The following is a 105,791-nucleotide window of genomic DNA, read 5'->3' on the forward strand; positions in this document are numbered from 1 at the left end:
TCGGATTAAACTATGATTTGGGAAAATGTTGGAACTGAAATTTGATTACTTTTCGAAAAAAATCATTCATAATTTGAAAATTTTTAATGCCATTTAATAGTTCTCAAAATATCTTTTCTTGATTTTCGTTTCCCGGGATACTTTAAGTTAAAAATTAAAATTTATCTTAATTGCTGAGGGTTTTAAAAATAAACGTCAGGTTTAGTTCCGTGAAAAGAAAAATTGGGCATTTCATAAATTTATTTAAAGTTTTGAACTGTTTTACAATATACACAACAAGTCTTAATCCATCGGAACTCAGTTTGAGGCAAGAAATCTTTGGCAGCACCCCCACACTAGTGAAGCCGCCAAAACTTTGAATGGGCCCGGGAGGATTTTATGGATATTTTGGGAATTGTGGTTTTTAAAAGACTGGTTGGGCTTTAAAATGCATTTTTTGGGATAAATTTTTTTTGTGACAAAAGTTAAAAGATATTTGGCAAATTCGAAAAAAATGGGTTTGAAAACAAAATGCTGAAATTATTATGTCAAGGTCGCCATTGTTTTAAAAATTGCCTTTTAAAAAGCTGGGTCGGTGAAAACAAGTAATTTTTCAGGGGGTACAAACTTTTTCCCCGCAAAAAGCCCAAAAAAACTACCCCAAAGGCCCCCGCACCCATTTCCCTTTTTTTATTTTTCATGCATAGGGAGTTGCTAAAAACCCCGTGACAGAAGTTTTTGAGACCGTATATTTCAGGGGATTTTTGCCGGAGGGGCGAAAAAAAGTTTTTTTTGGGTTTCGGGGCCATATAGAAATTTTTGGGTTTTTTCGGAATGGGAAATTTTGGGTTTTTTTAACTGCCTGGGTGTTGCACATGGGGTTATTTTATTTAAAATTTTGCAATGGGGTTTTGAAAATTTTTATGGTTTTTAAAAAAAAATGTGTTTTCTTTTTTTTCCCGGTTTTGTTTGTTTGGGGGTCCCGATTTACAGACATATTGCTTGTAGGAAAATTTTACGGCAAAAACTTGAAATTGGTGGGTGCTACCTTACCTTTTTACGTATTAAGTTTTTAATACGGCCCGGGAAAATAGAGGGCTTTTTAGCGCCCTTTAAAAAACATGTTTTTACGCGTATTTAAAATTTAAATTTAAATTTAAAAATTAAAAAATTTAAAAGAAAATTTTTTAAAAAAAAATATATCCTTACCTAATGAGTGCGAAAAAATCCCCTTTTTAACTGGGGCGGGCCCCCATTTTGAAAGCTTTTGAGCAAATAAAGGCATTTACTAATGAAGTGCAAGAAAGATCTGGTTTACATGTACTGTAAAACATGCTATGCTAAAATCATAATTCATAAGAGCTTTCCGCGCCATAGGTAGCACCTAACTTCATATTAAATATTGTATCATGCAACAGTTTTGTCTTTTGATAATTATTGATTTTGTAAACAAAAACAATTACATGTATTTTTTGTATGCAAATTATTTTGAAAAACGATAAAATTGTACTGAATTAAAAAGGATTTTTTTCTGAACGTGTTAAGTTATCTTTCATCAATCTTATTAATAAATATTATATGATATAAATACAAATTTTGTTTGGGGCCGTAAACACACATCCTTCATTATTAAATATATCTGATAGCAAATGGAGTGAGAAAAGCAAAGGGAAACCACTCTAACCTTTCATTATTAAGTCAGAGTAACCTCACTTGACTCATTGTAAACCAAATCACAAACCTTTCAGTATAAGGTCAGATAGAGTAACCTACCCTTAAGAAAACAAAGGGAAATCAATCTAACGTTTCATTATAAAGTCAGAGTTATCTCCTCTGAAGAAAACAAAGGGAAATCACTCTCACCTTCCATTAAGTCAGAGTAACCTCCCCTGTTGAAAACAAAGGGAAATCACTCTTACCTTAAATTATTAATCCCGATAGAGTAACCTCCCCTGAAAACAAAGGGAAATTACTCTAACCTTTCATTTTTAAGTCAGATAGAGTAACCTCCCCTGAAGAAAACAAAGGGAAATCACTCTAACCTTTCTTTATTAAGCCAAATGGAGTAACCTCCCCTGTAGAAAAAAGGGAAATCACTCTAACCTTAAATTATTAATCACGTTAGAGTAAATAACCTCCCCTGAAAACAAAGGGAAATCACTCTGATCTTTTCATTTTTGAGTCAGATAGAGTCAGATATTATATGATATAAATACAAATTTTGTTTGGGGCCGTAAACACACATCCTTCATTATTAAATATATCTGATAGCAAATGGAGTGAGAAAGCAAAGGGAAACCACTCTAACCTTTCATTATTAAGTCAGAGTAACCTCACTTGACTCATTGTAAACCAAATCACAACCTTCAGTATAAGGTCAGATAGAGTAACCTACCCTTAAGAAAAACAAAGGGAAATCACTCTAACCTTTCATTTTTTAGTCAGAAAGAGTAACCTCCCCTGAAGAAAACAAAGGGAAATCACTCTCACGTTCCATTAAGTCAGACAGAGTAACCTCCCCTGTAGAAAAAAGGGAAATCACTCTAACCTTAAATTATTAATCCCGATAGAGTAACCTCCCCTGAAAACAAAGGGAAATCACTCTAACCTTTCATTTTTAAGTCAGATAGAGTAACCTCCCCTGAAGAAAACAAAGGGAAATCACTCTTACCTTAAATTATTAATCCCGATAGAGTAACCTCCCCTGAAAACAAAGGGAAATTACTCTAACCTTTCATTTTTAAGTCAGATAGAGTAACCTCCCCTGAAGAAAATCAAGGGAAATCACTCTCACCTTCCATTAAGTCAGACAGAGTAACCTCCCCTGTAGAAAAAAGGGAAATAACTCTAACCTTAAATTATTAATCCCGATAGAGTAACTTCCCCTGAAAACAAAGGGAAATCACTCTAACCTTTCATTTTTTAGTCTGATAGAGTAACCTCCCCTGAAGAAAACAAAGGGAAATCACTCTCACGTTCCATTAAGTCAGACAGAGTAACCTCCCCTGTAGAAAAAAGGGAAATCACTCTAACCTTAAATTATTAATCCCGATAGAGTAATCTCCCCTGAAGTAAAAAGGGAAATCACTCTTACCTTCCATTAAGTCAGACAGAGTAACCTCCCCTGAAGAAAACAAAGGGAAATCACTCTTTTCAATTAAGTCAGACAGAGTAACCTCCCCTGTAGAAAAAAGGGAAATCACTCTAACCTTAAATTATTAATCTCGATAGAGTAACCTCCCCTGAAAACAAAGGGAAATCACTCTTACCTTTCATTATTTAGTCAGAAAGAGTAACCTCCCCTGTCGAAAAAAGGGAAATCACTCTAACCTTAAATTATTAATCCCGATAGAGTAACCTCCCCTGAAAACAAAGGGAAATCACTCTAACCTTTCATTTTTAAGTCAGAGTAACCTCCCCTGAAGAAAACAAAGGGAAATCACTCTAACCTTTCATTATTCAGTCAGATAGAGTAACCTCCCCTGAAGAAAACAAAGGGAAATCATTCTAACCTTTCATTATTAGGTCAGATAGAGTAACCTCCCCTGAAGAAAACAAAGGGAAATCACTCTAACCTTAAATTATTAAGTCAGAGTAACCTCCCCCGAAGAAAACAAAGGGAAATCACTCTAACTTTTCATTATTTAGTCAGACAGAGTAACCTCCCCTGTAGAAAAAAAGGGTAATTACTCTTACCTTTCATTCTTAAGTCAGATAGAGTAATATCCCCTGAAGAAAAGAAAGGAAAATCATTCTTACCGTCCCTTAAGTCAGACAGAGTAGCCTCAACTGTAGAAAAAAAGGGAAATCACTCTAACCTTAAATTATTTATCCCGATAAAGTAACCCCTGAAAACTAAGGGAAATCACATTAACCTTTCATTTTTATGTCAGATAGAGTAACCTCCCCTGAAGAAAACAAAGGGAAATCACTCTAACCTTTCTTTAGTAAGCCAGATGGAGTAACCTCCCCCGAAGAAAACAAAGGAAATCACTCTAATAACCTTTCATTATTAAGTCAGAAAGAGTAACCTTCCCTGTAGAAAAAAAGGGAAATCACTCTTACATTTCATTACGTCAGACAGAGAAACCTCTCATGTAGATTAAGGGAAATCACTCTAACCTTAAATTATTAATCCAGATAAAGTAACCTCCCCTGAAGAAAACAACGGGAAATCACTTACCTTTCATTATTAAGTCAGAAAGAGTAACCCCCCCCCCCCCTGATGAAAACAAAGGGAAATCACTTTTACCTTTCATAGTTAATTCAGATAGAGTATCCTCCCCTGAAAATTACAAATGGCGTTGGGATCCAAAAACCACTCTTACCTTTCATTATTCAGTCAGATTGACTAACTTCCCCTTGAAATTACAAATGGCGTAAGAATCCAAGGTGAATCACCCATACCTTTCAGTCAGAGTAACCACTTCTGACAATTATAAATCGCGTTACGACCAAAGGGAAACAACTCTTACCTTTCATTATTAAGTCAGATAGAGTAATCTCCGCTAAAAATTGCAAATTACGTTGTAAACAAAAGTGAAATCATATAGCCGGGACATATAGCCGGGACATATAGAGATCACTTCTCCATCATCTGTTTATGTGTCAGTCACAAAATTAAGTTAGTTTATTAAGATTACTGCGTACAAGTAACAACAAGAGCTGTCATAGGAGACAGTGAAGCTCGACTAATAAAATACTGGATGCAGTAAGGAAGACAAAACTATGAAAGAAAAATCAATTATGTATTAAGTTATAGTAAAAAAATAAGATTTGTTAACATAAATTCTAAGTTCAAGGGGGAATAATTCTGGAAATAGTCACACCAGAGTTATGAACCTTGTGGCATAAGATGTGGTTGATGATAAGGAACATCTATTTGAAGTATGAAGTTGATCCCTTAAGAAATAAAGAAGTAACAGTAAACAAGAGGGCAATGATGGCCCTGAGGTCGCTCACCTGTATATAGGCCCACCCAACCCCCAACCCCCAACGTTGCAGGGCCAATTTAACCCAAGGGCTTTTATTTGCACAAACTTGGTAGACACTCATTAGAAGATGTTTCATGCTAAACATCTAAGCTCTAGCTCATTGGGCTTTTTAAAAGAAGATTTTTTTAAAGTTTTTACTATACACATATAGTTAAAAACAATGACACCCCTGGGGCCGGGCCAGTTTTGACCCCAGGGCTTTTATTTGAACAAACTTTGTAGACACTTACTAGAAGATGTTTCATGCTTAATATCTAAACTCTAGCTATTTGGGTTTTTTCAAAGAAGATTTTAAGTTTTTGCTATACACATATAAAGAAAATCAATGACCCCCCCCGGCGGGGCCAATTTTGACCCCAGGTCTTTTATTTGAACAAACTTTGTAGACACTCACTAAAAGATGTTTCATGCTTAATATCTTAACTCTAGCTATTTGGGTTTTTTCAAAGAAGATTTTTTAAGTTTTTGCTATACACATATAAGGAAAATCAATGACCCCCGGGGCGGTGCCAATTTTGACCCCAGGGCTTTTATTTGAACAAACTTGGTAGACACCTATTAGAACATGTTTGATGCTCAATATCTTAGCCATAGCTCTTTGAGTTCTTTAAAAGAAGATTTTTAAAGTTTTTACTATATGCATATAGGGAAAATCAATGACCCCCGGGGGGCCAATTTTGACCCCAGGGCTTTTATTTGAACAAACTTGGTAGACACCCATTAAAACATGTTTCATGCTAAATATCTTAGCTCTAACTCTTTTGGTTCTTTAAAAGAAGATTTTTTAAGTTTTTACTATATGCATATAGGGAAAATCAATGACCCCCCGGGGCGGGGCCAATTTTGACCCAAGGGCTTTTATTTGAACAAACTTGGTAGACACTCACTAGAAGATGTTTCATGCCAAATATCTAAGCTCTAGCTCTTATGTTTTTTTAAAAGAAGATATTTAAAGTTTTTTCTTTCGGTTGCCATGGCAACCAGAGTTCTGCATGGAATTAAATTCTTTGAACAATTTTTAAAGGTGACCACCAAAGGAACATTCCTGTGAAGTTTGGATGAAATTGGCTTAGTGGTTTATGAGATGTCATTTAAAGTAAAAGTTGATGGACGGACGGACGCCGGACGAAAAGCGATCACAAAAGCTCACCCTGTCACTTTGTGACAGGTGAGCTAAAAAAAGTTTTTTTTAAGGAAAATTCTAAATTCAAGGGGAGATCAATCTAAAAATATTGGTGCTAGAGTTATGAACCTTGTCACATAAGATGTGGTTGATGATAAGGAACATATACATGTATTTGAAGTTTGAAGTTGATACCTAAAGAAATGAAAATGTTACTGTATAGTAAAAAACATTTTACTGCACCAAAACTTTAATCTGAAATCTGGACGCAGATGCGGACACCGGGGCGAGCAGGACAGCTCTCCATATACTTTGTATAGTCGAGCTAAAAACAAGAAAAACATGTACCGAGCCAAAACTTTGACAACCGAGTATAGATCTGTGCCATAAACACGGTGTCTCATTTACAACAGTTTGTGTATATTAACTTTATTTTTTTCTTCGGACCAGGAACACTTAACACATGTTTGGGCTTGAGCCAATAAACAATCAGTGTTTTAAGTAAAACACATTGGCTATATCTAATCAAATGGTAATGTTGTACAAAACGAAGTTTATCAAATAGTTACATGTCATGGTTTATGAGTAATCATTACTTCATCTTTTGTATTGCCAAATCTTTTATGTTAATGATTGACAGATAAATAAGACAAAAACTGTTCATTCTTGACATGAGATTAAAAGGAAAAAATGCTTTGGTTGCCACTGCTAAACCCTGCATGAAATGGAACATTTCGATCATTTTTGTTTCAAGATTTAATGATATTGGCTGGACGGACAAGCATCGAGTGCACTCAATTTCAACATATTGTCCTCTGGTCACCTAATTAAAATAAGCAGCAAACAGAATACTCAGTGCAAACTTTGTTGAGACTAAATATATATGAATAATAGTGGGGGCATAGATATGCCGTGTTCATGTCGGCACTCTTCAGCTTTAATGCCTCTGTTTTGTTGGGTTTTAAGTCACACCGACACGTTAAAGGTCGAATGGCAACTTTCCAGGTGGAGGAAGACTTCAGGTGCCCCTCTGTGCATAATGCCTGTGCCCCTCTGTGCATTATTTCAAGCATGAGTGAACACCCGAGTTAGAACCGCTGACACTCTGTAAGCTAGCTGGATAGCTTCCTCGCATTACAGAGCGGGATACAAACGGACAGCCTGTAGATGCAAGTCAACAAATCTGGTTAACATTATTGGTTGTAAAACAGAACAAGAATACCTCTCATTGCACTCACTTTAATGAGTTATATGTAAAACACAGTGATTGCTATTTCACCAAGAATTTGCATTTAATGAATAACATAGAAAAGAAATATAATTATCCCCTGTTAATTAATCTATCTTTGTAACAACAAAACTGTAATGCCATTCAACACATTATTTCAAACTTACAGTCCGGTAATAAATTACTCAATTTCAACAGATCTATCATGCCCCTCAGTACATTATATAATGGTCTGGTTATTCAGTTACTTAAAAGATTTGCATGCCCCTTAGAATATTATCTTAGGGTCCAATTATTCAGTTATTTTTTTAGTCTAAGATGCCATATTAGTATTTTATCTCAGGATTCAGTTTCTTAAGATGCCCCTCAGTATATTATCTATCCTAGGATTCAACTAGACAGATACAAAAAGTCTGAGATGTCCCTTAGTACATTATCGTAAAGTTGAGTTATTCAGTTACTGAATGATAAAACATCAACTCTGTATCAAATTATTCAGATAATTAAAATCTGTTATGTCCTCAATAACTTTAATCAATTTTTTCAGTGAATGAGTCCTCATATTTGATGTTTCTGTCGGAGATAATCCTCAGTTACTTTAGCAAAATTTTTCTGTACATTCACCAATCTCACTAGTCCAGTATTACCTCCGTATGCCAGCCAGCAACACTGGTGTTTGTTGGGGTTTAAGCTTACCTGAAACAAAAAAATATACACATTTATAGTATTATAACATATAACAATTGAATTAAACAATCAAAGGACGAAAAAAATCCCACTTAAGTTTGCCTTTACCATATTAAATGCTAGAGAAAAAAATGACATATCTTTGCCACCAATATAGTCTGGTCTAGCTTATACATCTATGCATTCTTACCAGACCAGATGGCCTTTAAGACCTGTACAATTACATTGCCTTCTCGGTAAAAAGGTTATTTTTTAAAATCCAATTGTCTGTAAGGACTTCAGTTGCCCCTTTGTACATCATAACATGTGATGTTTATGAAATATGTATCATGCTTTCCTAATTGCAACAAAATTATCAAGTTTTACAAAATCTGATAACTTAATTAAGGACATTTTCTAGTTGCTGATACAACATGCTTTGGCCTTATTGTACAAGGTCATTGTAAACTTTTGACAAAGTGAGCTAATACTGAACAGAGATCTTTTGTTTATTTTTAAGGTGCAAAAAGATTTTTAGGTCAAGGAAGATGATTTTATTTGTTTCTGAGGAATAATGTACCTTTAACCTACTGACATTATATGTCGCTAACATAGCGATTATGTAATGAATACTTTGTATTTCAATGCTGTTCTTTGAATATGCTCCTTTTAACTTTATTGTATGTTGATACTCCGTTTATTGCTCCTTTGGTTTTCGCACCAAAGTCTATATATATACTTACAGACTTTATGGCAGCTATTGACGGTCTGTCATATCTATCTGAGTTTTTATCATTTGGCACATATTTTGGAACCTGAAAAATGAAAATGGGGGATTTAAAGAGGTTAAAGGCATATTCTTTAAAACCTAAATTGAAAGAATGGTGTTTAATTATCACTGGAAGTGACATGTGCAAATTATAAATTACTGAACTACACTTTAAGTAGGCAATTAAGGTTTATGTTCTAATTGTCAAAGAATATTATTATGTTTATATATCAATATGTTACATAATGAAAAGCACCATATAAAACTCTTTTCAGCAATATTTATTTGCTATGGTTGTTTCTAACACAGGTAAACGTCGCGTGGCCATGACTTACACTATACCCCTGTTCCCCCTCTACAACCCAAAACCCTTAAAAATAAATGTTATGAAAAAAAAATTTATGACCCTAAAATATTAGATATTTATAGCTTTAACTGTTACTAATTTTGATTTCAGTTGGGTTAAATGTCACACCAACACAGTATATGTCATATGGTGATTTTCCAGCTTTACTAAGGAGGAAGACCTCAGGTGCCCTTTTTTAAATTATTTCAGGCATAAATGGGCACTTGAGTAGAACCACAGACATTTCAACAGCAAGCTGGATGGCTTTCACACATATTATGTATTTATTCACGTTACATGTATTTGTGTAGTTGTGACTTTTTGTTTTATGACAATAATAATGACTGTTACATACCTTGAAATTCTCTTTGAAATGAAGCACTGAATTATTTACTAATTCTTGATAATTTTGAAGAGTTTTTCCATTTTTACTCTTTATTACACTTGTTTTAGTTTTATTATCACCTTCATTCAATTCCACTTTGATATCTGAATGAATCTCATTGGATAAATCTTTCTCTCTTGTTGATTGGTCAGTTTTATCACATGTACACTGAACACTTATTTCTGATTGGTCTTTTCCTGAGTTATCCTTTGGTAATGTTTCTTTTGATTGGATATTTGCACATTTTTTACACTGTCCTGATTGGTCTACACCACTTGAAGAATTTTCCTTGGTATCATGTTCTTCTTTTATTACAGTATCCTCTTTAATTATTGTTTGTAGAAGTAACTGGAATATTTAAAAAAAAATTTATGCAAGTAATTCAACTTCATTCGACATTAAATCATCCTTAGCTTTTTCTTTCTATAAAAAAAACCCCTAAAATAACTTTAATGTGAATAAATATACAAGGTTTCAAAAGTAGTAAGGAAGGAGCATTGATATGATTTCATATTTTGATCTTACATGATTAATACATTATAATGAACCTATTCAATTTTTCTGATTTTTTTTCCTCTTCTGATTTTCGTCATGTTCAGTTGTGAACTCTCTCTTTGATGACGTCTCAATATTCATGTTGAGAAAATATCCTACAAAATTCCTCACATTTTGTTTACTATGAAGCACCAGGCAAATGTGCTTAAAGAAACAGGTATGCATCACTTGTGATGAGTGTAATTTATACTAAAATTTTCATTCACTTATCATGTAAGTTACTCATCCACAATTTAATATAAATCTTTTTTCTATTTTTTTCTTTGGTTTTATATTACACCAACATAGAAGATGTCATATGGTGACTTTCTTGCTTTACTGTTGGAGGTAGACATTCTGTAAACTAGCTGGGTGTAATAAGCTTCTTCAATTGAAAGAATCTAAAGTGATGGCAGGATACAAACCTACTGTGGTGAAGGGTAGTTAGTTGGTTGAAGGAGATGATAAATAAAGATTGACTACCGTGAAATAATACATTCCACAATAAAACTCAATGTAATATAGTTCAGTAATCTAAATGAAAAACATGAAATAAAATATAGTATTCTTTTAAACCTTTTAAATAAAATTTTTTAATTCTCTGTATAATTCAAAATTTTGTTGGAGAAAATTTTTTTTAGACACGAGTATTTCAATAGCATTGTTAGTTTGGTTACTGTTTTTAGTCTTTATACGTAGATTTTAACACATTTTTTGTCATACTTTAGTGATCAGTCCACCTTACTGCCTTTAACAGTAATTATCAATGCTCCACAAGTGTTTGATTACTGATCTCAAATTACTTCTTTTTTAGAAGTGAGAAACATTGTCAGCTTAGTGCAGTAACGGATTAACTCCTATCAAATCTTATAGAATTTAACCAGTTACTGCACTAACATGATCACATATGACCAATAGACTCAATGGCATAGAACAACTGTCACATAACAAAAATTTTGCTTTTTGCCAGATAGAAGCAGTGACCCCCTGGATAACAAATCAGATGCTCTCATTTTTGACTAAACAGGTGAATTTTGTGTGGCAGAAAATAACACCCCTTGATCATAATGATGCAAAACATTAAACAAGAGGGCCATGATGGTCCTGTAATTGCTCACCTGTATATAGGCCCCTGGGCCAAGGTCAATTTTAAACCAGGGACTTTTATTTGAACAAACTTGGTAGACACCCATTAGAAGATGTTTCATGATTAATATCTTATCTCCAGCTCTTTGGGGTTTTGAAGATTTTTTAAGTTTTTACTATATACATATAGGAAAAAAAACAATGACCAGGAGGGGCCAATTTTGACCCCAAGGCTTTTATTTGATTTTTTAAGTTCTTACTACATACAAATAAGGAAAATCAATGAACCCTTGGGGCGGGGCAAATTTTTACCCCAGGGCTTTTATTTGAACAAACTTGGTAGACAGTCACTAGAAGATATTTCATGCTTAGTATTTAAGCTCTAGCCCTTTGGGATTTTTTATAATAAGACTTTTTAAGTTTTTACTATACACATATAAGGAAATCAATAACCCCTGGGGCGGGGCCAATTTTAACCCAAAGGCCCTTATTTGAACAAACTTGGTAGACACTCATTAGAAGACGTTTCATGATAAATATCTTAGCTTTAGCTCTTTGGGATTTTTAAAAGAAGATTTTTTAAGTTTTTTCTACATACGTTAAGGGGATAAACAATGGCCCCCTGGGACGGGGCCAATTTTTACCCAGGGCTTTTATTTGAGCAAACTTGGTAGACACCCACTAGAAGATGTTTCATGCTTAATATCTAAGCTCTAGCTATTTTGGTTTTTTAAAAGAGGATTTTTTAAGTTTTTACTATATACAAATAAGGAAAATCAATGAGCCCTTGGGCATTTATTTGAACAAACTTGGTAGAAACTGACTAGATGATGTTTCATGCCAAGTATTTAAGCTCTAGCCTTTTCGGTTTTCTAAAAGAAGATATTTTAAGTTTTTTCTTTCAGTTGCCATTGCAACCAGAGTTCTGCTTGGAATTAAATTCTTTGAACAATTTTTAAAGTTGACTACCAAAGGAACATTCCTGTGAAGTTTGGATGAAATTGGCTTAGCGGTTAATGAGGAGATGTCTTTAAAGTAGAAGTTTAAGGACGGACGCTAGACGGCGACAGACGCATGCCGGACAAAAAACAATCACAAAAGCTCACCATGTCACTTTGTGACAGGTGAGCTAAAAACTGATAAATAAACATGGTATTAAAGAAATGAGAAAATAAAAGACTGGTTATGAATAACGGTTTTATACCTGTCTAAATTTGTATGTTTTACAGTCCGGGGAAATCTTGAGGAAGTCTTTAAGTGTCAGACCAGCTATGCAACCTCTGTTATCACTAGACACCACTAATCCTACCCACTCAGAACATTCAATGTCCTGAAATAATAGAATTGTTTATAATTTCAGGCCATAACTTGATGGCATCTCAGAAAAAAACAACACCAATCTTCATTTAATTAACAAATATGTCCGGCAAAATATCTATAAAAATATACTTTCAGCTTAAATGTTCTGAAAAAAATCTTTTACAATGTTATTTTAACTAAAATGTCCTGAAAAAATCTATAAAAATATTCTTTCAGCTCTAAAATATCCTGAAAAAAATCTATAAAAATTTTCTTTCAACCCTAAAATGTCCTGAAAAAATCTATAAAAATATTCTTTCAGCTCTAAAATGTCCCGGAAAAATCTATTAAAATATTCTTTCAGCTCTAAAGTGTCCTGAAAAAATCTATAAAAATTTTCTTTCAACCCTAAAATGTCCTGAAAAAATCTATAAAAATATTCTTTCAGCTCTAAAATGTCCTGAAAAAATCTATTAAAATTATTTTTTCAGCTCTAAAATGTCCTGGAAAAAAAAAACTGTAACAATCTTCTTTCAACTAAAATGTCCTGAAAAAAAATCTATACAATTTATTGTCAGCTAATATGTCCTGAAAAAGTCTATATAAAACAATTTTCGGTCAGGTAAAATGTCTTGGACAAATCAATACAATATTTTTTTTCAGCTAAATACCCTACAAATGTATAACAATTTTCTGTCAGCTATAATTTCCTGAAAAGAATATTATGATTGTATCATTTCAGGTCATGCCCAGCTGGCACCTGAGATAACCAACCAATCGTCTGTAAGCTAGAATGTCCTGAAAAGTAAAACAAATATTTTATTTCAGGCCATGTAAAAGCACTGAACTTTGTTTAGCTGTAATGTCCTGATAATAAGTATACACAAAGTTACACATAAAAATAAAACTAATTAGATACATACAAGTATTGATTGTTAAAAAAAACAATCTAAAGATATAGGCCTATAGTGAAAAAAGTTAATTGAAGAACATTTCAAAATCATAGGACATGGATGCTAACACATCAGTTGAGAAACCAAGTGGAGTTTTAACTCTTGACTGCCTGTATTCAAACAAATACTGCAAAATCATTACTGTTTTTTTTGGTCATTGATTTTTGTGCTTTTTGTGGATAGGTCAATCCACAAATTTAACATGAAACAAAATTCTTTTTCGTCTGCATTATTTACATTTTGCTTATTTGCAAAATCAGACAATTCATGATTTTAAGAACCCACAAAAATGTCCTTTTTGACAAAACCACAAATTTACCTGCCCATGAAATTTAATTTTCATTGTAATTTACAGTACTCACATAAGTCTAAGACACTGAGCTGAAAAAATTGATTCCCTCTCTGATATAGTTGTCTGACCTCATATTTATATTTATGATAGTTATTGTAAACATGCCCAGTCAAATGTAACAGTAGATACTGACCCATATACATGCTGGTTGCAAGGAGATGTAATACGCCCCTCTCTCATCCTTCCGGTGCGCTGGAGCTCCAAAGAATAAAACATGTCCACTATCAATATATCTTGCCCTGTTGGCTAAAACACTGAAATAATAAAGTATGAATGTTTATTTCAACAAAACTTCCTGTGAATGTATAGGATATGTATGAACTTACAGGTAAAACCTTTACCTTAACCAAATTTTATATAAAAAAAGAGTATATTGAAAGGGTGTAGATTTAGTACTAAATTTATGCCAGCCTATTGTTTTATTCAACAAGTTCAAGAAATTTATTAAGTATAAAATCTACACAAATATAATATTCTATTAATCACATATCCTATATAAGAATGGTTTACAGTTAAAAAAAAAGTCATTTTTCACTGACGAGCCTATAGTGTAATGCTAACAATAGCACACTTTAAAGCTATATTTAAGAAATAATATATCCCAAACAGTGATTTTATCACAAAATAAAATCAGTTTGGAGTTTAAATGCAAGGAATAATATCACAAGGGCATAGCCCTGAGTGATATAATGATGCATATCCAAAAGACGGTGATTTTACAAAGCAATAAAATAACTGATTGTGATACATTATTTGCGATTCTAACACAACATCGACAAATAAATAGTGCTGTACCTGATATTAAGCTAAATTATTTGGTTTGTTTCCCTACTTATTTTCAGCAAGTTGATAAAAGCACTGTCTGGGATATATAATTTTGATTTTAAAACAACATCAAAAATAAATGCTGCAGTACCTGATATCAAGCATAATAGCGGCTGATTTGTTACTTTATTTATTTTCAGCCCATTAAATTTATAATGGTTACATCACATGTCTAATGGTCATGTCAAATGTCTAAATATAGAACATTAACAGTGATTTTATTGCATAATAGGACACACTTTCAGTTTTTCTATGTTCAACAGGGAAAAATTGCAGGTCATGTTAGAATTGTATATAACACAAATGACATCACATCAAAGTGTTATTACACTAATGTAATATTGCTTTTATCAAATGACTTTATTACAATCCTGTGCCTTGGTTTATGTGATAAATATCAATAATCTTCAAATTTATTTCTTTGTCTGGCCATATCTTACAGTTGGTCCACCAAACCAACTTACCTCTATAACTAGTAATTACCCATTTCTCTGCAAGTGACCAATAGACCCATATGTTTTCTAAATCAGTGGTAAGAGACAAATGATGATTTGAATCACTGTTCGAGAACAATTGTCATTGAGAAATTTTAACTCTTTCCTTCATATAGCAAGCAGGAAATTCATCTCAGTAAAAGATATAATAAAATTCATAGAAAAGGTCAGGTCTGCCTGAGCATGAAAATGCCCTGCATGCCAGCTAACCTGCCATATTAAAGATGACATAGGCAACTCGGCAGCCTTTCAGGCATTGAAAGACTGATCACAATAATTATAAAAAGACGGACTATACATAGGCATAATCACAAAATTGCATTTAAAGAGTTTTAAGATTCTTACGCGTAATTTTCATCTGAACCGCTGAAAACTCCATGCTGCCAGAGAGAGGAAAACATACATATAGGCATGTAAGAGCCACTGTCACAATGTATAGGAGCACCCAGATTTGTTAAATCGAAGAAAATCGTTTCAAAATCTTCTGATGACGTCACTATAATGTTCTCAAACAGAGAACAGAATTGTACAGCTCGAACCAGATTGCCGTGTGGTTGTAAGTTCAAATACGGAAATAACCGCACTTCGTCATTTGATGTAATACGTTGTAATGGAGATCTTGATAAAAGATTGAAGAGTTTGATAGCACCTGAAAAATAAATGTTTCTTTATATCACATAAACCATGGCGCAGGAGTGTATATTCAAAGAATAAAACAATATTATGCTCCCCACTTGTTCTATAAATTAAGCATTGAACCTTCACTCATTCAATATCCTCTATTTATCAATAAACAAATTTTGACACATATTTCTTTCTTTCTTGATACAATTTTGTGTTAACAATGGATTTAATTCAATACAGGACTGCTTGCAGAAATCATGATCAATAAATAGACAAATATCGTTTTTTCACTGATTCTTAATTTTTTTATTCATTATCATACATAAATCGGTATGAAAAGATTTTTAAGACCTTTTTAAATTCATTCCCTTTGGCAAAAAGGCAACATTTTAGCATTTAAGCGCCTTGTAAGATATATACTGGAATAAGGTATTTGGTGTGGTGCTCCAATCCTTTTTTTAGTCTAACTCCTTAACAATCATATCAATATATGATATACAAAACCAACATAATGGGTTTGCGACCAGCATGGATGCTGTTCGCTTACCAACCCTATTACAAGTAGAGAAACTGATAGCAAACAGCATGGATCCTGATCAGACTGCGCAGATGCGGATGCAGAAAGAACAGATGAGAATTGGCCTAGAGATAAGATGTCTGCCTGATCTAAGCTAGGGCTCATAGGAAAAAGCGCTACTGCTGTCATGACCATGCTCCGTCATATGACCCAAGTTCAAATTACATGTACCTTCAAACTCCAATCACAATCCGGCTATTCTTTTTTAAATTTATGACCTTATAATGACCTTGTAACACTATAATTATTAACAGGAAGGTATCCTAAAATGATTGTTGAATATTCCTCAAATTTTAATCTAGACCTCAAACAAACCTTTGTAATGTATCTTAAATACCTAAGGACTTTCCTCTGATGAACTTTATACAAGTTTCTTAATTACAAGAGAAGAATGACCTTGAAATAACCTTAAATTTTGATAAAGACCATGAAAATCCCTTTGTTTAAAGAATAAATAATAGCAGAAGTATCTAAATTTGACCTTGGAATTGCAACTTTGTAATTATAGTACTATTTTTACCTGAGGAGTATCCCAAAATGATCTTGGAGTGACCTTGAGTTTTGATCCAGTCCATGGCAGAGCAGGTGTAACTCCCACCCTCATGGTCATTACATGACATCAGTGTTATAACAGGCTTGACTTTGTAAGTCTGCGGTACTCCATCTGAGGCTGTACTCATCAGTGGAACACTGAAAACAACAAACATATTTGTGACATAGACTGATTATCTCAACATCCTCAGATCAAACATTTTCAAATGGTAACAGAACTGGTAACAGAAGTCTTAATTTGAGTTCAACACATCTAAATTGACTGTCAGTTTGTTTGTCTTGCTCTCACATTGATTTAAAACATTTCCGGTCATTTCTCTGCGGCCAGTTAACCAAACAGGCTTTCCTAGATAATTAAACAGTAACTGCAATTTCTCCACAAGTGATCAATACATATCCTAATTTCTGAATCGGGAGTAAGAGACAATTTACCTTCAGATTTGACGTCCATAATCAATGAACCCTTTCAAGGTTTACAGTTATATGCAAATTGGCTTACAGGCTATCCAATTGCTACACTGGGATAATACATAAACACTGGTTTACCTGGTTTTCCCAAAGAAACACAGGATTTTTTGTGATACTGTTTTAAGAGCAGTTGATATAGCAATGAACAGAAAGCAAGGCCAATTTTTCGCTGCTAAAAACTGGAAAGGTCCATTGTCACATAGAATATTTACCTCAGCTGAGGATCTAACTAGTGACCCCTGTATTACCATTTTGATGCTTTCCCTAGTGAGCTAAGCAGATGGACATATGTATATCATATATCCATGCAAGATATACACAATCTCTGAATGATCCCTCATCTTGATGAAATTTTGCTATAACTTTGCTATCATTACATTTTCTTGACATAAGAACATCTTGTGGACAAATGATCACAATACACAGTTACCTAAATATCCTACAAGTTCCGTCAGTAAAGCAAACAGCAAGTAAACCAAGCCTGGTGTAAGACTCAGCCTCTGTCTGAAATATATCAGTTTCTGTATATATAGCTTATTAAACATTGACAGTTTTGACAAATGTTACAGACTGTTTTCTTTCCCTACTGTCAAATCGTTGGAAAAAGACATTGCCCATTCACAAAGCATCTTGATGTCTTTTGAACAAGTGTTATTAGTTGGACTTACAATTCCATTTTTATCTTAATCATCTTAATCAAATGTTCACAAAGTTCTAGAGGTGACAGTATTAAAACTTTATTATAGCATTAAAAATCTATATATTTCAATGAGATTGTAGCAAAAAGTATTTCAACTTTGTGGCTATTATGGCAGCAAAGGTATGTTTTTATGGCAGCAAAGGTATGTTTTTATGGCCGCAAAGGTATGTTCTTATGGTGGCAAAAGTTTGTTATTATGATGGCAAAGTCGCAATTGTTTGTGGTGGTGGAAAATGTCTGTTTTAAGGATACAAAGGTTTAATTTATTGGCGGCAATAGTCTGCTTTATTTGTGGAAAAAGTTTTATCTATTGGTAGCAATGGTTTGTTTTATTAGTGGCAAAGGTTTATTTATATAGCACTTCTTGTATGTAAATGGTTATATAACAAACCTGATTTTCATTTGACTTATAACAACCTGATGGACACCATAACATTTGAGTAGCAAGTCCAAAATCGTGCACCATGTTAAATTGTAAACTTGGGACAGCTTTCGATTTCCTGAGAAAAAAAACAACAAAACAATTTTAATTCAATTCAATCAAGATCTCAGAAACCATCTACAGTTACAATATACTATTTATTTTCTAATAAAAGCAGGGGTAAACTTAGAAAGTCAGCAAGTTAACTTATGCAAATCAATTAACATCACTGAAATTGTCACGGAAATACAGCCTTGCCAAGCAGTCTTCACAGTCTAAGGCCAGAATTATAAGTCTCCCCATTGACCATGTTGTCAATTGTAAATACTTACAATTTATTATTTTGTATCCCTGTAAACCAAATCTGGATCAAACCAGGTCCTGTCCATCTCTGATCTGTGAGGAACATTTGAGCATGGTCAGTTTTGCCAGTTACAGCCAGGAACTGACCATCTGTACAGGTCAAACTTGTTGGACACCAGGCCAAATCCCAAATAGACAAACCAGTGTAAAACAATGGAAAATCTGAAAATAATACAAAACAAAATCAGATATGTAATTTAGTAAGTATTGTTTTTTTCTTCTTCATGATTTAAGTTACACCAACACAAATTGAAGTTATAATTATAGCAACTTTCCAGCTTTACTGGTGGACTGAGAACTCAGATGTCCCTCAAAGCATTATTTCAGACACATGCAGGCACTTTAGTGGAGCTAATAAAATTCAGTTGCTGGCTAGATAGCTTTCTCACATGAAAGAATATCCTGTCAGGCATTAAACTAACAGCAGTGACAGTCAAGTGGATTGAAGTAAAACCAGCATGTCACAGAGGCCCCTTGTAAGTATTGTCAGCCTGCATAAGTAAAAAGAAGTCTAACAAGTAATTCATCAATCTTGTGAATAAGGCCCCAACGGTTACACGTTTAAACGGATTCCTTTCGATTTTCATTCGTAAACGTTTACGATATTTTTTACCGTTTAACCGAAATGACCATAATTATTGTCTCACAAAATTTCTTAATCATTGCCTGTAATCATGGATTTATCAAGTCTAAAGGTTTATGCCATAGTAAAAAAAAACGGAAAATAAGTGTGTGTAACCCTCCACACAGCATTACCGCGCAAAATTGCTCGTGACATATTACATTTTTTGGTAAAAAATGGGGATACAATGCAGAAAATGTGTGCTGTTTCAGTCGTGATGAGCCCTGGACATTATATATTTGTACATGTATTAAAAATAGAAAGTAAGTCATCATTTGGCGACATATATACATGGTGTATATACCACCGTTTAAACAGTATCGTTTTGGTTCTAAGCAATCGTGTAAACGTTTACAAAAAATTGTAAACGTGAAAGCCTTACTTGTGAATAACATATGAGTCTTTGATAAGAGTTGTTACTGTTGCAAACTGAAAGAAATTTTTGATTCAATGATAGCATTCCAATTCACATACATTCATGCAAAATAAGCTGTAAAATGTTGTTTTTATATATATATGTATATAAAAATGAAAGAATTCATAGTCCCTGGCAGGACCCACCCCACAGCAGTTCAGACCAAGAGATTTAAAACCACTCAGCAAAAGAAGACCATAAAACAGAAGAGTAAGTCATACAATTACCATCGATGGTTGTAGATTGTAAAGTGTGTAGGGTAGATGGACTCTTGTTGCCATGGAAACTGAATCTTATACTGGCTTTCATTTTAGGAAGATATGGCTCACTTTCCCTGGATAACACATAAATGTCACTTAATACAACAAATGTCAAAATGATACATATGCCCCCTTCCCAAAACCTTTAAACCTATTTCCAGATATTTTCAGACGTTTTCCCTTAAAGAGTTAAATTGAGATAAAAAGATTTTAAATCACACATGACTTGTATATCAAATTGCAATTCCAAAGTGTAGACAACAACAAAGTTAAGGTTGAATTTCCCTTCATTTAGATCAGAAAGTTCATTAAAGGGTTAGTCTATTAAATATCAAAACATAACAAGAGCTGCCGGTAGGACTGCCAGCTCGACTATTCTCAGTCCTTGATAGTTAAACAAGAACATGAATACTGTAGAAATTTTAAAGTTCAAAAAAGCCATAATTCTGCCAAAATCTAAGTTAAAGTTTTAGGTCTTGGACAGTGACCTATAATTTATGCTTTGAAATAAGTATGCAGAGTTTCAACCCATTCCTTTCAGTAGTATTGGAGATACCAACCTTCATGCAAAAACTTAACCAAAATGTGACACCAAAGCCCGAGTGAGTATATAGCTCTCCTATTCTTCTAATAGTCAAAATAAAATCAACCAATATCACTTCTTGTATCCGTAACAGTTACAGATCTTTTATTAAATGGATATGTGAGAGAGTGGGGCAGCCTGCAAAACAATCGATCAATTTCCTTTGCTTTACCTCTAAAAAATTGTTTTACAGGGACAGGCAATGATCTGGTTAACCCGTAGCCTGCTTGAACCAAATATGACAATACTTTACCACCAGTATAGAGCCAAGCCAGCATGCACATCCTTGTAGTCTGACAAGCCTCTATACTGTTTCACTAACTAACTGAATTCTCATCTTGATAATGATATCCCCAGATTTGATAATGAACAGTACCAAAATTTGAAGCTGGACTAGTTAGATTATGAAATTTAACAGATTTAAGGGTTAGTATCAAAATATCAAATCACTGTATTTTGGGATTGCAATCATAAAATAAATATAACCTATGAATTACAGTGTATCTATATATATTAAAGTTAACATTAGTTGGTCTGTTTTCATACTTACTCCTGAGAAAGTTGTTTCCAGTCCTTTTTCAAAGGTACCCAATCCAAAAACAATTGTTCAGACCAATTTTCTTCCACAAATTTTTCCATTAAGGGATGTGGATTGAAATGACCAGCTCTATTCCAATCTGAAAAAAAGAAAACAAAGACCTCAAAAATTGCTCAAAAGTGTTGACAATAACCTTTACCTTGATTCTGTTACTGTGATTTTAACTTACACTCCATGACTCTTTAAATGCTTTGTATCATATTGTATTAACAAGAGCACCAAATTCAATGCTTTACTCTTGTCTATATATATTTATTTTAGGTGAACTACATAAAACACAAAAAAAATGGAAGCCAAAGATACTGTGACAATACTCATAAATTTACAAAATTATTAGGAAATACTTCTGCAATCCAAAACCACTGCCAAGTCATTATATGCTAATTAGTGGGCTGAATAATGACATCTTTCATACTACTAGCCCGGTAAACCATAAACCACAAAGCATAACTAGAAACAGATGGACAAGGGCAAATCTAAATGGCCATCCACCCCTTTTATAATGAGCGCAAAGAAATACAGAGATGATAAAATGGACATATGTTGATATATTTGATAGTTTTGAAATACTACTACTTAATAAGCATTCTGACATATAAAATTTTACAGATTTGTAGTTAGCGCTTCGAATCACAATTTCATGCTCAACTTATACAGCTGAAATACACTTACAAGGATTTTTTCCATTATTGTCATCTTCTACATCATAATCATCATCAGCAACAATATCATCATCATAATCATTTTCATTGGGTGATTGTACATCATCTTCATTGATATCATCATCATCATCGATATTGTCATCCTCCTCCTCATCATCATTCTCATCATCATCATTCAAAACAACATCAGGGTCATCTGATTTGTCACTCTCAGCAGTCGGTTCCATATCTTTTGATATATTATGTACCATTGTTCTTGCTCTGAAAATAATTAAAAATGGCAAAATCCATGTTAAAAATGGCAGAATCTAAGTTAAGATGACAAAATCCATGTAAAAATGACAGAATCCATGTAAAAAATGGAATAATCTTGCTAAAAATGGCAGAATCTATGTGAAATGGCTGGATCTACAAATAAGTAAAAATGGCAGAAACTATGTAAATATAGCAGAATCTAGATAAAAATGGCAGAATCTATATAAAAATGGCAGAATCTATGTAACAGGAAAGCAAGGCAGGAATGTCATAATAAATATCATCTAAATTCAATGTTGAACTCAAAAAGAATATGTTTTTTAACATTTGTTTTGGTAAATGAGTAAAACATCAAATGTACAAGAATCACGCAATCACTTACTTTTTGGCAGCTTTTCTTTGTCTGCCACGTCCAGAATCCTCTGTTTCTTCCATCATTTTCATTTCCTCCTTACGTCTCCTGCTCTCTTCTGTCCGCCTCTCTTTATCTAACTGTGCCAGGAGTGCTGGGCATGTCTTTAAGTGTAGCTGTTGCCAACGCAACACAAGATTGTCCTTCTCACAATGCTCACATGTGTATGTTAAATGCTGTAACATAAAACATAATTCAACAAGAGGCAGCACACTTGGCTATTCTTAGTGCATGATAGTAAAACAAGAGCCTTTATAAGGTAGGATTTCACAGAGGAAGATTTCATTAAAAAAATGCATCACATACATGTATATTGAGTCTTGGATATTGACAAAAGAATTTGGTATTTTCACAAATGGTCAGCTTTCATTCAGGAGCCGAGCTTGTGTAATGGGTCTTGGAAAATGACCTTACAAAAACAAGGATAAAGTTTCGAGTGAGGAACATCATTTGGTTTTTGAAAAATTTCTGATGAACGCAAAACTTAATCCAAAAATTTTCTAAGGTCCATTTCTCAGTAAAAAGTCATGCCATAGTATGGGATTTGGATAATGACCCAAAAATGGTATGAAAATAGATTTAGAAAAAAGGAATCCCTAAAGAACATTCAAAATGGCAATGTACAAAACATATATTAAGTTTCAAGTGATCACCTCCAGTAGTTGGCTTTATTTTTATTTAACCATGCAATACCAGGAATAAGAGGCTCAGATCAGTGGTATTTATTACATACACCTTTAAAAAATAAATTTTTGGCATAGTAGTAATAAAAACTATACTAAAATACATAAACACTTAAAAATCTATTGTTTCAAAGCAATAATTACCTCCCTTCCGCACCATTCAAAATGGTTAGGATAGTATGTTACAAAGTTAATCTGTTTATCACACTTTGTACAGTTAAGGAATTTCTTCAGCTTGAATACATTTGCCCAGCAAGATTTGTCGAAAATTCCCTCCGGGTTTTCCTCAGTCCACTGAAAAATACATGTATACAAAATTAAAACAAAATATGACAAAGATTTATCTCAAATAAACATGAAGACCCTGGATCTCTTCCTGGATACAGAAGGCTAGATTGTCATGGTTACAGTTACATTATGTTGAAGTATACAATATAATTTGTTTAAAACAAATTTATATTTTCAGCTCTGTCCATCATTTCTTTTTTTTTATAAAGGATCACTCAAGAATCATTCCCCAGTAAGGTTCATCAAAGTTTGTTCTACAATTCATCTGAATGACTGTGACTTTTATTTCTATTTTTGTCTCTGGTGGCCACCTTGTTCAACAGGCAGGAACAATTCTAGCTATATTCGTAAAGCAATGACAAATAATCACTTTTATGAAATTAAATAAATTTAATAAAATCATTTCAGAAGGGCATGTCATTTAAAACTAACTTCTTTCTCTGGTGGTCATTTTGTTCTCTAGACCACAATGTTCTTATGTGAGACAACAGAAGTGTATTCAACATTGTCTGTGTATAATTGTAACACTCGTAATATTTTGAGCCGTGTCATGACAAAACCAACATAATGGGTTTGCTACCAGCATGGATCCAGACCAGCCTGCGCATCCACACAGTCTGATCAGTATCCATGCTGTTCGCTTACAAACCCTATAACAAGTAGAGAAACTGATAGCGAACAGCATGGATCCTGATCAGACTGCGCAGATGCGCTGGCTGGTCTGGATCCATGCTGGTCACAAACCCTTTATGTTGATTTTGTCATGACATGGCTCATTTGTTAATTCAGATCAATATTGAAATGTAAAACATGCACTGATCATATGAAGTGAAGACAAAACTCTTTTATGGAAAGGAATCAATAAAAATTTTATGCTTGTTTTTCAATTCATATACATGTACATTGTGATGTAAGATGATACATTATTGTAAATTTGCTAAATAAAATATAAGATTTTTTTTAACTAACTCTGCATTTTGATAGCCTTTTTTTAATTTGAGTCCCCAGCGAGGGGTGGGGGGAATTGGGGGCAAACATCTTTATGGTTAAAAATGCCATAAAACAAACATACCCATAGCTGATGAGATATGGCATAATGTTTCCTTATATCAATCACTGTCTTTCCATGATAATCACAATGTTTACACTGGAGGTTCTTCACCTGATGTAGAAACACATTAAAGGCACATTATATACGGGCACATAAATACATTAATTTTTCCTTCTTCAGAAAGAGTATTACATGAGTTTTATAATGTTAAAATAATGGTTTTACAGCATGTTAGATACATATCATCTGAAGAAAGTAGCACTAAATGTGAAATTATCTGTCATAAAATTTTTTGAAATTATCTGTCATATTAAAAGAACAACAGAAGTGTATTCAACATTGTCTGTGTATAATTGTAAACACTCGTAATATTTTGAGCCGTGTCATGACAAAACCAACATAATGGGTTTGCTACCAGCATGGATCCAGACCAGCCTGCGCATCCACACAGTCTGATCAGTATCCATGCTGTTTCGCTTACAAACCCTATAACAAGTAGAGAAAACTGATAGCGAAACAGCATGGATCCTGATCAGACTGCGCAGATGCGCTGGCTGGTCTGGATCCATGCTGGTCACAAACCCTTTATGTTGATTTTGTCATGACATGGCTCATTTGTTAATTCAGATCAATATTGAAATGTAAAACATGCACTGATCATATGAAGTGAAGACAAAACTCTTTCATGGAAAGGAATCAATAAAAATTTTATGCTTGTTTTTCAATCCATATACATGTACATTGTGATGTAAGATGATACATTATTGTAAATTTGCTAAATAAGATATAAGATTTTTTAATTAAACTAACTCTGCATTTTGATAGCCTTTTTTTAATTTGAGTTCCCCAGCGAGGGGTGGGGGGAATTGGGGGCAAACATCTTTATGGTTAAAAAATGCCATAAAAACAACTACCCATAGCTGATGAGATATGGCATAATGTTTCCTTAATATCAATCACTGTCTTCCCATGATAATCACAATGTTTACACTGGAGGTTCTTCACCTGATGTTGAAACACATTAAGGGCACATTATATAAGGGCACATAAATAAATTAATTTTTCCTTCTTCAGAAAGGGTATTACAGGAGTTTTAAAATGTTTAAATAATGGTTTTACAGCATGTTCGATACTTATCACCTGAAGAAAGTAGCACGGAACGTGAAATTATCTGTCATAAAAAATTTTGAAATAATAAAAGAATTAAATGTAAACACAGTAGTAGTTTGACTTCCGTACAAACTGACAAATCAGTATAATTGTATCAAGTGCCAAAATGCAACAGAAGAAAATTATGACACAGCTAAATGAACGATGAATAGCTTTTTTGAAAAACTATATTAGTAGGACACCATATATAAAATATTTTGAGAAATAAAAAGAAAAGCATTTCTGGGGCATGATTGGGCTTTTAAATACTTACATAGAATGTAATAGAATATTAAAGAAAACACAAACAAAGACAAAAAAAAACAAAAAACATTTCTTCAATTAATTATGACAGACTTATTGCACCAATGTAAGGAAAAACTTATATTTTTACTGTAGGCTTATAAATTTCAGTAATTTGTTGTTTAAATCCTTTTAAAAGACAATGGAGAATTCCAATTTTTCATAACTAGGCAAGCCAATCTCACAAATGCAGCAATATTAGTGATAATCCACAGTTAATCATAACCCCATCATCTAAGTAGGAATACTGGAACCAGATTTGTAAATATGAGCATCATGAGTCTGTACAAAAAAATTACAAAATAAATGTTTAAAGTACATACTTGTTTAGATGGAGTTTTCCGTGAAGGGGTTTTCTTGGATGTAAAAGAAACATCATCTGCTGGAAAATATTTACATCATTTCTTTAGGATAATTTACTCGGTTCAGAATTCTTTTACCCTTTATTATTTCATATAATAATAATAAGCAAAATTTACATTTAAGAACACAACTCATACATCTAAAAATTTTGCCTCCAAGTCGGGAGAGGAAAAAAAAGAGATTGAGATTGTCAGATACTCTGCTTAATTGAATTTTCAAATTGCAGAGAAACAAATAAAACTTCTATGGTATTGTGTACAATTCTGTTTTAAGAATCTAATATTCAGGGGAAAAAAAAAATTATTGGGAATAAAACCATGTATCTGCTATAAATTAAATTATTTAACCTCTACAATCTATCAACAATTTTGAAAATTGTGTAGGCAGCAATTGCAGCAGCAAAAATTATATAAATACCTTCATAGTCAAGTTCTTCGTCATCTTTATCAAATATGTTGACTTCATTTTGGTCTTCAGACTCTTCTATTTCATCACCATCATCAACTGCTGCATAATTCACCTCCTTTCTCTTACGACCTCTCTTTTTGGCAGGAAGTTCGGTAGACTCTTCTTTCAAATCATCACCATCCTCCATAGCGGCATAATTTATCTCTTTTCGTTTCCGACCTTTCCTACTTGATCCCTGGGATTTGTTCAATTCCTTTTCAATTTCATCACTTGCATCACTTTGTGATTTCTTTTTTCTGCCTCTTTGCTTAGATGTTGAAACAGGAGTTACAAAACTGTGTTCAAGAGTTTTTTCCTGAGGGGATTCACCTTCATCCAGCATTTTTCTTTTTCCTCTTTTCCTAACAGGAGCACTTACAGGAGTGCTTAGTAATCTAGCACTTTCGTCTAGATCAGTGTCATCGTTTAAATTTCCTTTTTCATTTGATTGATCTAAATCTTTATCAGTTGCTTCTACTTGTTCACTGGAATCTTCAATAACAGCTTTTTTAGGCCTTCCTCTTTTCCTACCAGGGGTTTTCTTCTGAGACCCAGTATTGCTAATATCAGAGTCAATCTTAATGGTATTACTATCATTAGCTTCATTAGATTTTGATTGTCCTTTATTGTTTTTAGAATCGTTTTCTTCAATTGCTTTATGCTTTACAGGAGTGCTATCATCTTCTAGCTTAGTAGTGTCTTTTGACTCCTGTCTTACCATCACCCTATCACACTTTTCAATATATTTTGTAGTTCTTTTACTTTCAACAGCTTGTCTAATACTTTCCAATTCCTCTTCTGACACTGGAACTTTTTCATCTAAATCATCTCCAAATCCTTGACTAGGTTGTACAAATTTATTTACCTTTCGCTTTTTTTCTTCATTGTTTTTTAGCTCTGTAGTTCCTTTAGTTATGAGCACTTCTTCCACACCTTTAAACTTTTCAATACTATTTGTATCATTTTCAACTTTCTCACTTGAATCATCTTCAAAAGTAATGTTTAACTTTTGTGACTTTCGTTTACCCTTCTTAACACTAGTAGTAGAATAGTCCATGTCCTTCTTGACTGGGCTGTTGTTCTTGTCAGATTTATTCTCAGTAACTTTGTCTTTATCAACCTGCTCATTGTGTTGTATTCTGTCTCTCTGAAATTCATAAATTTATTTTGATCACTGAACATAATAATTATACTTAAGCTTAAAACATAGATTAGGGTTTTCTTAATTGACAATCACTTTAAGTATCAAATACTTCATCATTTTAATTGTATTACCGGTATGTATTTTGTATATCTAACACTAAATTAAAGTAATCTTCACTGTGTAAAATATCAGCTTCAATTTAAACCTACTCATTAGACATTCTGGGCCATGTTTCAAATATATATTAGATTTCCATAAAAAGGAATATTTACCAGGTTTTCAAATGTTTGAATTATGAGAAAAACTTCTTTTACCTGATTTTCAGAAGGTGCTTCAGTTTCAAAACCTGCCCAAACCTTCGGCTTCCTTTCTCTTTTAGAGTACATTTTATCATCCACAGGATCTCCTTTAAATCTTTTCCTCTTTTCTAGCCAATATCTGAATATTAATAATAATAAATTTAAAGAGTAGAAATAATGGTTATATCAGAATGTCTTCAAAAGGCAACAAAAGCCAAAGTCATAGCCTTTTCACCATGCAAGCACCTGCAAATTTCTCTGTAACGAGCCTTTTGGAAAGTTTTGATGTTCAACCCAGTAAATCACACAATACTGCATGACAAAATATTCCAAATGACACTTTTTCTGGCTAATGGAAGCTTAAATGAGCTGCGTCATGACAAAACCAACGTAATGTGTTTGCGACCAGCATGGATCCAGACCAGCCTGCGCATCCGCGCAGTCTGATCAGGATCCATGCTGTTCGCTATCAGTTTCTCTACTTGTAATAGAGTTGGTAAGCGAACAGCATGGATCCTGATCAGACTGTGCGGATGCGCAGGCTGGTCTGGATCCATGCTGGTCGCAAACGCACTATGTTGGTTTTGTCGTGACACGGCTCAAATGTTCTTCCGCCATTTATTGGTAATCTGACCACAGATTTGTCATACCTCTAAGTGTCAGTCATGCAAGTGGGAGGTCTGCTTTCACAGTTTCTATTAAATTTATGAAATAAAATATTCTCTTTATGTTTTGTTAAGATCCGAAATTGGTCATTTTAACTGATAAGTTATAAATATATAAACTGATTTAATGATTCGCCCTAGTTCACTGACAATTCACCCCAGTTAAATAATCATCATGGCACCATGTTTTAAATCATCTTCTTTCAAGAATGCTTAATAAGTTTAACATATATTCTCTGAATTTGCTGAGAGAAAAAAGATCAGTTTTTCCATGCAATGACACAAGGTACACCTTTATTTTAAAGTCTTGAGATACTTTATAAATATAATTTTCTAGTTTTGAAGAAGGACATAATAAATGTTTGCATTAATGAAATTGCTAGAAAATACCATTGTCAACAATTATTAACCATCATCTTTAAGTCACGAATAATATGTATAGATAAACAATAATCACATATTTATAACATCAATTTAATTATTTTTATCTCTGAAAGTAAAATAAAAAAATATAAAAATGAGATTTGAAATAAGTTCTGTTAAACTGATATTTTCCTTATCCTATCTCTAAATCAAATGTAATCTTTAAAATATTATAACAAATATTTGCAAAACATATCCATTTTTCAATGAATGAATTAAAAATATTTAATACAAAGTGGGGTGAATCTTCACTGAAGAGGGCCAAATTGTCACTTAAGGTGAGTCGATATGGGGCAAATCTTTATTGGGGTGAATCATTATATTACCCAACAGGCCAAACAATAGAACAATAAAAGACAAATAAAATTGTGGTGGTGTATTTAATATTTACTGTCACTAACTTGCCCTAATTATCACCATAATAGCGAGCTTTACCCTAACGCAAGTACCTGCTAAATAGTGATGGTTTTGAAAACTTATGCGGAAGTACTGAATTGACACATCCCAACTTTTCGAATTACAAGATAATGATAAAAGCAGAGGTATTCTAATTGAAAATGGATGTGTAAACTGGTAACCTGCGCACATTCACAGGAACCATAATAGGACATTTCTGTAAAATTTGGCTGAAATTCAACAATTAAAACAGCTCTATTTCCATCCTGGAAAAGCACAACCCTCTTCTGTAAACCTGACATGGCTTCCTAACATCAAGAACCTAATCTCAAACCTATCTAAGTATCTCTAAATTCTAGTGTAGTCAATGAATAGTCAAAATATATTGACATGCCAAAGCTTGATTCTGAGATATTTTCGTTCTGGGGCAGAATCTCGCTTTTAGAGGCGAGATATTGCCCAGACACGAAAATAAAACAATATCTCGCCCCACAGTACAATTAGTTGGACTAGTCAATGAAGTGATAGTCATATGATTTATCATTTAACATTGAAATACTCTACAGGATGCAGGTACCTGCTTTAAGAATTTTTGTTTCATATATCTATTTTCACAATTAGTTCATGGTGAATCTACAGGACTTTCAAAGATAAAAGGGGAAGTCAAAGACCGGGCCCGCGAAGCGGGTCCGGGCTTTGGCTTGCCCGGCTATAGACTACACGTGAATATTTAAAAAAAAATCAAATAAAAAAACATTTAAAAAATTTAAAGAATTCTATACCTATCAATAAAATTTTCAGTGTCAGTTCTAGTCGGGCGCCGCCATTTACAATGTATGTCAATGATAATAGGCGGGGTATTCCGATAACGGAACAAATCTCAACTTCTCGGATTAGTAATAATCGTCGAGTGTTCCGAGTGAAAACGGAAGCGGTGTATGTAATATCGAATGACACCTTTAAAACGGAAAGAATGAAAGGATTTTTTAACGACTTCCCCGTTCATAGGCTTTGCCTAATTTCATATTAGCAATTTGCATGAAAATTACACTAAGTAATAAAATATGTAATGTCAATATCCCTTCCTATGCATTGTTTTCATTTTACAGCAGCAGACATGTCTGTCAGAAACTTAACTTTTATGCACACAAATTGATGGCATAATAGTCACTTCTAGAAAAAAATAAACAGCTCATGAATGAAAGGTTTGAGAATAGGTTGGGTGTGAGATTAGGGACAAAATTGAATGTGCATTTAACTGAAGGAATGATATTTACCTGTTCGTTGTACTGTGTGGCTTTCAGTTATGTTTCAAAATGAAATATTTACTTTTGTGACACTGTGACAATATGCAATAACTTTAAATAACATGAAACACGTTAATTTAACAGTGATGTTAATTGATTTCAGAAGTCTATGGAGTTTTTCTCACGATTAGTGAATTGTACGGTCAAGTTTAGGATAAAACCCGTCATTAATTTTCCCCGTACCGTACGGAATTTTAGTAGAATCTACTTTTTAGCTCGACTATTCGATAAGAATAAGTAGAGCTATTGTAGTCACCCGAGCGTCGGCGTCTGCGTCGGCGTAACCACTTATGTTAAAGTTTTTGTAATAGTTTAAATATTTTCAAAGTCCATTGACATATGGCTTTGAAACTTTGCACACTTGTTCACCATCATGACCCCAACATGTAGACAGGAGGTGGTAACTCTATCAAGCATTTTGACAGACTTATGCCCCTTTTTCGACTTAGAATTTACGTTAAAGTTTTTGATATACCTCAAATATTTTCAAAGTCCATTGACATATGGCTTTGAAACTTTGCACACTTGTACACCATCATGACTCCACAATGTAGACAGGAGAAGGTAACTCTATCAAGCATTTTGACAGAATTATGCCCCTTTTTTGACTTAGAATTTACGTTAAAGTTTTTGTAATACCTCAAATATTTTCAAAGTCCATTGACATAATTGGCTTTGAAACTTTGCACACTTATTCAACATCATGACCCCAACATGTAGACAGGAGGAGGTAACTCTATCAAGCATTTTGACAGAATTATGCCCCTTTTTCGACTTAGAATTTACGTTAAAGTTTTTGTAATACCTCAAATATTTTCAAAATTCATTGACATAAGGCTTTGAAACATGTTGAAATTTTATACTCTTCTTTGAGAGCATAATAGGACTCTCTGCAAGGCCTATAACTGTAATATGGATTTAAAGAAAAAATTTTGTCTTTTTCTTTACTTAGAAATTTTACCTTTTCATCAAGGCTTTTTTTACTATCAAGCACTAAGAAAAGTCAAGCGTTGCTGTCCTACCGACAGCTCTTGTTTATATAGATATCTACAAAGAGACAGACAAACAATTTTACATACTAGATTTTCCCAAACGATTGATTTTATTTAAAAACTATTCTTCATAATATACTAATTGAAAACAGACACAATTTTGTTTAGGCTAATTACTTAAAGCAGCTTCCTTCCAGATCCATGCTAATATTCATCTGGGATAAAAAATATATAAATATTTTGTCCCAGTTTTCATAAAAGATTTGAAATTATTTCTATAAGTAAAATATTGATAAAAGATATTAGATGGTGCTTGCAATCCAGTGTCGTAAATTAACAAAAAGGAGGTCAAAAATAGTGACCTTACTGGTTATGTTGATAAATTGATAATCGACTTTTAGGCGATTTTTGGGCGATTTGAGTGAAAAGCATTGCAACGATTGTCATTTGTTTGGCCAATTTGGACAATAACAAGAGCTGTCGGTAGGACAGCAACGCTCGACTATTCTAGTGCTTGATAGTAAAAAATAATGCTTGATACAGTTACCTACTCCAGTCTACAGGTTGGGGTCATGATGGTGAACAAGTGTGCAAAGTTTCAAAGCCATATGTCAATGGACTTTGAAAATATTTGAACTATTACAAAAACTTTAACGTAAATTCTAAGTCGAAAAAGGGGCATAATTCTGTCAAAATGCTTGATAGAGTTACCTCCTCCTGTCTACAGGTTGGGGTCATGATGGTGAACAAGTGTGCAAAGTTTCAAAGCCATATGTCAATGGACTTTGAAAATATTTGAACTATTACAAAAACTTTAACATAATTCTAAGTCGAAAAAGGGGCATAATTCTGTCAAAATGCTTGATAGAGTTACCTCCTGTCTACAGGTTGGGGTCATGATGGTGAACAAGTGTGCAAAGTTTCAAAGCCATATGTCAATGGACTTTGAAAATATTTGAACTATTACAAAAACTTTAACGTAAATTCTAAGTCGAAAAAGGGGCATAATTCTGTCAAAATGCTTGATAGAGTTACCTCCTCCTGTCTACAGGTTGGGGTCATGATGGTGAACAAGTGTGCAAAGTTTCAAAGCCATATGTCAATGGACTTTGAAAATATTTGAACTATTACAAAAACTTTAAGGAAAATTCTAAGTCGAAAAAGGGGCATAATTCTGTCAAAATGCTAGATACAGGTACCTCCACCTGTCTACAGGTTGGGGTCATGATGGTGACCAAGAATGCAAAGTTTCAAAGCCATATGTTAATGGACTTTGAAAAAATTTGAACTATTACAAAAACTTTAACGTAAATTCTAAGTCGAAAAAGGGGCATAATTCTGTCAAAATGCTTGATAGAGTTACCTCCTCCTGTCTACAGGTTGGGGTCATGATGGTGAACAAGTGTGCAAAGTTTCAAAGCCATATGTCAATGGACTTTGAAAATATTTGAACTATTACAAAAACTTTAACATAAGTGGTTACGCCGACGCCGACGCCGACGCTCGGGTGACTACAATAGCTCTACTTATTCTTATCGAATAGTCGAGCTAAAAATGATTATTTCTGCGAAACAGAGTGAGAAAATGATCTGAAATATTGCGCACAAGTTATTGGTCTAGACATGCATCTAGTTATACAAAAATCTTGAAAAAAATATTTTCTGTCCCTTCATATAAAAAAAAACTTAGTGGAGTCCCTTAAATTTTATTATAATTAATAAGGAGAATTTACATCACTATTTTAAAATGTAAATCGTAATCTACATATCAAATTCTTTTTAAAAATCATATTTAGTCTTGGCAGGTGACCTTAAAAGAATCGTTGGAACCCACATGTACTGATTCCGCTGTACTACAGTCGATGAAGTGTAACTTAACAAGTATGCACGGGTTACCAAGGATGCTTTAAAAATTTGACAAATCATCTGATTTGAGATTTTATGCAGCTAGGGTTGTCTGGTGACACTGCAGTAAATCACATGACTGGAGGAGAGTCAAAATAATGTTTCATTTGTCACAGGAATATAAAATACCAACAACAACTATTTATGTAATTTTGTTTATTTTTTCATAAATAAAGTAGGCAGAATATCAAATAACATCCAAAAAATCAGATTAGGTCATGCATATACCAGACCAAAATTAAAGTTCATAATAAATAAAACAAAAGTACCTTATGCAGTGTTTAAGCTCGTCTGTTATGGGAAACATCTATCAATAACCAATTTTGAAAAAAAATCAAGTTAAAAAGGGGCAACAGTTTATCCTAGCTTCCAAACGTTTTACTAACTAATATCAACTTTTTTCTGTCCATCACTTCCCGATAATATTGTGTGCAGACATATATTCTCTATTATTTATCTTAATTCAAAACTTTATTTAAATATTTTTGTCTCTTTTTTCTTCAAAACATTCTAAACAAAATCATCTGAAAAATTTACTTAAATTGAATACTAGTTAAAAACAATATTTTACTTTGTAATAGAAATTGTTTGGAGTAATCTCCCAATATTATGAAACAATCTTGAAACAGAAGTTTTCTTATTCTACTACTCTAGATAATAATGTTCTAACAAATTTATTCATTTTAATTATTTATCTGATTTCCCTTTTCTGTATTATTCTAACCAAATATGTGCATATTTTTTATTGCAAATACCTTGTGTGTGGAAAGAAATTTACATAAGTCACATTTGACTTGTTTTCCAATCCACGAAATATATCAGTGTGATTGTATATACTTACTGTATATATTTATGTTGTAAAATAGAAATAAAATATTGTTTAAACTAAAAAGGGGCATAAGTCATAAAATAGGATTATGTTTCTTGTCTTACAACAGTTTACTGCACCTTGACATAATAAGCAAGTGTTTCAAGTTTTGTGTTGATACCTTTTAAAATATTTGAATAATTGGGCTACATTAAAACTTTTGCATGACAACAACAACACAGCAATCATTATTATAGCTTGACTTTTTCTACGAAACAGACAAGCTAACAAGAGGGCCATGATGGCCCTAGATCGCTCACCTGACTTATCAAACTCATCCAAACAATTACCTAGACAACCGTTCTGACCAAGTCTCATGACAGGTGAGTCAAAAATGTGACCACTACAGTGTTAACAAGAATTATCCATATTTGAGCAGTGCGACCTAGTTTTTTACCCAGGTGACACATATTCAAACTTGACCTAGAAATCATCAAAACAAACTTTCAGACCAATTTCCAGGATACTTGGATCAAAACAGTAGCAACTAGAGTGTTAACAAGATTTTTCTATTTTTAGCTCCGGTGACCTAGTTTCACATGCGATTTCTAACTCATCCAAGCAATTACCTAGACAAGCATCCTGACCAAGTTTGATGATAATTGAGTCGAAAATGTGACCACTAGAATGTTAACAAGGTTTTTCCATATTTGGGCGGTGTGACCTAGTTTTTCATCCAAGATGACCCAATTGTTTGAACTTGACTTAGAAATCATCAAAACAAACTTTCAGACCAATTAACAGAATATTTGGATCACAACAGTAGCCACTAGAGTGTTAACAAGATTTTTCTATTTTTAGCTCCTGTGACCTAGTTTTTCATCCGAGATGACCCATGTTCGAATTATTCCCAGCAATGACCTAGACAAGTTTCCTGACCAAGTTTGATGACAATTAAGTCAAAATTGTGACCACTAGAGTGTTAACAAGGTTTTTCTATTTTTAGCTCCGGTGACCTACTTTTTCATCCGAGATGACCCATGTTCAAACTCATCCAAGCTATCACCTAGACAAGCATCTTGACCAAGTTTGATGATGATTGATGCAAAAATGTGACCGCTACAGTGTTAACAAGGTTTTTCTATTTTTAGCTCCGGTGACCTACTTTTTCATCCGAGATGACCCATGTTCAAACTCATATGAGATTTCAACTAGATAAGCATCCTGACCAAGTTTGATGATGATTGATGCAAAAATGTGACTGCTAGAGTGTTAACAAGGTTTTTCTATTTTTAGCTCCGGTGACCTACTTTTTCATCCGAGATGACCCATGTTCAAACTCATCCGAGCTATCAACTAGATAAGCATCCTGACTAAGTTTGATGATGATTGATGCAAAAATGTGACCGCTAGAGTGTTAACAAGGTTTTTCTATTTTTAGCTCCGGTGACCTACTTTTTCATCCGAGATGACCCATGTTCGAACTTATCCGAGCTATCACCTAGACAAACATCCTGACCAAGTTTGATGATGATTGAGGCAAAAATGTTACCTCTAGAGTGTTAACAAGGTTTTTCTATTTTTAGCTCTTGTGACCTAGTTTCTCATCCGAGATGACCCATGTTCGAACTCATCCGAGCTATCAACTAGATAAGCATCCTGACCAAGTTTGATGATGATTGAGGCAAAAATGCGACCGCTAGAGTGTTAACAACTAAATGTGAACGGACGATGGACGGACGACGGACGGACGACAGACAATCATCGATCCTAAAAGCTCACCCTGAGCATGCTCAGGTGAGCTAAAAATGACAGACAACCAAATAATGTTCATAAATAATTAAAACACATAGAACTTACATGTATATGACAAAACTAATCAATTTGTTCATATATTTCCATCCAAAAGTTGTTCATATGCAGATTATCTCCAAATATACACTAACTTATAAAACACTGATTTTGATTTAAGAATGAGACAATACCAGAAAAATCACATTAAAATATTTCTGAAGAATGTAAAGCAGGGTTCGTACAGACATCCAGTATCAAAATTCAAGGACTTTTTAAGCACTTTTTAAGCATGTTTTTCCATTTTTCAAGCACAATTTGTTGCGTGTCTATCCTACACAATGTTTAACCAGTATTAATTTATAAGTCATTTTTTGTTGAAAACACATTTTCTGGCTACAGTACACTTTAACAGTTCCTATAGAATAACAAGAACTGAACTGCCACCCTGTTTTATGGCCCCCTGTTAAAACCCTAACTTCCATATATCACGCTCTTTTGTAGGTTTTCCATTTCTTTTAAATATAAATACTATAACATGATAATATGATATATATCTACATTAGTAAAATTTTAATTGTCTTACAAAAATAATGTCAGTATTCATTGAATGGTTAAGTAAAAATCATTAGCACTATACAAAATCGCAGTGAGTGGGGTATTGCGATGATCTTGCCATGAGGGCTACATATCAGAATCTGGCTAAATTCTATGTTGAAACCTTGGAACACAACATGAGCATTATAGAGGGGTTGAAGTGAAGTTCAAATAAACTGCAATTTGTGTCTGTTACATTGAGCAAACATTGATTTTGGTACTGAACAAGATCTTTTTTTATTGGTTTTTTTTTTTTGGTAACTGTTGATTTTTACACTTTTCTGTCATTCAATCATTTTTAAGCACATTTGTAGCGAATTTAAACACTTTTTAAGCACTTTTCAAGAGAATAATAAAATTCAAGGACTTTTAAGCACTTTTTATCATTTTTAAGCACTTTTTAAGAAAGGGACTGAAATTTAAGCACTTTTTAAGACTGTACGAACCCTGTAAAGTTTACAATTTGAAAAAAAACATAGGATACACAGATAAACCTACAACTCAACAACTCTAATTAAATATCCACCTTCTAAATATATCAGCAAGTGCTAATAGGGTAAAATAATAATGAATGGACTGTTACTGCAAATATTCATCTAGTTACTTAAAACATAAAAAGATACAATTCCAAACATCTATTTTAAGACAACAAATGAATATTTAATATAAATAAATACAGGATATTACATGAGTCTATGTTTTATACTGAATTTATTGAACAAGTTGAATAAAATTATATGAGCCAGTCTGACAATCATTATTCTATTCAATGAGTTCAATAAATTCAGTAATGAAGTTACACAAATATAATAATCTATTTATCACATACCTGAACTGTTTACTGTAGAAATAATCATTTTTCATGAAAGCGACTATAGTGTAACACTAACATTTCACACTCTTTTATGCTATATTAGTATAATGCAAATGACCTCTTATAAAAACATAAGCACGGCCATGCATTACAACTTTTACAGAGTCGCAAAAGTGGCATGGGTATGTGATAAATATTTATAGAAAATGTATATGGTCTAAATAATCTCTAGCATACAGATAGAGGGGTTTTCTTACAATATGTATATGCTAGACATGGACATGACTTGTAAAGGTTTAGTTAAATAGTTGACTACTGAAGTATGGTTTTCTTACATTTAATAGGTATTAATTTTTGCTTTTATATACATGTATATTATAATTATCATATCTTAAAATCCCAATAACATCAAAATGAATAAATAAAATGTTGAAACCTTAACCTTATGCTTGCTGTCACCAACTGTTTCTATGAATGAAACTATTCTGCTGTCTGGTCATGGTATTTAATGTTTGTTATTCAGCCAGTACATATTAAATGGTTTTGTCTAGACTGGAAGATGGATGAGACCATTTCAGACATTATGTAAGGTCTGGTACAAGACAAAAATCCAGCCATCCTTCATGTTAGAAATAAATCATGTTTTTAGTTTATGTGCAAAAATGCAGGGAAATAGCAGTAAAAAAGAACACTTTAAACAGTAAATAAACACAATGCCATATACAACATGTAAAGTAAAGTTAAAATGTCAGATTAAAATGGATACATGTTTTTTGTCTTTCACCATTAGGACTGTAACATTTTTAATTTGAAATGTCTTAAAGAGAAAAAAGAATTAAGCCAATTACAGACTCAGTTAAAAAGTAGCAACATTTGCAAACAAAGAAATCTTTTAAAGGGTTCTAAAACTTTTAGGCTGTAGAAATCCCCCCCCCCCCCAAAAAAAAAAAAACCCCCAAAAAAACATCATAATTCACCAATTCAAACCTTGCATGAGATCACTGTAGTTTAAGGCCAATATAGAATTTAAATCATTATCAGTTAGACAATTTTTCAATAGTTTAGTTCTTTGATGAATTTAAGTAATGATAATTAAATACCAGCACCACAGTGTTACAGAGCTAGGTGTTATGACCTTGACCAATTCAAATATTATACAGTTATAGCTAAGTTTATAAATATGCGCTTTCATCTACTACGTACATAGTAATAATGACTAGTTAAATTGAGCAAACAATCTTTGTTCTTTGATAAAAATTTTTTGACATTTTCTACTTGCTTCTATAGTCTACAACATATATCAGCAATCTGATAGTAACTGTAAAGTAACTAAGACATTCATATCAGCAACATTTGTAGTTAATGATTTTTTCCAATTTTTAAGTGGTACTGAAAAACAGAAGGTCCTTCCTTCACAATTTTCAGAATGTGTTTGACGGACCCAATTACAATTCTGCAAAAATTCACAATCTACATAAATTAAGCTTACAATTACGTCTTATGTATAACAGTGGTTAAAATGGCAATTTGCCTATGTGTTGGTGTATTGTAATAATTTTAAGTGTTATGTTACTGCCATTATTCACACCGCAATTTGAATTACCTTTAATTTGATTCAGATATTATATAATAAGTATATTCTGTGTGAAATATCTGAAAAAGGGTCCAAAATAGTATTTTTGGTGTTAGAAAGAAAAGGAACAGAATAGATAAATACCAATCTGAGTATAGTATGACTAAAGTAACTGTGTGTATTGACTATATCACTATCCTCAAAGTAAAGAAACATTGACCAGTGATATAGAAACATATTCAATTTTTTTTACATTTCAACAGTCGTCTTGCAAGCTCAATAGGTAGGACTTTGGACAGTGAATCGGGCGACCTGTGTTCAATTCCTGGATGGTGCAGGTGAATTTTGTTGTGATTGATTATGAAATCTTTTCTACAGTCATTCACACAGTACCTCTGCTCTGGCATGTACAGAAATTTCAGTTCCTTGTGAAAAAGGAGGCAACTTATACTGGTTAACTGATGACAGCCTGCCCAAGAACAATGCAGTGGCTGAACTGTGCTCTGGTAAATTCAATGTGGCTATCTGTCGTGTTCTGGAGTGAAAATTAGCAACACTGCCACCGCATTTCACCAGTGATCACTATGGTAATGCAATCATCAATGGCATTTTTCGTATGACTTCAGGTCACTGTATAGATTAGTGACCTGAATAGTAAAGAAACCTAGCACCAATGACCGCAAAGGTAAAGACAATTTCTTGTAACCTATAAAGTAAATAAATCCCCAACATTTACTAGTGACTTCTGGTAACCTCAAAAGTAAGAGACCTTGACATTAAGCAGCAATCTTTACATTTACCTTGACTTTTTACAAATGACCTCAATATAAATCTAAAGTCAACATTGTCTTTAAATATTTCAGATTTTATAATTTCATCCTCTTTATTTTAAATACTTGGAAAAAGAAAAGAAAAGAAAACAACATATGAATGTATAAAAAATTGCAGTCATATTTCACAAAAATATAATAAATAAAGCATTCTAGATGCATTTGGGCTTTAGAAAAGAACACTAAATCTTAAGATTTAAATAATGAGAAAGAATAATAAAAAGTTTAGTATTGATATGATATGAAAAAAAGGACAAAACAATTAACAAGTGTGAGGTATTTGCCAAATAAATAAAAATAAACTAAAAATAATCAACAAGAAATAATAAACGTTATTTGTAAAAATATATATATATAATATATAGCAAAATTGCACTGATAACATACTGTAAAAAACTCAGTCAGTCACACATTTCAATGCACAAAAAAGGAAAATAACAGGGCCATGATTAGCCCTTTTTATTGCTCACATGTATATAGGCAATATGACAAAGGATTAATAAAAATGTATATCAAGCCTTGGTTATCCTGACCTATGTGACCTCAAACCCAACAAATAGGTTGATGTCAATATAAGATATTTTTTCTCCTTTTTTTTATCTGTAAGTCTAAATTTGCCTAATTAAATCAATTTAAATTTTGTTTTAACCAATCAGAGATGCTGCAGGAAATGGAAAGTGATTTATTGTAAAAAATCATAAATATAAGCTCATCCAATCTGTACATTATATCAGGCACAATTAAGCATCCAAATAGAATCACTGACCTTCAGTATGCTAACTGGATAGCTTCTTCAACTCAAAAAATCCAAAATTTCCTTGCAAGATCTGAATCCACAGCAGTGAGGTTCAAGTGATTTGAAATCATCAACCTTGACCTGACTCGGCCACTGAGAATCATGTGAGATTCGGACAATTTTCCTTATATAAAAAAATGATTTAGAAACATAATGAAAATCAAACAATCACAAAGATTCCATGGTTACTATTTAGTTGCATTTTTTACAAGATTTACAGACCATTACCTACTTGTAATGTAAAAAAAGCACTATCAATAAATCATTACTCACTGAACAAGCTACTGCTTTATTGAAAAAAAGCAACAACCTTCATGTGTAGCAAAACCACACTCACTATTATAAAAGAATATATTTTCTACCAACACCAAATATGCAAAATTTTAAATACAGCATTGTTATTTAAGAGTAAATTTTATACAAATACAAATAAGTAAAGTAAAATCAAATTTTCCCAAATTCCATTTAAAATCTTTTATACCAGCCCAAATATGCAAAATTAAATTTTTCAAAAATTTCAATAAGTACCTTTAATGCCAACCCCAAAAAACATATGTATGCAAAATTAAACTTTCCTAAGTTTCTTAAAAAAATCTTCTCTACCAACCCAAAATATGCAAAACAGATGTTTTATAATCTTCATTTAAAACCTTTAACAACAACCCAAAATATGCAAAATCAAATTTTAATAAAATTTAATAAAAACATATATACGTTGGTTACACAAAGACATAAGAGAATCATCAAACAATTTCCAAACTACAGTGATAAATATAAATTAGAATACATATGTACATGTATAATACAATAATACAAGCTAAAAATTTACACTTTATCACATACTATAACTGTAAAATAAAAACAGAAATAAATATATAAACAAATATTTGCAAAACATACAAATAGCTTGATATGGTACACATTTACATAGTCCTTGTTATTGCATGTATATAAATTTTTTTGACAGTTTATATGGTTGGTTGTAAGCTTTTATGACCTGAACTGCTATGTGAAAGTTATATAGCTAGCAACCATTTATACATGCCCAGTCAAAAATCTTTGGGGAAAAAAAATCATAATACAACAAAATTCTTTCATTTGGGGAAAAAATGAAAAATACTTAATAAATTAACAGTACTTGTGTATACAGACTATATCAACCTAATAATTATCCAATGAAAATTGATGTTACAAACAAAGTCTAAATACAACAAAATTTCTTCATTTGGGGAAAAAAAAAAGAAATATACATGTAGTTACATTATGCCCATCCAAGGGTATATAGTGAGTGAACGGGTGAAGATCAAAATAAGTTTTCATTTTGCCATTAATCCTTTCAATTTAATAATTAAGTCCGCATAAACAATAAATAACACACAGATCCAAATGAAATTTCTGTAAATATCCATTAGAATTTACCTATAACGCTTAGATTATTAAAAGAGTGGGGCAGTCTTTTTAAATTTAAGGCAAATTTATAATTTTTTCCTAAACATTTTCCAATATCAACTGTTGGTCAAACACCATTTTGACAGTCAATCTTTTGAAATATAAAGTCAACTTAGCTCAACTTGACAATGAAAATATAAGCATAATGTCACTTTAACAGTACTAGTGTATACAGATTATATCAAACTAATAATTATCCAATGAAAATTGATGTTACAAACATGCAGTACATGTATTACAAACATTATACATATTCATATCTCATGAGCAAATACAACAACATAGAATAAATCTCCTACAGATATACAACATTCAACAATTTAAAGAATTTTAAGGCATATAAAGCCTCAAAATCTGATTTTCCTTTGAAAGTGACCTTATGCTCATTATTTCCTTATAAAGTTGAGCTAAATTAGCTATTTATGTCAAATTATTGAATAATTTGTCATAAAAAAACAAAGTTTAAATAAAGTGGTATTTTGCTTTTTGCACCAAATATTTGAACCAAATACTATATCACTTTTGCTTTTAGTACCAAATACTATATTACTATAACATCACTAATGGTCAGAATTAAAATGTGGTTTAGCTATATGGCCAATGTGTTACGCTTAGAAAACCGAACATCAAAAATAAAAAAAGGTTTTTAAGAAATAGAAATTGCAGCATTTTTGGGGAGCTTTTAGCCCATCAAGTCCAAAACCCCTATCATTTTCATGGATGTTAAATACTACATGTTTACATTTGCTAACTTTGAGGCAAATTATTTCTCATTCATCGCTACTTATTTCAGGTGATAAGCATCTAACATGCTCTAAATACACTGTGGAAACATTATCTAAAACATGTTTTCCCATTTCTGAATTAAAAGAAATCATTTCTGAGGCTTTAATGTTTTCTTATAATAGCCATGATGCCTTGTCTATGCTAACAGTATAAAGGTATGGCCAGATTTTATTTTCCTGGCTGTTTATTGATACTAAAAATCCCATATAACCACAATGGACTGGTCTAAATTCAAAGCTTGACAAGTCCATTATAAAAAAGACAAATAAGAGTTAAACATGCTTATTGGTGCTTAAATGTCTTATAATGTCTTATGTCTTAAATGTCTTACAATGTTTCATACTGCTTCAGTAACAATGATATGTACCAGTCATATAAATCATGAATAAATTTCAAATATTTTCACATTATTTCCGCAATTTTCATGAAAAAGCTCAGAAAATGGCTCTGAATGGATGAAGCTTGACATTTTACCAAACATCCGTAAATTTCTGAAACAAAATTATAATATGGCACTATGAAGCCGCCACTGAAGAACCACTGAACTACGGAGAGATCCGGATGCACACAGTCAAGCTTGTTTTCAGATACACTTATCAGATTTTATCATTTACGAGTCTATGTTGCGGTATGAGCCTGCTAAACAGTCCAATGTTTCATCTTTGCAAGTAATTTCCGGTTTACCAAGAGCTTTAACTAGGCCGTACCTCGCTTCCTTTATAAATTCATCTTCTGATGACAGTAAAGTTTTTGTCCATTCCTGTTAGAAAGAAACAAACATAGGATATATCAAGAGCAGACAGACAGCTTCCCTGAAAATGAAACAAGGGTCATGAAGTTAACATTGACATACATGTATGCAAGAACATTTTACCTCATGAGTCTCAAGTTATATGAAAAAACATTAAACTTATTAGTGAAAGGCTTAAGTTATATGCAAGAATACTACCCCAAACTTTTTACCTATTGTATAGATAATGTAGTATGTACTGAGTATATACCGTGGGTAACCGAGTTTTTAAAGAAAATTTTACCCTTACATTTATTAGTGATTCTTCAATTATATGGGGAAAAACCCCAACATTTTACCTAATATAACCCCAACATTTCACCTAATCAATAAAAGGCTAAAACTAAAATGTATATGCAAGAACATCGCACTACATCAATGAAATGCTTAAATTATATGCTAGAACATTTTACCTCATTAGTGAAAGGTGGTCCTGAGCCTCTGTACTCTGATGGTATATACTGTGGTTCTATGAACTCTGATAACTCTTCATATTTAGTTCCATGAAAATGAATCTACAAAACAAGAAGTAAATATGCATGTATATTGAATTCATAATGAAACCTTAGATATAGATAATAACAGTTCATTCCTGTGTTTGTTGATCTGTTTTTACTGCCTCCGTGGCCGAGGGGTCAGAGTCGATGACTTCTTATCCAGTTACCTCTCTGGCGTCGGTTCGATCCCCGGGCGATGCTTTGGTAGTTTAGCGCGGAGGTAGGTAGTCTAGTACTGGTGTAACTCTCCAGGAACAATGGTTAGGAAACTACCTGCCTATATGACCGAAATACTGTTGGGAAAAGGCGTAAAATGAAACAAACAAACAAACGCCAATTTTAACACAGTTTTGGCAAATCATGGCAGTTAGTCCACATAAAAGTCTTTCCTGAATAACTTAGCTGATATTACCAATTTCTCTGCAAGGATCGACCATTAATTCAAAAATTAATTCCAAACCAGTGGTGAGAGGCATATCACCATCAGACACAATGTTCAAGATCAATTATTGTCACAGGGAAATTTCGCCTAGTCTGAAGATTGAACCAGCGACCCATAGATAACAAATCCATTTTTGGCCTAATTAAGCCAAATTGGCGGACAATAGATAACATTTATAATTAACCCTTGAACAAAAACGCACCTAAAGTCATCCAAAAGCCCATAAATAAATGCCATTGTAAATAAAACCATTCAGTTAATATATGAAGCTTTACTCACTCTGTCGAGTATTTTCTGTTTCATAAATGGTCGTATGACAGCAAATATCATGTCAAAAATGACTGGCTCATTCACATAGTGAATACCTTTGAATCTCATGGGAAAGCTATCCTGAAAGTTAGAAATAAAAACATTAAATGTATGAGAGCATATATTGAATCTTGTGCTCATATTTTTGCAATGAAATTATGTGGAAGAAAATTTTTGTAATCATTAAAAATGCACAGCAATTGATATTTCTAGACATAATTTTGAAAAGTGGTGTCACCATTATTCTGAGATGTTACTGTATTACATTGATATATCCAAAATTATTTAAGTGTTACTTGTAAACAATTTTGAGCTAAACATTAAGTAGTCAGATACCTTTAACAAGTAAGCCTTAAGTTAACACATCTTTGACCTTTGACCAAAATAATCATGATCTGTGTTTTAAATATTGAATTGATTGTACAAACTTTTAATTTGTATTATCATTTGTAAACATTTTCTGGCAGTATGCCAATATTACTGTCTAAGAATATAGTATGCAAGCAAGATTAAACTTCAATAAAATTAAGATGCATTTCTTATATTTCTTAAAAAGTTAGTTTGGAACATGATTACAGAAAGTTTAAGAATTGCACATCAAGGGAAGGTCAGTAATACCAGGGTGGCAAACCAGTGTGACTTTTCGATAGGATACATGCCATGAACTTTTTCCTAAAGTCACATGGATTCCCAACCCCCTGAGTACTAGAACTTGCCAAACACCAATTTAAATTGCTCTTATTACAGGTCAGCAACTATTGAAAAGTGTCCGTTTATTTACAAACAAATATATTAATACATTGCACATAGCTGATGCTTTATTCCTACAGTTTTATAACTGACCATCTATAAGGGACACGCTGCTAATGTTTTAAAAGAATCACACCCTTTATAATTATATAGAAAACAAGTTTTTCCCCCTAATTTAATGTCCCTTTACACTGTAAAGGTCATATGGCAAATTTCTATCTTAACTGATTCAGGAAAATCTCAGTGCCGCTCTGTATATTTATCTTAGATCAAGTACCCAACGTAGATCCTGAGCTCACCTACAATAACCCAGCTAGATAGCTTTTTCACATGAATGAAGTCCTATTAAAGTATGGTTTTAACCCACAAAGCGCTTGGTCATTGCAGCCCTCAGTATCATAACAATGAAAGAAACTTGAATACATATACAATATTTAACGAGTTGATATACAGAATCAAATAATTGTGCAGCAAATAAATAAATGTGGTAACAGTGCACAAAGATATGTGGAGACACAAACAATACCAACAATAATATTGTTTAAGAAATAATAAGAATTCTGTGAGCAATAAATAGATATGATGAAAAGAGATATCATTCACAGCTAATTTCTATTTTAAGCTCTCATGTGTTTTGCTTGTGATCACATTATGCCCTGTAATAATATACGTAGGAGTAATTTCTAACAGCTATGTTTGATTCACAGGAGTTATTTTTAACAGTTATGTTTAATCTAAAGATAATTTATGCTTAAATGTTGTAGATCATGCAATGGGTTAGTTTATAGAAATTTATTTGTTCTAATTTTATTGGTTTGTGTTGAAAGCTAAAAAAATAAGTTTGTTCACTGAAATACTCTCAAATCCATTCTTAGAACCAACCATTACTAAGAACTTGGTGTAAATTTTCTTGCCCACCAAAACAACAATTATAATGCCCCTATCAGGGTTTGAAACAACAGCCCCAGGTCAGCAATCTTAATATTACTAGTCTGATGGTTAACCACTCGGCAACGTCACCATTACATATATTAAATAGAAGTACAACTACAATACCTGCAATAAGCCAATAATTCTTCTAGCTAATAAAGGCTTTAATCGTCGGGTTTGTTTCCAGCCCATACTTTTGAGATCAGCGAGTAAAATAATACCACTGATCTGGGCCTCTTCTTCCTAGTATAGCAGGGGTAAACAAAAATAATAAAGCCAATAAATATTAACTAAACTAATAATGCCATGCTGGTGTAAAATAAGTACATGTAAAACTAAATGAAAAAATAACTAAAAAGAAAACCAAGGGATATGTATAAAATGTCAAATCTGTCTCAACATAAACTATAGTAAAACCATTTTAATTTGCTGTTGCAAATTTGTATTGGAACTCACTGTGTTTGTTAAACTAGGCATTAAAACTTGAGTTTCTTTCTTCTTTTTCCCATAATACTAGTATAAGCAACTTAAGGAATTTAATATCATTTTGTTTGTTGTTTTAACTTTAATCAAAAGATTTTTTATTTTCAATTTGATAATTTTTTATTGAAATAATCTGATTCATTTGTTAAACAACCATCTTTTATTAAATCTCATTAATCAGTTGAAACAGATTCGATTATAACATACAGGAGGGAGCAATTAAAGTTCAAGAGATACAACATATAACAGTGATAATGTCCAGCTTTAATATGCCACCATTATTGCGTAAAATCAGCTAGAAATATTCAAAATATAATTAACCAGACTCTATTCTACTAGCTCTAGCTACACAATTCAAGCTTGTTTTCATTTTGACATCATACCAACACTGTATAAGGTGATATGGCAACTTTCCAGATTTGCTGGTCTAGGAAGAGCTAAGTTGCCCATCAGTGCCAAGGGAGCACCTAGGAGACTAAGTTCCTCCAACGTTTCTGCAGACATGCTGAATAAATTCTTTATTAACAGCTGTGAGTGGCAAGTGATTTAAAGTCAAGCCTTAATCAAGCAGCCATAGAGACCCCAGATTTTATCTTGAGCTCAATGGATAGGCATTGGATATATCTAAATATTATACCAATTTTCATACAATATCAGAAATTTTTGAAACTGGGTGTATGTCAATATAAACTCTTAACCTGATTGAACAGCCTGCACATTTTGGGCATGCAGTCTAAACAGGCTCTATACTATTGGTAGCTAAATGCCAGTTGTTTTTTTTTTGCTATTGAAATCCCCTCAAGTTTAAATGGACTGCTCCAAATTCAAAGTAGGGCAAATCCATTACATAAATTCAGCAGCTTGGTGATACGTTTCAGGGATTTTATATCAAAATTATGAATACAAGAACCAGTTGAATCAGGTGATGCTCCCCAAATAGGTTTTGGACACAGGAAAGTATACCTCTTGTAGTTTCCCAGAGTCCCAGACAAAGTTCAAAGTGCAATAATTCCAAACTTAGGCAAGACAGAGTAACTGTTCTTTGCACTGCTCATCTACCCAATAATATCTATCTACTTACAAAGTTTCTTGTTCATATCTCTTGTTGTATCAGAGTTATGTCCCAGACAAACTATAAATATGAAAAAAGGGCAATAACTCCAAAATTAGGCAAGGCAGAGTTATGGTTCTTGTGCAATGCACATCTACCCAATGATATCTATCTACCTACAAAGTTTCATGTTGATACCTGTTGTTGTTACAGAGTTATGTCCCAGTCAAGAAAAGCGGATGGACTAATGGACATCCGGCTGAAATGAAATAAGGAGCCATTTCTTTTGTTATTTTCTTTTGTTCAATAGATAGCCAATGGTCCCTAACTCTATTGTTATGGAATGAACTCTATTGTTCTCTTTTCTTCTGTTTACAGTGAGATGGCCCGCTATCCCTATTCGGTAGTGTGGATAGACAGACGGCCGGACAAAGTGGCGACTATATGCTCACCCTTCGGGGAGCATAAAAATTGAGTGGCTAGCAGTATAGAACCTTTAACGACAGCATAGAAGTTAAAGTGAGCTAGCCTGGGTCTATACTGGTGGCATAGGTTGGCTAATATTGTTGCAAAGAAATCAGCAATTAAATAATAAATGAACAATATAAATAATAGGCTATATTATAATGTTTATAGGTACACATAAATCTGAAATAAAAATCAAGACTAAAGAGTGTTAGCGGCTATTGAACATTTATATAAATGCATGCCATGCTGAAAAGATAAAAACAATATAGATCAACATAAAATGTACCAAATCAGTTGTCATACAATGTATGGTATAAAAACTGAGAATTGTCTTCACACATGGTAATTGGTGGTGGTATTTTCAATGTGTGCAAATTCAAGTTTTTTTCACTGGCAATCACTACAAATGTGTAAGGTGGATTTTCACTGGACAATCACTACAACTTTGTAAGCTTGATTTCTATTGGAAAATCGCTACAAGCTTGTTAGGTTATCATTTGCTGAGATGTAACGCATGCTAGGCTAGGTATAACCTTTACTGTCAAAAGCACAATAACAATATGTATTGAAATTTCATTTTTTTGCTATAAAGATTAAGATTAATAATATGAAGCCATAAGCTTATAGATATAAGCTTATAGACTAACTCTCGAATTCATTCCTTGAGTGAACAAGTACTAAGCATTGAAAGAAAAGCTTTTATGCCCAAGAAAACAATGACTTGCCGGACCCACATGACCTTCAATCCTTAGATTACTTAACTCAGACATATTTTTAACCATAGGGCCATGCCATCACAAACTTACATACAATCTTTACTGCTTATAAAATGATCTATTGTCACTGTAAGATAATTTTAACTAGGTATACCAGTATGTACTGTAAAAGAGGTCTTATATCCTGACTTAGCTTATGATATTAATACATCTTATGATCTGTTATGGAGGAGTTAAGTCTCATAAGCCTGTAGTCGATTCTGCTGATGATTAAATTAATGATTGGTCTGCAGAATTTATTAAATGAACTTGTCCTGCTCGGAACTGGAACTGTCTATTCAAGGGATTACAATATTGTCATTTTACTAAATCAAATTGTTTACAGTATGAAAGTCTAGTCAGTCTGTATAAAATTGCATGCCAGATTGGTATTGTTACGGTAAAGGCTGCTCATTCTTGCATCTAACATGCTAATGGATAAAGTTAAAATGGAGGGAATGTTTGGGAATATTCAATTTTGTTTGTGTTAGTTGCAGGCCTATATTATAATTACCTTGGTTTACTGTTTTGCATGACAATTTAAAAACCAACACACTGAAAATGAAAATCAAAGCACTGTAGGCACTGACATTGTTCTCTACGTCAAAGTGGTATGTAATGTCTTAAACTGTAAAACAACCAGATGATATGTTCTAATGATAATGGTTTTTAATAAAACCAAGAAGTTTCTGTTTAAAGCAAACAAACCATACTTAACCATAGGTTACTTGGTAGGACTTATCAAAATCATAATATTTTTATTTCTCCTGAATTTTCCTTATTCACATATGTGAAATATTTCATAACACAGTTTAAGGTCCCATGTGTGAACTAATTAGATCTCAATTCTGTGTTCCCAAACCAACTGAGATAAGTTCAATATTGGGCCACAGCATTTATGTGCTGATTTAAGCCTATAACTAAAAATCTTCCAGCTTTTTTATTTTTATGTACAATGTATATAAAAGACATCTGTCAGAGATTTAATATCAAACATGTTCTCTACCAATCGCTCTGTTTTACTCAATGACTAAGTCGCATCATGATTCAACAAGAGCTGTCCGTAAGACAGCGCGCTCGACTTTTTTAGTGCTTGCCTATAATACAAAACATTGACAGTTAAGGGCCATAATTCAAATAAAATCTTTGACAGAATTACCTTCTCCTGGACATGTTTGGGAATCATGATTGTAAACAAGTATTCCAACTTTCAAATTAATATCTCAAACAGTTCAGTCAAAAAGTGGACTGGTACTAAAAACTTAACCAAGATTCTAAGTCGATAAAAGGCCTTAATTTTTAAAACAAATCCTTGACAGAGTTACCTTCTCTTGCGTACAGATGGGGGTAATGATGTGAAATAGCATTAAAAGTTTCAAAGCAATATCTCAAAGGGTTAAGGCAATAAGTGGATTTTACCCATATTCAATGTATTTTCTAAGTCAAAAAGGGGCATAATTCTGTCAAAAAACCTTGACAGAGTTATGTCCTCTTGTCTGTTGATGAAGGTCGTGATGGTAAACAAGTATGGTCAGTTTCAAAGCAATACCTCCAATGGTTTTGAAATAAAGTGAGGTGGTACAAAAAACTTAACCAAGATTCTAAGTCGATAAAAGGCCTTAATTTTTAAAACAAATCCTTGACAGAGTTACCTCTCTTGCGTACAGATGGGGTAATGATGTGAAATAGCATTAAAAGTTTCAAAGCAATATCTCAAAGGGTTAAGGCAATAAGTGGATTTTACCCATATTCAATGTATTTTCTAAGTCAAAAAGGGGCATAATTCTGTCAAAAACCTTGACAGAGTTATGTCCTCTTGTCTGTTGATGAAGGTCGTGATGGTAAACAAGTATGGTCAGTTTCAAAGCAATACCTCCAATGGTTTTGAAATAAAGTGAGGTGGTACAAAAAACTTAACCAAGCTCAATACACTTTCTAAGTCAAAAAAGGGCCATAATTCTGTCAAAAACCTTGACAGAGTTATGTACTCTTGTCTGTAGATGGAGGTTATGATGGTGAACAAGTATGGTAAGTTTCAAAGCCATACTTGTAATACTTCTGAAATAAAGTGGGGTGGTACGAAAAACTTAACCAAGGTGTGACGCCAACGCTAACGCCGACGCCGACGCCGACGCCGGGGCGAGTAGGATAGCTCCCCTTTTCATAGAAAAGTCGAGCTAAAAATTTAATTTCAATGCATGTTGTATTTAGTTAACATTTAAATGACACATTTAAATGTTTAGCTGTAAGTAAACAGTGTTTCAAACAACTTCTTGTCCTCTGTATAAGATGAGTATTTCACTTTATAGGCAATAAATCTACAAATATATAGTATGGTATATTTATTTTTTGGCATAATTATGTCATGTTTTGAATTTGCATTAGTTTATCAGCATACGATTAAAGCAGACCTGCCTTGTACTTGCAACCAAAAATCTCACCAACCAGGTTTACTAAAAGCATAAAATCACAGTAAGATACAGCACTTCTTGCCCACCTTATCTCTTAGCACAGATGGACAAAATAAGCAAATTTTTCCATAAATTTTTTAGCTTTTCCTGTAAGATATGCTATTTTGTCCATCTGCCCTAATTAATAAAGAAGGCAAATTTAAATGACCCTCTGCTATCTAAATAAAAATACATATATATAAATAAATAGGAACTAAATAAAACCACTTGTAAGCAACAACATTGTCTTCTATCATTCACCTGTAATAGACCAGATATCTTTTTTGCATAGAAAGGAGAGATATTTTTAGCATGGTTCAAGCCAAGGTCATCAAGGTCAACTATCATTATAATTCCTGTGATCTGAGTCTTGTCATCCTATATAAAACAATTGAAATCATGGTGAATCATGTATGAAACATGACAAATCATGGTGAATCATGTTGAAACATAGCAAATTACGGTGAATCATATTGAAACATAGAAAGTCATGGAAAATATAGGAAAATCATGGTGAAATATAATCAACCATGGTGAAACATACTTTACCATGCTGACACATGATTATCAACATTGAAATCACTGCTGATCACATTGAAACATGGCAAACCATGGTGTCACATAGTAAATCATGAAAAAACTACTGCAGGTTAATCGTGGTGAAATATGATGAATCATGGTGAATCACGATGAATTATGGTGAAACATGAAAACACATAGTGAAATGTGGTAAATTATGGTGAAATATGGTACAACATCATAAATCATGGAAACAGTGTAAATCTATCAGACTGACATGATTCCATGTTGCTTTCTATACAGATAAAAAGAATCATACAGCTACTGCCTGTACAGACAGGAATAAATATTATCTAACTTGAAAAATTATGGCAAAAGGCAGTAATAACATTCTGCTGAGTTACCAAATCACAGTTAGCTGTGTTAGCTATCCTTATACAAAATTCTAGTTCGGATGTGTGGGAGCTAAAAGCTAATAGACACACTAATGAAACTGTCCTTGAACCAATGTTTGTAAAGTTCCTTGCTCAAAGAATCAACGGCTTGCCTCTTGAGAGGTTTAAACCCAGGCAGCCAGTAACACGTGGATTACTGGCCCAACATGTCCACTGCCATCTTATTATGTTAGACTACAATTATCAAAAAATATGTTTGTATAATTTATGATAATGATTAACAAGAAAGCAGAATATCATAGTTAAAATTCTTACCTCAACCAACTTGGTTAAAGATATAAAATTAGCTCTAAAGATATCATCTATGGCATACTTTGATGGATCCCATTTACCTGAGAGAACAAATAGTAATATTATCAGAGCAGAGGCTGAATCAATCATCACCATTGCCTAAACTGTTGAAAATTAACAAATTTGTCTTTAAAATTGGAAAAATTGTGAAGATTTCTTAACCCATTACTTCATATACACGCCTTTTAACGCCTTTTTTACCCCCCCCCCCCTTTTTGTTGTCTCAAATGATGAAAAAATGCCTTATTTAGACCCCCAACACTTGTTTTTGTATGAGAAATGTTGTTAAAAAAAGTGACCTCTTTTTCGGCGCGGCCCCCCAACCAAAAGATACATCAGGGGGTTGCCAGAAGGGGGATGTGCCCCCTTCTGTTTGGGGGGTTTGAAGGGGGGCGGAGTCCCCCTCATCGCCAAGAAAATTTTGGACTTGTGAGAGACTGTAAATGACCCCAGATTGATCATAAGGTAACGTGTAACCAACGCTGAAAAGCATTTGACTCTATCTCAATCCATTGAAAAGTTGCAGCACTTTGAAATCAATTTTGATGGAAAAAATCAACGCAAAATAGTGATTTTAGGCAATTTTGAGATGTCCCCTCGTTGCCATGGTAACAGAAAATTTAAGCCTGAGCATGTTGTTGCAAGGGCAATGGTCCAGTCAACATTTGTGCCAAGTTTGATTAGTGTTGAAGCAGTTTTTATAGTATTATAGCAATTTGAACTTGTAACGGGAGACTTTTCAATGAAAACAGCCATTTTTCACAAAATGCTCATGAAGTAATGGGTTAAACCAGCTCAACATTTAGTTCACTCTTCAACACAGGTTCTTTTAGAAGAAGAGGCCCTTGTTACAGTTAATTGGAACAATTATTATTTTACTTTCATACATGAAGAGACTCAACAAAATTTTATAAATATCCTGTTACTATAAGAGAGGATGCTTAAAAGATAGTTTAATGTAAACTAGGCATTATTCTTGTATGCTACATAAATTTATTTAAACTAAAACATTTTAAGGGGGCGTCCGTGGCCGAGTGGTTAAGGTCGTTGACTTCAAATCACTTGCCCCTCACCACTGTGGGTTCGAATCCCGACAGGGACTTTGGATTCTTTTATGTGAGGAAGCTATCCAGCTAGCCTACGGAACGTCGGTGGTTCTACTCAGGTGCCCGTTCGTGCCTGAAATAATGCACCGAAGGGCACCTGAGGTCTTCCTCCACCAGTAAAGCTGGAACGTCGTGATATGACCTATACTGTGTCGATATGACGTAAAACCCAAAACAAACAAACAAAACATTTTAAAGACATTTAGTGCTTGTGTATGATTTATTTCAGGCATAAATGCCTAGTGGGCAACTGAGTAGAGCCATCAACTTTATGTAACCAAGCTGGATATATTCCTCAAATGAAAGAATTTAAATTTCCTAGCATGAAATAAACCCACAGTGGTGTCCTGGGCAAGTGGTTGGAGTGAGTAAACTTAACTAACTGTGCTCATCAACATATAACCCACAAATAAAACTATGTTTTCAATGTATCAACTCTCATGTATTGTGGCAGTATTTTTGCCTTCACATATGTACAGAACATCCTATCTTACCTGGTCGAAATATCATAACCCTTCTCCCTTGTTTGTCTCTATGTGGCAACACACCAGTGACCCCAGCATCTAATACATGTTTCACTGTAGAGGGCAGTAAATTATCAAACAATTGCTTGTTTTTTTCATCGGCCCTCATACTAAAATGTTTCATGATCAGATTGAATGCTCGATCGTAGTCAAACTTCTTAGCTCGTAAAAATCTCAATAAATATGCGTCATCCGTCCTGATCTTCAGTTCTGAAATATAATTGTAATAAATCTATAATTGAGCCGTGTCATGACAAAACCAACATAATGGGTTTGCGACCAGCATGGATCCAGACCAGCCTGCGCATCCGCGCAGTCTGATCAGGATCCATGCTGTTCGCTATCAGTTTCTCTACTTGTAATTGAGTTGGTAAGCGAACAGCATGGATCCTGATCAGACTGCGCGGATGCGCAGGCTGGTCTGGATCCATGCTGGTCGCAAACCCATTATGTTGGTTTTGTCATGACACGGCTCAATTTTTCCTTTTTTTGTGTTTTACGCCTGTTTTATCATGTTTGAGATCAATTGTCACAGAAAAACAATGCCTTGGCCGAAGATCAAACCAGCAAATCCTGGATTACTAATCAGATGCTCTCCCTTGAGCTAAATTGGTTGACTCGTATCACATACACCAATTCTTAATTACAAGTTGGTTTTTTTTCCTCCTTTTTTACATTTCTATATTGATATAAACTGCTATTTTTAACCAAAACTCAGTGTCAAAATTCACAATTTCGCTATTGCAGTTGCAGGTACTTCTCTGTTTTTTGCCCCATTTCACTCTTAGATATACTCACTCTAGATAATTATACTTTGTAACTAAGTATAAACAGCAATCATAAACTGGCATTTCTAGATCAAATTAATACATTACAGCATAAATGAACAGCTGTTTCTGTCTGTCTGCCACATTACTTTGATACAGTGCAAAATTATCAGAAAACAAAAGTAGATGGTAACACATTTAAATGACTTATCAAGTATCTATCAATGATCTACCTTTGCATTAAACAAAGCGTTATCCTTATCTAACCCAAATGTAGTGCATTTTATGTTCAACAACACATAAAACATTGGGAAGCCCCTATAAAGTCCCAACTAAAGGGGCTAATTCCAGCTAGAATACATTTTTTTTAAGTTAGTACTATCACTAATATAATTATGTCAACAAGTGTATGATTTTAAGGCTGAAAAAAGTTGTTTTCAATTTTCAATAAATCTTTTCTTTCTTATTTTTTTCTTCACAAACATAACAAATGAATAAACTTGCATATGGTATTTTCCCCTATAAAATATATGCATACAAAGTTTTACCCTTCCAATAGACTGCCACCATTTTAATAAGTTTTATAGATGGCTACTTTTCTGTGAAGTTTGGTCAAATCTAACCAGAGATTTTATGGGAAGACACTGTTTAAAGAAACTGTGGAAAAATGATGTAAATCAACTCAATTAGACAATATGTAAGCTCCCCTCTAAAGGCAAAGGTGAGCTAAGTAAAAGGAAAAAGCAAGTTGAAAAATAAATGTTGGAAGCTGTTTTACCAGGTTTTTTGAGTATCATTTCCCTAAGAGCTTGAATATCTCGTGCTCTCCATTCGGCTTTCTCATTTAGTTCCTCCTCAGCTTTCACTATCAACTCATCACTAAGTGTGCACACATATTCTGTATCATCACTGCTGGTTGCCATGGTTATACATCAATTAGCTTTAAAATGATAAAGAAAACAACATACATGACTGTACGAACAACATAAAACAAATAAACAAATATCTATAAGACACTGATGTCCTAACATTCCACTGTGTTTTGTCAGTCTACTGATGGAAAATTGACAGCAGAACAGACCGACAGACAGACAGGTCAGGTGGACAAGGGCAAGTCTATAGTTATTATATATAATTCAACTAAAAAAATTAAATTCTAAGATGAAAATAAAATACCTTAAGTAATTCACAATCTGACTCGATTACACAATTAAGCAAGCTGAGTTACAGGTCAGTATTTTTAATGGCTTAGAGATACAGTCAGGCAGCACATTTTTCTAACTCTCTGCTGTAAAATCAGATATTTATGTGAAGCTTAACTTTCCGGAATCTTTAAGTCTGAAGTGGTTCAATAGGTTAAATGTTCACGAAAAATCAAAATATCAGATTAACGTTTTTCGTCCACATTATGAAACACAATACTGCTGATGATAGTGTACAGGTAATGATGTGTGAAGATAGCGCTTCATGTGCCAGAGTTATGTTTAATGGTCATATATACATGTGCAAATATTGCCCGCCAAGCTTTATTTAATCTATTCTTTAATATAAATCTTGCAGGTAAAGCTAAAAAATGTCACCCAGACATCAATTTTTTTAACTGACTGGCAAATTTCACATACTGAATCTCACTGGAGCAATGAAACATTGACAGTTGATTATGCAAAACATGTTGTCATAGAAAACTTGTAGGAGGGTCTTCCTATTGATATTTACAATTACTCTAACAATATTTTAAAATGAAAAAGTCATGCAACATGACAATTTAGTTGAACAGATTAACCCCAGTTGAATTAACATTGTGACACTCAGACAGTCCAGTTTTAGGATGAAAGAGTTTCATATAAGTGGACTTCTTATCTATTGAATATCTATTGTATAAATTTTCAAAGACTGTGATGTATTCTTTTGTATTTCAGTGGTGACAAATAACAGCTACCGAAAGCTGCTATAAATTATGCTTTGACCTTAAACCTTAACCTTTAACCCCATGAGCATATTGCGAAAAATGGCCGTTTTCATCGAAAAGCCTCCTGTAACAAGTTCAAACTGCTATGAAACTATGAAAAATGCTTCAATACTGATGAAACTTGGCACAAATGTTGACTAGACCATAGCCTCTGTAACAGCATGCTCAATCGTAAATTTCCTTTACCATGGCAACGGGGGGACGTCTCAAAATTGCCAAAAAACACTATTTTGCATTGTTTTTTTCCATCAAAACTGATTTCAAAGTGCTGCAACTTCTCAATGAACTGAGATCACTGAGTAAAAGGCTTTTCAGCGTCGGTTACTAGTTACCCTAAGATCGACCTGAGGCAATTTTTAGCCTGTCACATGTCCAAAATTTTCTTGGCGATGAGGGGGACTGCCGCCCGCCTTCAAACCCCCAAAACAGAAGGGGGCACAACCAAAGTACCAATGTGGTATATGTATTAGCATACAGTACTGTCTGACTAGCTTCAGTCTATGGATCAGACTGAATGTGCTAGCCTCATTAAATAAAGTCATTACTTACTTACTACTTACTTACTTACTCTGAACAAAAGTTTCAATGTAGAAATTAAAATATGCTTCTCCAACTATCTCACTGAGCATGCCACAAAATGCCTGTGAGAAGATCTACCAGCTGAGAGTATGGACTTAAAAATTTCAGCAATAAAGCCAATCCACTTGTGACAATAGATGGATAATGAAAGCTTCTGAGACAGTTAAATATGACAAAACAATGATAATCTAAGCATGCAATTCTTGCGTAATATACAAGAAATAATTTTGTGATGGCAGATGTTATGGTGGAACTCAGTCATTGAATTCAAGCTTTTCTTCAGCTTCTACTCTATAAAGGTAATTTAATGCAAGGATGAGTTTTTGCGAATTTATTTAACTTTAGAAAAAAGCGAAAATTAAACACTTGCAATATATTTTTTTTATAAATTTCTGATTTTACAGTTAATTTGTACAAGTAGTTCTGAGTCAACTAATAATTGGTCTCTTTATCCATCTTCAGGCACTATGTCATCATTTGAACTGGTCATTAACACGATAGAGAATTGCTGTAAGCTGTCTGGTAGACTAGTGCAGAAAATTTATGAGCTTTAGAACTGCTCTGAGAATCCAAGGTTAGAATCTATGTCAGTCAGCATATTTTTCTAAGCCCTTGACATTTGGTGCACATGATAGTAAAGCTGAGAGTCAAGTTATAGTTGGTGTCTGGTTTGTCACAGTTTTGAGCTTGTTACTTATAATGTCAGTCGTTCAATAAATTATAATTGGGGGGAAATGAGCAGCCTAACAGGGACTCAAATCTATAACCCTAAGAATATTAAAAGTTTTGCAGTCAATCAACTACATTTGTAAGCTACTCTGCCTCTTACATGTTAATATCCTACATACATTGGTATTTCGAAGAGACCAGGTGCAAGTCCAATTTTAGTCTAATCTAGTCTGACTAATTGGATTTGTCAAAGAGACATCAAGATAATATTTCTATAGCTTGACAGTGAGAAAATGTTTATAAACCTTTCACGCGGAATAAATTAGGCTAATGCCTAGTCCAGCTAATTAAAGTTGCCAAAGGGACATCAAGATAATTTTTGAACGGGTGATAATTTTTGGATGGGCGATGTTGTTGTCTTGGTTAGGTTCTGGTTATTTATATGTGTATATGGATCCAAAACATAAAAAGCAACACCAAGTAGCAGTTCTACTTCAGTGATTTTTTTTCCAATTTTCAAAACAACCTGTGGCTTTCTGAAGGGGAAAATATAGCAATACACAATACACCAAACTATAAAACATATAAACAAAAATTAAACATCCAGAAGATGTAAAACACATCTACCCTACAAAAACTTGAACTAAACTCAGCTAGGCGGAAAACGATGCCTCAACCAATGAAAATAAAGAATTGAAAATAGAACCATTCAGAATGAGGCTAAAAACTAATATATTTACCAAACACAGAATAAACCTGATGAAACTTGGACCTGTCACAATGTCACGGTTTGACAGTAGAGAAAAGAGTCTGTAAAATGGGTCAAACAGTTCTCACCAATAAATTACAGGCTAAACATTTTCTCCCCTGTTGTAATGTTTCAGGCCTAGTATCCTAACTAGTCGAAATAATTTGATGTGCCAAAGCTGCATTCTGAGATTTTTTTTGTGGGTCAGAATTGCCACACAAAATAGTACACTATTATAAGTACAATTAGTTGGACTAGTAAACTAACATGTAGAGAAGTTTAACTTAAACTATCTATAAAGCTTAGGTCTCCCCTGTAACCTAGAAAAGAGAGAACAAAAGAATATCATAATCGGTTATTACCTCAAAACATAAAAATATCTTGACTCACATTTAAATTTTTGAAGGACTATTTTAAATATTTTTTAAATATTTAATTATTGACGACAGCTTCTCTGTTCTATATTTGTCAGTATTTTCTTCTAGCCTTATATTAACAAGCTTTCTTATTGGATAGTCATATCTCGTTTTTTTATTGGTCGTAGTAGTTTATTTTAACGACGCTACCACTCAACTGTTATTCGCGCCACTTCTTGATTTTTTGTTTGTAAGCGTCACTGTTAGTCTGTATTAATATGTGTCAAACCACTCATGCCAAATTAGTTAGGCTAGTCTCACCTTAACTTTCTTCATATTATCTTTTTTTTAAGTTTTACGTTTGCCGAATTAGCTCAGTGTAATAGCTTCAAATACCCTGCTTACGACTAAATATTTTGGACTTGATCTATCACACCCTATGACCAACTGAACTTGAACTGTTGAATTTGAATCAGGGTCAGCTTGGCCCTATTCCAACTCGGCACAGGTCAACACGGCCCATAATTATATATTACTGGTAATGATTACTTTTATTATCTTTTATATGTTTTCATCATAACTTTCATTGTTTAACATTTTCACAGTAACAGACCTCTACTCAAGGTTAATGAAAAGTTTTATTGATGAAAATACCAATATGTATGTGAATTTGTAGAGATGGGAAGAATTTACAATTTATATGCATGTTTTGCTTACTTCCGATGTTTTTTGTAAAATATAATTGTTCAAACAGCATTGGTCGTGTTATGAAACAAACAGTGTTAAATACAATTACATTTATTGTCATAAAAATTCAATTTAATGATCAATATGTATCATTATTGTCTTGATATCTCTTCTTAACAAAGACAATTTGAAATAATACGTACATGTACACAGTGCCAACTTTTTCAATTTCTGTTAGTGATCATACCTCTGAATACTTTTATAGTATTTACTCCTTAAATTTTTTTATAAACTAAACAATCCAAACCATCTATATGCTAATAGGTTTTTAATAGAGGGCTGAGTTGACCTGTGCCGAGTTGACCCGTGCCGAGTTGGTATAGGGCAGAATTGACCCTTTGATACCGTTGAACTCATGGGTGAAAGGAAATATACAGTATTATTAGTTATGACCTCGGTTCCTGATCATGAAGGGGCTGCTAGAGCTAACAAGCTTACCCGGATAATGTAATTTAAATTAAGTGATTACAGTAATTACAGTCCTGGTGGCATGATAGCTCAGTTGGTTAGACCACTGATTAACACTCCTGAGGTTCCTGGTTCGATCCTGGGTTATAACCTTGGGATTTTTCAGAGACACTTTCAGTGTTTCCCACCTACCTAGAGATGTACTGGTAATAAAACCATGTATCCTCACATGTATCAGTGCTATACACTGGGCATGTAAAAGAACGAATGACAGACTATTCTCTCCCTTACCAGAACCTCCCACTGACGTTCTCTCCAACGGTTTCTCCCGACGTTCTTCCAATGAATTGCAGGCATTTCTCCCCATTTATGTTATAATATCATTTGTTGTTCTAATAACTTCTATGAAGATTGTTAAAAGATGTGTATATTAAGTGCATTTATTTTTATGTTATCTGAAATTGTAATTAACTTTTCAGATTAATCAGATCATTGTGAGATTAGGATAAGTGGAATGTGATTGATATATATGCACCTGTATTTATGTTAAGGTCTAGTGATATTTATTTATTTGTTAAGTAGCAAATAACATGGTAACAAGTATGTTCTAGAAAATAAATAAGCAACAACTGGTATGCAATCACATTTCACATTTACTTTTATACAAAATTGATTAAAGGAAATGTAGACATTCACATGAAACAATAATTATCTTATATGAGCTGCTTTTGTGTGCTTTTAATGTGATAGATTTATTTCTATTTTTTTATGTGCTATGCTTTTGTGTGCTTTTATTGTAATAGATTTATTTCTATTTTTTATGTGCTATGTATCATCTTTTATATACATGTATAACTTGAATGTTTGTGTGTATGTTAATGTCAGGATTGATGTTCATTATGCATATTTTAACCTTGTCATTCTATTGCTTAGTCCTAACCATGTTTTATTTATTTATATATAATTTGCTCTTTTTATAAGTTGGTTTGTCTATGCATTTTATTGTGTGTATGTATGCCTGATGTTCCTCTGCTTAAATGTTTGTGTGTTTTATATAAGCTGTGATGTGTGATCTTAACCTTTAGTATGTATATTAATGGTTTGTTTGTTTTTTTATTAGATCTAATATGTATTACCTCTTACTTTTGTATGCTACTGATGAATGCTAGTACAGTGCTGTTTGTCTAATCTATTTGTTAATGCAATGCTATTTGTCTTATTTTATCATAACCATTTTCATCATTTATCATATCTAAAACATGTGTTTTATATTATTGTAGTCAGTGTAAAAAGCTCATCAGAGCTTATGTTTATTGTTTGATGTATCCGACTTATAAATAAAATTTACTTGACTTGACTTGACTTAATTGAGACCAAATAACAAATAAAAATACTTATTAGTCAACACCCTTTCACAGCTATTTTAATCTAATCAACACCTTGATTCTTGAGTAATGAGTTAATAAACACCTCAATTATCTCTAACAGCAAACTTAATGCACATATGTATTGAACACCTTTCTTCATTATACAAAAGTATGAAATTAAGGTATTAAAATTCATTAATCATACCTAAAGAGAACCAACTGGGGTATATTCAATATAAGAGCTAGGGACAGGTTCCCGAATTCCCTTGTTTCTCATAGCTGACTCTTAAAAATGTATACAATGTATACCTGCTTAGAGTGATCGTAAACGATTTTAAAGCAGTATGATGTTATACTAGTAGAACAGCAAATCCTGAGTTTTACATTTCCTGATTCGGGTCGCGAAAACATATGATTTTGTTATTTTCATTTTCATCATTAACTTTATATGTTTGCGGGTAGAAAATCAACGCTTGCAAATTATAATCGAAATATCAAAAGCTAATATGTCATAAAATCTTACTTTCTGTTTAACCTTTTCCAGCGTTTTCTATGACAATGTTTGTTTATAGGTCAAAAGCCGCTATATTTTTATTTTTTCAAAGGGACAAACACCGCCAAATCAGCAGGGTAATTTGTGGACGAACACCGCTAATATGGGTTCTGTACATTTTTCTCCAGTCTTCTGTCATTCAAACACAAGTTATTTTTATGTTAGCAAATAAAATCACAGGGAAATGCTGTCATGAATTTTATAGAGAAGGGATAACTTAGCATCTATTGATACGTCTGAGTTCCAGTTTACGAAGGTTAAGGTAGTGAAGCATGTCCGTGACGCTAGAGGTCCGACCATAATCTAGCTTATAGATCCTGTATGTTTTGTGATTGATATTGTTACTGTGTGTATACCACACTTGCAAAAACTTATATATGTATATAATTATGCAAATAAAACAATTTTCAAACATCAAAGAATATGTAAAATGTGTACTGCAAATATTTGTGCACATTATATTTAATCAATAAATTACATGCATTCATTTCATATTGGAAAATTTTACTAAGAATTTATAGAAAATAAATTTCTAATTACCTCCCTTCTTTTACATGAAATTTTAAATTCGGTAATATCTTTATAAATGATGCTTATTGGAACTTACAATATTGACACATCTTAATTTGAGCATCATATTTACGAAATAAAACAATGGAACAATTGTGTTACAGGATCTTTAAATTATATTGCATCAATCAATAAATCTGCGGTCAAGCAATTCAATAAGCTGCATGCACAAAGAAATGTTTGTGTTTATAAGACTCATGCTTTTTCGATCCCTGTTTTAGCTTAATGGGCAATCCTAGGGTTACATAGAACATACTCATTAATTAATCTTTTAATTATTTTTGTTGCATTTATGTGTGTGTTTTTATATATATGCAAGTTGATATATGTGATAACATTGTATGTGTATATGTCTATTCCCTGAATAAATCGATACGATAGGTTACATGCATTACAGAGCTATACAAGTCTCTGCGTCACTGCATGCATAAAGCATTAATTACCATATAGGCCCCACTTGGATTTCCCCATTTCCCCAATGTAATCCAAATATGTTGCCATATATTGCTTGCTGCATGGGTAGAGTAAAATGACTCTTTTGAAGCAGCATATGTAATATCACTAATCCCGACGAAAAATATTCTTTCATAAATTATAAGGTTTTTGTTCCATTATATATGCAATTTTACAATTTAAACTTTTTTTGATTTTTAATCACTTTGAAACCCACAGTAGTTAGAATTTTCCTTAGAAAGTAACATATATAGTACATGTAGCGCATTCTGTGGGCAGGAAACATGAATATTTAAAAATACGCTGTTGGCCATCGTTGACTGAATAAGCCCCGCTCTACTGATAATGCTAATTAGGAAGTCTTTTGAATAGAAATATTCTCGAGCATCATTCATATATTTACGGGCTTTGAATAGTGTGCACTATATAGTACTGGTGTCATAATTGTAGAAGAGTACTGTAAGTAATGGAACAGTAACAGAAAACTTAGGAATTTAGTGATTTTCACGATGGTGTAACTCTCAACGAAAATTACCGGATTATGTTTACAATTCCGAGTTCCCCGGAAAAGTAGCAGACAAAACAAACATAAATGCAAAATTCTCCAATGATATGCAATTGTATCCAGACTTAAACTGTGATAGAAAGATTCAACACCCTTTTCCAAAAAATTTTTAAACGCCCATGGCCAACAGTTATGTCAAAAATATGTGTTTAAAATTTTTTTAGCCATTTCCCCCTCCTTAATTTTTCCCCCAAAAAATTTGAAGATTTTTTACTTTTAACAAACAAATAAATTTCCCCATTTAATTAGGATTCGAACAAAATTTTTTTATTGCCTTAAATTTACATAAAATGTAGCAAAGTATAGAAGTGGTTAAAGGCAACCCGAGATGTGTCAAAAAGGTTTTTTTCCAAAGTTGGGGAAAAATCCCGAAATAATAAAGAAAATAAAATTTTTTAAAATTTTTAAAAAAAAAGGGGAAAATCAAAACCCGACAACAGGGTTGGTTTTGACCCTGGGAGAAATTTTAAATTTCCCGTTTGTTTTTTTATTAGAAATAAAAAATATGGTGAGAAAATCATGAAAAATACATATCGGTATATATACAGTTCATGTATTTGAATGACAGACTATTCTCTCCCTTACCAGTTCCTCTCCCTGACGGTTCTCTCCCTATCTGTTTTCTCCCCTGATGGTTCTCTCCCAAATTTGAAATATGCAGACAGTTCTCCCCCAATTTTATTTTTGTAAGTTATACATATTATCATTTTCATGATTTTAGTTTTGACTTAATCTAATAATATTTCTTAATGAAGATTATTAAAAGAATGTGTTTGATATTAACTGCATTTTATGTTTTATGTTTATCAGCTGAAAAGTGTTTTTCAGTATTTTAATCCTATCAACACCTGTAAATTTAACACCTTTTTCAGTATTTTAATCCTATTAACACCTTTATTGTGAGAGATATAGATCATTGGACAGTGATACACCTGTAATTATGTTAAGGTCTAGCTTGTGATGTTCATTTATTTGTTAAATAGTGAATAAGGTGGAAACAAATATGTTCTAGAAAATAAATATAAACAACAACTGGTATGCAAACACATTCCACATTTACTTTTTTACGAAATTGATTTAAAAACATGTAGTCATTAACTTGAAACAATATATAATACAAAATAACTAATATAATACTTATTCATCAACACCTTTTCACAGCTATTTTAATCTAATCAACACCAAGGAATTAATAAACATCTCAATTATCACTGGCAGCAAACTTAATGCATACATGTGTGTATTGAACTTTTTTCATTATACAAAAGTTTAGCAATTAGAATTTTTATTAATCATTTTTTGCTTATAAATTTCATTTTTATTTATTAAAAAAAAATAATATCTTATGATTATCCTAATCAAGTAAATTATTCATTAATTATTTTTAATGACTAAACACATTAAAAAGTATACATTACATCTAACTAAAAAATCAGAATAATTAACTAATATCATCATTGATCAATTATTATTATATGTTAAAAAAAAAGTTTGTCTAATTCAATTTATATCAATTGATAATAAAGTTACAAATTTATTAAACATCTAAATACTTCAATAAAATATTTTTTTCTCTAATTTATATTAATATTTGATAATCAACTTACCGATTTATTGTTGCTGATGATGCTAACAAAATTGAAACTTGAATTAAACATCAGAATACTTCATTAAGTATTTTTCTCTAATTTATTACAATTTATAATAAACCTCACCATTTATCTAAAATCTAAACACTTCAATAAAATAATTTTTTTTCTAATTTATATCAATTCATAATAAACTTACCCATTTATTTAACATCTAAATACTTTAATAATAATGTAATTATAAAAATAACAATGGGGAGGAACTGTCTTCTAATTTGCAAATATGCAGACAGTTCTCCCCCAAAATAGGGAGAGAACAGTCAGGGAGGAAACGTCAGGGGAGGAACTGGTAAGGGAGAGAATAGTCTGACTACCCATGTATTTAATGAGAGGACATTTAATTTGGATTTTACCATTTGACTTGGCAACACCTTTACCAGACTTCAATTTTTGAAGTTGGCCTTTGCTACTCCATGGCTTTGAGGGGGGTAGGGGGGCAGGCTTACAGTTGACTTATAAATGCATGATGACAAAAATCATCTTAACTATATGCCACTCAGACTAATCAGGGCCGGCAAAATCTGATTTTGACTTACTTGTCCGTTTTTAAGTGAAGCATTTTTTAACTTGTCCGTATGATATTTACATAGTTAATTCTTGAACATTTTCACTTGTCCGTACATGATGTGGGACAACCTGGGCAATACGGACAATTGATTTTGCCGGCCCTACTGCCAGGCATGTTTCCAGGATATTCAGTGTTTAAGCAAAGCCTGTCAATATGAAAACTTTAGAAGTGATTTGAAATATCTTGTGGTTCTGCAGATTTATAATGCAAATGCTCACAAAATTTATATCTCACGTTATTGTATTCAATTTCAAACTGTTGTATTCAGTTACTACTATAAGACACTATAATTATCACAGACTTTAATTGATCAAGTAGCGATAATATGTATTGTAATGTCCATACTGAATGATTTGGATAGGTCTACATCTTCGATCAAATCATTGTGCTTTTCCCCATTTAATTTCTATTTTAATCTTAAGTGTATATTTTAAGGGTATTCATAAAATATTATCATTTACATTTTCAGAAATGCAATAATGACAAGAATCTAAGAATAATGAACATTGTGGGCGGGGCAAGATGTCAAGCAATGTACATAGTGGATGTTACTGTTGTGGGGTAGCACCTTCTGCAAGAATGGATATAGATGCAGCCTTGGATGAACTTGGAATGTTGAGCAGTGTGACTGAAAGCCGCAAACAATACATGCAGGTAAATACGTGACATGATGAAAAAAAAATAATTTCACACTGTCTCGAATTGGTTAAGGTCAGACTGTTCTGCCAATTTAGGATTTTTGTTTGTTTTAGACATAGAATTAAATACATGTACGTATATGTAGGAAAATGAGTCCTGTCAAAATATAAGTATGCAGGGCTCGACATTAACCGTTGTCCGACTGCCCGGGACAACTAAAACTTTGGTCCGGGCAAGTTATTTTGAAAAGCACTTGTCCGACAGGGCAAGTGAAATTAAAAAGCATCATTAACAAAATGCATGTACAAAATAAATAGAAAAAACATCTTTTCATTTATAAACATCTGTAAAACAAAAATACAACATGAACAATTATCAATAATGTAGATACACTACTGTATAGAAAACGGAAGCCAAAATATGAGCATGCGCTGCTGTAGGGTAATTCCCCGTTCTAATAATAGACTATATTTAATTTTGTACAAGGTAATTCCCGGGTCATGCTGTCATTTTAATTTTGATGCGTGCATGTAAAGATATCATTGAAAATATGTAAATAATCGTATTGATCTTTCGATTCGTATTGAAAAATGATTTATTGTTTTATCTAATATAACGACATTATAAATGTAGTCGTCGTTATCAGCCTGGATGATGATTGATGAACTGATGTTTTAGATTAACTACTGAATACAAAAATATTTGTGTCTAACTAACAATCAATTTCATAAACAATATGTCTAGTTTATTGCCTGATGTTAAAATGACCTTATACAAGAAGTAATATTGTATGAGCTTGTTTGTCTTTTCTGATTGATGCATTTTTACCATTTTTAGGTCAGGACAAGTAAGTCTTAGGTCAGGGCAAGTAGTTTTAAAAACTACTTGACCAACAGGACAACCTGATTCAAAAGTTAATGTCTAGGCCTGGTATGAAATTATTATAAATTGGAAATTTGCACTGAACACCATTTAGAACTTTTGAAAAATTGGCACACATTTATTTTAGTACGGAATGAGTCTTATTTGTAGGACCTGTCTAATGAAGGTAAAAAAGAACACTGGCATTTGTTGGATATATTTATCAGTGTTTCTTTCCCTTGTTTTGACTGAAAAAATAAATTACTGGGAGCTGTTTTAGAATTCAGGCCATCATCATATAATTAATTTTTGCCTGTAACTACATGTAGGATCGCAACAAAGTCTTGTTTTAACAAAAAATAGTTTTATTACACAATGTAGTACCTCAAATTTATGACGCCTAACTAGATTGAATTTTTTCCCCAAACTTAAAAAAAACAAAAACTGAATTCATCTAAAAAAAATTAAAAAAACAAAACTGAATTCATGTAAATGTATTACATACCTTAGGGCTTATCAAGTACTTTATACAAGAATATGTATTAGAGACTAACATTTAAATAATCCCAAAGAAATGTTTGCTGTATAGGCTTGCTGTATAACACTTTCAAGTCTTAACATAAGTTCTTGTACAATGACAACAAGTATATAATTCTTTTTTGTAGAGAACAGAAAAATCATCATGGCTTTACCTGCCAGTATCTTAATGACTTGACCTTATTTCTTTACCTAGGATTGATGGTGTTATAATGTTTTTAATTATTATATTAGATATGACCATCATAATTTGTCTTGTATTGAAATATTCATATTTACAAAAAAGAAATCTTTTTTACAGGAAAGAATGAGGACTAGAAGTGAGAGTGCATTGTTAACCAAACGATCCATGCATCCTAAAACCCATAGTCTGCCTGTCAGTTCTGCTTCTTCCAGTTACCAAATTGTTCACCTCGATACTGCATATATAACAGGGTTTACAGATTCACCAAACCCTGACAGTTTGAAATCCAATTCTACCAGACAGTTGTCTCAGACATCCACTGATGAAGTATTTTTAGATCAGTCAAAAGACTACAGAGTGCAAAATGATAATATTGATTCTGCTGTAGAGCAAAGGAGGAAAATGAGGTTGAAATTCAAACGTGAAGACATATCAGCACGTAATAGAAGAATATTAGCGCGTAAACGCGCTAAGCAACCGTATGAGGTTCCGTGGAGATTGACTCAGTCTTTTCAAGACAGCATGTTGACACGTTCCGAGGACATTCCAGAAACTAAGTCAAATTCATCGTCTCCGGTCAAACCGTTGAATTCCGAATCTCTAACTAGGTCAAGATCATTGGATAATATTGATTTTTCCTCGTTCTTTATAACAGAGAACCGTGATAGACAGGAAATTGACACTGTAGCATCTGGTATTAAAAATTTGAATTTTTCGGACTCTTAACAAATGTGGTACAATTCCCTAGGTTGTCCCCTGTAATGTGCTCTTCCTTTTATTTATTATTCAGTATATCTTGTTAGTATGTTATATTAACATTTATTTGTATTGTGGTCAGGCCTTTTTCTACCTGAATCTTAAGGATGTAACTAGATAGTTATACGCAAATTCAATTGTGTAGAAGCCGGAACTAAGCAGCCGCATTGATTGACACACTCATCATATGTGTAAAAAGTTTTCCAAGATGTGTTTTTAGCTCACCTGTCACAAAGTGACAGGGTGAGCTTTTGTGATCGCTTTTCGTCCGTCGTCCGTCCGTCGTCCGTCCGTCGTCCGTCCGTAAACTTTTACTTTAAATGACATCTCCTCATAAACCACTAAGCCAATTTCATCCAAACTTCACAAACTTTGGTGGTCACCTTTAAAAATTGTTCAAAGAATTTAATTCCATGCAGAACTCTGGTTGCCATGGCAACCAAAAGAAAAAACTTTAAATATCTTCTTTTAAAAAACCATAAGAGCTAGAGCTTAGATATTTGGCATGAAACATCTTCTAGTGAGTGTCTACCAAGTTTGTTCAAATAAAAGCCCTGGGGTCAAAATTGGCCCCGCCCCGGGGGGTCATTGATTTTCCCTATATGCATATAGTAAAAACTTAAAAAAATCTTCTTTTAAAGAACCCAAAGAGCTAGAGCTAAGATATTTAGCATGAAACATGTTCTAATAGGTGTCTACCAAGTTTGTTCAAATAAAAGCCCTGGGGTCAAAATTGGCCCGCCCCGGGGGTCATTGATTTTCCCTATATGCATATAGTAAAAACTTAAAAAATCTTCTTTTAAAAGAACTCAAAGAGCTATGGCTAAGATATTGAGCATCAAACATGTTTTAATAGGTGTCTACCAAGTTTGTTCAAATAAAAGCCCTGGGGTCAAAATTGGCCCCGCCCCAGGGGGTCATTGATTTTCCCTATATGCATATAGTAAAATCTTAAAAAATCTTCTTTTAAAGAACCAAAAGAGTTAGAGCTAAGATATTTAGCATGAAACATGTTCTAATAAGTGTCTACCAAGTTTGTTCAAATAAAAGCCCTGGGGTCAAAATTGGCCCCGCCCCGGGGGTCATTGGTTTTCCCTATATGCATATAGTAAAAACTTAAAAAATCTTCTTTTAAAAAACTCAAAGAGCTATGGCTAAGATATTTAGCATCAAACATGTTTTAGTGAGTGTCTACAAAGTTTGTTCAAATAAAAGACCTGGGGTCAAAATTGGCCCCGCCCCGGGGGTCATTGATTTTCTTTATATGTGTATAGCAAAAACTTACAATCTTCTTTGAAAAAACCCAAATAGCTAGAGTTTAGATATTAAGCATGAAACATCTTCTAGTAAGTGTCTACAAAGTTTGTTCAAATAAAAGCCCTGGGGTCAAAACTGGCCCGGCCCCAGGGGTGTCATTGCTTTAACTATATGTGTATAGTAAAAACTTAAAAAAAATCTTCTTTTAAAAAGCCCAATGAGCTAGAGCTTAGATGTTTAGCATGAAACATCTTCTTATGGGTGTCTACCAAGTTTGTGCAAATAAAAGCCCTTGGGTTAAATTGGCTCTGCAACGTTGGGGGGGGGGGGGTTGGGGGGGCCTATATACAGGTGAGCGACCTCAGGGCCATCATGGCCCTCTTGTTTGTTGATAACATCTTTTTTTCCAATATTGCCAATTATTTTGATTGAAAATCAAGGTTGACATCATTTCCTGTAAACAAAGTATACCTGATGAAGACTTTTGAGTGGAAACGTATATTTTTTTCAAATAAAATACTTACATTTTTAAATTGAAACTAGAGTTGATTTCTATATTTAAACTTACAAATTTTCTAAATAAATCTTTCACACATTAGGTAGAAAAAGGTCTGACAGTATTTTTGCATTACTTTAGTATGTACATGTAATAGTTACAAATTAATGAAGTATTTTACATGAAAATTAATATTTGGAGAATTTAAAAACATAAACATAATATAATGTTTCAATATGCTGAAATATTCAAGTTATGGTGAGCAATTGTTTTAATTATTTGTCTGTGAAACTCCAGATTCTGTAGCGGCTTAGTTTTATAATAACCGCGTGTATGCCTGCACACATGAATTGAAAGTATTACATACACAAATATGACCAGAAAATGAATTTGATATTGCATGATCTGAAACAAATTTCATTATTTTGAAGTGGTTGAATACATCGTTGAAATTGTAAGGAAATAAAGTTCACAAAATCAAAAGGTCATTGTGAGACTACCTTCATCGCAGACATGTTTTCATGTCTCGTGGATTTTGTCAGACTAATTGTTGATTTACATTACCTGCATCTGATGCAATCTTTTGTAGTACAAAGTTTAACCTCAGCAATTTACACATAAATAGGTCAAGATAATTTTATTATAACCTAATAAAGATATGCTGACAGTCAGCAAATGTGTGTTTTCCCAATCTAATCTACAAAACAAACTTTTTTGTTTAGTTACAACTTGGTAAATGTATTGATAATAAGCGTAACATGTTAATAAGTGCACCATGAAGCTATAACAGTATAACTTTGTTTGTACCTGGTTGTTAAGACTGGGAAAACCCACATATTGTTGGGTTCTGGATAGGGTACAACTGTTAATTTGTTTTTGTGAAATCTAGATAAAATCTATTGCCCTATAGGGTAAATCTGATAAACAAATATTATATTTTGTGACTGTTATTTGTTTTGTGATATTTATGATCTGGACATTTTTTAAATGTGTTTTTTTTCTTTGTTGATAATGCACCTAGAATTGAGAGATAAAATTATACATTTTACAGTTATAGTTGACCATTATCTCCATTGTAGTTGTGTATTTTAGAGTTTTTTTCAATATATACCCAAGGTATACCTTAAATAGCTTAACTATTCAAAGAATAATAGACTATCCTACTCAACTTGTGCATACGTGTAATAACTTGGGTATGGTTTATTCAACTTTTGCATATGTGTAACACTTGGTTATGGTTTTATCAGCAACTTCATTTCTCACAAAATATTCAAACAGGTCCTTAGAATGCAACTGTAGCTGGATTTACACAAGCTGTGTTGGTGTTGACAGAATTAAGGCCTTTTGTGAACTTTCTAGTTAATGTTTTGTTATTTGCCCCAACTGATGAATGTCACTGTCCAAGACTTATAACTCTAGTGTGCATTTTGACTAAATAATAGTAAGTACTTTGTTATCATTGAAAACTTTGTCTTAAGTTTTGCATGCAAGACAAGGCTCCTTAACTTCTGAAGCCGTTCATTTAAAACTTCACATGCACTTTCTGGATCATAGTTGTAATTAGCTTTCCAAGACCCATAACTCTTGTAGAATGGATTTTGAATAATTGCCCTTTAAGAACTCAATAATCAAGACTTGATTTTCCAATTTCTTGTTTTTATGACCTGTATGAAGCACTGAAAAGAGGTCTTTCTCCACCATTAAAGCTGGAAAGTCACCATGCCATGACCTGTTCTGTGTTGGTGCCACATAACCCCCTACACTCCACCCCCACCCGCAAAAAAAATAGGTTTGAGAATAGTTGAATAGTTGAGCATACAAGATGTATGACGAGCAGCTCCTGTTACGTAAATCTTACAATGTAGCGTAAATGAAATGTGAAACATCCATTTATACATATATGTGTTTAGCTAGATTATCTAAGATATATATTCCAATTTTTAGATTTAAAAGTTAGTGTATACCAATGATTGTGAAGATGTGAAGATTTAGTGTTGTTGAATATTCCATTGTTTACATTCTGTCAGGTAAATTGCATGATTATCCAGATTTTTCGTCAGTTTTTTTGTAATTGGCAGATGATTTATAAATGAACATTTGAGTCTCCCATTCTGGACATTCTATGGCTCTTCTCTATGCATTAATTTCAATGAAGGTATTATTTTAAAGGAACTCCACTCCGGTTTAAAAGCCTAAATATAGATACATAAAATTTGATACTTTTGCATAAATTGATGTGGGCACATAAAGATATCCAAAATATAATGAAGAAACATACTCAGATTTAGAAATTTAAGTCATATTTTGTGCTATTATTTTTTGATTTCTGTTAAAGCATTTAAATGCTTTTCATTTTTGGGTTATTTTTTTCCAAAAAAAAAAATCTGGAAAAAAAAACAAACAGAGAAAAGAAATGAGCAGAAGTTATTGGTTCTGGTCTTCATGAAATGGTACATAAAAAACACAGCAAAATTCAGTCCCCACAATGACAAAAAAAAACAAACAACCACAGTGGAGTCCCTTTAAGACCATTTATCTAGGACATAAGTTCCTTGATTCAGATGTAGCCTCTTCAGCCATGCAGTTGAAGATGTAGTCTTCCAAAAGAATTTGGCCCCTTACCTCACAATTCTTCTCCTGCACATTTTTATATGCCCGAAAGGGCATATTATATTACACCCCCTGGTGTCCGTCTATTTGTATGTCCGTCCGTTAGCAATTTGGTTTCCGGAGCATAACTTAAGTTCCATTTGGCCCACAATGTTTCAACTAAATAAGATGATTGTCCAAATTGGGTAGAAGACCCCTATTGATTTTGGGGTCAAAAGGTCAAAGGTAAAGGTCACTATTACCTTAAAACTGTAAACAGTTTCCAGAGCATAACTTAAGTTCCATTTGACCCACAATGTTCAAACATTATAGAATGATTGTCAATATTGGGTAGAAGACCCCTATTGATTTTGGGGTCAAAGGTCAAGGTCACAATTACCTTAAAACTGAAAACAGTTTCCAGAGCATAACTTAAGTTCCATTTGACCCACAATGTTCAAACTTCATAGGATGATTGTCCATATTGGGTAGAAGACCTCTATAGATTTTGGGGTCAAAAGGTCAAAGGTCAAGGTCACAATTACCTTAAAACCAAAATCAGTTTTGGGAGCATAACATAAGTTCCATTTAGCCCACTATATTCAAACTTCATAGGATGATTGTCCATATTGGGAAGAAGACCTCTATTGATTTTGGGGTCACAAGGTCAAAGTCACTTTTACCTTAATACTGAAAACAGTTTCTAGAGCATAACTTAAGTTCCATTTGGCCCACAATATTCAAACTTCATAGTATGAGTGTGTATATCGGATAGAAGACCCCTATTGATTTTTGGGTCGCAAGGTTAAAGGTCAAGGTCACTATTACCTTAAAATTGAAAACAGTTTCCGGAGCATAACTAAAGTTCCATTTGGTCCAAAGTATTCAAACTTCTTAGGATGATTGTCCATATTAGGTAGAAGACCCCTATTGATTTTGGGGTCACAAGGTCAAAGGTTAAGGTCATTATTAATAACTTAAGTATTAATCAACCTACAGCTGTAAAATATATAGGATGAACAACTTATTCCCATGTCTTACAAATGCTTCATCCTTACTAAAAAAAAAAACAACACTTTTGGGCATATAATGCTCCGCCTAGCGGTGCTCTTGTTAGTTCTGCTAGGGTCTTTGAACTCCTTTTTTTTTTTAATAGTTTCTTCTAGGATTCATCAAATATCTGATGCTAAAATGGTAGACAGAACAGATTCTACTTTGAATAGAAGTTATTCTTACTGTTAATGCAAGTGTACCATATGACTGAAAACAGTGCTTTTTCACAATAAAAATCTTAAAAATCAAAACCTTTAGAAACACTGTCCTAATGAAATAAGTTCTTTCATTTTAATTCAAATTAAATTCTTTCATTTCAAATAGTGTTCTTTCTTTAAAATAGGTTCTTTCTTAGCAAATGATGTTCTTTTCTTTTCAAATTGGGTTCTTCTGCTTCTTATTGCATTCTTTTATTTCAAATTGTTATCATAGATACACTGAGTATAAATGATTGTAACTTAACAAACATTTTTCATTATTTTCTATTAAAAGGAGCTCCACTTAGGGTCAAAAGCATAAGAACATAAAATTTGAAATTCTTGCATATATCAAGTGAAGCATTTAAAATAGAAAAAAAATCTGCAAAGAATAATAAAAAAAATGTTCAGTATTAAATTGAAAATCAATTTTTGCATGATTATAAGCCTGAATTCAGTGAAAAATGTTGCAATGCTTTTCATTTTGGGTCATTTTGCACAATAAAAATAAGTATTCTTGAAAAACGAGGTGAGGAAATGATCTGAAAATTTGCATACAAGATACTGGTTCAGGACTACATCAAATGGTACACAAATCTCAAAAGAATATTTTCTAAGTGCTGCAATGTCCAAAAAAAACCCTCAGTGGAGTCCCTTGAATATTGATTGATACAAGGGTAAATAATGTAAAAAAAATTGCGATGTTTTACTTACAAATTTTAATTTCATACCTTTTATACATAAACGTTAGCCACCTTTTTTTCTAGTCACTAAATTTGTAATTTTCTTCAAATACATTTATTGAATTTTGTTATTTTTTTTAGATATTTCTCTTAAACTAGAATATCAATGAGTAATGTTAAACAAAGAGAAAGCACAGACTTAGCATTTATTGTGAATCTTTGAAAAAGATTTTGTAATACAAAATTAAAGATTTCAATAAAATTAAAGACATGAGCACTGATACAATTTTATCATACATTTTTAGAACATTATCAACTTCTCATAAAGTAATAGATTTTCAATGTATAAAATAAAAATAAATCACTGCTGCTACATTGGACTGTAAAGTAATTTGGTAATATGTGAGATACAGGTGTGTAAACTATGCTTGGTAGCCTATAACAGTTATTGTAAAACATAAAGAAAATGAAACCGGTTGTTTAATATTTATTTTAAGTCTTTTATATTGCAATTGTGAATAACCGTCTACATTTTCATGTACATATCTCTGTTACACAGATACTATTTATTTGCTGGAATATTACAACTATTTATTATCTTATTAAACTTCAGTGAGCTTTATACAATATATGGGTTGTCAATTGCTATGTGGTTAAAGTCATTGACTTCAAATTACATGCTCCTCCTCACTGTGGGTTTAAATCCTGCCATGGGTTTTTGATGCTTTCATGTTAAGATGCTATCCAACTAGCTAGCAGAATGTTGATGGCTCTACTCAGGTGGCACCCTAGGATCTGAAATTATGCACAGAGGGGCACCTGATGTCCTCCTCCACCAATAGATATTTTTCACATAAAAATTATTACCTCCCCTGGCCGCCATTTGTGGGGTCATTTCCAATATATCATATGCTTAAGACATGTAAGATAAGATAAAAAAAATCTCACAAAATTATATCATCTTTATGGTGCCATCTGATCAGGGTCTGAAGTTTTTGCTATTCTGTCACCTCATATTTTAAATTTATTATAAAAATGAAATGATAAATATTATGGCTTTTTATTTAAGGATGGACAAGTCCTTTTAAGATATAAAGTGTGGTAAAGGTTAAAGTAGCATTAATGAATTGCCACTAGTGTAGTATGACCATTCCTTATGGATGCTTGACAGTGAAATCCTTAATTATATACAATTCTGATTTTACAGTGGAACAACACCTGTGAACAAATTTATGAAAATAAAGGCAGATTGGGGTCCAAACTATTTCACCAGAGGGATCAGAAAATTTTCACAAGGGTAAATGCACATATTCCAAAGGTGGTTAGGCATTTAACAAATTTTTCAGAGGGGGCCATGAGTCGAAGTTTTTGCTGATTTTCACTAATATTTGCTCGATTTCTGCTAAACAATGATATCCATATCTCAGAGGGGTTCCACACATTTGTCAAATCCTGTGGTGGAGGTGAAAGGGGGGGGGGGTGAGGAGTTCATGCTTAAACTTGAAGTCTTTCATTATAAGTAAAACTGATTTGGCTGTATTAAGTTTGAGTAATAAAACAATGCTCTTTTTTTTTTGGTTAACAATAGTATCATGTGTTTCTGACTGTTTATATTTTTATTTCTATATTCATTCTTTTTTATCATTTGTCTGATATTCAGTTTAAGTTTAACTATTTTAAGCAAAGTGGTTTTCTGCTCCTCTTGCCATGGTAGGCACAGCACTTGGTCAGGGTATTGTGTGTTATTTACAACTTCATATCGTGTCAACCATTGGAGGTATTCACTTTAAAACTTTGCACATGTCTTCAGGTCAAACATGTAGTTGTAAGTTACTGTCCAAGACCAGTAACTTGATATATATGAGCATGTTTTTTATTTAGTGGTTGCTCCCTAGTAGAATTAAAAGTTCCAAGCATCAAAGTTATAATATGTCTCAAATCTAACGATTTTCATTGGTCAGAGAACATTCTGTGGCAGTGTCTGACCAGTGTGTTAACCAAGATCTGAGCTTAGAAATGTTCTGTGGAACCTCATACACAGGTTCAAGGATTTGTGTGGAAGTTCTTTTGTTAAGGTTGTGGGTGCAGGTTCTTTTCTACAAGATTTGAAGGTATTCTCTTTAAGCTTAATCATAAAGGCTAGAATCACGACCTGTAACTCTAGCATGCCAAATTGTTCCCCTTTGTGAATTTAAAAGAAAATTCTAGCGTTAGTCTTTGACTATCAAGCATGGAGAATAGCATCAGTAAAGCTGGAATGTCATCATCAGTGTTGGTGCAATGTAGAATCTGACAAAAAAAAAGAAAGAAAAAATTGTTAAGAATTCTCACCTGTGACAGCTCTTGTTAATAATTGTATTTAGACTTACTAAAGCATATAACATAGAGAGTTTTTGAATATAAGACATAGCTAGTTATTCATTCTTTCATGAAGAATGTTGACATATCATAATTATGTGAAAATATAAATATTAACTGATTGTTTGGATTATATTTTTGTGATTCTAGTACAGATAAACAATAATTGTTCTATGTCTTAGATATCTATGGAACAATTCTTTTTGTCTTTAATAAGTGTATCCCTAGTGTACGCGTCAGAGTGAACTGTTTATACACAGTGAACATAGACCTTAAAGGCAAATGCTTACAGAATTTGATTTTTTTCTTCATTAGGTAGCTGTCAGAAGTAAACACAAATAACTGTTGTAATGCTAGAATGAATCTTGGCTTAATTTACTTTTAATTTTAGAATTTACTTTTCATTTGAGTATGTGCTATATAGAAATACTTATCAAGTGTAAGTTTATGAATTTTAAAGATATGAGCCGCGTCATGACAAAGCCAACATAATGGGTTTGCAACCAGCATGGATCCAGACCAGCCTGCGCATCTGCGCAGTCTGATCAGGATCCATGCTGTCCGCTTACAAACTCTATTACAAATAGGGAAACTGATAGGGAACAGTATGGATCCTGATCAGACTGCGTGGACGCACAGGCTGGTCTGGATCCATGCTGGTCGCAAACCCATTATGTTGGTTTTGTCATGACACGGCTCATATAGTAATTGTTGAATCTTGGATTAGCTGTGTAGATAGAATGCTGAATGTAGTGATCCCTATATTTAACCACAAACATTGACATATGCTCTTTTGTTAATGTGAAGATCTATACATTGGATATCAGGTTTTCAGGTTTTGAGTTCTGGGTGTGTAAAATATTTCTTTGACATTTCGGTTTACAACAATATGAAAAAATGCTATCTGTAAACCCCTATTGTTTGTAAAGATTCATGTAAAGAAGTTGGGAGTAACTTGTGGAGATATTAAGTATATAGAATCAAGAAACACTGACCTGTTTGTATTTTTAAATGTATGACAGGTTATATGGCTCTGTAAAAACTTCTTCTTCTTCTTCTTCCAGGAAGCTACTATAATACTGTGTGTATGTAACAACAATTTTCATTGGACAACTGTGATGTTTATATAATCTATATTCAAGGGTACTATTATTTATTTTATTCCGTAATTTTCATTTTATTTTCTGCAAGTAAAGGAAATTGTGTTTGAAACTCTAAAGTTATCTACAATTTTACCACTATATTTGAAAGTGTGATCTTGTGAAGGTTGAAAATGGAATTCCTGATAAATGGTTGAACATTTTTTTTAATGTTTATTTATTACCTATACTCTTGTATACCTCAGTTTTTTTACACATTCACATTTATACGTTTATATAAGATTCCATGAAACTAATGAATTTATAGGCCTAGGTTATTTAACTTTGTTTGAATATTGAAAAAAAACAAACAAATGAAATGTTGTATTAAATTTTCAAAGCGTTACTCTTTGTGTTGATCTCTTAATGCCCTTATCTAGAAACCGTTGAGTACTATTGATTCTACTGAAATATAATATATTCGTCACCTTAGTACACTCACTCCTATTAAATTTTGAAAGGGAGTTAACCCATTACTACACTAAGGTGACACAATTTCATCACGCAAATGAAGTGTATACGTAACGAGTATACCTGTGTTACCAAGAATGCAGGGATACATGTAGCCATTGCTTTGCCCTTCATTTTGAATATCTCGCGTTGGATGCCTCCTGATTTTTTTTATAATGAGCATAAAGTGGCCAGTTTGGCCTTCCTTCTTTCGGCCATTCACACTTTCTTACCATTTATTGACTTAAAGCTTAGGCCTTTGTTGTGTAGGTAATATAAATGGAGTAATGCGTTTTTAGGGGTTTGGGGCGAAATATGTCCAGGTCATTGAGGTTAAGGTGGGTTTATTATCTTTCAATAAGCCTTTATTTACTGATACATTTACAACGTAAGTTCTTTGCACAGCCTCAGTTGATGATTTTAAGGACACAGAGTCTATGGAAAATTAAATGACCTTGGTCATAACGTCTTCATTCTAAAGTGCAGGGTTGCAACAGAGATCTTCATTTTGACCCATTTAAATATGGACTTAACATTTTAGTCACTGTTTCTATGGCAATATGATATAATTTGGAATGAGTTATTAGGTATAATCAAATTTGGTATATAGCAACCTTATGTGAAAACCTCGGTTGGGATTGCTTTTGGGCGCCAGGGGTCAAGGTCACTGTTAACTAAAAATAGAAAAATGGTTTCCTGACAATAACTAGAGATTGAAATCAAATTTGGTATTTAGCAAGCTTAAATAAAGCTTTTGGGGTCAAGGTCACTGCTACTAAAAGTATAAAAATGGTTTTCGGACAATAGAGTTAGGAGTAAGATATTGTAATCAAACTTGGTATATAGCAAGTTTATATGAAGACCCCGTTTAGGATTGCTTTTGGACCACTTTGGTCAAGGTGCTAAAAATCTAAAAATAGAAAAATGGTTTCCGGTTTGGAATGTGTTATTGTAATCAAATTTATTATAATATATAGAAACCTTATGTGAAACCCAGGTTGAGATTGCTTTTGGACGCCTGGGGTCAAGGACACTGTTACTAAAATAGATGAAATGAATTGAGCTATTGGCAAGAACACTTTGTTTGCGTTTGCATCTGTAGACCCTTTTAGCTTACTGGGCGACAAAACATTGTGTTAGGTTCGACCATGTCTAAGGCTATGTCTTACGTCGTCCGTCCTTCCACATATTTTTTCCCTTTTAACAACTTTTTCTCTTATGCAAATGTATCCATGTTGACAAACATTCGTAAGTGAGTTAAAAATACAAAAAAAGGAAGGAAAAGCCACCAACAGTATAGAGATTGGTCGGACTGCGAGAATGTTCACACTGGCCTGGCGCTACTGATGGCAGATGCTAACCAGTTCCGGTTCCAGCAGGTTAAAAGGTTAAATGTAGTTTTTAGCTTAGGACTCATTTTGACAAAAATCAATCAATTTTGCAATTTTATTTATTATTGTTAAACAAGCAGAATAAAAATATTATTGGCGTATCCGCAATAATTCGGATTCATCCGAAAAGCTGTATATATGTATATAATAACGCGATGTATATAAAACATACATGTAATAAATTACAAAAGAAAATACAAAAAAACAGGAAAGCTCCTTCAATTGTTCGCCCAAAAGTTTACCACCATGGTAACAATGTATTTTACGGCAGGTATGCAATAACAGTTATTATTTTCGTTATTGATAATCTACGCCTTTTCCATGATTGTTCACTTATTTCTATCCATGACCGATTAATCTATGTTACCGCTTTTTTCTTTTCATGATGACTTGCTTTCAAGATAAATTGCTCTACGTTTTCGCTTTTTTCTGCTCATGACTGATTGATCTTTGTTTCCGCTTTTTAATATCCGTGATAGACTGAACTACTTTTTGCTTCTTTCTATACCTACCTGGCTATTCATGATCTGTAATTTTTAAATGCCATAGCGATATTATGTTGTAATAATTAATAAGCATGTCCCTTTCAATGTTCTTGCAACACATGCAGATAGTTATGACATGTCTTATTATTTATTTCGAATACATATCTTTAGTATGTGAGAAATTTGTACAAATAATGGACTCCCTAAATAAAAAAAATCACATAGCATTATCAATCAGCTGCCAATGTTTCATGAAAGTGCGATTCATCATGTGTAAAATCATCAATTTTAACTCAAAACGAGTAAGCCTACACATGTGTTAACATTGTCCACGTGAATTCGATTAACATATGATATATATTTCAATGTCAAAAGAAGTAGAATATATACAAATATTAATGCCTTTTTTACATCTTTGTCATTGTACTTTCAACTCATATATGGTTTATGATTCCAACGTCTCTAAAGATAATGTTTATGTTCCAACGATTCAACGTTTCGTAATCAAATATTTATGAGTTTCATACCTTTAATCACGTGCGGGCGGTTGAATAACATTATATTGTTGTTGTTTTTTCATCTTTACGCAAAAGGAAAGAGACCACAAAAGGATAATGTTATGCTTTTTTTCGCGTGCATTAATGAATAAGCTTTTTTTAATTTAAGGCATTTGCAAAAAAACAATTTATCTCCCGGCATTATGTAATGGTTTTGCATATCAAACATTTTATTGCATTATTTCTATGACTATTTAATTGAGAAAAATATCTGTTCTTTAAAATTTCTATTAAAGCTAATAATATTCACTAGCTCTTTCTATATATTAGTCGTTTGTCCTAACCGACAATTCTCATCAGTTTTAATTTCTTTGTCGTTGGATCTTTGCACAAACCGAATCACAAATTTCAAGGATAGGTTGATTTACTTTACGGATGGTGTTTGATAATATCATCACCAAGTGACCTAATTTCTTTTGTAACATTTCCCCCTTGTAATTGTATCTACAAATCATGCGAACAAGAAACCACATTATTTGCCAAGACATTGCCGTTAGATTTGTCAGTTTTCTGTCCTGCAGAAAAGTAGTCCCTCGGGATGACAATCATTTCTGTATCGTTCACTGAAATAAAATAGTTGGACATATTTACATATAAGGCTAAGGAACAAATGAAAAAAGTATACAGGAAACCAAAGTTAAAGGTTAAATGGCAAGGTAGACAGAATGACAAAGGTCAATGGCAAAGTGTACAGAAAGCCGAAAGGTCGAATGGCAAAGTGTATAGGAAGTTTAATGTTAAAAAGCAAATTTATAGAGTTAAGTTAAAGTATGTTGAATTCAAAAGGTCAAATGTATAGGTAAAAAATCCGCATTGACTTTACTAGTAGCAGGGACAATGGTTGGTAAAATGTATTCTTCTCCCGTAATATGCACACAAGGTTTACAATAGGTTGATGCAAAAAGATTACTGAATTTATTTCTCCCATTAGTAGAACTTTCATGAAAATAGCTACACTACACTACAAACGTGTCCATAAATAATATATAGTAACACAGATACATACTTAGTTCTTTTGCCGCCCATTTGTAAGACACATGTTTGCGATAGGGGTTAAAAACAAACTTGTAAACTACGGCGGCTACTATACCACCGGCAATAGGTCCAACCCAGTATACCTAAAATAATAATAATAATGCTAAAAATGATATATAAATATGAAACGATCATGTTATAACATTTCTTTCAAAGAAAAAAATACGCTTCATTTGCATAAAATGGATATTTTTAAATGAAAAATATATGTAAGTAAACTCTACATGATAAAAATGAATTATATATGGTTAACACTGTTCTTTTATAATCAAATAATTTATATATAATGAATAGAATGACCATACGTCCTCTTACCCAAAGGTCCGTGAAATTTTTGGAGATGACAGCTGAGCCTAGGGACCTGGCAGGGTTCATACTTGCTGCAGTGAATGGAATCTAGAATATCGAAACAAAAGATGCATGTATGTGACGGCATGGCCAAGTGTTTAACACGTCGCATAAGTATTCTAAGGATCGCTAGTCGCGTGGGTTCAAACACCGTCACTATAGCAAACCGCTGTTTCCTTGAGCAAGAAACTTTACACTATATGCCCATAAATTGAAAATAAAAATAAATGTTAGGGACGTCTAGAATTGATTCTGAAAATGATACATTTGTGAGTCTATCACAAAGGCGAAATAAAATAACCATACAAATATAATTGAAAACTCTACAACTCATTTGACTATCGGTCAAACTTATCTTGACATTATCTGAAAGAATATCATATTAATAGACTTTCTTATCTCCCTTCCGTATTTTCTATGAAAACGTTTACAAAATTTCAAGTTTTGATGTTCTTGGCTGTATGGACGCTTGTCTGATTTTTTTCTTACGAAAAGTACCAAAGTGTGCAGAAATAAACCGAAATAAGCCGGCATTTTATGATTTTATCATGAAAGTATAGTGTTAACACCTAGGTATGGATAAATACTTACCGCAGCTAAATGGACAACCGCAACGGTGAACCCGATTCCAATCGCCGGGCTTCCAAACAATGGTCTGTTCATATCCGTACATCCCATTATAGACATTACGAGAATAAAAGTAAATATGATTTCACAGCCAAGTCCCTGTCCAACATTAAGTTCTGGGTTGATTGTGGTAACGGCAAGGTTGTTATGTAGCCTTGAAGGGGTGAACCTGTTAAATATACAACTTAATACAATAAAAAACATTTTTACATTTCAACATTTCGAAATTCAGTATACATTTGTAGCTTGAGTTCTATTATTGCTAAATTTTTATGTAAAATTACATAATTTCTTATTAAAACACTTAAATTAAGTAATTATGATTGAAATAATAATGTATTGGTTTACATTTATCCAAATCATAGCAACTTAAATTTATACATAGCTGTTACAGTGTATAATATACTCCCTAGAACATTTACACTGTAATTTCTCTATTGCGTGATTTGCCAAAGACCGCGACGTAACGCCGACAAACTCAATGACATCGAATTCTGTTTTGGTGCCTGTTTTACACTTACAATAGCACACAGAAAATATTATTATACAATATCCTTACAATTACAACAGGAACGATCCGAGTATCCCTCCCGCACTCTGTGCACAAACATATAAAAACGCTCGCGTCGGACTGATCCAGTTAGCAACAGCCATCGCTATGGAAACGGCAGGATTCATGTGACCCCCGGACACGTGACCAATCATTTGAATACATACAGCTATCATCAGTCCAAAAGTGAAGGCGATCTGAAAATCAAAGCACTGATGGTAGGCGATTTTCGAATTTAGAAATATTATTATATAAATAACTCTAACAAAATTGTTCTGCACTGGAACAACTGGTGTTGTTTACAATTTACAATTCCAACCAAAACACGTTTTAAACTCAAAAAGCACGTAAAGTGAGAACTAACTTCTCGGAAAAAGTCACTCTGGGTAGTTTGTAGTAAACTTGGAAAGTCGAAAAAAAAACAAAAAAAAAAAAACGATGGCGGCCATTTTTGTTTTCTCAAAAATGAACCACGACAAACATCCTAGTTACAGGGCACATTTGCATTAACAGTAAAAATTACACCAATTTGAATATGAAAAGTAAACATTTCAAAAAGTAAGGAGGTTGGTTTGACTGCTGAGTACTCGTCCAAAATTATGAGGTTATTAATAATACCTTGTTGAGTACAATACTGAATTCTATTGGACGAGTACACAGCTATCAAAACTATATTGGACGAGGCGCTAGCTGAGTTTGCAGCTGTGTACCAGTTTTGCAGCTCTGTACCAGTCAAGTATTGATCTCAACAATGTTTAATGACCTCTTTATTTATATCTGCACCTTTTATTTTTCATCCCTCAGCTGTTTTACACGTAACCAACAAAATTCTAATAATGATCGAATTCTATTAAATGTAAACCATCGTATAGTCAATACATTTCTTCAATTTTTGATAACAAATATGCCAGTATATTTAATTTGTATAAGTATACAAAATTTCCCTGTAGCCAACATTCACTTTTGCATCTTAGTATACATCAATTAAGGTGGCAAAATGTTCTTTTTATACATGTATACTCTGTTTAGAGCAAATTTGGGCGTTACTAGCTTACTTTAAACAATATTTTTTGTAAGCTTTCATTTCCATAATAAATTACGTAATTTTTTTCTACGTATTTAGAAGCTTTAAAATGTCTTCGTAGAGGGGGCGTTTTTAATCTTTAGGGCTGTACATATGTAAATGCTCAACTTCTTTAATATGTAACTGTTAAGCTGATAGACTGTCTTTATGTAAATTATAATGAATATCAATATAAATATCATAAACTCGGCTTTAATGTATTCAATTTCGAATGCATTTCCAACTATGTTAATTTCAATTGCTTAACTATTGATTTCACGGTAAAAAGATTTCCCATCCATCCAATTTACACACGCTCACAACTTTGCCTGATTTGCACTGGATCTTCGTACTTTAATAGAACAGATTCTACACGATAACATCATGTTTAGCGCTAGTGTTAATTAGCCGAAGTCGAACACTGGGATTGTCATTTATCAGTTAATCAATTTGTAGAAATATACTATATTTTCAAGTACTGAGATCCTATTAGGCGTTGGCCATGTTTGCACTTTTCCAAATTTGTTCTTTTTTCCTAAGAGGTATTGTTGTTTTAATGCCTATTAAGGACTTGTAGTGGTTTTAGTGTTAGTTCTTAATTTTGCTTTCAGATGCTTCATCATTATCACGCAGATAACATACATGTACTTACTTTAGTTTTAAAGGCACATTACTTCTCGGAAATGAATACAGTCAAACGTGTGTGTAAGAGATTCTATTGAATGTGTTATAATTTGTCATATAAAAGGAGCACAACGTAAGCATACAGGTATTGTGTCTTCTAAATTAAAATATCTTTATAAATTGTCCAAAAAAAAAAAAATAAATAAATAACAGTGATTCAGTTTTATGTCAAATGAGTACGTTCAAGAGAGCTTTTGGGGATTGAAAATGACAGCAATTATTCGGGGCTAAATGTACCTTTAATAACGCAAACAATATGTTGAAGATATTATACTTTTTAAGTCACCAATAGTTAAAAAAATCTCCGCAATATGCAATATGTGTTCAAAGACTTAGAAATTACACATTTTAACACCTCTTTAACTTTATCTGGTTATCTTTTTGCAATGACGAGAGGAGAAGTTTGGTCTCGGATCGTTTATTTACTGATAACTAATCGAAAACGCAATTATAAATTAAAGTTATGCATCTTATTAAATTGCATATCATTTTAACGCATAAACGTGACTTAAGTAGTCGAAAATTCACGTTCATCTTTTAAGTGCCTACATTTCAATCACGGGTACATTTAATTTTAGATACTGTGCCAGTAAATCATGCAGTTTATGTAATATCAATATAATATTCTATTATGATGTAAAAGGCAGGGAGTAAATACCAGTTTTGAGGAAATTCACGTACACACTACTTGAGTCGCCTAAAAAATGACATAATTATGATGATGGGAATGAATGCTTATTCAAATATTCCACCTTGAAATTTTTTTTTACTTAAATTGTAATTCATATACATTATAAAGGTGACATAATGTAGGTTTGGTACATCCCTATACACGTGTTTGATACAGCGTATTTTATAGGCTTGTTCATCATCTTTCAATCTGGACTAACTCAGTAATCATTTTAGGGACGATTTCTAAACGAATACTGACTGAAAACGAACAGTTCACACCGTGGTCAGACCAAACTGATGTGGCAACTGATCTAAATGTAAAGATCTGATAGCAAAGTAATCAAAAGGTTAAGGTTCAATTGGTATTTCTGCTGTAAATTTTGAAAGTAATAATAATGATGGTATTCATTCTGATAATGATGAAGAAGAAATAAATGATGATAATGATAATGATGATGATGATTTTATGATGATGATGAAAACGATAATGATGATGATGATGATGATTTGATGATGATGATGATGATGATTTTATGATGATGATGATAATGTGATGATGATGATGATAATGATTTTATAATGATGATGATGATGATAATGTGATTATGATGATGATGATGATGATGATGATGATGATTATGATGATGATGATTTTATGATATTGATGATGATAATGTGATAATGGTGACGAAGACAGTTTAATTTGTTAGAAATATTTTTTCAATTTTTTTTACAAAATTTTAAATACTTTGATATTTTAGATATCAACACCTAAATAAAATTGTTTGACACACTTCATTTACGTTTAAGTTATTACATTGTGTACTATCTTGTTTTTTTATTACCACTTATGATATGACAGTACATAGTATACTCCATTGCCATTTATTTAACCCGTAAAAAGCAACAACAACATTTTGCTTACCCGAATAAATTTTGCATTTTTATCTCCTTCGTCCGTTTGATTAATGTCCATTGCTGACATCGATCCAATTAACACGAACAACGCTGTTGCTATAAGCTCTGCTATAACTCCTCGCCATAAATCCCAACTCTTCAACTCGGTCAAAAGGTTGAATTTCCCGGTACCAGGCCTTACTCTAAGTTCCTCGAGCTTACTGGCTATGTGAAGAAAGTAACCTTCCATCTCTCAACACGAAAACGGCAGTCACTTAACACTGAAACAGTTAGCACTTAACTTTCATAAAGAAGTCAGAAATTAAACAAAAACACTTAACTTGGAAACTGTTACCACTTAACACAGGCGCTGCATCCACTTAACACTGAAACATCGCATACATAACTTAATTCATGAACAGCGACCATTAAACACTGAATCATTGCCAACTTAACACTGAAACCATGCCCACTTAACTGTTATGAATAATAAACTTAACACTGAAGCTGTGACCACTTAACACTTGACCAGAGTCCACTTTACTATGATATGATATGCCTTTATTTACTGATACATTTACAACGTAAGTTCTTTGCACAGCCTCAGTTGATGATTTTAAGGACACAGAGTCTATGGAAAATTAAATGACCTTGGTCATAACGTCTTCATTCTAAAGTGCAGGGTTGCAACAGAGATCTTCATTTTGACCCATTTAAATATGGACTTAACATTTTAGTCACTGTTTCTATGGCAATATGATATAATTTGGAATGAGTTATTAGGTATAATCAAATTTGGTATATAGCAACCTTATGTGAAAACCTCGGTTGGGATTGCTTTTGGGCGCCAGGGGTCAAGGTCACTGTTAACTAAAAATAGAAAAATGGTTTCCTGACAATAACTAGAGATTGAAATCAAATTTGGTATTTAGCAATCTTAAATAAAGCTTTTGGGGTCAAGGTCACTGCTACTAAAAGTATAAAAATGGTTTTCGGACAATAGAGTTAGGAGTGAGATATTGTAATCAAACTTGGTATATAGCAAGTTTATATGAAGACCCCGTTTAGGATTGCTTTTGGACCACTTGGGTCAAGGTGCTAAAAATCTAAAAATAGAAAAATGGTTTCCGGTTTGGAATGTGTTATTGTAATCAAATTTATTATAATATATAGAAACCTTATGTGAAAACCCAGGTTGAGATTGCTTTTGGACGCCTGGGGTCAAGGACACTGTTACTAAAATAGATGAAATGAATTGAGCTATTGGCAAGAACACTTTGTTTGCGTTTGCATCTGTAGACCCTTTTAGCTTACTGGGCGACAAAACATTGTGTTAGGTTCGACCATGTCTAAGGCTATGTCTTACGTCGTCCGTCCTTCCACATATTTTTTCCCTTTAAACAACTTTTTCTCTTATGCCAATGTATCCATGTTGACAAACATTCGTGAGTTAAAAATACAAAAAAAGGAAGGAAAAGCCACCAACAGTATAGAGATTGGTCGGACTGCGAGAATGTTCACACTGGCCTGGCGCTACTGATGGCAGATGCTAACCAGTTCCGGTTCCAGCAGGTTAAAAGGTTAAATGTAGTTTTTAGCTTAGGACTCATTTTGACAAAAATCAATCAATTTTGCAATTTTATTTATTTTTGTTAAACAAGCAGAATAAAAATATTATTGGAGTATCCGCAATAATTCGGATTCATCCGAAAAGCTGTATATATGTATATAATAACGCGATGTATATAAAACATACATGTAATAAATAACAAAAGAAAATACAAAAAAACAGGAAAGCTCCTTCAATTGTTCGCCCAAAAGTTTACCACCATGGTAACAATGTATTTTACGGCAGGTATGCAATAACAGTTATTATTTTCGTTATTGATAATCTACGCCTTTTCCATGATTGTTCACTTATTTCAATCCATGACCGATTAATCTATGTTACCGCTTTTTTCTTTTCATGATGACTTGCTTTCAAGATAGATTGCTCTACGTTTTCGCTTTTTTCTGCTCATGACTGATTGATCTTTGTTTCCGCTTTTTAATATCCGTGATAGACTGAACTACTTTTTGCTTCTTTCTATACCTACCTGGCTATTCATGATCTGTAATTTTTAAATGCCATAGCGATATTATGTTGTAATAATTAATAAGCATGTCCCTTTCAATGTTCTTGCAACACATGCAGATAGTTATGACATGTCTTATTATTCATTTCGAATACATATCTTTAGTATGTGAGAAATTTGTACAAATAATGGACTCCCTAAATAAAAAAAATCCCATAGCATTATCAATCAGCTGCCTATGTTTCATGATAGTGCGATTCATCATGTGTAAAATCATCAATTTTAACTCAAAACGAGTAAGCCTACACATGTGTTAACATTGTCCACGTGAATTCGATTAACATATGATATATATTTCAATGTCAAAAGAAGTAGAATATATACAAATATTAATGCCTTTTTTACATCTTTGTCATTGTACTTTCAACTCATATATGGTTTATGATTCCAACGTCTCTAAAGATAATGTTTATGTTCCAACGATTCCTCAACGTTTCGTAATCAAATATTTATGAGTTTCATACCTTTAATCACGTGCGGGCGGTTGAATAACATTATATTGTTGTTGTTTTTTCATCTTTACGCAAAAGGAAAGAGACCACAAAAGGATAATGTTATGCTTTTTTTTCGCGTGCATTAATGAATAAGCTTTTTTTAATTTAAGGCATTTGCAAAATAACAATTTATCTCCCGGCATTATGTAATGGTTTTGCATATCAAACAATTTATTGCATTATTTCTATGACTATTTAATTGAGAAAAATATCTGTTCTTTAAAATTTCTATTAAAGCTAATAATATTCACTAGCTCTTTCCATACATTAATCATGTTTTCTAACCGACAATTTATCATCACCAAGTTTCCTTATTCCTTTTGTACCATTTCCCTTGTAATTGTATCTACAAATGATGCGAACAAGAAACCACATTGTTTGCCACGACATTGCCGTTAGATTTGTCAGTTTTCTGTCCTGCAGAAAAGTAGTCCTTCGGGATGACAATCATTTCTGTATCGTTCACTGAAATAAAATAGTTGGACATGTTTTACATATAAGGCTAAGGAACACATGAAACAAGAACCGGTTGAACCGGATGATGCTCCCCGAGTAGGTTTTGGACACAGAATTAACAAAGGGCAAAAACTCCAAAATTAGGCAAAACAGAATTATGATTATTTGCACTGCACTTTCTATTCAATGAAATCTATCTACCTATAAATTTGTGTGTTGATATTTCTTATAGTTTCAGAGTTATGCCCCGGGTAAAGTTCAAAGTGGAAAAATGAACAAAGGGCAATAACTCAAAAATTAGGCATGGCTGTGTTTTGGGTCTTTAGCATTGCACTTCTATCCAATGAGAATTATCTACCTACAAAGTTCCATGTTGATATCTCTTATAATTTTAGAGTTATGTCCCTAACAAAATGCAAGTATAAATATGAACAAAGGGCAATAACTCCAAAATAAGGCAAGACAGAGTTATAATTCTTTAGCACTGCACTTCTACTCAATGAGATCTTTCTCCCTACAAAGTTTCATGTTGATAGTTTTAGAGTAATGTCCCGGACAAAGTTCAAGTATAAAATTGGAAAAAAGGGCAAAAACTCCAAAATAAGGCAAGAGAGAGTTATTGTTCTTTAACAATACACTTCAACACAATAAGATATATCTACCTACAAAGTTTCACGTCGATATCTCTTATAGTTTTAGAGAAATGTCCCGGACAAAGTTCAAAGTGTAAAAAATGAACAAAGGGCAATAACTCCAAAATTAAGCAAGACAGAGTTATGGTTTTTTAGCACTGCACTTCTACTCAATGAGATCTACCTGCCTACAAAGTTTCATGTTGATATCTCATAAAGTTTTAGAGTTATGTCCTAACAAAGTTCAAAGTGTAAAAATAAACCAAGGGCAATAATTTAAAAAATAGGCAAGGCAGAGTTATGGTTTGTAAGCATTGCACATCTATTTAATGAAATCTATCTACCTACAAAGTGTCATGTTGATATCTCTTATAGTTTTAGAGAAATGTCCCAGACAAAGTTCAAAGTGTAAAAATAAACAAAAGGCAATAATTAAAAATTAGGCAAGGTAGAGTTACGGTTCTTGTACATTGCATATCTACTCAATGAGATCTATCAAACTACAAAGTTTCATTTGATACCTCTTAAAGTTTTAGAGTTATGTCACGGACAAAGTTCAAAGTGTAAAAATCAACAAAGGGCAATAATTCAAAAGTTAGGCAAGCAGAGTTACAATTCTTGTACACTGTCCATCAACTCAATGAGATCTATCTACCTACAATTTAAAGTTTCATGTTGATATCTCTTATTATTTTAGAGTTATGTACCGAACAAATTTCAAAGTGTTAAAATAAACAAAGGGCAATAATTCAAAAATGAGCAAAGGCAGAGTTACGGTTCTTGTGCACTGCACATCTACTCAATGAAATCTATCTACCTACAGAGTTTCATCTTGATGTCAAAGTTATGTCCCGGACAAGAATAGCAGAGGAACGGACGGACGGACAAAGCGGCTACAATATGCTCACCCTTCGGGGAAGAAAACCAAAGGTTAAAGGTCAAATGGCAAAGTAGGGTCAAATGGCAAAGTGTACAGAAAGCCGAAATGTCGAACGGCAAAGTGTATAGGAAGTCAAATGTTAAAAGAGAAGGCTATAGAGTTAAGTTCAAATTTGTAGAATTCAAAAGGTCAAATGTGTAGGTCACATATTTGACCAAAAAAAAACAAACAAAAAAACTGATTGACTAGTAGCAGGGACAATGGTTGGTAAAAACTGTATTTTTTCTTCCGTAATATGCACACAAGGTTTACAATAGGTTGATGCAAAAAGATTACTGAATTTTATTTCTCCAACTAGTAGCACTTTCATGAAAATAGCTACACTACACTACAAAAGTGTCCATAAATAATATATGGTAACACACTGAGATACTTACTTAGTTCCTTTGCCGCCCATTTGTACGACACATGTTTGCGATAGGGGTTAAAAACAAACTTGTAAACTACGGCTGCTACTATACCACCGGCAATAGGTCCAACCCAGTATACCTAAAATAATAATAATAATAATTATAATAATATAGATATAATAAATAAATATGAAACGATCATTTTATTACATTTCTTTCAAAGAAAATATTACTCTTTTTTCATCAAATGGAAATATACATGTAAATAACCTCGACATGATGCGAAATAAATTATATGGTAAATAAGGTTCTTTTATACTCAAATTATTTATATATAATGAATAAAATAAACATACGTCCTCTTACCCAAAGGTCTTTGAAATACTTGGAGATGACAGCTGAGCCAAGGGACCTGGCAGGGTTCATACTTGCTGCAGTGAATGGAATCTAGAATATTGATACAAAAGATACATGTATGTGAAGGCATGGCCAAGTGTTTAACACGTCGTATAAGTAATCAAAGGATCGCCATACAACCATACAAATATAATAGAAAACTCTACAACTCATTTGACTATAGGTCAAACTTCTTGACATTTTCTGAAAGAATATCATTTAAATATACTTTCTGTATCTCCCTTCCGTATTTTCTATGAAAACGTTTACAAAATGTCAAGTTTTTGATGTTCTTGGCTGTATGGACGCTTGTCCGATTTTTTTTCTCACGAGTGCCAAAACGTGCCGAAATATAAGCCGAAATAATCCGGCATTTTACGATTTTATCATGAAAGTATAGTGTTAACACCCAGGTATGGATAAATACTTACCGCAGCTAAATGGACAACCGCAACGGTGAACCCGATTCCAATCGCCGGGCTTCCAAACAATGGTCTGTTCATATCCGTACATCCCATTATAGACATTACGAGAATAAAAGTAAATATGATTTCACAGCCAAGTCCCTGTCCAACATTAAGTTCTGGGTTGATTGTGGTAACGGCAAGGTTGTTATGTAGTCTTGAAGGGGTGAACCTGTTAAATACAACTTAATACAATAAAAAAGTTTTGTAAGTTCAACATTTTGAGACCGCCTCCGTGGTCGAGGGGTTAGAGTCGATGACTTCTAATCCAGTTATCTCTCTGGCGTGGGTTCGATCCTCGGAAGATGCTTTGGTAGTTTAACGCGGAGGAAGGTAGTTTAGTACTGGTGTAACTCTCCAGGAACGATGGTTAGGAAACTACCCGCCTATATGACTGTAATACTGTTGGAAAAAGGCGAAAAATGAAACAAACAAATGAACAACATTTTGAGCATCAAATGTCAAATTCAGTATACATTTGTAGCTTGAGCTCTATTATTGCTAAATTTGTATGTAAATTAAATACTTTCTTATTAAAACACTTAGATTAAGTTATTATTATTGAAATAATAATGTTTTGGTTAACATTTATCCAAATCAAGAACATAGCAAACATTTATACATAGCTGTTACAATTTTCTCCCTAGAACATTTACGCAGTAATTTCTCTATTGCGTGACGTAACGCCGACAAACTCAATGACATCGAATTGTGTTTTGGTACCTGTATTACAGATACAATATTACACAGAAAATATATTATACAATAGCCTTACAATTTCAACAGGAACGATCCGAGTATCCCTCCCCCACTCTGTGCACAAACATATAGAAACGCTCGCGTCGGACTGATCCAGTTAGCAACAGCCATCGCTATGGAAACAGCAGGATTCATGTGACCTCCGGACACGTGACCAATCATTTGTATACATACAGTTATCATCAATCCAAAAGTAAAGGCGATCTGAAAATCAAAGTACTGATGGTTGATAATTTTTGAATTTAGAAATATTATTATAAAAATAATTCTATCAAAACTGTTCTGCACTGGAACGTTACTTGGAATAGGGTGTTGTTTACAATTAACTTTCCAACCAAAACACGTTTTAAACTCAAAAAGCACGTAAGGTAACAACTATAACTTCTCGGAAATAGTCACTTTCGGTAGTTTGTAGGAAACTTGGAAGAAATAGACTTTGAGTGGAAAAAAACGATGGCTCTGTTTAGAGTAAATTTGGGGGCGTTATTGGCTTACTTTAAACAATATTTTTTGTAACCTTTAATTTCAATAATAAATTGTGTAATTTTTTTCTACGAAGTTAGAAAGCTTTAAAATGTCTCCGTAGAAGGGGCGTTATTAATCTGCAGGGTTGTACATATGTAAATGCTCAACTGCTTAAATATGTAACTATTAAGCTGATAGACTGTCTTTATGTAAATTATAACGAATATCAATATAAATATCATAATTCGTCTTTAATGTATTCAATTTCAAACGCATTTCCTACTATGTTAATTTCGATCGATTGATTTCACGCTAAAAAGATTTCCCATCCATCCAATTTATACACGCTCACAACTTTGCCTGATTTGCACTGGATCTTCGTACTTTAATAGAACAGATTCTACACGATAACATCATGTTTAGCGCTAGTGTTAATTAGCTAAAGTCGAACAAGGGGATTGCCAGTTAATCAATTTGTAGAAATATTCTATATTTTTAAGTACTGAGATCTTTTAATATTGGGCGTTGGCCATGTTTGCACTTTTCCAAATTTGTTCTATTTTCCTAAGACGCATTGTTGTTTTAATGCCTATCAAGACTTTAGTGGTTTTAGTGGTAGTTCTTAATTTTGCTTCCAGATGCTTCATTATCACGCAGATAATATACTTACTCAAGTTTTAAAGGCACATCACTTCTCGTAAATGAATACAGTCAAACTTGTGTGTAAGACATTCATTAAAGAAAGCAGTATTGACTATGATATACTTTGTCATATAAACGGAGCACAACGTAAGGACAGAAGTATTTTGTCTTCTAAATTTAAATATCTTTATGATTTGCAAAAAAAAACTACAACAACAACAGCTTTATCTCAAATTAGTACAGTTTTAGAAATTTAACAAGTGAGCTTTTTGGAATTGAAAATGGCAGCAATTTTTGGGGGCTAAAATGAGCCTTAAATTTAAATGACGTGAACAATACGTTGATAAATATACTTTTGTTTTAAGACGCATCTAAAATATATTTAAACACCTCTTAAACCTAATCTGGTTATCTTTTTTCAACGACGAGAGAGGAGTGGTTTGGTCTTGCATCGTTTATTTACTGATAACTAATCGAAATTAAAGTTATGCATCTTACTAAATTGCATATCATTTTAATGCATAAACGTGACTTAATTATAGTCGATAATTCACGTTCAGCTTTTAAGTGCATACATTTCAATCTCGGGTACATTAAATTTCAGATACTGTGCCAGTAAATCGTGCAGTTTATGTATATCAATATAATATTCCATTATGATGTAAAAGGCAGGGAGTAAATACCAGTTTTGAAGAAATTCACGTACTCACTACTTGAGTGGCCTGAAAAAATGACATATGATAACCGGAATGAATGCTTCAAATATTCCACCTTGAAAGTTTTTTTTTGTTACCATACTAGGGCCTTAAAGGTGACATTATATAGGTTTGGTACAAGTCTATACACGTGTTTGATTCAAATATACAGTGTATTTTTTGGACTTTTTCTGGACTTTTTATCATCTTTCAATCTGGACTAACTCAATAATCATATGAGGAAGATTCCTAAACGAATACTGATAGAAAACAAACATTGCATACCGTGGTCAGACTAAACTGATGAGACGGCTGATTTAAGTTTGCACTGGTTACATAAGTAGATCCAATAGCAAAGTAATCAAAATGTAAAGGTCCAATCAATATTTATTGCTGTAAATTTTGATAGTAATGGTGATGATGATGAAAAAAAGATTAAGATGAAGAAATAGATGATGATGATGATGGTGATGATGATGATGATGAAAAAGGTTATGATAAAGCAATAGATGATGATGATGATAATGATAATGATGATGCTGCTGCTGCTGATGATGATGAAGAAGAAATAGATAATGATCATGACGAAAAAGAAAATGATGACAATAATAATATTATGATGGTGATGACGATGATGATGATGATGGTTACGAAGACAGTTTAACGTGATAAAAAAGTGTACACAAAAGTTTCACAAACTTTAAATACTTTGCTGTTTTAAATATCAACTTCTAAACGAAATACATTTTACACACTCCATTTACCTTTAAGTTATTATTTTGCATACTAATTTGTTTTTAATTATCCCTTATGATATGATCGTACTTAGTAAACTCCATTGCCATTTATTTACCCCTTAAAAAGCAACAACAAAATTTTTCTTACCCGAATAAATTTTGCATTTTTATCTCCTTCGTCCGTTTGATTAATGTCCATTGCTGACATAGTTCCAATTAACACGAACAACGCTGTTGCTATTAGCTCGGCTATAATACCTCGCCACAAATCCCAACTCTTCAACTCGGTCAAAAGGTTGAATTTCCCGGTGCCTGGTCTTACTCTAAGTTCCTCGAGCTTACTGGCTATGTGAAGAAAGTAGCCTTCCATCTCGGAACACGGAAACGGCAGCCACTTAACACTGAAACAGTTAGCACTTAATTTTCAAAAAGTAGTCAGTTAGAAGCTAAACAAAAAACACTTAACTTGGAAACAGTTACCACTTAACACAGAAGCTGCAAACACTTAATCCTGAAACATCGCATGCATAACTTAATTCTTAAAGCATTTAACATAGAATCATTGAAACCATGGCCACTTAATTGTAATAAATCATCCACTTAACACTGAAGGTGTGACCACTTAACACCTTTTCTGTGATATGATGTTGGTTGATATGGCTTTTCCTTAACTCATACATTGTTTTCAGTTTTGTGTATGCTTTATGATGCGCCATTTTATCCCATTTTATATTGAGAAAAATACTCGTATCTATCTATAAACATCTCCATCTTATCACTAACACTTGACCACTTAACTCTGAAACAGGAACAGTAATTTACACAAAAAAAGCAAAACAAAACGCGTATCACATTGCGAGTTCATAAGCGATAAAAAAGGCAAATGAGCTTAAACGCAATGTTGAAACTAAGCATTAGTTGACAATCGTGCTATCTGTGATTTATCACGTGACCCAGCTTTGAAATGCTTCTGTTATAATTAGAAAAATATCGACCATGTGCCTGATATCGCCAAAAGCAAAAAAAAATAAAAATATTTTTGCTTAAATGAGAACAATAAGTATAAGGGAAATTGATTACAAATAATATTTTGACTTGAAATGACAGGTTTATATTCCTTATTTATATATATTATAATACTGCACGTTTGTAACGTCATTTTTCATTGGATAATCGTGACGTTTATATAGTTTTATATACACGGCTGCTGTCGATTCATGAAGAAATCTTGATTTTTTCTCTAAAAATGATGCTTGCTGTATTATAAATTCGTTATAAAGATTGTTGACAGGTTATATGGCCGTATATAAACGGCTGTTTGCAATATAACCCTCGCCTAACGGCTCGGGTTATGTTTACAAAAAGCCGTTTATATAGGGCCATATAACCTGTCAAAGATCTTTATAACTAATAATATAATCATATATAAATATATCGTACTGCTGGCTAATGTCACATTTAATCTCTTTCATTTTTTAAAGTAAACAAATATTGGAATTCAAATGTGGAGATAAATTAAGTACATGTAATACAAATACATATTTCCTAGCATTGACGGCAAAATTTAAATAATCTCAAAGATACATCGCCGAAGCCCCTCCATTCTCTTTGTTCTCAATGGCTGTGCGAAAAAAAAAACACATGGCAAATCAAATAAGCTTCTGTAACAAAAAAACAAAACAAAAAAAAACAAAAAAAAAACAAAACAAAACAAACAAATATTATTCTTTTACATTCTATAAATATGATTTAATATATCACAATATTCTTTTTCTTCCATATCGCACTAAGATTTAATCTTGATGTGTATACAGACATGTATAGCTACATTCTCATTTACATCCCGGCAGAGCCCCGGTAGACGTCCGGGGTGATCCGGGAACGACCGGGGCACTACCGGGAACAACCGGGGTACATCCGTAACTCTGCCGGCAACGTCCTGGATGATCCGGGATGATCCGGGTACATCCGGGATTCGACCCCGGATGGAATAAAATATTTAATATCACCGGGGTGGTCCGGGATGATCCGGGAAGGTATAGCTTTGCCGGCTTCATCCTTAGCTCTGCCGGAAACGACCGAGGTTATACCGGGAAAGCACCGTAGCTCTGCAGGCACACACCGGGGATGATCCGGGGTTTGATATAGCCGGTAGAGCTACGGTAAAGCCCCGGTATATGCCGGCAGAGCCCCGGTAACTACAGACAGAGCCCCGGAGGATAAAGGTAGAGCTACAGTTGATCCCGGTAGAGCCCCGGCAAAGCCCGGATCATTTCAAAAGAATAAAGACAATTTGCGATGATTGCACTTGTTTGTATTAAAAGCCTTCCAATTTCCTTTCTATCCAGTATGGCATAAGGATTTTTTCAGAAAATCATCATGAATTACTATTCTGAAACAATATTAAATAAAAATTATGTATCAATGTTATCATTTTCGGGCGTTTTCAATCCACCGGGGTTCTACCGGGGCTCTGCCTGGATCGTCCTGGGCTCTGCCCGGACACTGCCTGGATCGACCGGGGCTCTGCCTGGGTCAACCGGGGCTCTTCCGGCGTCATCCAGGAGCGACCGGGGAAGCACCGGCATGAACCGTAGCTTCACCTGGGCTCTGCCTGGATGATCCGGAGCGAATCCTGGGTGGTTAGTAGGGAACTACCGTAGTGCTGCCGGGATAAGTGTGACGCAACAATAATAACATCCCGGATCGTGCCGGATCGTCCAGGTAACTAACCGGGATGGTCCTAGGCTCTGCCGGGAGTAAGTGAGACCGAGGCTTAAAATTAAGGCCTTTTTCGTGCTAAATGCATTTAAAACCCGAGCTCACAGGATGTTAGATGGTACTGCACAAAAAAGATTCATTAGCGCTATTATTGCATGCATAAAAAATATACGTTTATGTCTGTAAATCAACTTTAAGTTATCTGTTTCTCGTGTAAAAAAACCATTTCGTCATGCGTCCACGTGCTATTGCGAAGATACTTAAACCCCTGTCACACTAGGACGGCGTTCTCACGGCGTCCAATGAAACTTCAGAACGCCGAGGTGAGCGCAGTAAGATCGCAAACATCGCCGCAGCATCGCCGTAGCATCGTAGTGGCATCGCATAGAACGCCGACCGACGGCGCGCATTTTGAGCATGTTCAAAACAAACGCCGTCACTCGGCGTTCTAAAGTGAGCTCAGTGGGATCGCAGTAAGGACGCCGTAGCAACTCAGTAACATCTCGTACAACGCAACAGGAGCGCCGTGAAAGCGCAAAAGGAACGCCAAATGAACGCGGTGGTTATCCACGGCGCTTGTACGGAGTTTGTGCGGCGTCCTAACCGCGCTTATACTGCGTGTGCACGGCGATTTTACAGAGTTTTACGATTTTTAGCGCAGTGTGAATGCCGTAAGGGCGCCGTATAAGCGCCGTAAAAGCGCAGTGAAAGCGCAAAGAACGTCGTAGAAGCGCGATCTGAGCGAAGACAATCGTCAGTTAAAACGCCGTGGAAGCTCCGTAGCATCGCCATGATTGCCGTGGGGACGCCGTGAAGACTCCATGAAGTCTTCATGTCATCAAAAATATTAGATTTTTCATTGCGATCTCGCGGCGCTTTGTGAAATTTTACAACGCCGTGCAAACGCAGTGAAAGCGCAGTCTGGTGTGACAGGGCCTTAAGGGGACGTCACTGCAAAGCTTTTTTACATTGCGCCCTCAGTTGTGCATATTAAAACGTGCAACAACGACATGTGGTCAAGTCTATCTATCCGTTAATGCATGTTTTCTCTCCCGGCAATGTTAACGTGCATTTTCCGTTTATGCAAGAAAAGTAAATAAAAACCACATTGTCTGAGAAATAAAGTATTCAAATAAAATACTGGAAACAACTGTCCCTTTTAAAAAAAATGTACCGAATATATGTCTTTCAAAGATCAAAGCGTATAAACCTATGTCAATCTGCTTCTAATGTGTTTTCTAGTATATCTTTGATAAAAATCATACCATGAAAAACAGAAAAACAGATTCATTAATAGCAGGCAGAGCATTCGTGATATTATGATTAAACCACTTCAATAGATTTACAATGAATTGTTAAGAAACATTTTTATTCTGTGTTCCTACATATTTCACGCCGTGTATTAATTTTTTTAATTAATAAATGTACTTTTTATTAAATGTCTCACCAGAAATGACCACACAGATAATAAAACTTCAAAAAGGGAAGCGGTGACCTAGTGGTTAACGCGTTTGTCTCGTAAGCTAGGGATCGTGAGTTCGAACCTAACTCTTTGAACTTGTTTCCTCATATTGAAACAATAACTCATAGGTCTAGGACTCGAGAAGGGCTAATTAGTAATATAAAATGCACTAACTTGTTTCGTGCTGAAAATTATATATTTAACTTAAATTATTTTTTTTATATCCCTATTTCGTAAACTTCATATAGTAAAGATTTTTAAACTTAATAGAAATAGTCCTTTGCAAGCCTCATATAAACAAACGACGTTGACTTACAACAATAGTCATTCCTATTCTATATTCTATAAGGTATTCTCTAAGCTTATTGATTAAGGAATTCTTTACTTAAATTAATGTATTAGATGAAAATGCATTGTATTCATATGTAACAGTCAATATAAATGTTCGCGTAATAATAAATTTAAGTTGACAGCTAACAAATATTAATATGTAAGATATTATATAAGAGAACATTACATGTCAATAGCCTTATTCAGTAAACAAAATATACGCGCATGTAGGGGGTTTGTTTCTTGATTTTGTAATCGATGACAATGTCTAACAATAAAAATAAGTTCTTTGACAATAAGCAATCAACGTTTAGGAAAACTATTGACAAGGTTGAATTTGATTAATATTTATATGAAACCACGTACGGCAATAACTAAGAAATAGAATACATCAGCAATACAATATGTGCAATTATTGTTTGTATTCACAGCAAGAGGCAGATTTGCGATCGACTGTGGTTTTTCCGTAAGTTTTTTTACAAGCAATAGAAAGTATATTTCTGTTTCGGAAAGCTTTTAATAACATCATAATACAATACACGAAAAAACTTTATCAAATCATAAATCATTAATAAAAAGATGTGCATATTCACAGTTTGTTTTCGTTATCTTATGTCACTGCAACAAGACGTGTTTTATTCAATTGTGGTTCTCAATATAGAAGATGTTGTTCAATATTATAATTCGAATAGCTTACAGAAAAATAAACAATTAAATATTTGAAGCTAATGCTGTTGATTGCAAGAAACTTTTCTCTTAAACAAAACACATATGTGATCTCTGTCCCAACAGTAAAGGCGATATATTAAAGACTACAGAAAAATTCAGCAAGTGAACAATGGCAACAGTGACCTAGTAATTAGCTTTTTTTCGAAACAGAGATCATGGATTCTAGCCATATTGATGTTACGACCACGTTGCCTAACTTCCGCCATGCCAACTTCAGTGATGTTTAAAAGATCTATTTAAAAAAAATAGAATAAAAAAAGATAAAAAAACAACGACAAAAAACGAGCTAAAATAAAAATATATAAAAATCAGCATCATGATCAAAATATATTGACAATTTCATACCAAACTAGGGACTAGCTTGCTTCGTATTTCTAAGAAAGTTGCGAGAGTTAATTTACAAATGTTCATAAATAGCAGTGGTCAGTTACAAGTTGGCAGTTGCTCAAGCACAGACGATTTTATCAATCGAAAACTACTTTCAGACATATCTATTATTGAATTTATTTAAAACAATTTCTGAAAAAAAAAAACATGTTTACGTGCTTGAATTGCATAGCTTTATATTCGATATTTTTCTTTAAATTAAACGTGTTCTATTCAAAATATTGCATCAACTCATTCTAGCATATTTATGCCATAGAGTTCAAGAAGAAACTTATCATTCTTAATAGTTTACATTACACAGGAGATAAATGGGACTTTACATTTTTGATAGAAACAAAACACTATTTAAACATGATTTCATAACGTAAATAGTTACTTTTCTATATCATAATATTTATTATACATTTGTATATTAAACAAGATTACCTTTGAAGAATGTTTCGCTTGTAGAAATATTTCCACAATTTTCTTTAACTTTACACAAGATTCCTTTAATTTCTTATTATAAATACAATTTAAAATGTTCCGATATAATTATTGTATTTCTTACTGGTAAATAAGACCGGAAGAAATAAGACCCACTTTTGTATAATTATTAAAGAATTTCCTTCGATATAATTTATTAAAGTTTTTATGTGCTTTCGATGATATCCATAAATCACTGGTGGCTAATTTTCTCGTACGTGCATTACATCTTATATAACGCTACCTAATTAACATTACTATGACGACGTAGTCAACCGTAACACCTGTATCACTAATATAGACCTAATGCCTGCAATTTAAATATTTTCATTGGACCCATTTTAATATGAGTACAATTTTCGTTTTGAATATTTTATCAAAATTCAGTCCATCATAACTGGTAAATAGAATTCAGTTTTTTTACTTATAATAAAAACATCTAGAAAATTCTATGAAAGTATCTATTTAACCAGATTTAAAAAGTGTGGTCACTCTATGTGCGATCTCCTAAGTTTTAAGAGAGAAAAAAAAATCAATTAAAAGTAAAACTATTTTAGAATTTTTCTGACTTTGCTTATAAGACACACAATTTTAGATTTTTTTAGATAAAAATTATCATTACATTTATGTTCAGTGTGCGTGTCTTAATATTTATGTATTTTTATTTTCATTTGTGAATAATTACCCAATTCAATGAAATACATTTACCATATTAAAGCAATAGGCACTCGCACACAATGACATAGCCCTATTAACAGATTATACTAAAAGCAAAGAACCGGAAATGAATAACATGCATTTTGTAGTTAACTCTATGATCTATTGATCTAAGTATGTTTTGAATAATTGAGTAATTCGATATTTCTTTACAGTTTGCAAAAGTATAATTGATATTTTTTTATTTTTTACAACAACAACAACAACATTTATTAAGCATTAAACACCTGAAAGGTGCATATAGCCAATATTTACAATCATATACTGATGTGAACTTGAAATGAAGCTAAACAAAAAACAAAACATACAGAATAGTCAGAGAAGTATACACGATATCATCCATCTTTTAATTTCTTAAATTGTTCGCAAAGTATATATTATTTGGCAACTTTGTTAACTGTACCTTTTTTGGTGCTCTGACATAAGCTTTTTCAAATTTAAAAATATTGGCCAATGGCAATAAAATCTTTTAAAGTATTTAAGTCTTAGATGTCTGTATTTAGGGCAAAACTAATAAAAAATGGTATTCATCTTCTAATTTATGCATGGTACAATTATTACATAATCTTTCATTCTATCTATGTTGTTATACCTTCCAATTTCGATATGTAGACTATGAGATGAATTTCAACCTACATAATGCGATCTGAAACGTTTATCGGTTATTAAGTTTAAATAATTTTCAAAACAAAGTCGTGCTTAAGAGCGCGTATGATGTAAGTCGACTGAATTATTTATACTTGTATACCATTTCTTGTTTGTATATATCAAGGATACGCTGTTTAATGGACTGAAAATTTATCACTTATATTTGCTTGACTTAACCATACATTTGTCATTCCTATTTCATCAAGTATTTGTTTAACATAACATGCCCAGTTAGAACCATATAATTTTTTCGATTATCTGCATCTGACCGTAAACATATTATATACACTAAAAACTGCACTATTTGTTGGTAGGTTTAAATTTTTATCCAGAATTTTATCATTATAAATTTTCTATGCACATACAGCGGGTATCGTCCAAGCTCCCCATATAAACATTCCCTGTTAGTTGATATTTTTACCCAAGACTTTTCTACAAAACTTGGTATGAATCATTTCAATATCTTTA

At 33.1% G+C, this 105,791-nt stretch overlaps 5 protein-coding genes across 9 annotated transcripts; 1 reads left to right on the forward strand and 4 right to left on the reverse strand.

Moving 5' to 3' along the window:
- Positions 1–7,319: 7,319 nt before the first annotated feature.
- LOC132724362 (uncharacterized) lies at positions 7,320–31,208 on the reverse strand. 2 transcript variants are annotated; one of them, XM_060709199.1, is made up of 20 exons: positions 31,034–31,208; positions 28,288–28,411; positions 26,800–27,976; positions 26,343–26,398; positions 24,589–24,678; positions 23,373–23,522; positions 22,516–22,721; positions 21,889–22,139; positions 21,169–21,295; positions 20,003–20,109; positions 18,708–18,900; positions 18,346–18,454; positions 17,685–17,758; positions 16,755–16,924; positions 15,379–15,682; positions 13,848–13,968; positions 12,315–12,440; positions 9,461–9,838; positions 8,734–8,805; positions 7,320–8,020 (listed from the first exon to the last, which is right to left on the reverse strand). In XM_060709199.1, the coding sequence occupies exons 2-20, from the start codon at positions 28,357–28,359 to the stop codon at positions 7,883–7,885; spliced, it is 3,921 nt and encodes a 1,306-aa protein (XP_060565182.1). In that variant the 5' UTR covers positions 28,360–28,411; positions 31,034–31,208; the 3' UTR covers positions 7,320–7,882. The 2 variants fall into 2 exon arrangements, with proteins under 2 accessions (XP_060565182.1, XP_060565181.1); XM_060709198.1 differs by having other exon boundaries at positions 26,343–26,401.
- Positions 31,209–43,724: 12,516 nt separating this feature from the next.
- Positions 43,725–63,468, reverse strand: LOC132724363 (alpha-tocopherol transfer protein-like). Of its 4 annotated transcripts, XM_060709203.1 has the most exons (9): positions 63,357–63,468; positions 56,769–56,930; positions 55,194–55,433; positions 53,558–53,634; positions 52,590–52,706; positions 47,248–47,364; positions 45,412–45,522; positions 44,607–44,708; positions 43,725–44,163 (listed from the first exon to the last, which is right to left on the reverse strand). In XM_060709203.1, the coding sequence occupies exons 2-9, from the start codon at positions 56,911–56,913 to the stop codon at positions 44,014–44,016; spliced, it is 1,059 nt and encodes a 352-aa protein (XP_060565186.1). In that variant the 5' UTR covers positions 56,914–56,930; positions 63,357–63,468; the 3' UTR covers positions 43,725–44,013. The 4 variants fall into 4 exon arrangements, with proteins under 4 accessions (XP_060565186.1, XP_060565185.1, XP_060565184.1 ...); XM_060709202.1 differs by lacking the exon at positions 52,590–52,706; XM_060709201.1 differs by lacking the exons at positions 47,248–47,364; positions 63,357–63,468 and adding an exon at positions 63,143–63,281.
- A 4,163-nt stretch (positions 63,469–67,631) lies between these two features.
- On the forward strand, positions 67,632–74,423 carry LOC132724364 (uncharacterized). The gene is made up of 2 exons (XM_060709204.1): positions 67,632–67,845; positions 69,530–74,423. The coding sequence occupies exons 1-2, from the start codon at positions 67,714–67,716 to the stop codon at positions 70,136–70,138; spliced, it is 741 nt and encodes a 246-aa protein (XP_060565187.1). The 5' UTR covers positions 67,632–67,713; the 3' UTR covers positions 70,139–74,423.
- Positions 74,424–81,888: 7,465 nt separating this feature from the next.
- LOC132724365 (aquaporin AQPAe.a-like) lies at positions 81,889–104,151 on the reverse strand. Its single transcript, XM_060709206.1, has 8 exons — positions 103,920–104,151; positions 98,013–98,265; positions 95,342–95,529; positions 94,534–94,738; positions 94,073–94,153; positions 93,734–93,845; positions 91,619–91,793; positions 81,889–83,208 (listed from the first exon to the last, which is right to left on the reverse strand). Exons 2-7 carry the CDS (start codon positions 98,232–98,234, stop codon positions 91,675–91,677), a joined length of 927 nt encoding a protein of 308 aa, XP_060565189.1. The 5' UTR covers positions 98,235–98,265; positions 103,920–104,151; the 3' UTR covers positions 81,889–83,208; positions 91,619–91,674.
- LOC132724388 (aquaporin FA-CHIP-like) lies at positions 83,268–88,949 on the reverse strand. Its single transcript, XM_060709240.1, has 6 exons — positions 88,728–88,949; positions 85,240–85,349; positions 84,798–85,002; positions 84,174–84,254; positions 83,830–83,941; positions 83,268–83,386 (listed from the first exon to the last, which is right to left on the reverse strand). The coding sequence occupies exons 1-6, from the start codon at positions 88,947–88,949 to the stop codon at positions 83,268–83,270; spliced, it is 849 nt and encodes a 282-aa protein (XP_060565223.1).
- Positions 104,152–105,791: the final 1,640 nt, after the last annotated feature.

The sequence above is a fragment of the Ruditapes philippinarum genome, unplaced genomic scaffold, assembly GCF_026571515.1.
Source record: "Ruditapes philippinarum isolate M1 unplaced genomic scaffold, ASM2657151v2 ctg224_1_1_1_1, whole genome shotgun sequence".
Classification (NCBI taxonomy): domain Eukaryota; kingdom Metazoa; phylum Mollusca; class Bivalvia; order Venerida; family Veneridae; genus Ruditapes; species Ruditapes philippinarum.

Coding starts and splice junctions, on each gene's coding strand:
- LOC132724365 (XM_060709206.1), bottom strand. CDS start 98,234: ATGGAAGGCTACTTTCTTCACATAGCCAGTAAGCTCGAGGAACTTAGA. Junction 94,154..94,533: donor CGGTTGTCCATTTAGCTGCG/GTAAGTATTTAT, acceptor TCAATATTCTAG/ATTCCATTCACTGCAGCAAG. Junction 93,846..94,072: donor AGTATTTCAAAGACCTTTGG/GTAAGAGGACGT, acceptor TTATTATTTTAG/GTATACTGGGTTGGACCTAT.
- LOC132724388 (XM_060709240.1), bottom strand. CDS start 88,949: ATGGAAGGTTACTTTCTTCACATAGCCAGTAAGCTCGAGGAACTTAGA. Junction 85,350..88,727: donor AAAATGCAAAATTTATTCGG/GTAAGCAAAATG, acceptor TGCTATTGTAAG/TGTAAAACAGGCACCAAAAC. Junction 83,387..83,829: donor ATGGGCGGCAAAAGAACTAA/GTATGTATCTGT, acceptor ATTTTATTTCAG/TGAACGATACAGAAATGATT.
- LOC132724362 (XM_060709198.1), bottom strand. CDS start 28,359: ATGTACTCTAAAAGAGAAAGGAAGCCGAAGGTTTGGGCAGGTTTTGAA. Junction 22,140..22,515: donor CAAAGAAAAGCTGCCAAAAA/GTAAGTGATTGC, acceptor AATTATTTTCAG/AGCAAGAACAATGGTACATA. Junction 16,925..17,684: donor GGAACTTGTAGGATATTTAG/GTAACTGTGTAT, acceptor TGTTGTTTTCAG/TGTTCCACTGATGAGTACAG.
- LOC132724363 (XM_060709203.1), bottom strand. CDS start 56,913: ATGGCAACCAGCAGTGATGATACAGAATATGTGTGCACACTTAGTGAT. Junction 55,434..56,768: donor AATGATACTCAAAAAACCTG/GTAAAACAGCTT, acceptor ATTATATTTCAG/AACTGAAGATCAGGACGGAT. Junction 53,635..55,193: donor GGTTATGATATTTCGACCAG/GTAAGATAGGAT, acceptor TTGTTCTCTCAG/GTAAATGGGATCCATCAAAG.
- LOC132724364 (XM_060709204.1), top strand. CDS start 67,714: ATGTCAAGCAATGTACATAGTGGATGTTACTGTTGTGGGGTAGCACCT. Junction 67,846..69,529: donor GCCGCAAACAATACATGCAG/GTAAATACGTGA, acceptor TCTTTTTTACAG/GAAAGAATGAGGACTAGAAG.